The sequence below is a fragment of the Ranitomeya imitator genome, chromosome 6, assembly GCF_032444005.1.
Source record: "Ranitomeya imitator isolate aRanImi1 chromosome 6, aRanImi1.pri, whole genome shotgun sequence".
In the NCBI taxonomy this organism is placed as follows: domain Eukaryota; kingdom Metazoa; phylum Chordata; class Amphibia; order Anura; family Dendrobatidae; genus Ranitomeya; species Ranitomeya imitator.
The window spans coordinates 293,751,443-293,895,621 of record NC_091287.1 but is presented as its reverse complement, the minus strand read 5'-3'; the positions used below and the strand labels follow the sequence as shown (position 1 = coordinate 293,895,621).

Here is a 144,179-nt window from a genome sequence, read left to right as displayed (position 1 = left end):
CAGCCACGTGCCCATCGCCACAGCGCCGTTGGATCCCAGGGGTGAGTATGTAACTTTTTTATTTTAATTCTTTTTTTTTTTTTTTAACAGGGATATGTGCCCACACTGCTAAATACTGCGTGGGCTACATGGCTGCTATATACTTCGTGGGCAGTACTATATACTACATGGCTGCTATATACTATGTGGGCAGTACTATATACTACATGGTTGCTATATCCTACGTGGCCAGTACTGTATACTACATGGCTGCTATATACTACGTGGCCAGTACTATATACTACATGGCTGCTATATACTACGTGGGCAGTACTGTATACTACATGGCTGCTATATACTACGTGGGCAGTACTGTACACTACGTGGGCAGTACTATATACTACATGGCTGCTATATACTATGTGGGACTGGCCAATATACTACGTGTTTGTGCTGTATACTACGTGGCTCTGTGCTGTATACTATGTCGCTCTGCAATATACTATGTGGCTGGGCAATATACTATGTGGCTGGGCAATATAGTACGTGGCTGGGCAATATACTACGTGGACATGCATATTCTAGAATACCCGATGCGTTAGAATCGGGCCACCATCTAGTGTATATATATATATATATATATATATATACATATATATATATATGTATATATATATATATATATATTAGCTATTGAACCTGTTCTACGCCTGGGTGGCGAGCATTTATATTGGTATATGGTCTCCATCCTGGTGTGTGCTGCTCCATCCTGCGTCCCCATCCTGTCATGTGCTACTCCATCCTGCGTCCCCATCCTGTCATGAGCTGCTCCATCCTGCGCCCCCACCCTGTCATGTGCTGCACCCATACTGCGCCCCCATTCTGACATGTGCTGCTCCCATCCTGCGCCCCCATTCTGACGTGCTGCTCCCATCCTGCGCCTCCATTCTGACATGTGCTGCTCCCATCCTGCGCCCCCATTCTGACATGTGCTGCTCCCATCCTGCTCCCCCATTCTGACATGTGCTGCTCCCATCCTGCGCCCCCATTCTGTCATGTGCTGCTCCCATCCTGCGCCCCCATTCTGACATCTGCTGCTCCCATCCTGCACCCCCATTCTGACATGTGCTGCTCCCATCCTGCGCCCCCATTCTGACATTTGCTGCTCCCATCCTGCGCCCCCATTCTGACATTTGCTGCTCCCATCCTGCGCCCCCATTCTGACATCTGCTGCTCCCATCCTGCGCCCCTATTCTGACATGTGCTGCTCCCATCCTGCGCCCCCATTCTGACATTTGCTGCTCCCATCCTGCGCCCCCATTCTGACATTTGCTGCTCCCATCCTGCGCCCCCATTCTGACATGTGCTGCTCCCATCCTGCGCCTCCATTCTGACATGTGCTGCTCCCATCCTGCGCCCCCATTCTGACATGTGCTGCTCCCATCCTGCGCCCCCATTCTGACATGTGCTGCTCCCATCCTGCTCCCCCATTCTGACATCTGCTGCTCCCATCCTGCGCCCCCATTCTGACATCTGCTGCTCCCATCCTGCGCCCCCATTCTGACATGTAAAGCACCCATCCTGGGCCTCCATTCTGACATGTGCTGCTCCCATCCTGCACCCCCATCCTGTCATGTGCTGCTCCCATCCTGTGCCCCCGTTCTGTCATGTGCTGCTTCCATCCTGCACCCCCGTTCTGTCATGTGCTGCTCCCATCTTGCGCCACTATTGTCATGTGCTGCTCCCATCCTGCGCCACCGTTCTGTAACTTGCTGCTCCCATCCATATGCCCCATACGCTGCTCCATAAAGGTTTATGGCCCCCATAAGATGCTCCATAGTATATGCCCCGTACACTGCTCCATAAAGGTGGATGGCCCCCATAAGATGCTCCATATTATATCCTCCGTACACTGCTCCATAAAGGTTTATGGCCCCCATAAGATGCTCCATAGTATATGCCCCGTACACTGCTCCATAAATGTTGATGACCCCCATAAGATGCTCCATAAATGTTGATGGCCCCCATAAGATGCTCCATAGTATTATATGCCCCGTATGCTGCTGCGATATATATAAAAAAAAATACCATACTCCCCTATCGTTGCTGGGCGCCGAGTGCTGGGGGGCCTGAGCAGGCGGGGACACCGGCGCGCTGTGGGGGTCAGGTGCCGGTATCGCCGCTAGCTCAGGCCCCCGACACTTGCTATATTCACCTGTCTGTCCCGTTCCAGCGCTGCGTGCCGCTCCGTGTTCCGGGTCCTCTGGCTGTGACTGTTCAGTCAGAGGGCGGCGCTTTAAGCGCGTCATCGCGCCCCCTGAACTGTGAACGTCACAGGCAGAGGACCCGGAGGGCAGAGCGGCGGGCAGGGCTGGAACGGGACAGGTAAATATAGCTCATACTCACCCTCCGAGCCTTATACTATGGCTGGTCCGAATAATTAAAGCAATTGTTACCATCCACTTCTCGTGTCTCCCCTTTTCCTCATAGTTTGTAAGCTTGCGAGCAGGGCCCTCACTCCTCTTGGTATCTATTTTGAACTGTGATTTGTGTTATGCTGTAATGTCTATTGTCTGTACAAGTCCCCTCTATAAATTGTAAAGCGCTGCGGAATGTGTTGGCGCTATATAAATAAAATGATTATTATTATTATTATTATATAAGAGGAGATGACACAGGTAACTACAGTCATGGCCAAAAGTATTGACACCCCTGCAATTATTTCAGATAATACTCATTTTCTTCCTGAAAATGATGGCAAACACAAATTATTTGGTATTATTATCTTCATTTAATTTGTCTTAAATGAAAAAACGCAAAAGAGAATGAAGCAAAAAGCAAAACATTGATCATTTCACACAAAACTCCAAAAATGGGCCAGACAAAAGTATTGGCACCCTCAGCCTAATAATTGGTTGCACAACCTTTAGCCAAAATAACTGCAACCAACCGCTTCCGGTAACCATCAATCAGTTTCTTACAATGCTCTGCTGGAATTTTAGACCATTCTTCTTTGGCAAACTGCTCCAGGTGCCTGATATTTGAAGGGGGCCTTCTCCAAACTGCCATTTTTAGATCTCTCCACAGGTGTTCTATGGGATTCAGGTCTGGACTCATTGCTGGCCACCTTAGAAGTCTCCAGTGCTTTCTCTCAAACCATTTTCTAGTGCTTTTTGAAGTGTGTTTTGGGTCATTGTCTTGCTGGAAGACCCATGACCTTTGAGGGAGACCCAGCTTTCTCACACTGGGCCCTACATTATGCTGCAAAATTTGTTGGTAGTCTTCAGACTTCATAATGCCATGCACACGGTCAAGCAGTCCAGTGCCAGAGGCAGCAAAGCAACCCAAAAACATCAGGGAACCTCCGCCATGTTTGACTGTAGGGACCGTGTTCTTTTCTTTGAATGCCTCTTTTTTTTCTCCTGTAAACTCTATGTTGATGCCTTTGCCCAAAAAGCTCTACTTTTGTCTCATCTGACTAGAGAACATTCTTCAAAAACTTTTTAGGCTTTTTCAGGTAAGTTTTGACAAACTCCAGCCTTGCTTTTTTATGTCTCGGGGTAAGAAGTGGGGTCTTCCTGGGTCTCCTACCATACAGTCACTTTTCATTCAGACGCCGACAGATAGTACGGGTTGACACTGTTGTGCCCTCGGACTGCAGGGCAGCTTGAACTTGTTTGGATGTTAGTCGAGGTTCTTTATCCAACATACGCACAATCTTGCGTTGAAATCTCTTGTCAATTTGTCTTTTCCGTCCACATCTAGGGAGGTTAGCCACAGTGCCATGGGCTTAAAACTTCTTTATGACACTGCGCACGGTAGACACAGGAACATTCAGGTCTTTGGAGATGGACTTGTAGCCTGGAGATTGCTCATGCTTCCTCACAATTTTGTTTCTCAAGTCCTCAGACAGTTCTTTGGTCTTCTTTCTTTTCTCCATGCTCAATGTGGTACACACAAGGACACAGGACAGCGGTTGAGTCAGCTTTAATCCATGTCAACTGGCTGCAAGTGTGATTTAGTTACTGCCAACACCTGTTAGGTGCCACAGGTAAGTTACAGGTGCTGTTAATTACACAAATTAGAGAAGCATCACATGATTTTTCGAATAGTGCCAATACTTTTGTCCACCCCATTTTTTATGTTTGGTGTGGAATTATATCCAATTTGGCTTTAGGACAATTCTTTTTGTGTTTTTTCATTTAAGACAAATTAAATGTAGATAATAATACCAAATAATTTGTGTTTGCAATCAATTTCAGGAAGAAAATTAGTATTATCTGACAGAATTGCAGGGGTGTCAATACTTTTGCCCATGACTGTACTATATACAGGAGGAGATGACATACAGGTATATACTATATACAGGAGGAGATGACATACAGGTATATACTATATATAAGAGGAGATGACACACAGGTATATACTATATACAGGAGGAGATGACTTACAGGTATATACTATATACAGGAGGAGATGACACACAGGTATATACTATATACAGGAGGAGATGACATACAGCAGGTACATACTATATACAGGGGAGATGACATACAGGTATATACTATATATAGGAGGAGATGACATACAGGTATATACTATATACAGAAGAGATGACATACAGGTATATACTATATACAGGAGGAGTTGACACATAGGTATATACAATATACAGGAGGAGATGACATACAGCAGGTATATACTATTTACAGGAGAGATGACATACAGGTATATACTATATACAGGGGAGATGACATACAGGTATATACCATATACAAGGGAGATGACAAACATGTATATACCGAGGTGAAAATGAGAGGTGTGAGTGCAAAATGAGAGGAATGAGGGAAAATAGTGGAGTGATCAGAAAATGACAGATGTGAGGTCGAAATTACAAGTGTTAGGGGGGAATGAGAGGAGTGAGGGGGAAAATGAGAGATGTGAGGGGGAAAATGAAAGCTGTGATGGTGAAAAATGAGAGGCGTGATGGGAAAATGAGAGAAGTGAGGTGCGAAATGAGAGGCGTGATGGGAAAATAAGAGAAGTGAGGTGCTATAACTAACCACAGATATTTACTATGCCCAGGCAACGCCGGGCCCTTCAGCTAGTTCAAAATAAAACAAAAACAAATACATGTTTGGTATCACTGTGTCCCAGTGTGTCATATGTGTGCGGGATGTTTTGCGGCCTGTGCTGCAAAACGGACATGTCTACGTGTGGGTCACACGGTCTGTGGAAACACACTGACATGCGCACAGCAACGTAGATTTCAATGTGTCTACGTGTGTCAGTGTCTCCGGTACATGTGAAAACTGTCATCTCACATACTGGACACACGGATGTGTGAGATAGGACTGGAATGGTGTCTTCATCTACATCAGGGTTCACATAAGAGAATCCATTATATCAGGTTCATATAAGATTTTAACGCAGACTTACACAGAATCACAAGTAGCTTGTTAGGTGTACAGTCACCGGTTGTCTCTGCCTTCCGGCACCCCATCTGGAGTCATCAGATGCACATTTTAATAACAGACAGACAAAAAATTATAAATTTAAATGATGCAAACATTGACATGGAGTAAGCACACACATCTCAGGTTTTTGAGATCCATTAACCAATTAAGGACAGGGCAATTTTCCATCACATCAGATACTGTTGGTTGCTGGCTAAGTAATACAGCTGGTCCACACAATGATGGTGCACAGCAGTTGTCACTACGGGGTTATCCAATATGTATTGTGGCATAATAACTGGTTACCTCTAATGAATGGGACAAGGGCAGATCTGCTGACAATGTCTGTAGAAGGCTATTTTTCCATTATGTGCTTTTGATGTTGCAGAATTTCTGCACCCGTTATTTAAATTCGGGTACTTGCGGTTTTTCATTGAATTTTGTCTGCGTTCTTTTACTATGCGTTTTTATTGCTGTGTTTTTGGTCTGTTTAATCCCAAAGACCAACTACAAATGATTTACATAACTTGTTTCAGAAAACTTTTCTATATTTCTTCAAGTGATATATATATCTTAAACACAATACCTCTGGTGCTATATACAGTAAAGCTTCACCCAGCTGCCTAGTTTGGTGGACAACTTCCACCTGTTGTCTGAAATAGTAACAATTAAAAATAAAAATACCAAATGCCGCTTTGGGTTAAGGAAAGCGTGCATTCATGAAGTACAGTTGATATTAATCCTATAGACAAGTACAGACCATATAAAACATTGCTTGTGGCGCCATTCCAGCAGGAGGAGATGCCATCAGATCAGTTTATCTGATTTTGGTTTATATGCTTAGTACTGTACTACATATGACCTGAACATATGGGTGAATTCCAATGAAAGAAGAAAACAGAGCACTCACCTTACCTTCTTGGTAGGACCCGTGAAAGCGCAGCAGCGCGAAACGGCCGTCGTATGTCACAATTCACATTCTCCCCTGCTGAAGATTCTTCCGTTGCAATAAAGGACTATTTTTAGGACGGTGAGTGCTCTCAGTTTTCTTCTTTCATTGGAATTTTCCTGCATACTTTTTTCAGATTGAGCACCCGATCCTTTTGGTGCGTTTATGGCACGTGGCTGTGGTGAGTGTGAGGTGCAGTGAACCCTTGTTGCGTTGGTGCAGATTCTTTGCTCTTTTTTTATTGTGGCTGAACATATGGGTGATTGCTGTCAGCTTTAGCATGGCTGGTTGTCAAAAATGGGGGCCCCACGCCGTTTTTTTAAATTATGTATTTAAATTTAAAAAAAAACCTGTGAGGACCCCGCTATTCTTGATAACCAACCTTGCTGAAGTTGATATCTGAGGGTTGCAGCCCTGAGCTGTGAGTTTTGCCTGGCTTGTTATCAAAAATAGGGGGGATCCACTCCGGATCTTTCATTAATTTATTTAGTTATAGCACAGGCGGCGGGTGAGGAATACCCAGGTCACTGTTATTAGCGGCAGCAGGTCAAGGTTGATGGAAGTAATAGTCCCAAAAGCCCCCACCTGCTGTCATTGTTCTGAGTTTAATATAAGGCTGCCGTCACACTATCAGTATTTGGTCAGTATTTTACATCAGTATTTGTAAGCCAGAACCAGGAGTGGGTGATAAATGCAGAAGTGGTGCATATGTTTCTATTATACTTTTCCTCTAATTATTCCACTCCTGGTTTTGGCTTACAAATACTGATGTAAAATACTGACCAAATCGTGCTAGTGTGACGGCAGGGTAAGTTCACACAGGGCATTTTTGTTGCTTTTTTTTTCTGCAGCAAAACCTGATCTTCTTGGCAGGAAAGAAGCTGTGTCAAAAACGCAGGTATAGGTGCGTTTTTTGTTACATTTTTGGTGCTTTTTTTTTTCTCTTTGTCCATGCTAATGTCCTTGGATTTTCAGCAGCAAAAACACAGCAAATGATACCTGCGTTTTTTCAACACCCATTCAAGTCAATGGTTGAAAAAACGTAGCAAAAACGCTGAAAGAAGTGACATGTTCTATGTCCAAAAAACACAGCAAAGCACAAAATACTGATCAAACAAAAAACCAATGTGTGTGCATGAGATTTCTGAAATCTCAGGCTTTGCTGGTATTGTAAAAAGCAGCTAAAAATTAGAATAAAAAATGCAGCAAAAAAACACCCTGTGTGAACTTACCCTTACTCTCATCATTCTCCTCTGCTCGCGCTTATCGCCGGCAGAGCAGGGGAGAATGATGAGAGCCGTCTTCAGCACCTGCCGCTGGGGAACAGCGCTTACTGTAGCACTTCTTCCCGGCCGTCCATGTGGTACTGATGCAGCACACGACTGCCACACGTGTGCCGTAAGTATTACACACACGGACACTGATATCTCCACTACCAGATTTTCCGGTACCGGAAATAAACATGTGAAACCGGCCTTACAATGTGGGACTAGTATGCGATATGGATTCAATTTTGTAATTTAGTGCATGGTGCATAGGGTTTGACCTATTATAGGATTATGAACCCCTCAGGCCGGCGTCACACTTGCGAGTTTTACGGACGTAAGAGCGCAGAAAATACGTCCGTAAAACTCGCAAAACAAACGGCACAATTATTCTCTATGCCCCTGCTCCTATCTGCCGTATTTTACTGATCAGTATTATACGGCTTTCTACGGCCGTAGAAAATCGCAGCATGCTGCGTTTGTCACCATATTGCGTTTACTGTATGTAAACCATGTCACAAATCATGTTGGGTTTAGGAAGGAGATAGCAAAAGCCGGTAATTGAATTACCGGCTTTAAAGCTATCTAGCGCTGTATGAAGTAATAATATATATACATATATGTGTCTAATGACACATATATATATATAACAGTATATATATATATATATATATATATTTTTTTTTTACACATGGATCCCTTGTATAGCCGTATGTTGGTTTGGCAAGCCTGCGAGAAAAACACGCAGTACGGATGCCATACGGATTACATACAGAGAATGCCATGCGCAAAATACGCTGACACACCCTGCCTACGGAGGAGCTACGGACCACTTTTTTGGGGACTTTTGAGCGTATTACGCCAAGTGTGACGCCGGCCTCACTGCCATCGGACGGGATAGTATGGCCGATGGCAATATCCCCCGCTTTGATGTGGGCTCTGGCGGTGAGCCTGCATCAAAGCTGGGACATGTCAGTTGTTTTGAACAGCTGACATGCGCCCGCAATAGGTGCGGGTGGAATTGCGATCTACCCGCGCCTATTAGCTAGTTAAATGCTGCTGTCAAACTCTGACAGTGGCATTTAACCGGGGGTCATCAGTGCGTCGGCATGACAAACCGAGGTCTCCTTGAGACCTCTATGGTTGTTGATGCCGGATTGCTATGAGCGCCACCCTGTTGTTGGCGCTCATAGCAAGTCTGTAATTCTGCTACATAGAGGCAATCTGAGCATTGCCTCTATGTAGCAGAGCTGATCAAGTTGTTGCAGCTTCTAGCCTTCCATGGAGGCTATTGAAGCATAACAAAAGTAAAAAAAAAATGTATTTAAAAATATGAAAAAAAAATATATAAAAGTTCAAATCACCCCCCTTTCGCCCCATTCAAAATAAAACAATAAAAAAATCAAACCTACACATATTTGGTATCGCCGCATTCTATCAATAAAAGAAAGGATTAACCTGATCGCTAAACTGCATAGTGATAAAAAAAGTCAAAACGCCAGAATGTTTTGGTCGCCACGACATTGCATTAAAATGCAATAACGGGCGATCAAAAGAACCAAAATGGTATCATTAAAAAACGTCAGCTTGGCATGCAAAAAATAAGCCCTCACCCAACCCCAGATAATGAAAAATGGAGAGGCAACAGGTATCGGAAAATCGCTAATTTTTTTTGTACTTTTTTAGCAACTTTTTTTCATCACTTAGATAAAAAAACAACCTAGACATGCTTGGTGTCTATGAACTCGTAACAACCTGGAGAATCATAATATAAAGTCAGTTTTAGCATTTAGTGAAACTAGTAAAAAACCCAAACAAAAACAATTGTGGGATTGCACATTTTTTGCAATATTACCGCACTTGAAATTTTTTTTTCCGTTTTCTAGTACATGACATAGTAAAACCAAAGGTGTCGTTCAAAAGTACAACTCGTCCCACAAAAAACAAGCCCTCACATGGCCATATTGACAGAAAAATAAAAAAGTTATGGCTTTGGGATGGTGGGGAGCGAAAAACGAAAATGCAAAACCAAAAAAAGCTCCTGGAGTTAAGGGGTTAAATCATTTTCTTTTTCTACACTTTATGCACTTTATTATAACAAATTAATCCTATATGAATTTATTTACCCATGAATTATCTATTTATATAAAAAATCTCAAATTAATTAGATTGTTATCTCCTCATGCGGTCTGTCGCCCTCTAGTGTGTATTCATTTTTATTGTTTGTCCTTTATTAAAGACTAGATGGTGGCCCGATTCTAATGCATTGGGTATTCTAGAATATGTATGTATGTACAGTCATGGCCAAAAGTTTTGAGAATGACACCAAAATTATATTTTCACATGATCTGCTGGCCTCTGGTTTTTATTAGTGTTTGTCTGATGTTTATATCACATACAGAAATATAATTGCAATCATATTATGAGTACCAATAGGTTATATTGACAGTTAGAATGAGTTAATGCAGCAAGTCAATATTTGCAGTGTTGCCCCTTCTTCTTCAAGACCTCTGTAATTCTCCCTGGCATGCTCTCAATCAACTTTTGGACCAAATCCTGACTGATAGCAGTCCATTCTTGCATAGTCAGTGCTTGCATTTAGCCATAATTTGTTGTTTTTTGTTTGTCCACCTGTCTCTTGATGACTGACCACAAGTTCTCAATGGGATTAAGATCTGGGGAGTTTCAAGGCCATGGACCCAAAATCTCTGTTTTGTTCCATAAGCCATTTAGTTATCACCTTTGCTTTATGGCAAGGTGCTCCATCATGCTGGAAAAGGCATTGTTGGGCGCCAAACTGCTCTAGGACGGTTGGGAGAAGTTGCTCTTGGAGGACATTCTGGTACCATTCTTTATTCAGGGCTGTGTTTTTAGGCAAGACTGTGAGTGAGCCGATTCCCATGGCTGAGAAGCAACCCCACACATGAATGGTTTCAGGATGCTTTACAGTTGGCATGAGACAAGACTGGTGGTAGCACTCACCTCTTCTTCTCCGAATAAGCTGTTTTCCAGATGTCCCAAACAATCGAAAAGGGGATTCATCAGAGAAAATGACTTTGCCCCAGTCCTCAGCAGTCCACTCCCTTTACCTTTTGCAGAATATCAGTCGGTCCCTGATGTTTTTTCTGGTGAGAAGTGGCTTCGTTGCTGCCCTCCTTGAAACCAGGCCTTGCTCAAAGAGTCTCCGCCTCACAGTGCGTGCAGAAGCACTCACACCAGCCTGCTGCCATTCCTGAGCAAGCTCGGCACTGCTGGTAGTCCGATCCCGCAGCTGAAACAGTTTTAAGATACGGTCCTGGCGCTTGCTGGTCTTTCTTGGGCGCCCTGGAGCCTTTTTGACAACAATGGAAGCTCTCTCCTTGAAGTTCTTGATGATGCGATAGATTGTTGACTGAGGTGCCATCTTTGTAGCTGCGATACTCTTCCCTGTTAGGCCATTTTTGTGCAGTGCAATGATGGCTGCACGTGTTTCTTTAGAGATAACCATGGTTAACTGAAGAGAAACCATGATACCAAGAACCAGCCTCCTTTTAAAGTGTCCAGTGATGTCATTCTTACTTTATCATGACTGATTGATCGCCAGCCCTGTCCTCATCAACACCCACACCTGTGTTAATGGATCAAGCGCTAAAACGATGTTAGCTGCTCCTTTTAAGGCAGGACTGCAATGATGTTGAAATGTGTTTTGGGGGTTAAAGTTCATTTTCTGGGCAAATATTGACTTTGCAAGTACAGTAATTGCTGTTAAGCTGATCACTCTTTGACATTCAGGAGTATATGCAAATTGCCATTACAAAAATGAAGCAGTAAACTTTGGAAAAATTACTATTTGTCTCATTCTCAATAGTTTTGGCCATGACTGTATGTAGCAGCCACATAGTATATAGCACAGGCCACGTAGTATATAGGAGCCATGTAGTATATAGCAGACAAATACTACGTGGCCTGTGCTATATACTATGTGGCTGCTATATACATACATACATATTGTAGAATACCCGATGCGTTAATACAGGCCACGCAGTATATAACACAGCCAAAACAGTATATAACACAGCCCACGTAATATATAGCACAGCCCACATAGTATCTAACACTGGCCAGGTAGTATATAGCAGCCACGCGGTATATAACACAGCCCACGTTGTATATAGCAGTGTGGGCACCATATCCCTGTTAAAAAAAAAAATTATTAAAATAAAAAATAGTTATATACTCACCCGCCGGGATCCAGCAAAGCTGTGCCAATGCACGCGCGGCTGCCGCCATCTTCCGTTCCCAGGCTGCATTGCGAAATTACCCAGATGACTTAGCGGTCTTGCGAGACCGCTAAGTCTTCTGGGTAATTTCGCAATGCATCTCTGGGAACGGAAGATGGCGGCAGCCGTGCGTGCCTGGGCGGACTACGGAAGGAGAGAAAAGCAGGTTTTTTCTTTTTTTATTATTTTTAACATGACATCTTTTTACTATTGATGCTGCATAGGCAGCATTAACGGAGTGTGTTACCCACAGCATAACGTGGTCCGTTAACGCTGCCATTAACCCTGTGTGAGCGCTGGCTGGAGGGGAGTATGGAGCGGGCGCCGGGCACTGACTGCAGGGGAGTAGGGAGGGACTAATTCTCGGCCAGATTGTGCCCGTCGCTGATTGGTCGCGGCAGCCAGGACAGGCAGCTGGCGAGACTAATCAGCGATGCGGGATTTCTGTGACGGAAGTTGCCGACAGACAGGACAGACAGAAAGACAGAAGTACTCCTTAGACACTTATATAGTAGATTGATATACTGTATGTACTATATGAGGGTATGTGCACACGTTGCGGATTCTCTGTGGATCTGCAGCTTTTTTTGCAGTGCAGAAATGCTGCAGATCCGCAATTGATTTACAGTACAATGTAAATCAATGAGAACAAAAAATGCTGTGCAAATGATGCGGAAAATCCGCTGCGGAAACTCTGCGGTTTAAGACTATGTGCACACGTTGCGGATTCTCTGCGGATCCGCAGCGTTTTTTGCAGTGCAGAAACGCTGCAGATCCGCAATTGATTTACAGTACAATGTAAATCAATGAGAAAAAAAAATGCTGTGCATACTTTGCAGAAAATCCGCTGCGGAAACGCTGCGGTTTAAAAGAAGTAGCATGTCACTTCTTTTTTGTGAATCTGCAGCGTTTTTGTACCCATTCCATTATAGAAAACCGCAGGGGTAAAAAACGCAGCAAATCCGCAAGAAAACTGCAGCAAAAACGCACAAAAAACGCGACAAATCCGCAGGTGCGTTTTCTGCCAGGAGAGGCAGAATCCACACCAGAAATTCCTAAGCCTAATCCGCAACGTGTGCACATAGCCTTATAGCCTCTATATATTTTTTGTGGCTATACTTTTTTGTTTGTATTGGTGATACGTTTTTTGTCTCTTGCTGGCATGTTATGCTTTAAGTAAACCTGCTTTGTTTTTAAAACTTCCTGTTGTTTTGCTTTGACAAAACTTTATTAACATACTCAGGTGTGGCTTACATGTGTTTCTACCACAGAAACGCACTAAAAATGCATGTGCATTTTTTTTGCTGCATATTGTTCACATCTAATGTAACCCTATGGCTATGTTCTCTTGTCGCGTATTTGCAGCATTTTTAAAGCAAATTTTAAGCAGCGTGTAAGCTGCTTACAAAAGGAGGTTTTGCTTCGTTTTTGCTCGCAGTGAGCGTGAGATCTATATAACTCCCATCCACTTTTCTAGAACTGTAACTACGTTTTTCATGCAGTGTCAAAAACACACCAAAAGCTCATTGTGGAAACGTACGGTAATCTTTTTTCACGCACCCATGAATTTCAATGTGTGATTCTCACCCAAAACTCAAATGGAGGTAGTGCATACTGCACTTTTTTTTTTTCTACTCAGACCAAGAAAAAAAATCATTCATCTGAACAACCCTATTGAATAACATGGTTATGAACCCTATGGGTAAATATCTGTAGATGTGACATCTGTGAATGTGAGTCTACCAGGAATTACCGCCTGTGTAAAGGTGACCCTAAGGCTATGTACACACGTTGTGGATTTAGATGCGGATCCGCAGCGTTTTTGGAGGTGCAGAATTGCATCAAATCCACAGTGTGGTGCACAACCAATGTAAGTCAATTGGAAATTTAGAATTGGTGTGCACATGCTGCAGAAAAATATGCGCGGATTTGGAGTGTTTTATTTTCTGCAGCATGTCAATTCTTTTTGTGGATCTGCAGCATTTCTGCACCCATTGACTTCCATTGTCAGTCAAATCCTCAGCAGGTTTATCTGCGCTTTTGCTGCAGAGTTGCGTGCGAGAAATGCTGCAGATCGTGAGGAGGAAGAGTGTGTGGGCAGAGGCTATATATGTGGGTGGCGACTGTGTGATTGGAGAAAATGTCTGTGTGTGTGTGTGCGGTTGTTTGTGTGCTTGTGTCTGCTTGTGTGTGTGGGTCTGTGTGTAGGCAGGCATCGTCCGATAGTCCCATCCGGCTATGCCTGCTACAGTGACAGCTAGCCGATGATGGGACAGTAGTAGTCCGGCTACTGTGTGGAATAGTAACAAAAAAAATACATACAGTACATACTCACCATACAGCTAATCCCCGACGCTCTCAATCGCCTGCAAAAAAAAAAAAAACAGCAGTATACTCCTGTTCTGAAGTAATCCATTTAATAACGAGTGTCTCACGACGATCACCCGTGTAGAGCTGTCACATCAACAGATGTGACCGCTCTCCAGGGGCTCCAGTGTACAGTGACAGGAGTTAATATTTCCACACTGTATCCCTCTGCCGCTTAGGCCGGCTTCACACTTGCGAGTTTTACGGACGTAAGAGCGCAGAAACTACGTCCGTAAAACTCGCAAAAAATACGGCACAATTATTCTCTATGCCTCTGCTCCTATCTGCCGTATTTTACTGATCAGTATTATACGGCTTTCTACGGCCGTACAAAATCGCAGCATGCTGCGTTTGTCACCGTACTGCGCAAGAAATACGCCAATGAAAGTCTATGGAAGCGTGAAAAATACGGATTACACACGGACAAGCAGTGTGACTTGCGAGAAATACGCAGCGCTGTTAGAGAGAAAAGCCGGCAATTCAGTGCGGTGTACAGTAAAATCACACTGACAGCTTACAGTAGAATAGGTAGAATAAATGTGTACACATAGAATAGGTATATATATATATGTCAGTAGACACATATATGTATATATATTAATATTTTTTCCAGCGCTATACAGCTTGAAAGCCGGTAATTCAATTACCGGCTTTTTCCTTCTCCTTCCTAAAACCCGACATGATTTGAGACATGGTTTACATACAGTAAACCATGTCTTCTCTCCATTTTTTTTGCAGATTCCACACTACTAATGTCAGTAGAGTGTATCTGCAAAATTTGGCCGTTCTAGCTCTTAAAATAAAGGGTTAAATGGCGGAAAAAATTGGCGTGGGCTCCCGCGCAATTTTCTCCGCCAGAGTAGTAAAGCCAGTGACTGAGGGCAGATATTAATAGCCTGGAGAGGGTCCATGGTTATTGCCCCCCCCCTGGCTAAAAATATCTGCCCCCAGCCACCCCAGAAAAGCCTGGGAGCTTTCGAGGTAATTTCCCACGATCTATGAACATCCAGCAGAGGGCGCCTCACCGCAAATGAAGCTAAATATAGCTCATTGATCTATATTTAGACTCATTCCCCGGGGTTTTGCAGCGAGGAGTAGCATTGCATTAGCAAAGCTCCTTGCTGCAAAATGTTTTAACCCCTTCAGAAGGATTTACATCGTTGGACGTTACAGATCTGCGGAGGGTAAGTATATTGTTGGTTTATTATGTTATTTCTTTCACAGAATGAGGGTCTTCAGTGACTGGATTGGGCGTAGAATAAAATACTCAAACAACCATTGTTTTTATTTCATTAAAATAATTTTAAATAATGTGTTTGTGTTTTATTTAACCCTTTACTACAATTGGATTAATAATGGATAGGTGTCATAATTGACGCCTCTCCATTATTAATTAGGCTTAATGTCACCTTACAATAGCAAGGTGGCATTAACCCTTCATTACCCCATATCCCACCGCTACACGGGAATGGGAAGAGAGTGGCCAAGTGCCAGAATAGGCGCATCTTACAGATGTGCCTTTTCTGGGGTGGCTGGGGGCAGATATTTTTAGCCAGGGGGGGGGCAATAACCATGGACCCTCTCCAGGCTATTAATATCTGCCCTCAGTCACTGGCTTTACTACTCTGGCGGAGAAAATTGCGCGGGAGCCCACGCCAATTTTTTCCGCCATTTAACCCTTTATTTTAAGAGCTAGAACGGCCAAATTTTGCAGATACACTCTACTGACATTAGTAGTGTGGAATCTGCAAAAAAAATGGAGAGAAGACATGGTTTACTGTATGTAAACCATGTCTCAAATCATGTCGGGTTTTAGGAAGGAGAAGGAAAAAGCCGGTAATTGAATTACCGGCTTTCAAGCTGTATAGCGCTGGAAAAAATATTAATATATATACATATATGTGTCTACTGACATTATATATATATATATATATATACATATATTTCTTTTTGGGACACATGGATCACTTCTATAGCGGTATGTTGGTTTTGCAAGCCCGCGAGAAAACCACGCAGTACGGATGCCATACGGATTACATACGGAGGATGCCATGCGCAAAAAACGCTGACACACCCTGCCTACGGAGGAGCTACGGACCACTATTTTCGGGACATTTCAGCGTATTACGGCCGTAATATACGGACCGTATTTTCATACGCTGAGTGTGAAGCCGGCCTTAGAGGTCACTGGAGTTCATCCTGTCATTTGCGGCACCGCTGTATGGGAAAATTCTCACGCAGCAATGCCATAAAGTGAGAGCATGAACTCCAGTGAACCCTTAGTGATAACACTGCAGGAGCCATTGTCTCTTGTCAGTCTGTCACTGGTGGCCCTGTAGAGCGGTTACATCTCCTGATGTGACTGCTCTATAGGGAAGATCAGCGTGGGACACTCATTATTTAGGACTACGTCGGAACAGGGAGTATATTGTTGTTTTTTTGTTTGTTTTTTTCAGGTGATCGAGGGTGTCGCAGGAATTAGGAGTACAATAAAGATGGGAAACTGTAGTGCTTTATTTCATTAAAACACTTTATTCTGGCAGTGTCTTTATTTAACCCCTTAACAACTATAGGATTAGAAATGGATAGATATCTTATAGACGCCTTTCCATTACTAAGCTGGGCTTGATGTCACCTTACAATGCAAAGGTGACATCAGCCCCCCAACTATTACCCCACTTGCCTCCGCTACAGGGCAGTGGGAAGAAAGAGGTTAAGTGCTGGAATTGGCACATCTTAGAAATGCGCCATTTCTGGGGTGGCTGTGTGCTGGTGCTTGTAGCTGGGGGGCGGGGGCAATATCCATGGCCCTTTCCTAGGCTATTAATATCGGCCTGCAGCTGTCTGCATAGCCTTTTCTGGCTATAAATTATAGGGGGACCCCACGCCATTTTTGGGGGGCTCCCCTATTTTAATAGACAGTAAAGGCTAAGTATACAGCTGTGAGCTGATATTAATAGCCTGGGGAGGTATTATCCCCTTCCCAGGCTATAAACATCTGCCTCCAAACTCGCACCTCAATACCCGGCACTTGGGACCAAAGTTCGCGGCTGCATGTATTTTTATTATCACAATTTTGGGGGGGTTAAACCACGATGTGGATTTTGCTGCGGATCCACAGCGGATTGGCCGCTGCGCATTTGCAGCAGTTTTCCATGCATTTACAGTACCATGTAAACCTATGGAAAACAAAATCCGCAGTGCACATGCTGCAGAAAAAATGCGCGGAAACGTAGCGTTGTTTATTCCGCAGCATGTCAATTCTTTGTGTGGATTCCGCAGCGGTTTACACCTGCTCCTCAATAGGAATCCGCAGGTGTAAAACCACAGGTGAAATCCGCACAAAAACCACGGTAATTCAGCAGGAAATCCGCAGTGCGGATTACCTGTGGATTTACCAAAATCAGTCTGGAAAAATCTGCAGAGTAATCCGCAGCGTGTGCACATACCCTAACACTGCAGTGATATCGCTTTTCTGCCAGTAGGGGGCCACAACGCTCCTGTATTGTTATACCACTGGTCCCTATATTTTCCTGCTTAGCGTTGTCACTTGGCCGTGTTTCCATGTTGATGGTGGTGTCTTTGGCCACATTTCTAAAAAAAAAATTTCAGAAAACGTGTAGAGAATAAGCAGCAAATTACTCCAGAAAAATGCAGAAACAACAAGTAATTAGGACCAAAATTTGAGTTTTGTGAGTTTCTTTTAAGGATTTTTCTGCTCCAAAAACATAGAAAACACCCCCGTTCGATTCTGCTGCTAGCTTCTGCCTTTAAGACGCTCTTCCCCTCATGCCACGTTCACACAGTCAGCATTTGACCTCAGTATTTGTAAGTCAAAACCAGGAGTGGAACAAACGGAGGAAAGTATATAAGGCCTCTTTCACACTTCCGTCGTCTGGCGGCCGTCACAATCCGTCGGCGCGACGTATCGACGCATGCGTCAAAAATAGTGTAAAGCGGATGCAACAGATCCAGTTTTTCGACGGATGCGCTATAGGGTTCCGTCGAAAACCTGGATCCGTTACATCCATCTTAGGCTTCTTTTACACTTCCGTTTTTACAATCTGCACAGGATCTGTCAAAATGTTGAAATGACGGATCCTGTGCAGATTGTAAAAAACAGGTGCACTGGGCCCGTCTGACGGACCCGTCGAGGCTATGTGCACCTGTTGTGTATGCTTCTTCGCAGCGGTTTTCCGGTTTAAAATAATAAAAAAAATAAAAAATCACAACAATATTCTTACCTTCTGGCGTCCCGTGCAGCATTACAGATGCTCGTGATGATCCCGGCAGCTAGCGTTCCCAGTAATTTTATTTTTTTTTATTATTTGAAACATTATATTTTGTTACTATTGATGCTGCATAGGCAGCATCAATAGTAAAAACAGAGAATTTCCCTGACAGTAAATTCTTCCGCGCATGCTCAGTTTGAAAAGATGGCATCTGTCGCTGGATTCCTGCTTTTCAGTCAGCGACGGATCCTGCTCCCATAGGCTTCCATTATAGGCCTCTTTCACACTTGCGTCGTGTGGCCTCCGTCGCAATGCGTCGTTTTGGGAAAAAAACGCATCCTGCAAATGTACTCGCAGGATGCGTTTTTTCCCCATAGACTTGTATTGCCGACGGATCGCGACGTATGGCCACACGTCGCGTCCGTCGTGCACTGGATGCGTCATGTTTTGGCGGACCGTCGTCACGAAAAAACGTTCAATGTAACATTTTTTCGTACGTCGCATCCGCCATTTCCTACCGCGCATGCGTGGCCAGAACTCCGCCCCCTCCTCCCCGGGACCTAGAATGGGCAGCAGATGCGTTGAAAAACTGCATCAGCTGCTCACGTTGTGCCCAGTGTTCACAACGTACGTCGGTACGTCGTGCTGACGCATTGTGACAGCCCCATACCGATGCAAGCGTGAAAGTAGCCATAGCCAACGACGGGCAGTGCAGAATCCGCCGCTGAGCGATTTTCCGACGTGCAGAAAAAAAACGTTTCTCTGTGCGTTGTCTCCGCCTGACGGACAGCAATTTTCCGACGGATCCAGTGCACGACGGATGAAACGGAAGGCCATCCGTCACAATCCGTTGCTAATACAAGTCTATGGGAAAAAACAGGATCCAGCAGAAAAATTTGCTGGATCCTGTTTTTTCAAAAATCGATGGATTTCGACGGGAGCTAAAAGACGGAAGTGTGAAAGAGGCCTTAGGCTACTTTCACACTAGCGTTTTCTGCAATCCATCACAATGCGTCGTTTTGCAGAAAAAACGCATCCTGCCCCATAGACTTGTATTGACGACGGATTGCCACACGTCGCATCCGTCAAGCGACGGATGCGTCGTGCTTTTGCGGACCGTCAGGAGCAAAAAACGCTACATGTAACGTTTTTTGCTCCTGACGGACCACTTTTTCCGACCGCGCATGCTCGGCCGGAACTCCGCCCCCACCTCCCCGCACCTTACAATGGGGCAGCGGATGCGCCGGAGAAATGCATCCGCTGCCTCCATTGTGCAATGCGTTAAACGCTAGCGTCGGAATCTCTCCCCGACGCATTGCGACGGGGAGATTCCGACGCTAGTGTGAAAGTAGCCTTATCTGTTTTTCCATCCGTTTCAGCTGTTTTTTTACGGATCCGTTTTCCATACCTCCAAATGGGAGGCTCCCAAATGTTATTGGCTACTGGAAAATAATGGAAACCTATATATTGAGTGTTTTAACACCCCATCTTTGACAGGGTTTAGAGCAAGTGGCAGAAATGCAAGGAGTTCTAGCAAATATTGTGACCATCTATGCCTCTATCCATCAGGCAGGTTGCTGGCAGGCGTCTTGTATGCTTCTTGCTGGCACATTGAGGAATGAAGCCACAGGCCAAATTTATATAGATTTGGGGCTGTCTGGCCAATTGGCTACTAAATACTGATTCTGAGCATGCTCAGTGTAAAAAAACGTATTCCAGCGCTGGATTCTGTCATACGACGTGCAACGACGGATCCTGTGGCCATAGGCTTCCATTCTAGCCAACGACGTATGCCGCAGGATCCGTCGTGGCACATTTTTCCGACGCAGACAAAAAACATTACAGTGTACGTTTTTTCCAGACGACGGTCCGCCAAATCCAGGTGCACGATGGACGAAAGTGAGGCCATACGTCGCAAATACAAGTCTATGGGATAAAACTGATCCTGCGGGCACATTTGCGGGATGCGTTTTTTCCCCAAAACGACACATTGCGACGGACGCCAAACGACGCAAGTGTGAAAGTGGCCTTAGAAACACGTCACCACTTCTGTATTCATCACCCACTCCTGGTTTTGGCTTACAAATGCTGAGGTAAAATGCTCAATGTGTGAATGTGGCCTTGGAATACAGGGAAAAGAAAAAAAAATGCGTTTCGTGACACGGGGTGACCGGCACATGATAAGTGGGTGCTCGGTGTGACAAGTCGAGACCTCTCCCAGGGGACGGACTAAACTGCATATTGGGATGATGGGATGATGGGATGATGGGCTGCAATACTAGACTCCACCACTAGATGGCAGCACATTTTACAAATGCAGCCCAGGAAATGACTTCTTGTAATATAGCAAGAAGGGAATATGGGTATAATTATTGTTCTGTATGGGGATTATGGGTGAAATATCACAAATACACATGCCCAGGAACATACTTCATCTACTTCTGATAGGAATATGGGTATAATTATTGTTCTGTATGGGGATTATGGGTGAAATATCACAAATACACATGCCCAGGAACATACTTCATCTACTTCTGATAGGAATATGAGTATAATTATTGTTCTGTATGGGGATTATGGGTGAAATATCACAAATACACATGCCCAGGAACATACTTCATCTACTTCTGATAGGAATATGGGTATAATTATTGTTCTGTATGGGGATTATGGGTGAAATATCACAAATACACATGCCCAGGAACATACTTCATCTACTTCTGATAGGAATATGGGTATAATTATTGTTCTGTATGGGGATTATGGGTGAAATATCACAAATACACATGCCCAGGATCATACTTCATCTACTTCTGATAGGAATATGGGTGTATCTATTGTTCTGTATGGGGATTATGGGTGAAATATCACAAATACACATGCCCAGGAACATACTTCATCTACTTCTGATAGGAGTATGGGTATAATTATTGATCTGTATGGGGATTATGGGTGAAATATCACAAATACACATGCCCAGGAACATACTTCATCTACTTCTGATAGGAATATGGGTATATCTATTGTTCTGTATGGGGATTATGGGTGAAATATCACAAATACACATGCCCAGGATCATGCTTCATCTACTTCTGATAGGAATATGGGTATATCTATTGTTCTGTATGGGGATTATGGGTGAAATATCACAAATACACATGCCCAGGAACATACTTCATCTACTTCTGATAGGAGTATGGGTATAATTATTGATCTGTATGGGGATTATGGGTGAAATAGCACAAATACACATGCCCAGGATCATACTTCATCTACTTCTGATAGGAATATGGGTATATCTATTGTTCTGTGTGGGGATTATGGGTGAAATATCACAAATACACATGCCCAGGAACATACTTCATCTACTTCTGATAGGAGTATGGGTATAATTATTGATCTGTATGGGGATTATGGGTGAAATAGCACAAATACACATGCCCAGGATCATACTTCATCTACTTCTGATAGGAATATGGGTATATCTATTGTTCTGTGTGGGGATTATGGGTGAAATATCACAAATACACATGCCCAGGAACATACTTCATCTACTTCTGATAGGAATATGGGTATATCTATTGTTCTGTATGGGGATTATGGGTGAAATATCACAAATACACATGCCCAGGATCATGCTTCATCTACTTCTGATAGGAATATGGGTATATCTATTGTTCTGTATGGGGATTATGGGTGAAATATCACAAATACACATGCCCAGGAACATACTTCATCTACTTCTGATAGGAATATGGGTATATCTATTGTTCTGTATGGGGATTATGGGTGAAATATCACAAATACACATGCCCAGGAACATACTTCATCTACTTCTGATAGGAGTATGGGTATAATTATTGATCTGTATGGGGATTATGGGTGAAATATCACAAATACACATGCTCAGGAACATATTTCATCTACTTCTGATAGGAATATGGGTATATCTATTGATCTGTATGGGGATTATGGGTGAAATATCACAAATACACATGCCCAGGAACATACTTCATCTACTTCTGATAGGAATATGGGTATATCTATTGTTCTGTATGGGGATTATGGGTGAAATATCACAAATACACATGCCCAGGAACATACTTCATCTACTTCTGATAGGAGTATGGGTATAATTATTGATCTGTATGGGGATTATGGGTGAAATATCACAAATACACATGCCCAGGAACATACTTCATCTACTTCTGATAGGAGTATGGGTATAATTATTGATCTGTATGGGGATTATGGGTGAAATATCACAAATACGCATGCCCAGGAACATACTTCATCTACTTCTGATAGGAATATGGGTATATCTATTGTTCTGTATGGGGATTATGGGTGAAATATCACAAATACACATGCCCAGGATCATACTTCATCTACTTCTGATAGGAATATGGGTACATCTATTGTTCTGTATGGGGATTATGGGTGAAATATCACAAATACACATGCCCAGGAACATACTTCATCTACTTCTGATAGGAGTATGGGTATAATTATTGATCTGTATGGGGATTATGGGTGAAATATCACAAATACACATGCCCAGGAACATACTTCATCTACTTCTGATAGGAATATGGGTATATCTATTGATCTGTATGGGGATTATGGGTGAAATATCACAAATACACATGCCCAGGAACATACTTCATCTACTTCTGATAGGAATATGGGTATAACTATTGTTCTGTATGGGGATTATGGGTGAAATATCACAAATACACATGCCCAGGAACATACTTCATCTACTTCTGATAGGAATATGGGTATATCTATTGTTCTGTATGGGGATTATGGGTGAAATATCACAAATACACATGCCCAGGAACATACTTCATCTACTTCTGATAGGAGTATGGGTATAATTATTGATCTGTATGGGGATTATGGGTGAAATATCACAAATACACATGCCCAGGAACATACTTCATCTACTTCTGATAGGAATATGGGTATATCTATTGATCTGTATGGGGATTATGGGTGAAATATCACAAATACACATGCCCAGGAACATACTTCATCTACTTCTGATAGGAATATGGGTATAACTATTGTTCTGTATGGGGATTATGGGTGAAATATCACAAATACACATGCCCAGGAACATACTTCATCTACTTCTGATAGGAATATGGGTATATCTATTGTTCTGTATGGGGATTATGGGTGAAATATCACAAATACACATGCCCAGGAACATACTTCATCTACTTCTGATAGGAATATGGATATATCTATTGATCTGTATGGGGATTATGGGTGAAATATCACAAATACACATGCCCAGGAACATACTTCATCTACTTCTGATAGGAATATGGGTATATCTATTGATCTGTATGGAGATTATGGGTGAAATATCACAAATACACATGCCCAGGAACATACTTCATCTACTTCTGATAGGAATATGGGTATATCTATTGTTCTGTATGGGGATTATGGGTGAAATATCACAAATATACATGCTCAGGAACATATTTCATCTACTTCTGATAGGAATATGGATATATCTATTGTTCTGTATGGGGATTATGGGTGAAATATCACAAATATACATGCCCAGGAACATGCTTCATCTACTTCTGATAGGAATATGGGTATATCTATTGATCTGTATGGGGATTATGGGTGATATATCACAAATACACATGCCCAGGATCATACTTCATCTACTTCTGATAGGAATATGGGTATATCTTTTGTTCTGTATGGGGATTATGGGTGAAATATCACAAATACACATGCCCAGGAACATATTTCATCTACTTCTGATAGGAATATGGGTATATCTATTGTTCTGTATGGGGATTATGGGTGAAATATCACAAATACACATGCCCAGGAACATACTTCATCTACTTCTGATAGGAATATGGGTATAATTATTGTTCTGTATGGGGATTATGGGTGAAATATCACAAATACACATGCCCAGGAACATATTTCATCTACTTCTGATAGGAATATGAGTATAATTATTGTTCTGTATGGGGATTATGGGTGAAATATCACAAATACACATGCCCAGGAACATACTTCATCTACTTCTGATAGGAATATGGGTATAATTATTGTTCTGTATGGGGATTATGGGTGAAATATCACAAATACACATGCCCAGGAACATACTTCATCTACTTCTGCTAGGAATATGGGTATAATGGTTCTTTGTGGGTATTATAGGTGATATATCATGAATACACATGCCCAGTGTCATATTCGATCAATTCCTGGTAAGAACACGTATGTGTACAATTATTGTTTTATATGTTGATTATTGGTAAAATATGATGAAACATTTCATTAACTTCTGGTAAGAATATGGGTATATTTATTATTCTATATGGGGTTATGGTCAGAATGCTATGGAGATACAGATCCTGTAACCTATTTGCATCTGACAGGATTACATGTCCATTGACTTCTCCCACCCCTGGGAGATGTGAGCCCTGGCATCATAGGTCTTAGACCCAGTGTTCCCACCTCCTTATTAGGCCGGCCATGTCATAGAGATGAGCAGTCTTGCACCATACTTCTTGCTTATATACCTATATTATATACATTGTTCTTTATAGGATGTTGGATCTTTTTGCAGGATTTTATTGGTTAGATTTGTTGACATCAATAACTTTTAATGGAGATATATAGAATTTTTTTTAAATAACTTTTAATAAAATGATAGGTTTTATCTTAACAAAAATATTTGGAAATGGAACATGTATTTTAGTGTATACTGGTCTCTAGGTTAATACGAAGGCCATCATAACAAATCCAACAAAATAGCTTTCATGGAACAATAAATGATCCTGCTTACGTTCACATGTCTGATATAGGACTCGGTATTGCTTCTTCGTCAGTAGGCAAGGCATAATTGAATCTTATGTGCCTGTTTTCCATCCAGGTTCAGGTTCACTTGGGAATGGAAACTTTCATATTGTTCCCCGCTATACAGGGCAGATTTTTTTTTTTTGTGTGGCTGTGGGAAAAAGATGAGGGTAACGTATACAGTCACGGCCAAAAGTTTTGAGAATGACACCAAAATTATATTTTCACATGATCTGCTGGCCTCTGGTTTTTATTAGTGTTTGATGTTTATATCACATACAGAAATATAATTGCAATCATATGATGAGTACCAATAGGTTATATTGACAGTTAGAATGAGTTAATGCAGCAAGTCAATATTTGCAGTGTTGACCCTTCTTCTTCAAGACCTCTGCAATTCTCCCTGGCATGCTCTCAATCAACTTCTGGAGCAAATCCTGACTGATCGCAGTCCATTCTCGCATAATCAATGCTTGCATTTTGCCAGAATTTGTTGGTTTTTGTTTGTCCACCCGTCTCTTGATGATTGACCACAAGTTCTCAATGGGATTAAGATCTGGGGAGTTTCCAGGCCATGGACCCAAAATCTCTATGTTTTGTTCCATGAGCCATTTAGTTATCACCTTTGCTTTATGGCAAGGTGCTCCATCATGCTGGAAAAGGCATTGTTGGGCGCCAAACTGCTCTTGGACGGTTGGGAGAAGTTGCTCTTGGAGGACATTCTGGTACCATTCTTTATTCATGGCTGTGTTTTTAGGCCGATTCCCATGGCTGAGAAGCAACCCCACACATGAATGGTTTCAGGATGCTTTACAGTTGGCATGAGACAAGACTGGTGGTATCGCTCACCTCTTCTTCTCCGAATAAGCTGTTTTCCAGATGTCCCAAACAGGAAAAGGGGATTCATCAGAGAAAATGACTTTGCCCCAGTCCTCAGCAGTCCACTCCCTGTACCTTTTGCAGAATATCAGTCGGTCCCTGATGTTTTTTCTGGAGAGAAGTGGCTTCTTTGCTGCCCTCCTTGAAACCAGGCCTTGCTCAGAGTCTCGGCCTCACAGTGCGTGCAGAAGCACTCACACCAGCCTGCTGCCATTCCTGAGCAAGCTCAGCACTGCTGGTAGTCCGATCCCGCAGCTGAAACAGTTTGAAGATACGGTCCTGGTGCTTGCTGGTCTTTCTTGGGCACCCTGGAGCCTTTTTGACAACAATGGAAGCTCTTTCCTTGAAGTTCTTGATGATGCGATAGATTGTTGACTGAGGTGCAATCTTTGTAGCTGCGATACTCTTCCTGTTAGGGTACCGTCACACACTGCCATTTCGATCGCTATGACGGTACGATTCGTGACGTTCCAGCGATATCGTTACGATATCGCTGTGTCTGACACGCAGCAGCGATCAGGGATCCTGCTGAGAATCGTACGTTGTAGCAGATTGTTTAGAACTTTCTTTCGTCGCTGGATCTCCCGCTGGCATCGCTAGATCGGTGTGTGTGACACCGATCTAGCGATCTAGCGATGCGATCTAGCGATGCGTTCGCTTGTAACCAGGGTAAACATCGGGTTACTAAGCGCAGGCGTTGCCTTGCGCAGGCGTGTACTATGGAGGACAGAGAATGAACTTCAATCCAATATTGCAGCCAGCATGCAGCCAGCGGGTAAGGAAAGGGTGAATCAAACACCCGAAAACTCCGCCCATATGACCCAAAACCAGTCCCGCCAAATTCAGGTGACAGAGTCCCTTTAAGTCTGGAACCCATGGACATCACCAAACGCTGGGTTTCCTCCTTCTTAATGCTTTGCCAGGCCTTTACAGCCGCAGCCTTCAGGTCTTGCTTGTTTGTGGGTCTTTCCGTCTTAAGTCTGGATTTGAGCAAGTGAAATGCATGCTCAATTGGGTTTAGATCTGGAGATTGACTTGGCCATTGCAGAATGTTCCACTTTTTGGCACTCATGAACTCCTGGGTAGCTTTGGCTGTATGCTTGGGGTCATTGTCCATCTGTACTATGAAGCGCCGTCCAATCAACTTTGCAGCATTTGGCTGAATCTGGGCTGAAAGTATATCCCGGTACACTTCAGAATTCATCCGGCTACTCTTGTCTGCTCTTATGTCATCAATAAACACAAGTGACCCAGTGCCATTGAAAGCCATGCATGCCCATGCCATCACATTGCCTCCACCATGTTTTACAGAGGATGTGGTGTGCCTTGGATCATGTGCCGTTCCCTTTCTTCTCCAAACTTTTTTCTTCCCATCATTCTGGTACAGGTTGATCTTTGTCTCATCTGTCCATAGAATACTTTTCCAGAACTGAGCTGGCTTCTTGAGGTGTTTTTCTGCAAATTTAACTCTGGCCTGTCTATTTTTGGTATTGATGAATGGTTTGCATCTAGATGTGAACCCTTTGTATTTACTGTCATGGAGTCTTCTCTTTACTGTTGACTTAGAGACAGATACACCTACTTCACTGAGAATGTTCTGGACTTCAGTTGATGTTGTGAACGGGTTCTTCTTCACCAAATTAAGTATGCGGCGATCATCCACCACTGTTGTCATCCGTGGACGCCCAGGCCTTTTTGAGTTCCCAAGCTCACCAGTCAATTCCTTTTTTCTCAGAATGTACCCAACTGTTGATTTTGCTACTCCAAGCATGTCTGCTATCTCTCTGATGGATTTTTTCTTTTTTTTCAGCCTCAGGATGTTCTGCTTCACCTCAATTGAGAGTTCCTTTGACCGCATGTTGTCTGCTCACAGCAACAGCTTCCAAATGCAAAACCACACACCTGGAATCCACCCCTGACCTTTTAACTACTTCATTGATTACAGGTTAACGAGGGAGACGCCTTCAGAGTTAATTGCAGCCCTTAGAGTCCATTGTCCAATTACTTTTGGTCCCTTGAAAAAGAGGACGCTATGCATTACAGAGCTATGATTCCTAAACCCTTTCTCCAATTTGGATGTGGAAACTATCATATTGCAGCTGGGAGTGTGCACTTTCAGCCCATATTATATATATAATTGTATTTCTGAACATGTTTTTGTAAACAGCTAAAATAACAAAACTTGTGTCACTGTCCAAATATTTCTGGCCCTAACTGTAGGTATTCATTTATTATGGAGCTTAGGTGCCCACAAGTTTTTAAAGATATTTTTTCAAACAAAGCTGCAAAATTATTTGGCCTCTGTAAATATAATATTTCACATTGAATTACCATGAAGGTGAATAATTCTATTCATATTATTATGGGAAATTCATCAAATGTGGTACTGGGCATGACTATTTGGGATAAATATATATGTTCTTAAAATAATGATAAAATATGTTCCTGGGCATGTGTATTTGTGATATTTCACCCATAATCCCCATACAGAACAATAATTATACTCATATTCCTATCAGAAGTAGATGAAGTATGTTCCTGGGCATGTGTATTTGTGATATTTCACCCATAATCCCCATACAGAACAATAATTATACCCATATTCCTATCAGAAGTAGATGAAATATGTTCCTGGGCATGTGTATTTGTGATATTTCACCCATAATCCCCATACAGAACAATAGATATACCCATATTCCTATCAGAAGTAGATGAAGTATGTTTCTGGGCATGTGTATTTGTGATATTTCACCCATAATCCCCATACAGAACAATAGATATACCCATATTCCTATCAGAAGTAGATGAAGTATGTTTCTGGGCATGTGTATTTGTGATATTTCACCCATAATCCCCATACAGAACAATAATTATACCCATATTCCTATCAGAAATAGATGAAGTATATTCCTGGGCATGTGTATTTGTGATATTTCACCCATAATCCCCATACAGAACAATAATTATACCCATATTCCTATCAGAAGTAGATGAAATATGTTCCTGGGCATGTGTATTTGTGATATTTCACCCATAATCCCCATACAGAACAATAGATAAACCCATATTCCTATCAGAAGTAGATGAAGTATGTTTCTGGGCATGTGTATTTGTGATATTTCACCCATAATCCCCATACAGAACAATAGATATACCCATATTCCTATCAGAAGTAGATGAAATATGTTCCTGAGCATGTGTATTTGTGATATTTCACCCATAATCCCCATACAGATCAATAGATATATCCATATTCCTATCAAAAGTAGATGAAGTATGTTCCTGAGCATGTGTATTTGTGATATTTCACCCATAATCCCCATACAGATCAATAGTTATACCCATATTCCTATCAGAAGTAGATGAAGTATGTTCCTGGGCATGTGTATTTGTGATATTTCACCCATAATCCCCATACAGATCAATAGATATACCCATATTCCTATCAGAAGTAGATGAAGTATGTTCCTGAGCATGTGTATTTGTGATATTTCACCCATAATCCCCATACAGAACAATAATTATACCCATATTCCTATCAGAAGTAGATGAAGTATATTCCTGGGCATGTGTATTTGTGATATTTCACCCATAATCCCCATACAGAACAATAATTATACCCATATTCCTATCAGAAGTAGATGAAGTATATTCCTGGGCATGTGTATTTGTGATATTTCACCCATAATCCCCATACAGAACAATAATTATACCCATATTCCTATCAGAAGTAGATGAAGTATGTTCCTGAGCATGTGTATTTGTGATATTTCACCCATAATCCCCATACAGAACAATAATTATACCCATATTCCTATCAGAAGTAGATGAAGTATATTCCTGGGCATGTGTATTTGTGATATTTCACCCATAATCCCCATACAGATCAATAGATATACCCATATTCCTATCAGAAGTAGATGAAGTATGTTCCTGAGCATGTGTATTTGTGATATTTCACCCATAATCCCCATACAGAACAATAGCTATACCCATATTCCTATCAGAAGTAGATGAAGTATGTTCCTGGGCATGTGTATTTGTGATATTTCACCCATAATCCCAATACAGAACAATAATTATACTCATACTCCTATCAGAAGTAGATGAAGTATGTTCCTGGGCATGTGTATTTGTGATATTTCACCCATAATCCCCATACAGAACAATAGATATACCCATATTCCTATCAGAAGTAGATGAAATATGTTCCTGGGCATGTGTATTTGTGATATTTCACCCATAATCCCCATACAGAACAATAGATATACCCATATTCCTATCAGAAGTAGATGAAGTATGTTTCTGGGCATGTGTATTTGTGATATTTCACCCATAATCCCCATACAGAACAATAGATATACCCATATTCCTATCAGAAGTAGATGAAATATGTTCCTGAGCATGTGTATTTGTGATATTTCACCCATAATCCCCATACAGAACAATAGATATACCCATATTCCTATCAGAAGTAGATGAAGTATGTTCCTGGGCATGTGTATTTGTGATATTTCACCCATAATCCCCATACAGAACAATAATTATACCCATATTCCTATCAGAAGTAGATGAAGTATGTTCCTGGGCATGTGTATTTGTGATATTTCACCCATAATCCCCATACAGAACAATAGATATACCCATATTCCTATAAGAAGTAGATGAAGTATGTTCCTGAGCATGTGTATTTGTGATATTTCACCCATAATCCCCATACAGATCAATAGATATATCCATATTCCTATCAGAAGTAGATGAAGTATGTTCCTGAGCATGTGTATTTGTGATATTTCACCCATAATCCCCATACAGATCAATAATTATACCCATATTCCTATCAGAAGTAGATGAAGTATGTTCCTGGGCATGTGTATTTGTGATATTTCACCCATAATCCCCATACAGAACAATAATTATACCCATATTCCTATCAGAAGTAGATGAAGTATGTTCCTGGGCATGTGTATTTGTGATATTTCACCCATAATCCCCATACAGAACAATAGATATACCCATATTCCTATCAGATGTAGATGAAATATGTTCCTGGGCATGTGTATTTGTGATATTTCACCCATAATCCCCATACAGAACAATAATTATACCCATATTCCTATCAGAAGTAGATGAAGTATATTCCTGGGCATGTGTATTTGTGATATTTCACCCATAATCCCCATACAGAACAATAATTATACCCATATTCCTATCAGAAGTAGATGAAGTATGTTCCTGAGCATGTGTATTTGTGATATTTCACCCATAATCCCCATACAGAACAATAATTATACCCATATTCCTATCAGAAGTAGATGAAGTATATTCCTGGGCATGTGTATTTGTGATATTTCACCCATAATCCCCATACAGATCAATAGATATACCCATATTCCTATCAGAAGTAGATGAAGTATGTTCCTGAGCATGTGTATTTGTGATATTTCACCCATAATCCCCATACAGAACAATAGCTATACCCATATTCCTATCAGAAGTAGATGAAGTATGTTCCTGGGCATGTGTATTTGTGATATTTCACCCATAATCCCAATACAGAACAATAATTATACTCATACTCCTATCAGAAGTAGATGAAGTATGTTCCTGGGCATGTGTATTTGTGATATTTCACCCATAATCCCCATACAGAACAATAGATATACCCATATTCCTATCAGAAGTAGATGAAATATGTTCCTGGGCATGTGTATTTGTGATATTTCACCCATAATCCCCATACAGAACAATAGATATACCCATATTCCTATCAGAAGTAGATGAAGTATGTTTCTGGGCATGTGTATTTGTGATATTTCACCCATAATCCCCATACAGAACAATAGATATACCCATATTCCTATCAGAAGTAGATGAAATATGTTCCTGAGCATGTGTATTTGTGATATTTCACCCATAATCCCCATACAGAACAATAGATATACCCATATTCCTATCAGAAGTAGATGAAGTATGTTCCTGGGCATGTGTATTTGTGATATTTCACCCATAATCCCCATACAGAACAATAATTATACCCATATTCCTATCAGAAGTAGATGAAGTATGTTCCTGGGCATGTGTATTTGTGATATTTCACCCATAATCCCCATACAGAACAATAGATATACCCATATTCCTATAAGAAGTAGATGAAGTATGTTCCTGAGCATGTGTATTTGTGATATTTCACCCATAATCCCCATACAGATCAATAGATATATCCATATTCCTATCAGAAGTAGATGAAGTATGTTCCTGAGCATGTGTATTTGTGATATTTCACCCATAATCCCCATACAGATCAATAATTATACCCATATTCCTATCAGAAGTAGATGAAGTATGTTCCTGGGCATGTGTATTTGTGATATTTCACCCATAATCCCCATACAGAACAATAATTATACCCATATTCCTATCAGAAGTAGATGAAGTATGTTCCTGGGCATGTGTATTTGTGATATTTCACCCATAATCCCCATACAGAACAATAATTATACCCATATTCCTATCAGAAGTAGATGAAGTATGTTCCTGAGCATGTGTATTTGTGATATTTCACCCATAATCCCCATACAGAACAATAATTATACCCATATTCCTATCAGAAGTAGATGAAGTATGTTCCTGGGCATGTGTATTTGTGATATTTCACCCATAATCCCCATACAGAACAATAGATATACCCATATTCCTATCAGATGTAGATGAAATATGTTCCTGGGCATGTGTATTTGTGATATTTCACCCATAATCCCCATACAGAACAATAATTATACCCATATTCCTATCAGAAGTAGATGAAATATGTTCCTGAGCATGTGTATTTGTGATATTTCACCCATAATCCCCATACAGATCAATAGATATATCCATATTCCTATCAGAAGTAGATGAAGTATGTTCCTGAGCATGTGTATTTGTGATATTTCACCCATAATCCCCATACAGAACAATAGATATACCCATATTCCTATCAGAAGTAGATGAAATATGTTCCTGAGCATGTGTATTTGTGATATTTCACCCATAATCCCCATACAGATCAATAGATATACCCATATTCCTATCAGAAGTAGATGAAATATGTTCCTGAGCATGTGTATTTGTGATATTTCACCCATAATCCCCATACAGAACAATAGATATACCCATATTCCTATCAGAAGTAGATGAAATATGTTCCTGAGCATGTGTATTTGTGATATTTCACCCATAATCCCCATACAGATCAATAATTATACCCATATTCCCTTCTTGCTATATTACAAGAAGTCATTTCCTGGGCTGCATTTGTAAAATGTGCTGCCATCTAGTGGTGGAGTCTAGTATTGCAGCCCATCATCCCATAATCCCAATATGCAGTTTAGTCCGTCCCCTCTCCCAGTGAGAACGAAGAGGGCAGAGGCCGCTGTGGTAATGGTTATACTTGTGTGATCGATGTGGGTTTGGCTCCGCCCACAGGGGCGGGCTCTTTACAGCACACGTGATCAGACGGAGATCATGTGACACCATTCTTTCCAGCCATACTGCGCTGCCAGTGTGCCCTCACATCTCCTGGATCGCCGACCTCACAGGTAACGTTATGTGTTACTACGGTGCTTACCCGCTCAGCGAGCAGCCCGCCCCGCCATCAGTCACATGACCGGCAGCCCCTGCACCTGTGTGACCGTCAGGACGGCTGCACCATTACTGTGCAGGACGGGGCTCTGTCATCACCCTGCAGCCTGTGCGACCTGCCCGATGTCTCAGGGCCTAGTGTCTGTACCCTGTGTCTGCGGGGGCCACACGTGTCATTACTGCTCCTGTCCTGGCTGAGGGGGCACTGCTGACCTCACACTGACCTCTGTGCCACACGTCTGACAGCCACAACCTGAGGACGGACCACAATGCCCAGACCCTCGACCCCAGCTCCATACCTGCCTACGAGGCTGCTGAATTGGGGTCTGGGGACCCTCGGCCGGTCTGGATATCGGGGTCCGTACTTTGCTAGTGAAGAAAATCCACGTTCAGCGAGCGCGCGGCATCTTTCTGCTCAGATGGGTCTCTGCACCTTCCGTGCCCTCACGCTGCCGCTATATACTATGGTGATGTACGTGTTTGCTAAAGAAACTTTGTAATGAATTCCAAAAAGAAACTAGGAAAATAAAACTTGTGATCCTGACCTCCTTTTCCTGTGGGGGCGGTGCTGGCGTCGGCAGTGCTTGCTGGTGCCGGTGTCGGCGGTGCCGGTGTCGGTGCGCTCATCTGTTTCTGCTCTTCTCTTGCAGCATGGGCGTGGAGTGGTTTGGGTTTGGATACGCGGCTCTGGTCGCCTCCGGAGGGGTCATCGGCTATGTGAAAGCTGGTATGTTTGCCAATGGCTATCACTTGTTACTTTGCTCATGTAACACAGAAATGTACAGAACATTGAGGTCTTCTAGTGATCAGACGTGGATAAGATCAGCAGGAAACCCTGTCTGATTCTACAACTGCTGCCATCATGAGGGTCGGCACATTAGATTGTCCTCAGGTAGGTGGGCTGAGGGTCCTACGCTCGGGATCCCACCCCATCCACCAGACACATGTATTACAGACCCCAGGAGCAGTGTTTCCCACCGGAGTGTATGTGAGACAAGGAGCTGGTTATTCATACAGACATCTAACAATGGGGCGTTCCATGTCCTCCCTCTCTGGCACATTGGTATGGTCCATTTGTGACTGTTACCAGAGGTAGGTGCCTGACAGCCCACAGCTTCTCTCGGTGGTTCCTGATTTCTTATTTTATAAATACAAATCCACAAGTGATTTTCTTGTCCCATAAAGAACGAGTTCTTCTTGCTTAATATGCATGTAATGCTAAATGGTTGGGTTGTCTGTGTAACCTGACGACTCTCTACTGCTCCACGTTCACTGTCCAAGGGGGTTATGTCTCTGTTCAGGCAGTGTGCCGTCTCTCGCTGCCGGGCTTCTATTTGGAGGTTTGGCCGGCCTGGGGGCCTATCAGATGTCCCAAGACTCAAAGAACATCTTGGTTTCCCTGAGTAAGTACCTTTTTAAAATATAACTCTAGCAAGAAGACATCTTACTAGCGATGAGCCAGCGCGCTCGAGTTGCCCATTCACGGTGTAGCTGATAACTTCCTGATCGGTGGGGGTCCGACTGATGGTAGAATCTTTATTTCTGGGACCAAATGGAGCGGCAGGTCAGGTGCCCAAATGCCACTAAATTCATTCTCTATGGAGCTGCCAGAAATAAACAGGGCAGCGTTTGGCAGCCCCATAGGGAGTGAATGGAGCAGTCGCTCTCTGTTCCTCTGATCAGTGCAGGTCCAAGTATTCCGGCCCCCACTGATCAACAAGTCATCGCCCATCATTCGGCTAGGTAATAATGACATGTTTTCACCTCACAACCCATTTAATGTTCTTTATCATTTCTAAAGCTATTTTAAAAGAATAAAAGATGATGTTTGGATAAAGGGGGCAGTTCTATCAGGACAACATTGGGGCATCTGGCATTACAAGGGGGACCTGTGGTGTAAGGGACGTCTCCCTCACTTTCCGCACTGCAGATCTGCAGCTGTTTACAGTAAAAGTCAGTAGGGTTTTCAAAACCTTGTTCACATTTTATAGAAAAAATCCATAACACATAAAGAGCATGGTGCAGATTGTCCAATCTACAGTACACTATTTTGTTCTATTTCCACCACTTGTTTGACTCTATTCAATGCTTTGTGATGGAGTAGGGTGAGAACTGCTGCCAAATCTGTAATGAAATCCACAAGTCGCAAGCAGATTATGGATTCATTACAGCTATGTGATGAAATGTTCCATACCGCGTGTATGAGGTCTAATCCATCACCCCATTAAATCAGTAAAAGTACATCAAAGTGCCCCAAGATTATAATCATACACTGCGCCCAATAATAAAGCATTACCCCCTGTAGGCATGGCGTGTATTTACAAGTACGTGTGTAGAGGGCATGCTCATCTGCCCTTCAGTTACCCCAATAATTTCACCTTGTCACTGGGCACTGTCTTTTGAGGTTTGGCTGATATGCCAAGGACGTATATTTCCCAGACTTTTATCTGAAGGCTGAACTGCACTTTGATGGCAACTTCAAAAGGACAAGCTCCTTTGAAGTTGCCATGTTGATGAGATGTTTCTAGAGATAACTGTGGGTGGAGAACCTCTAGGTCCCACTGCCTCCAAAGATGCACAAATCAGTCAGGAAGGCTACTTTCACACTTCCGTCGGTACGGGCCCGTCGCAGTGCGTCGGGCCGACGTACCGATGGACGTTGTGAAATAATTGCACGACGTGGGCAGCGGATGCAGTTTTTCAATGCATCCGCTGCCCATTCTGCAGTCCGGGGAGGAGGGGACGCGACGTACAAAAAACATTACATGGAACGTTTTTTTGTGCCGACGGTCCGCCAAAACACGACACATCCGTCGCACGACTGATGCGACGTGTGGCAATCCGTCGCGATCTGTTGCTAATACAAGTGTATGGGAAAAAAACGCATCCTGCAAGCACATTTGCAGGATGTTTTTTTTCCCAAACCGACGGAGCTCTAAAGACGGAAGTGTGAAAGTAGCCTTATTTCCACCAAGTTTGCAGAATAGCCCTCCATATAATACAAGTGCATGGTTTTAAATCCCATTTTATCGTCGAATATATTGGGTTATATCGATATATTTGATGTAATCTTTATTTGTTTTGCTTTATATTCCAGTTGCTTCAGGAACATTGGCAGGAGTGATGGGTTACAGGTTCTACAACTCTGGAAAGTTCATGCCTGCTGGATTAATTGCTGGTGCCAGGTGGGTACAACCTCATTGGCGATGTGCATTTAATATGCCACTTTAGTATATAGGTAATAAACCTGCTGCCATGTATTCATCTATCATATGACTGGGACATCTCCTATGGAAAGACCGTATGTGTATGGCGCCAGTGTTCATGTGGCGCAGGGGGAGGCGTACAGTCTACTCTTTCTTGTCATGGCAATATGTAGCAGAAGGTAAAAAATTGTCATATTTGTTATAAAACTTTTGTGCTTCTATTATTGTATGTCGCACTACAGAGAAGTGCAATTAATACCTCGGCAAATACGCTGAGGGTCTTTGATACCCCCTTATTGGTGGTTTTGAGTTAGATCTTAAAAATCTTTGGATTTTACCCCTTCATTGCAAAATGGGAAATGAGTGGCACATCTACGGAAAAATCCACAGCAGTATTTTCAACGGCAGTCAATTCTCTGCAGACAACCCCCGTGTGCATGTGTCCTTAAATTCATGACCTCTTCTTAGACTGGGGCATCCTCCCCGATCTGCTGATTTAAGGTTTAGTTCCCACGATAAGTGAGTTTCTGACACTGCTTATTTTCGCTGTGTGAAAAACGCAGCATCTTACAGTTCTAGCAAAGTGGATGGGATTTATTTAAAAAAAACCAAAAACCTCATGCTGCTTTTTGCTTTTCTTTTATGCAGCATAAGCTGACCTGCGGTGCGTGTTTGAAAATCTGCAACATGTTCAATTTTCTCGAGTTTTATGTGCAGATTTTCCTCATAGAATGGCATTGGATGCGGAAAATCTGCAAGTAAAAAAGGCATGTGATCCGCACATAACTGTATCAATAAAGTTTTGTAAGCCAAATATCAAAAACAAAGCAACTTAAAACATGACATACCAAAAAGAATTAAAAAAAACGCAGTTTCGTAAATGCGGGGGGTTCAGACATAAGCCACAATGAGGTCACCGAACAGGTGCCAGAGCTTTGGGGGGTGCGGTTCATTTCTGTCTTGTGAAGACTATGCAGCGTGCTCCTTGCTTATCTGCACTCCTGCAGCATTTCTGCACTGAGCACCACACCCTCCGCAGCGCTCACTCTGACTGTTATACTTATCTACGTGTATAGTGACTGTGCTTGGTGACAAGTTTATTCTGAGCTCTTTAGTACTTTTTTTTTTTTTTTTTTAACCTGTTCTTAGATTGTATTGTACTGTATATTTGAGCCAGAGATCTGACGTGGTCACGGATCCAGATTATGATATGATGATCTGGTAACAGTCTTATCCCACGGCTCATTTTCAGCATCTCGTTGCGTATCGCCACAGCATTATTATCTCTATTGTTGTGGCCAATAACTACCGTAGTTCTCTAGACTCCACCAAAAATACTCTGCTGTGGGCATTGTTATTACACTGAGTGGGAGCAGTGGCTTCTTACAGTTTATGGTCACATCTCCATTGTGAACAAAGATTCAGGTATTTTAAAATCCAGCCAGCTTGATCAATCTTTTATCCAATATCCGCCATCATTGGAAAGATAAAGGGGTCCCATATAACGTAGAAACCAGAAGTTTACATACACTATATAAAAATACACATAAGCATGTTTTTCTCAATATCTGACATGAAATCCGAATAAACCTTTCCCGTTTTAGGTCAATTAGGATTACCATATTATTATTTGCCAAATGCCAGAATGATGAGGGAGATAATGTTTTAAGACCTTTTTATTACTTACTGCAAAGTCAAAAGTTTACATACATTTCATTAGTATTTGGTACCATTGCCCTTTAAACTGAATTAACTTTGGTCAAACGTTTGGGATATCCTTCCACAAGCTTCTCACAATAGTTGATCAGAATTTAGGCTCATTCCTTCTGACAAAGCTGGTGCAACTGATCCAGATTTGTAGGTCGCTTTGCTCGAATCGGCCTTTTCAGCTTTGCCCATACATTTTCAATAGGGTTATGATCAGGGCTTTGTGGTGGCCACTCCAAAACCTTGACTTTACTATTTTGCTAGTATGCTTTGGGTCATTGTCCATCTGGAAGACCCACTTCTGCCCAAAGTCTAACTTCCCGGCTAATGTCTTGACATGTTGCTTCAGTATTGCCACATAAACTTCTTTTCTCATGATATTGTCATTCTCTTTCAAGGGGAAAGGTTTATTCTTATTTCATGTCAGATATTGAGAAAAACACGCATATGTGTCTTTTTATATAGTGCATGTAATTTTCTGGTCTCAACGGCCCATTCCCATGAAAGCAGCGGGATTGTCCAATAATTACCTGATGTGTAAGACCAGGTGGGGAACTCCAGGCTGGTGGGCCATTTATGGGCCATGATGACCTTTTCTCTGGCCCATAGGCAGATTCCCGGTGACCGCAGTGGTTGGGCCATCAGCTACGTTCACTACTAAACACTGCGACTGCAGTGAAAGATCATGTCGTTGCGTGTGCCAGCGCCAGGACGTAAATAGTGGGCGATGTGCTTCGGTCCCAAAGTAGAAAACAGCAGCGGCGTCTCTTGTGATGTCTACTCTCCTATGCGACGTCTGTTCTGCAATTCTCCCACTGCTTCCATACATCTGTGTTCAGTACGATGTACTGCTGCGAGTTCTTCCAAAACTTACCACAAAGTGTCGCCTGAGCGCCAGCCCAAAACAAATCTAGAAAAGCAGTTGCGAGTAGCAGCGTCATCCTTACCTCCTAACATCACAACCGCACCAAAGAGAAGCCGCTCCAGCCGTCACATTAGGGGAGAGTTAATGAAATGTTTGACCAAATGTAGCAGGGTCATTTTAGTTGATGATTTTGTACATTCCCAAAGGATTGTATAAATGTCCAAATGGCCCTTGGCAAATACAAAAAGGATTGTGATCATCAGATTATATATATTTTTTCTTTAATCATGTGTTGTTTTTTTTTTCTTCAGCCTATTAATGATAGGAAGACTGGGCCTTAAGATGTTGCAGAAGCCTCACGAGCCTTGATGGATATCTAGGAACCTGTGTATGCGGTGTGTCCCGATCCCGTGCAGCGTGTGATTAAAAATATTAATTTTCTAAGTAAAACAAATTATTTTAAAAAGTCTTCATGTGAACGGAGTCATTTGTACAACGTGTAAGTTGCTATAAGTAGAGCCTGACAAGTCTTACATATTCTGTAACACAAGGCTAACTATGGCCTTACATCCGAACAGACGAGAACAGGAACTTCGAAACGGCTACACATGAATGTCCAGGGTGGCTGGCACCTTTTTCCATTTGCTTACAGGTTAGATACCCTTTGGGATGACACCAGAAAGTTCTTTCTGGAATAGAGCTAATTTGTATACTCCAACAGCCCCCCAGGAAGCGGTGGCTAGTAGACTGATCTCACACCACTCTCTCCTCCACACTTAGCTTGTCATTGGAGGCTTCCTTCTCAATAATTCTGTATTCACTTGTTTCCCCAGGTGTAGCTGTTAATTTAAGAGATTTTTTTACCAATACGAACAGCATACTTTCTGAGATATGTCTCTATCTTTTAAACCCAGTATGGCTGGAATATGTACTTTGAAAATGCATGTTAGAATGTGTGTATAATCCTGTTATTATATTGAGGATTTTAGTCTGCGAGAGTTCATGATTCCATGTGTATTTAGTCTCCGTCCTCCACCTACCCTGACTGTCAACTGCAGCTTGTTCTGAGCGGTGTGAGATCTCGGCAAGCGGGAGAACTTGTCAGCTAGGTTCATGGAAATTGAGTTTAAAATGATAATACAGCCATTCCAATAAGGATTATCAAAAGGAAGGACAACTGCTTCATCAAGCCTGAGAGATATTTCTAATGTATGTAGTTTGAATCATGAAATCTGGTGACAGATTTGCTTTAATGAAGGAGAATCTAAAACTTTGGACTGACCTCATTTCTGTTGGTCTGATGGGGGAAGGGTCTGTTTTTTTTTTTTTTTTTTTGTTTTTTTTACTGACCTAATTTGTGGCAAGATACTCTGGGAACGTCTAAATATAGTTACAAGCCCCTGAACGAATGCTGAGGGTTTTTTTGGGGGGAGGGGGGTTGACTTGGTGTGAACTTATCCTAAGCCTCCCTACATCTCTTCCCCAAGAGTAAACTTCTCAAACATATAGAGTCCACATATTCAATTAGTTGTAGGAATTGACCAAAACACTTATGAAAGTAGAAGGCTTCTATATAAATCCTTTTATTCTGTATACAGTACAATAAGGTTTTAAATACAAAATTACATTATCCTATCTTAAAATATATTAACAAACCTGCCTGATATTTACTTATAAATACTGTACACTACTGTAAACGTACATTTCTGTGGACGTCTCGACAGGGCCGTAGGTGAGGTCTCAGTTTGTCTTTACTTTCTGGACAAAAAAAAAGTTGAATTAACCAAACTAAAAGTACTAGGGGAGAACATGGACCCCAAATATGGCCACTACAGTCCAAACCCAAAAGAAAACTAAAAACATCCAGTTTAGGCCGATACTCAAAACATTTTAGATCTGTTCTAACTGTAATTCTATTTTAAAGGTAAAAAAATGTATCTGGATAACTGTAGCGATCAGCTTCTTTTCAATAAAAAGACAAGATTGCTGGAACAGATACTGACCAAAGAACTTTTAAAGGACCCCCATACACGGATTAATGTAGGCCAAACCTGCCAATATCAACTGGTTTGTTCCACAGTTGGCATGTATGGGGGCACTGGTCAACTGATAGTCAGATATGTCGATCAATCATGTTAGATTTTGCTCAGACAATTACATTGTTCTCCCGGAGATAGGCCGCTGGCCATTATGTCAGCTAGTGGCTGTCTCATGGAGAACACAGGAGCACTCGACCGACTGAGCATTTATGTGGATAGACTGACCTGGCTGACGGCTCCCTTATATATATATATATAGCTGGCTGGAGTCTACTTAGCATTACAGACATGGATACTGTAAGAATGCTGTAAACATTGTAACATTAGTATTTTCACATTTAGCACTTGATGCTACTTGCTGAAAGGGAAAAATCCAAAAACTGCTAGAAGCACAAGTGCTGTTCTGTAATGTAACAACTTCCAAGTAAATGCGAAAAACCTCATAGTATCCAGGGTTAAACAGATAATTGGAGTGAACGATCAGACTGGAAATGTTGCCATGTTTTGCACTTGATCAATGACCATTAAAGTTGTTTTTCAGGCCGAGATGAGAAGTCTGCAGTCACTGTGTGGGCTGCCCAGGGGTCACACGATTCCCCGGTGTTTACAGCACGAGTTGTGCCCACAGAATTCCACTTTGCTCCTCTCAATAGAATAACCTGCACCCTCACTTTGCACATACAGGGGCACAGAGTGACTTGCAAAGTCCAGGAAACTCCTATAAGCCTGGATTACTGTAAAGTATCAGTAGAGACAAGTAGTGTTTGTTCCAAGTGCTGCAATGGCAGCATGTTCCCTGCTGATGTTCCAACCAAAGTGGCGTCACCACTGCGGCCGGTTATTGGATGCTGACCGTCATCTTACAGAACCAGTCAGGCTGTAGAAAAATAGTTTTTTCACACGTTGGAATCTACAAATACATTACATAAGTGAGCAAATCCAGACTCTGGTCTAGTGGCCTCCTCAGTGTTCGGTTGCTGCTGGACTGGGACCCGCCTCCTACCTGCCAGCATCCCGACCTCCACTATTGATTAGCTAACACACAATGTCGAGCCGGGCTGGCTAATCAGCAGAGGAGTAGGTAGGTATGAGGTGGTATGCAGGGATGCTGTCCGGCAGCCAGAGTACTGATGTGACCACTGGAGCAGTCAAATTATTCACTCCTCTGGATTATTGTGCAATTTTAGCTAAGAATGTGAACATCAGTTAAGAACCTACTGTACTACCCTGACATCTTTTTAAAAATCCTTTTTCTGTAGGTTCTACTTTATTTGCACTTTACAGAGTGACCAGTAGGGTGCACTGCAGGATAACCAATCCCGATGTAGGCCAGCTCTCTGTTTTGGGAAATGATGAGCAATTTATGCCTACAAACAGGTTGTACATTAATGTAAACTATAGTGGAGACGGCAGGCAGAGGTGCACTAATTTGCTGCTGCGTTCATATGGACAGGTATGTAACCAGTAATGGTGGCCAGAGTATAAAGGGCCTTCGTCTTCTGGAACCACCCTGTTTGCAGCCGGTGAGGACTGGCAGTCCGCCTATCATTTCTGTCCTTCCTGATCAGTCTTGTTTTTTGGAAAGATAACTCCAGGCTTCAGCGTAATACAGATGGAGAAACACCGGATAATCCTGCTGCTTATCTGATCAAGTAGCCATACGAGGTGACTTCAGAAGGAACTAATCTAGCCTCTGGGCCACTTTTAGTAGTAAGCATTCTGATTTTTTTTCTTTGCACCATTTCACCATCTCCAGTACAGTGTCCTACTGGGTAGCACTTACACCTTGCTATACCGATGCAGTCCTTTTCCAACGTTTCTTCCCACATTGCAGAAATGTAATACAATTGTTTACGAGGCTTTTTTATTTTGTTCCCAAAGGAGCTAAAAGTATTTGCCTCCATAGGCTAGCTGCCTTCCCATGAACTATACCTGCCACTCTGATGATCAATACCTCAAAAATCTGTTTAGTGCATGTTTTCACAGTGCTTTGCTTTCGAGTTGTTAATCAGTAGTACATGGCTCTGATTTTTATTTTTTAAAGGAAACGGCTGACATATTTGCCCATTTCTTATAAGGTTCTTTTGAATCCTTTGTTATAGGGACTCTGTCAACACCGCATGCCTGTCCAAACCTTGTCCCGTTGCTCGATGGATCATGGTGGGGCCAATCCTTTATATACCTTCCCACCTGCTTCTTTTCCATTTAGTCCCCACCCCTCTTCTTTGACGGTTCCGGCATTATAGAGCCACAGAAGGGTGGAGAGAGATGGAAACCAAGCAGGTGGGAAGGTGTATATAAATGATTGGCCCCGCCATGAAGCACCGAGCACCTGTACTTGATTTGAACAGTCATTCTGTCCTGACATAGTCCCTTTAAGAACAATGGATATGTATACACTAAACAGCTAGTATTTGTGAAAAACAATATTTTTGACCACCACTGAAATGTCTACTTGTCAACACTTCCATAGACTCAGAGCCCTAAAACATTGATCTTCTTCATGAAGGGGAATTATATGCATCCAAAATTGGAACATAAAACAATTCAGCATCCAGGATGATCATTTTTCCCATGTATTAGTGATGCCTTTTTGAAGTTTTGGAAGGCATATTTATACTTATGCCCAAAAACTAGTCTGTGTGAAAACTGTTGATAGAAGCTACTTCTAGCGATGCCCGCCATACTTGGCAACCCAATCTGTTCTTCCGTGGATTGGTTGTTGGCGGTTTAACACAGCGAGGTTTTTTGCAGCTGGTGTGTAAGCTGGAGCAGGAAACTGGGTACGCACGGCTTTTGTTTTCCATGTGTCGTAATCTGAAATGGAAAATCAAGAGTAAATGGAAGTTGCTGAATTTCATGTATTCTACACACTTAAATCAGTGCTGATGCTGCTGTGATCACAGGACTCAACGTCTCTCTACAGACACAAAGGTCCTCATTAATCAAATCTATATAAACTTTCAGTCACACAGGCGTGCCGGCACAGCTACAGTCGCTGCTCACAGCATTGTCCGTACACCCCAGTACTGTGACTGACAGCCAGCTTTATGCTGACGCACTGCAGGGCGAGCCGTCTGTGCCGGAGTGTGTGTACAGCTGCCACTCACAAAGCTGTGAGCAGCGACTCTACCCGTGACGGCACACCTGTCTGACTCACTCAGAGCCGGTGGCTCCTTTCTAGCGCTATTTATCTGCAGATTAAAGGGATTCTGGCGGTAGGAACAACCCTCCTAAGCTATCAATATAAAAGTTGAATAAAATGATACTTTCATATCTAATCTGATGTCTTATTTCAGAGAAATACAGGTTTGCAAATTGCTGTTAAGCTCTAGAGGCCGATACAGATCTTCATGAGAATCTGCCTCCAGAGCTTGTTACAGTGTGATACTGTATGTAATGGCTGACACTTTGCTTTCATAATCGCACACAGCGCAGCAGTGAGATCAATATTAAAGGGACTTTTCAGCACAGAATGACTGCTGAAACCAAGTAAAGGTGCTCGATTCATCTTGGCATGGCCAAATAAGTAAGTGCACCTTCCACACAGCTTGTTTTCTATTTATCTACACCCACGTCTGAAGCCAGAGCTGTCAATGAGGGGAGATGGAAAGGTGCACTTAACTGTTTAGAAACTGCATGATGCACCGAACGCCAGTGCTCAGTTTCAACAGTCACTGTGTTGACACAGTCCCTTTAAGGCCACGTTCACATGTTGAGTATTTGGTCAGTAATTTACCTCAGTATTTGTAAGCCAAAACCAGGAGTGGGTGATAAATGCAGAAGTGGTGTGTTTGTATTATACTTCTCCTCTGATTGTTCCACTCCTGATTTTGGCTTGCAAGTACTGATGTATAATACTGATCAAATACTGAACGTGGCCTAACACAGAACAGAAGTATCTCATTGCAAAAGTTTGCAACAGCACTTGTATTCTGGTAGTGCAGTCCGCTTTGCTGTAGAGCTGTGCCTGATTATAACCAACTCAGTACAGCAGAATAAACTGTCTCATTGCAAGCACATTTGCAGTGCTGTTAGCTCTGCTGTACTGCCCCCCACATTAACTGCCTCTGAGCTGGAAGATGAAGCATCATAAGAGGACCCTGGCAGAACAATGTGTTAGTACAACAGAAGTGAACTTTGCCTCATTACTATATTAGCTCTGCTGTACCGTGTTATCTCCGATATCTCTACAGAGCTATGTGTGATTATGAGAACAGACTGTCAGTCATTACGTGTCTCACAATGGTAACTCACCCTTTCATTTACAATAATTTCTGGTGGCAGATTCTCATAAAGATCCGTGTCCGGCCCATAGATCTAGCAACACAGCTAATTTACACATAAGAAAACTAGATTTTTCTGGAATAAGACATCATGGCACAGATCTCAAACAGTATCATTTTATTCACCTTACTATGATATACATACCCATATAGACATCTTATTGGCGTTGATGGTACCAATAAATTACAGTATATCTTAAACCAGCATTATCTGACATGGTTGGTTCCCTTTAAAGGCTAAAAATAACGGAAAAGACTTACGGCAAGAATAACTTAAAGGGAATCTGTCACCCCCCAGGGATTTTTAAATAAAAGCCATCTTCAGCAACACTAAGGCTGCATTCTGTGAAGGTGGCTCTTATGTTTAGCATCCCTAGGAATGCTGAAATCAGTTTTATAAATTTGGCGCCATGCCTCTATTGAGTCTGGGAGGTATGTCTTCTCCCTGACTCAAGTGCCTCGCAGCCGTCCATCATCCCACCGGGGGCCGCCTCCTCTCTGTCAGGCCGGCGTCACACTCAGCGTATAAAAATACGGTCTGTAATTTACGGCCGTAATACGCACAAAAATACCCAAAATAGTGGCTAAGCGCTAGCGGATTGCGCTAACGCAATGTCTTTTTAGGGGTCGCGTTAAACGTCCCCGCTAGTGCAGATCCCCGATCTGCGAGAGCGGGAAACGGACCTCGGGCACGCCTCAGACGCTGCAAGCAGCGTCCGAGGCACGCCACAAAAAGAACGGCACAATGCTAGCGATGCACTTTAACATTGCTGGCAATGGGAGCGCTATTGGATGCGTTGCACGGCGTTAATTTCGCCGTGCAACGCTGTCCGTTAGCGCTCACCCTAAAACGCAATGAGAACCTAGCCTTAGGATGTATTCACACTGCTGGGAATCAGGCGCCCGCGCAGTGGAGCGTGTCGCCGTGCTCCATTGAGGAGAGTGCCGAAGTCTTGGGAGACTTCACAAATCTAAGAGGCGCCCTCTGCTGGTTGTCCTCATATGATCTCGAGCCAGGGAGCTTTCTAGGAAAGTTCCCACGATCTAGGAACAGCCAGCAGAGGGCGCATCACCGCAAATGCAGGTAAATATAGGTTAATGACCTACTTTACCTACATTCTCCGGGGTTTTGCAGACATGAGCAATGTTGCATTAGCAAAGCTCGTGGCTGCAAAATATTTTAACCCCTTCAGATGGATTTACATCGTTGGACTTTACAGATCTGCAGAAGGTAAGGATATTGTTGGTTTATTATGTTTTTTTTTGTTACAGAACGAGGGTCTTCAGTGATTGGATTGGGCGTTCAATAAAATATTAAAACAACCTTTGTTTTTATTTCATTAAAATATTGTTTAATATTGTGTTTGTGTATTTTTTTTAACCCTTTACTAGTATTGGATTAATAATGGATAGGTGTCATAATTGACGCCTCTCCATTATTAATTTGGCTTAATGTCACCTTACAATAGCAAGGTGGCATTAACCCTTCATTACCCCATATCCCACCGCTACACGGGAATGGAAAGAGAGTGGCCAAGTGCCAGAATAGGCGCATCTTCCAGATGTGCCTTTTCTGGGGTGGCTGGGGGCAGGTGTTTTTAGCCAGGGGGGGGCCAATAACCATGGACCCTCTCCAGGCTATTAATATCTGCCCTCAGTCACTGGCTTTACTACTCTGGCGGAGAAAATTGTGCGGGAGCCCACGCCAATTTTTTCCGCCATTTAACCCTTTAATTTACTAGCTAGAACGGCCAAATTTTGCATAGACACGCTACTGACATTAGTAGTGTGGAATATGCAAAAAAAAATGGTGATATGAGATGGTTTACTGTATGTAAACCAGGTCTCATATCATGTCGGGTTTAGGAAGGAGAAAGCAATAGCCGGTAATTGAATTACCGGCTTTAAAGCTGTCTAGCGCTGGAAGAAATATTAATATATATATACATATATATATATGTGTCTCACTGACATATATATATATATATATATATATATATATATACCTATTCTATGTGTACACATTTATTATACCTATTCTACTGGAAGCTGTCGGTGTGATTTTACTGTACACCGCAATGAATTGCCGGCTTTTCTCTCTAACAGCGCTGCGTATTTCTCGCAAGTTACACTGCTGGTCCGTGTGTAATCCGTATTTTTGGGGCTTCCATAGACTTTCATTGACGTTTTATTTGCGCAATACGGTGACAAACGCAGCATGCTGCGATTTTCTACGGCCGTAGAAAGCCGTATAATACTGATCAGTTTAATACGGCAGATAGGAGCAGGGGCAGAGAGAATAATTGTGCCGTATGTTTTGCGAGTTTTACGGACGTAGTTTCTGCGCTCTTACGTCCGTAAAACTCCAAGTGTGAAGCCGGCCTTCAGCTGCAAGTACCGCGTACAAAGCACATACTACATGTAGGAACTCAATGTACACATTGGATCTATGATACAGGATGGATTCATAGAGTAACAGTGAACAGGAAGAAAGACGGGACAAAAAAGAAAACTGGGGACTGAGGGGATGTGGCAAGCAGATTATCTGCACAGCGATTACCTGGGACATTCTCAATAGCTGCTGTTTTGCAGGTAGGTTTTGGTTTGATAATTGTTAACTTACTGTTTACAGCATCACTGCTGATTGGCAAAGCTGATCGAGTAGAGAGAGAAACAGAAAAAGAAATAAAGAAAAAGAAAGTAACAAAGTGCAGGTTACAGAATATACTTAGTTTCAGGAAACGACTTTATTTTTAAAGGCAGAAATCGCGGTCATCTATGCAAAGAGAAGTTCAATGTCCATAACCATAGCCTTTAAGAAAGCCCGGCAGATTTACTAAATAAATGTGGTAATTATTGCTCAATTTGCATCAAAAAGTTAGTACACACATTTACTATGTTTTTAGACACTTTTCCCCCTCACATTTTACAAGTGAGTGTGGCTTCATGGCAAAGGGGTGGTCATTAGTGATGAGCCAGCGTGCTCGGATTAGGAGTTGATGTTACCCGAGCATGCTCGTGTGCTAATAGAGTATCTTCGGGGGTGCTCGAATACTATGTTCGAGTCACCGTGGCTGCAGGTCTCGCGGTTGTTCGACAGCTGCAACACATGCAGGGATTGCTGGTTACCACACTGCAGTTTAGGGGCCCGGCTGGGAACACCGCCTCAGTGACGTCACTGCTAGTCGCTGAGCTCGCAGCCGCTCGTTCTCCAGTGGTTCTCAGCCTGGACAGTCGTATCTTGGCACCGTCCAGGTTGAAAACTACTTATCGCAGACATTGATTATGGCGTGGGATAGGTGAGTGAGATTGTTGTGTTTTTTTTTTTTTTTACAAGAGACTATGGCTTGACTGGAATGGGCGTTAGGCAAGAATAATTGTTATTTTTAAATAAAAAAGTAACTGGCGTCTTACAGACGCATCTCCATTACTAAGCCGTGGGCTTAATGTCAACGGACAATACAAAGGCGACAACCCAACAAATATGAACCCCACTTGCCACCACAACAGGGCAAGTGGAAAGAGCCTGGCAAAGTGCTAGAATTGTCGCATCTAATAGATGTGCCTTTTCTGGGGCGGTTGAAGGCTGCCATTTTGAGGCTGGGGTGGTGGGGGGGTGCAATATCCATGGTCCCTTACCAGCCTGAGAATATCAGACCCCACCTGTCTGCTTTAACTTGGCTGGTTGTCAAAATGGGGGGTGCTCCACATTTTTTAAAATTATTTAAATAAAAAAAAAAAGCGTTGAGACCACTCTCTTGATAAACAGTCTGGCGAAAGATGACAGCTGAGGGTTGCAGCCCGCAGCCTTTAGTTTTGCCTGGCTCTTTACCAAAGATACAGGGGAATCCATACCATTATTAAAAAATTTATTTACAGGGCAGGCACCAAATGATGGATATTCCCACCAGACGCTGCCTGCTCTTGCTGTTATTAGCAGCAGCTGAACAGTAGTCCCATCAGCCGACGCCTGTGACTGGAGGCAAACTTTTTACCTCAGGTCACAGCTGCAGGCTCACACTATCATCTGACAGCATGGGAGCTGCGGCTCTCGGACCGTCAGTAATGATTTCACCACTGACAGTGTCGCAAACCCTGGAGGTTCATGTGAATGGGATCCAGGGTCGGGTACTGTTCTGGTACCCAAACTGACTCGGAACTAAACAGCCAGGGGTTCACCCATCACTAGTCATGGGCTGTGTTCTCACAGTAAGTTACTGCAGATATGTGGGGGTTTAGAGAACCCAATCACAATGTAGTGATTATAAAATACTGGATTGTAAGGAATTGCTGTGATGCCATACTGATCCTGCATTAGTTTTGTTTTTCATAGGCTTTGTCCTCACTAAAAACAGACATTTATTTCTAAACAATTTATTGACTGCAATTGCATCAAAGTAGAAAAAAACCTTACTTATTAACTAGGCAGGAATGAAGTGGCTTTCCAGCAATCTTAGTGACACGTTTAAAAGATCTTGGTTGTTGCAAGTGAATATCCCCGTTAATTAAAGGGGTTGTCTGGGGGAAAGATATTGATCACCAAAGGCTCAGTCAGACGTCAGTTTGTCACACACACAAAACGTGTATCTAGTAAGTCGAAATAGATGATCTCATGTCCGATTTTTGATCCAAGGCTTGGATTAAACTTGCCAATGCAAGTCTAACGGTATGTGCACACGTTGCGGATTTTGCTGCGGATCCGCAGCGGTTTTGACGCTGCGGATTCGCAGCTGTTTTCCATGAGTTTACAGTACCATGTAAACCTATGGAAAACAAAATCCGCAGTGCACATGCTGCAGAAATAAACGTGCGGAAACACTGCGTTGTTTATTCCGCAGCATGTCAATTCTTTGTGCGGATTCCGCAGCGGTTTACACCTGCTCCATAATAGGAATCCACAGGTGTAAAACCGAAGGTGGAATCCGCATAAAAACCGCAGCAAATCCGCATGTAATTCGCAGTGCGGTTTACCTGCGGATTTACAAAAACAGGCGTGGAAAATCCACAGAGATCCTACCTACGTGTGCACATACCCTTCGGGTCTGTGAAATTATCGACCAGCAGTTGGATGCCATCTTTGTGCAGTCTCTTTTTCACAGACTGTTTGTTAGGCCGGTTCCACACGTCAGTGGCTCCGGTACGTGAGGTGACAGTTTCCTCAAGTACTGGAGACACTGACACATGTAGACACATTAAAATAAATGTGTATCTGCACATGTCAGCGTGTTTTCACGGACCGTGTGTCCGTGTGCAAAACATGGAGACATGTCAGGGTTCGTAGGGGCGCACAGATCACACGGACCCATTAAAGTTAATGGGTGCGTGTAAACACGTACCGCACACGGATGCCATCTGTGTGCTTTCTTAAAGTCAAAGGGTTAAAATTGAAACAAATTGTTTCAATACACGGACGATAAACACAGACACACGGATAGCACACGGATGGCCTACGTGCACATACGGACACGGATAGCTCCGGGACGGTTTCCTCCGGTACCGGAAATATCTGGACGTGTGAGACTGGAGAAACTTCCATCGTCTTTATTTTTTTTTCCCATGGTAAAAACGGACACCCTGACCAAACTAATGATCACTGAAGAAACTCGGACCATTTTTTTTTTTTTGCCAACACAAAAAATTACTAAAGTCTGAATGAGGACTTAAAGGAAGGTCACCATCATTAAATTAGTGGGGTCTGACCAGAGTTGGGACACCACAGCACTGTGTAGTGGCCATTACAGGGTACTACAACTGAAATACACAGTCTACTACTGAGCTGTGGTGTTCTGGCTCCAGACACTACATTTCCAGCAGCTGTGGCTCCAGCTATTACCTAGTTATAGGGATGCAATGTGTAACCCCCCCGCACCCATAATTTTGATATTGATGACCTATCCTAAGACCGGTTTCACATGTTAAACTTCTTTGTTTCCTCATACGTGTTTATTTCAGCGTACTTGCCACATTTTTATTGTTAGTTTTTCCAATCTTTGATCCATTTGTTTTTGTCCTATTAAAAAACTCTTCTCTTCTGCTACTTGTTACAGTACAGTAAAGGGATGGGAGAGAGGAGAGGAATAATGTGTCTGATCTATCTGCAAAAATAACAGCCAGCACCAAGAACACTATATGAGATCGAGACTGGGTATAGATCATCATTATTTTAGTCTCGGAAACCCCTTAGCAGGTTACTCTGATGGAGCTTTGTCTACAAGCCTCTTGCTTTAAATAGGAAAATGTGTTAATACAGGTTTATATGTGCAAGTTCAAAACAAAAAATATATTTTCTAAAAAAAAAAAAACCATAAAAAAAAATACTAAAGATTCAAATAAATTCTAAAGCATTTTTTTCTATTTTGCTGCTCCTGTATTCCTCCTGAAAGTGCCGACTGTCCAGTTGTGGAAATTGTCAGACTGTATGGTAACATACCCCGTGACAACGGGAACAGCGTCTACACCGCAACAATGAGAACTGATTACAAGAAAGGATGTGTTACCTAAAGATTACGTTGATTTCTGTAGCCATGACTTACTTGTTGCAGCTCCAATTGGTGCAAGCTGGATTCTCTGCCCTGCTGAGCCAACTTCCTTCTTATGGAATGAAGGCATGTATCCCCCGGCTGCGTTGTATGAAGGGCCTACATGTCCTCCATAGGTTCCTGCAGAAAGCAACAGAATAACATGTGATCTTACAGAGGATAGTCCTGTACCTGGCGAATGAAACGCCAACCAAAAGTTGCCACATAGTAGCCCACATTTATTAGTTAGCTAATTTTGGGTGTTTAAACCAAGTTTAAAAAAGTTGCAAAATGCACAAAGTTTTTGCTATTTGTACCTTGTGCCTTAAAAATTGAAAAATATGGAATACCAGAAAAAAGGCATGACCACCAACGCTTAAGCTCATTTCCCATGAGGAGTATTTGGTGCGTTTTTGCTGCTGCTTTTTTGCACTGATTAGCTGGACTGGGTGACTTGGGTTTTGTTTCCATAAAGTTTTAAAGGGAATCTGTCACCCCAAAAATCGTATATGAGCTAAGGCCACCGCCATCAGGGGCTTATCTACAGCCTTCTGTAATGCAGTAGATAAGCCCCCCAATGTAACCTGAAAGATGAGAAAAACAGGTTATATTATACTCACCCAGGGGCGGTCCCGCTGCGGTCTGGGTCCGATGGGTGTAGCGGTGTGTGGGAGGGGCGTGGTCTGGGTGACGTCACCTAGAGCTGAAACCTCAGAGCAGGGGGACAGAAGCTGAACAGGGCCAATTTCCAACGAAGGTCCTCGGACCTTCTTCGTCAGGGCTGTTGGTCCTAGCTGTCGTCTGCTCCTTACATAGAAAACTTAAAGCCTGCCCACTGCTACTAGTCATGAACTGAACCCAAAGGACCCACAGAGGAAAGGGCTGGTGTCCTGACTGTAAATCAAATATGGCTGAATTTGCATTAAACTGCATTACATTACCTTATATTAAATGCTCCTTTGGACTAAAAGTTGCCACTATTATATCCTAATATATATCTAAAAAATGTAAAACATACATGTGTGAAACCTTTATTGCAATAACTTAAAAAATATATGATAATGTTAAAAATTATGCTAAAAATTAAAATTCTCTAACTGTAAGAAACAACCGTACTCTATTGTGTAAGAATAGCCCGGTAGGTAGTAAAATGCGCTCAAAAATAAAGGAAAGGGAAAAGAAAAAAGAGCAACTTTAAGTCCAAAGGAGCTACACACCGCTACAGTCTAGCGAGGCACGCTGCATGTGGGGATCCCTGGGGAGCGTAGCGGTGCATTCCCATTAGGGGAGGACGCTCCCCGGATCTCTACCATTCTGCACTGCCGCTCTGATATTCCCAGAACTGATCCCACGGAGGCATGGCATTTCATGAAATAGCGCGCACATCCGTCTTTTCTAGCACCAGTTGCTCCTGTTCACTTGGATTCAGTCCAATTAGTCATTGGTTAGCGACCAGTAATCAGTACCTATATAAAGATTGGCCATTCATTAATAACTGGCATATATACAAAATGTCAAACCATTAAGGACAATATAGGAATGGTCTTCTAGCCAATTATTGATGTGCTTTCTTTTTCAATCATTTATTTATCCATTTTTCCGTAGGTTTAGCGTGGCGACCTTTTGCATTTTTTTGTTCTTTTCATGATAGTGACAGACTGAGCGCAGCAGCTGTCTAGGCACCAGCAGCTTCAACTCACATTGAAAACTTTTGGGAGCGCCGATGTGCCTAACATTATTTATTTTATACTACATTTACTTGGCGGTTACGCAATTCATTATAGGCACAACATTGACTTTATTTTGGTGCATATAGGACTCATTCATTAACTTCTAGTATTTTTTTTTTAATTGAGGGAGATAGGGGAAGAAAAATCAATTTCACAGCTTTCTTATGGTATTACCTATAGTGTCTAAAAAAGACTTTTACGTTGTTGGTACAAGTGTAGCAATATCATGTGTTATTTATGAACATTTTTACAAAATAATACTTTTTCTAGAAAAAATGTTGGTCCTATGACAGCTTATTATATCGGTAGTGGTCTGACCACTGTTACCTGCACCGAATGGCAGTATGGGGGAGTTTTATCTGTATTGGCATTAAGTGGCAGGGTGCATGCTAGACCGCCACTCCATTCATTCCTTATGGTGCTGTCAAGCACTACGCTCAGCGTTTTCTAACAAACACATGGAGAACTGAGAGGCTGGACCCCCACTGATTAATAAATTATCACCTACTCTATGGATGGGCGATAACTTGTTTTCACATTGACAACCACTTTAACTTTTACACTCTTTATTTAGTCCCACTAGTGGATTTCACAATGAGATGGACTGGTGACAAAACAACTGAAGGCTAGTGATGATCACAAGGGCTCGTTACTCGAGTTTGCCTAGGGGGCTCAGGTAGGCACAGAGTATCATAGGTGCTGGAGTGACATGATCGAGTCCCCGCGGCAGCATGTTTCGCAGCTGTTGGCCACAAAACATGCGGGGATTGCCTGAGGACCACTGATGTGCATTTGCGCTCATCGCTACAGATGGCCAGTCTATTAGGCCACACGTTTTCTCCATGCCTCCACCTACTGACTGCAGAATTTAAGCAGTAACCTCAGGTCCCGAGTCCACATTTGCACAGAACTCTAGCTGTAATGCAAAGATGCTGTGACTGGACAATAACCTATATGAATGGCATTGTGTGTTAAGTATTTGTATCTGTGTTAAGAGGTTGACAAATCGCTTGCTTTTTTTGCCTACTAATAAGCAAATGTGCTTACCTGCATTGTTCCTATTAAATGTAAATCCAGCTATCGGAGCAAGAGGTTTGGTGGACAATGCACTCCCCCAGGTAGAATGATTTGCTTCTTTATTTGCAGATATTAGCCCTACGTTCTTCGGGTTCATACCTTAATGTGGTTGAAAAAAAGTCTTATTACTGAACTCTCCAGGCAAACTATAGATGGGTGTAGTATATTGGAAAGGATTCAAAGAACAAAATAAGCGTTTTCTAGAAGTAGGTAGATTAGGAGGCCATATAGTGCTATATTATATACAAAAAAAGGTTTCACTTTATCATGCTAAAGCATGTCAATGTAAAATATATGGAAATATAAATAGCAATACGGCTTTTGAATATTGGGAAAAAAATGAGACGCTTAGCATAAAATGTGGCCAAATTATATCTGCCCATCAACCATCGTCAAGGTGGTCTCAAAGACTGATGGGTCCCTACGTGTGTGAATACCTCTCTTAGGCGGATGTCTGAATTCCTGGGTGAATGTGGACACCTCTCTCAGCAATGCCTGCATTTATGGGTAAGTAGGGACCCATCAGTCTTTGAGACCACCTTGACGATGGTTGACGGGCAGATATAATTTGGCCAAATTTTATGCTGAGCATCTGATTTTTTTCTTAATATTCAAAAGCCGTATTGCTATTCATATTTCATATATTTCACATTGATATGCTTTAGCATGATGGAGTGCAAGTTTTTTGTATATTGTATATGGAGGTAGCTTCTCCTGGTATGCACCTATTCACACTAGTCTGGATGTGCCAGTCAGTTTTTTGTCATATATAGTGCTATATTGGCTGGGACAAATATAAAATTTAGGAATTTGTGCTTTGTCGGAAGTGGAGGCTTAGCGTTAGCCCAAGCGCATACATACACCTCCACCACACCGTGTCCTAAACCATTTAACAATCTGACAGAGATATGAAATAATACGCTCAGATAAGACTACTCTAGATCATAGTTCCTTTTGGTCTGCCTAGTCTAAACAGTCCTAAAACAGGTTTTCTGCCTATGCGTGACCCATTAGGGCATATTACAGCACTGGGGAATAAACAAGTCCCACCACAGATAAAAGCTCATCATGGCGTTTGCAAGCATAGAAAATAAGAACCCGCCAACATGCAAGTCTGGCATGGATCTGTGTGTGGAGTAGGAATTTCCCAACCAGACAACTCTAATCCTGCTCATCTTTCCAGATGAGGACTTACCGGGTAGGTATCTTGACTGTCTAAGGTAGTGTTGTTTAGCAGATGTTGCTTGTCCAGAGTCTCTTCTTACATTTCCCATATTTGAAGACCCTTTATTTAATTCTCCAGTGGGAACTGGATCTGTGAAACTGAAAACAAAAATCTTATTTATACACAGGTAAGTTTTCTGAGATTGGTTTTTCTATGTTAAAATGTATTTAATTAATTTTCATTGTCACTTCTTTTCATCTTATTTTCATATCACTATCAATACTAAAGAAAAACAAATCCTGCAATTTTTAATCTGGCCTCTATGTTATTCTCATACTTCCTGATCTGTACAGAAGACTATTCAGCATTCTCATTGTCAGATGACACCGACATACATTGTAAGGGATTCACAGTAGCTGATCGCGGTTTGGTCCAAACACGTGAAGTTTTATTGCTTTCATAAACACTCCAATGGTTACAAACAGCCTCATCTTGGCACAAGAGGTAGTCACCATTTCCGGTGACTACCTCTTGAAGATCATCAAGAGAATGCCAAGAGTGTGCAAAGCAGTCATCAATGCAAAAAGGTGGCTACTTTGAAGAACCTAGAATATAAGACATAATTTCAGTTTCACACTTTTTTGCTAAGTATATAATTCCACATGTGTTAATTCATAGTTTTGATGCCTTCAGTGTGAATGTACAATTTTCATAGTTATGAAAATACAGAAAAATCTTTAAATGAGTAGGGGTGTCCAAACGTTTGGTCTGTACTGTAGCTAGCTAGGTACATCTAATAAAGACCTGCAGTGCTAGAAATTAACCTAGTCCTACCAGGCTCTATTATAGGAAATGGTCATAGCGCCCCTCCTCGCTCTCCCTTCACAATGACCTTTGTCCTGATGAGTTTGAGTTAGTTTATTGCTGCAGATGTCCATGTGTCCAACAGAGAATTAGGAGTCTTAACTGGAACCTGTCAGCTACCCTAGCCCCCTAAATCACGACGTAGTCTCTGCTCCATGCCATTACTGCATTTTATCGACCCCCTTCTTATGGCTTTGCAATCTCTATATACTTTCAAAATCAAGCGTTATTCCTCATTTGTGGAATACAAATATTTTAGGACTAGTCCGGTGGGCCTTTGAATTTCCTAGTCTATTCCCGGCTCTCGCCTTGTTAGCACGCCCCTCTGTTTGCAATTTACAGAATCTGCAAGAACGGTGTCACTGACGACATTCTGCCGCAGTGGGTGCGATGCGCTGATGAAGCTGGGGAGCTTCATTGCCCATACACGCAATTTGATGGGAGGCAGGACTACTCCGGGGAAATAGACATCCCACCGTACTAGTCCCGAGACATGCAAATGCACAGATGCAAATAAAACTGGATTTCAAAAGTGGATACAAATCGCAAAGTCAGAAGAAAGAGCGTAGTGTAGAGCAATGGTGGTGGTTTAGGCTGCATAGGGTAATATGAATAATAAAAAAATGGTGCATAAAAACATGATTTAAACACTTAGTCAAGAGAAGAAAATTATTTTGTAGATCTACGAAGTATAAAGCTTTTTACACATAGACAAAGATATGAATAGGCACAGAATCTTTGATCATAAAAAGTTGGAGATTGTGTAACTAGTATTGATTTCTGCTAATTCTTCCCGCAAGTGACAGCAGTGAGGAGGAGTCTGTATGGAGCGGCGGTCAAGCATGCACATTACTACTCCATACAAAATCTTCAGTAATCACAGAAAATCAAGGCACTCTCACTCCGCCATTGCCATAACTAACCGTCCGTATGTTTCTTGCTGAGATATCCCTTTAAACCGTTTCAAAACCAATCCGTTACATTGTATACAGCTATGTAAGCAATCCCAGAATTCATTCCATACTAATGGCTTTAGCTGAAGCTCACCCGTATAAAGAGTCGTCAGTTTTGTTCTCTTTAACCATAGCCATGCTGGGCTTCTTCGAGAATGAGATCCCAAAGTCGGTATCAAACTCATCCCAGCTGTCTTTTAAAACGGACTGGCCCCAGCGTCGTCTTCCATGTTTAAGGTTCACAACATTGTTCTGTGGCCCATTAGTTACGGTCTTCTACGTTAAAGTAAAAAAATAATCAGATAACAGCTGATTTTAAATATTTAATAGCATTTTTTTTTTTAAATAACATTGGAAAAAAAGACAGTTGCATACAACTTAGTGCTACCACATCGCTCTACTCTTGGGTCAGTAAGGTCAGTAATAATAATCTTTATATAGCAACAACATATTCCTCAGAGCTTTACAGTTTCAAACACAACAGTCATAAGTAACAACATTAACAATACAATAATTAAAGGGAAATAAGACGACCCTGCTCGTGAGAGCTTACAATCTACAGTGAGGTGGGGGAGATACAAAGTACAGGTGTGTATGGTCCAGCCATCTTCAGGGAGTGGGGATAGATGGAGATAGTGAATGGGCTATACACACACACACACATAAAATGACATCAGTAAAGACATTGTAGTAACTAAAGCCACAGACCGTGCTGGCTCTGTTATGACTTGGTGACAATAAGAAAGGATATTGTGAAGAACAACTTTAAAGGGAATCTGTCACCAGGTTTTTGGATCCCATTTGAGCAGCATGATGTAGGGACATTGACCTGAATTTCAGCGCGGTGTCACTTGTTTTACTAGGTACAGCAGTTTTGACTGAAGACCTAGCAGTGCTCAGAAAGCTTATTACTGTATAACCCCACCCACACCACTGATTGGCAGCTTTCTGCAAATGCACAGTGAACACGGCTGCCAATCAGTGGTAGGGGCGGGGTTACATAGAGCAGCAGGTCTAGGAGGCACGAGACAGCTAGTCGACTAGTGATCATTTCCTACTGATAAAACACTGATTTCATTGAATCGATGGAAAACAGCCCAGTAAGTGACACGTCACTGTAATCAGTGGCTCTGTGTCTATCTTATGCTACGCTAACACTACATTGCAAAAACCTGCTAACACATTCCATTTAACTGCATGATGGAAGATTTTCTTGCAAAGATTAAGTATCTCTGAAAGGGGTTGCCCACATTTTTTTCCTTTTAAAAACTAGGCCCAATGAAGTCTAAAAGTAAAGAAAACTATGGGCCCGCTTCACCAGTTTTTTTTTTTTTTGTCTTGTGGTATTTTTTGTGCCACACAAGTGGTTCATGAACCTTGCGCTCAATTAAAAAAAACAAAAAAAAAAAAGATATTTTGTTAAACCTTTTTTGTGACTTTTGAACGTAAAATGTTTCATTTTCTACTAAAACGTTACAAAACTTGGCCAAAATTTCAGATGTACATAAAATCACTCCATCTGGAAGGGGACTGGAGTACATTTAAAAAATAAAATATCATAACATTTTTGTGCAAAGTGAATTAGCTAAAATAATTTTGAAACTCCAAACGCTGCCTACAATAATAATGAACATAAAAACCCCCCAAACCAAACACATATAAAATAGACTTTAAAAAAGGCGCCAATTAAGAACAGTTGAAAAACACAAAAATTAGATTTCATAAAAAAAAAAAACAACTAAATACAATAATTTATAGGGCCCTATGTTGTTCTATTGATCCCATGTTGCTCTTTAGTGCTGCCTGGGTTCCCCTCGGGTCTCTATTTCTCTGCTTGGAGCATGTCTGTTCATTGGAATGTGCCTAGGGGACCAAATAAGAGTCAGCCTACTCTCCTATGGGAACAAAGGATTGGGCATATTGAAATCCAGCACTCTCAATCCCTCTTTGCCCTGATATCTGCTGTTACGGGACCCTTCGGTGGCCCCTATACACAGAAGATGGAGTGCATGGATGAGCAGCTTATGATAGGTTGATTATACAGTACATATATATGGTCACATTACACGTATGTTACTTACCGGAGAGATGGTGTTGCTGATACTGGGGAGGGCCACTTGGGGGGCTTTGGATGGCAGCTGGCTGTTAGCGGTGCTTTGTGGCAGCTGTATTTGCTGCAGGGGTCTCTGGGAGGCAGGCGAGTCACTTGGTAATATCTTTTCTGCTGCTTCAGTTGGAGGAGAGGGTTTCTTTTTTAGCTCAGATAATGGTTCATTGGAATGCACTGGTTTCTCTAAAGGCTTTTTCTGATCCACTTGTACCGGAGGTCCGAGTGCTTGTCCAACTTGAAAATAAGGGTACCTCAAAGCCTGGGTAAGTGAGCAGATGGAAGACAAGCATCTCTATTCACAAATCAAATAGATCCATTACCTCTACATCTAGGCTGCAGGATGGAATAGGACAAATGCATTTCTAATACAGCATCTATGTATTTTTTTAGAAACAAATACGTAACCGTACAACAAAAAACACCGGGATTCTTAAGCTACTTTCACACAAATCTTACAGATTTCCTATCTGTAATTGCTTTGAGTAGGGGCAAAGTGAATGAGATCCCAGCAGATCTCATCCCTAACATGCAGAAAAATTGGATTTTAAATTTTCAGGATGTCCGTGTGGATCCATCATGCACTTATTGTGGATTAACGAGTTGTTGCAGAAGGATCTATTTGTGATGAGCGAACGTGCTGGGATAAGGCGTTATCTGCCATGTTTGGGTTCTAATCGAGTGACTTCAGCGTGCTCGAAAACTATTTTCGAGTCCCTGCGCTGGTGAGTGCCGCGTGGCTTCTATCTACAATGATTGACAAGCACAATCTCTATTATACTGAGCAGCCCATATATCTGATTACAGGGCCGGACTGGGGTGCCAAGGGCCCACCAGTAACATTGACTGTGAGGGCCCACTGTTCAGCTACATGCACATTACATTACCCTCAGTTACATATTTGGCTATGCTTATATATAATTGATAAACTGTGTATTTTGTTACATGTATGATGAGATGCTACCCTTGTCATGTGAACCAAGTGTGCCAACTATTGCTCACACAGAGGGGGCCACCAGGGTATTGACCGGCTCCACCATGAGCCAGTCCGAGCTTGTCTGATGGTGGCACTGAGACTTGCTATGTTAGGAGGAAGCAGCTTTGAAGTGTAGCTTCTTTTGTGTTTTATGATGTCCTATTGACTTTCGGCTAACCTCTGTCCACAGTGTTACTTGCCACAAAAAGAGCACCAGGTAAAACCCTGTGGATGGAGGCATCCTCTCTGATTGCCTTTCACAATGAAAAAGTTTCAATAATAAAATTACTATAAAAATAATAAAATACATGGAATGTCTTCCATACCTGAACGGCTGTTGGACGTTTCTTGGGATCCCACTGCAGCATGTCTCTCATTATTGTTAATGCCTCTTCGCTAGCGTTTGGGATGAGAGTTTTCAAATTTATAGGTATGCACTGAGGGAAGCGGAAATTCATGGCAGCTGCAAGCTGATATCCTTCAGACCAGTCATTCTAGGGAGCATAAATATGGGTTATCTAAGCAGCCTAGGTTATACATGGGCATCCATAGCTGTTACATTTCTTAAGTCGTGCTCGGCTTCTTGGCTTGTCTGGATTAGTCTCCATTACGTTTGCATTATGTATCCAGACTATACGCCAGATGTATGTCCAGGACATGCTACTGTATCCATAATAACGGCCATTGTAATAACATCTAAGATGCTGCAGCATCCATGATTTTTTTTTGTAAAATGTCCTTGCCTTTACACTGTGGTCATCTACAGGTATATGACGACCACTGATCTGCTGTCCCCGGCCATGTGCATGTCATTGCTGTATGTTAAAAAACAAAACCAAAAGGGGGACCAGAAGAGAATGTTTGTATGATAAAATGACTGAATTTCGCTATAACATTTGCAGTTATTACAACCACTTAGGTGTTTTCTGGGCTGAACATACATTTCTGTAGCCCCCCTAAGTGACTGCAGATTGCTCATCCTGATAGATAATATGCACATTGTCAGGATTCTCACCATGTGAGTAGTGGTCACATGATTGGAAGTATGAGATTTGGATACTTGCGGTCGTGTGCCAACAAGCTTCTCGTCCGCACCATCTCAATAGAACCCCGAGAAAAACAAGACAATTTGCTAGTCTGCACATCAGCTGGTGATCGCTCAAGGTGGCCACAAAGGGATATCCACAATGGACTGTCAGGATATTGTGATAGAGTGAGATTGTAAGACCCCATGCAGCTGCTGCTCTGTGTGTCCATTCCCTGAGACCCACACTCCTCTCTTTCACATCCATTCCTGTTTGGCTTAAAAAAAAAAACTTCAGCAAAAACTGCATACGTCCAGCCTGTAAAAGAGCTCATTCAGACGTCTGTTTTTCACGTACATATTCTAGTATTTTTAAAATGAAAGAACACGTACCTTTTAGTGATGAGAACGTGCCGCGATAAGGTGTTAACCACACATGCTCGTATGCTAACAGAGTGACTTTGGCGTTCTCGAAAAATTAGTTAAAGTCCCCGCAGCTGCTTTTCTTCCTGCTGTTCGACAGCCTCTACACATGCAGGGATTGCCTAACAAACAAGGGATTCCTGCACGTGTTGGGAATGTCAAACAACCTTATCTGAGCACATTCTCTCAACACTAGTACCTATCATAGCCCATGTTGTCTTTTGCAGACCAAGTGATAAAGATAGCAACAAAAAACCACAGATGAAGATACCGTACCCAAAACCTCCACCATGCTCACATCCCAAGTGGGGGAGCTACCCAGGGGGAGGTTTGCTACCGTTAGTATAGATGGACACTCCTATCAATAGCAATAAAGAAGAAACCGTGGAGTTACAGTCCAAAAACCAAGTTTTATTCAACAATAGTGGGCAACCATAGCCAGAACAGTATACAAAAATCCTAATTTAATTAAACACAACATATACCTGAAAAGGAGAGTAGAAGGTAGCAATAGATGGAAATACACACCACGTAGGTATTCCTGGCACCGATTGAGTATTAATAAAGTGCATAGTGCCATATAATAATTGGGAAAAGGATCAAATGGTATACTGGTACCCCTATAAATCTATACTTCACGGCTAAGTATACATATGAGTAGCCCTGCGCATAGGCTACGTGACCACTACATCCGGTCATTCATCATGAGCCAAAAAGAAGTAAAAAAGGAAGACACCATATAAAGTTACTAAAGAACCTTACCCAAGGTTTGGTGGCCAGGATAACCCACGTGGTGGCCCCAACGCGCGTTTCGCGTCAGCTTCGTCAGGGGGCGGTCGACCGAAACGCGCGTTGGGGCCACCACGTGGGTTATCCTGGCCACCAAACCTTGGGTAAGGTTCTTTAGTAACTTTATATGGTGTCTTCCTTTTTTACTTCTTTTTGGCTCATGATGAATGACCGGATGTAGTGGTCACGTAGCCTATGCGCAGGGCTACTCATATGTATACTTAGCCGTGAAGTATAGATTTATAGGGGTACCAGTATACCATTTGATCCTTTTCCCAATTATTATATGGCACTATGCACTTTATTAATACTCAATCGGTGCCAGGAATACCTACGTGGTGTGTATTTCCATCTATTGCTACCTTCTACTCTCCTTTTCAGGTATATGTTGTGTTTAATTAAATTAGGATTTTTGTATACTGTTCTGGCTATGGTTGCCCACTATTGTTGAATAAAACTTGGTTTTTGGACTGTTACTCCACGGTTTCTTCTTTATTGCAAGTGATAAAGATATACACACACACACATATACAGTACAGACCAAGAGTTTGGACACACCTTCTCACTTATACAGTAAAAAAGTGGCTGACAGCACTCACTTATTAGGGCGCCCGTTCCATGTCCAGGGAACCGTCCTGGGTAATGTATATACTCCAAGTCAGAAGAACAGCGCTCCAGCCGGGTGTAATAATCCAGTAGAAAAAAATATTTATTCAGCCATGGTAAAGCGACGTTTCGACCACAAATCGGTCTTTTTCAAGCAGCTTGAAAAAGACCGATTTGTGGTCGAAACGTCGATTTACCATGGCTGAATAAAGATTTTTTCTACTAGATTATTACACCCGGCTGGAGCGCTGTTCTTCTGACTTCGAGTATACACCTTCTCATTTAAACATTTTTCTGTATTTTCATGATTATGAAAATTGTACATTCAAATTGAAGGCATCAGAACTATTAATTAACACATGTGGAATTATATACTTAACAAAAAAGTGTGAAACAACTGAAATGATGTGTTATATTCTAGGTTCTTCAAAGTAGCCATCTTTAGCTTTGATGACTGCTTTGCACACTCTTGGCATTCTCTTCATGAGCTTCAAGAGGTAGTCATCGGGAATGGTCTTCCAACAATCTTGAAGGAGTTCCCAGAGATGCTTAGCACTTGTTGGCCCTCTTGCCTTCACTCTGTGGTCCAGCTCACCCCAAACCATCTCGACAGGGTTCGGGTCTGGTGACTGTGGAGGCCAGGTCATCTGGCGTAGCACCCCATCACTCCCCTTCTTGGTCAAATAGCCCTTACACAGCTGTGCTATATAATGCGTGGCTGTGCTATATACTACGTGGCTGTGCTATATTTCTCTGCTGTATCTGTGCATCATGAATCGTGGTATGTATTAAGGGGGGGCCCACTGAGTCTCTTTCGCCCGGGGCCCTCAAAAACCTGGAGCCGGCCCTGGCTTCACTGATTGATTGATTGGTCGCGCCCGGCGTAGTCCAGCCGCGTAATGGCATGGGATTTGAACCACGCTTCGCTGATTGGTCGTGCCAATATATATACTGGATGGTGACCCGATTCTAACGCATCGGGTATTCTAGAATATGCATGTCCACGTAGTATATTGCACAGCCCACGTAGTATATTGGCCAGCCACGTAGTATATTGCCCAGCTATGTAGTATATTGCCCAGTCACGTAGTATTCAGCACAGAGCCACGTACAGTAGTATATTGCCCAGTCACGTAGTATATTGCCCAGTCACGTAGTACTCAGCACAGAGCCACGTAGTATATTGCCCAGTCACGTAGTATATTGGCCAGTCACGTAGTATATTGCCCAGTCACGTAGTATATTGCCCAGCGATGTAGTATTCAGCACAGAGCCACGTAGTATATTGCCCAGTCACGTAATATATTGCCCAGTCACATAGTATATTGGCCAGTCACGTAGTATATTGGCCAGCCAGGGTGGCACATGTTAAGGAGCTGAAACTCCTAAACCCTTCATCCAATTTTAATGTGGATACCCTCAAATGAAAGCTGAAAGTCTGAACTTCAACTGCATCTGAATTGTTTTGCTTAAAATTCATTGTGGTAATGTCTATAACCAAAATTAGAAAAATGTCTCTGTCCAAATATATATGGACCTAACTGTACATACATATGCAAAAATAGAAAAAAATGGCCAGGAGAACAGATGAAGGAGTGTGAGAGCCAGTGCCGCCGATGACCGTTTCACGCTAAACAGCGCTTCTACAGGTCACTATTTAGCACGAAACGGCCATCAACGGCACTGACTCTCACACTCCATCTCTTCTCCTGGCCATGATGCTTTAAACGTTGAAATAAAGTATGCATTTTAGGATCGGTGAGTGCTATCCATTTTTTTTCTATTTTTGCATACTCGCCATGATGTCTTTTCTTGGATAAGCAGCCGGTATCCGACGGTACAGCTTAATGCACATGTGCCATATATGTGATTACAAGATTCCATGTTACTTACTGGTGCCGTCTGCTTTTTTCTATTTTTTATTATATACATACACATATACACACACATTATATATATATACAGTGCCTACAAGTAGTATTCAACCCCCTGCAGATTTAGCAGGTTTAATAAGATGCAAATAAGTTAGAGCCTTCAAACTTCAAACAAGAGCAGGATTTATTAACAGATGCATAAATCTTACAAACCCAAAAGATTTGTTGCTCAGTTAAATTTTTATAAATTTTAAACATAAAAGTGTGGGTCAATTATTATTCAACCCCTAGGTTTAATATTTTGTGGAATAACCTTTGTTTGCAATTACAGCTAATAATCGTCTTTTATAAGACCTGATCAGGCCGGCACAGGTCTCTGGAGTTATCTTGGCCCACTCCTCCATGCAGATCTTCTCCAAGTTATCTAGGTTCTTTGGGTGTCTCATGTGGACTTTAATCTTGAGCTCCTTCCACAAGTTTTCAATTGGGTTAAGGTCAGGAGACTGACTAGGCCACTGCAACACCTTGATTTTTTGCCTCTTGAACCAGGCCTTGGTTTTCTTGGCTGTGTGCTTGGCTGTGTGCTTTGGGTCGTCATGTTGGAAGATGAAATGACGACCCATCTTAAGATCCTTGATGGAGGAGCAGAGGTTCTTGGCCAAAATCTCCAAGTAGGCTGTGCTATCCATCTTCCCATGGATGCGGACCAGATGGCCAGGCCCCTTGGCTGAGAAACAGCCCCACAGCATGATGCTGCCACCACCATGCTTGACTGTAGGGATGGTATTCTTGGGGTCGTATGCAGTGCCATCCAGTCTCCAAACGTCACGTGTGTGGTTGGCACCAAAGATCTCGATCTTGGTCTCATCAGACCAGAGAACCTTGAACCAGTCAGTCTCAGAGTCCTCCAAGTGATCATGAGCAAACTGTAGACGAGCCTTGACATGACGCTTTGAAAGTAAAGGTACCTTACGGGCTCTTCTGGAACGGAGACCATTGCGGTGGAGTACGTTACTTATGGTATTGACTGAAACCAATGTCCCCACTGCCATGAGATCTTCCCGGAGCTCCTTCCTTGTTGTCCTTGGGTTAGCCTTGACTCTTCGGACAAGACTGGCCTCGGCACGGGAGGAAACTTTCAAAGGCTGTCCAGGCCGTGGAAGGCTAACAGTAGTTCCATAAGCCTTCCACTTCCGGATGATGCTCCCAACAGTGGAGACAGGTAGGCCCAACTCCTTGGAAAGGGTTTTGTACCCCTTGCCAGCCTTGTGACCCTCCACGACCTTGTCTCTGATGGCCTTGGAATGCTCCTTTGTCTTTCCCATGTTGACCATGTATGAGTGCTGTTCACAAGTTTGGGGAGGGTCTTAAATAGTCAGAAAAGGCTGGAAAAAGAGATAATTAATCCAAACATGTGAAGCTCATTGTTCTTTGTGCCTGAACTACTTCTTAATACTTTAGGGGAACCAAACAGAATTCTGGTGGGTTGAGGGGTTGAATAATAAATGACCCTCTGAAAAGACTTTTCACAATTTAAAAAAAGAAATAACATTCTTTTTTGCTGCAATGAATTTCACACTTCCAGGCTGATCTACAGTCCAAATGTCACAATGCCAAGTTAATTCCAAATGTGTAAACCTGCTAAATCTGCAGGGGGTTGAATACTACTTGTAGGCTCTGTATATATATATATATATATATATATATATATATATATATATATATATATATATATATATATATATATATATATATATATATATATATATATATATATATATATATATATATACACACATAAATACATATATACATACACAAATACATATATATACACATATATACAGTACATACATACATATATACATATATATATACTTATGCATACACACACACAAATACTGTACATACACACACTGTACATACACACACACACACTGTACATACACACACACACACACAGTACATACATACAGTCACACATACTGTACATACATACACACATACTGTATATATATACACACATACATATATATATATATATTGTACTATATATACACATATATTCATGTACATATATATATATATATATATATATATATATATATATATATATATTGACACTGTTGTGTCACAATATAATATATATATATGTGCCACGGTATGCCCGCATTCTCCACCACAATGTGACACAAAAGTCTGGGATCGCCTTTGCTGGGGTCAAAGGCCACGTGGTTTGTGCATTGAATCTGAGGCGTACAGCAGGTTTCTGAGCAAGCTGACCTCAGGTCAGATTTATTAACGTGAAGGCAACATAGAAAAACAAAACATAAAAATAAATCCTAGCCTGTCCGGCGCTAACTAAACCAACACGTTGCTATCTCAACAGCTGAGGGGGGCTTCTCCCACCCAGCTAACATTACACAATTCTTGGACATAGCTCTCACTCACGTTTGTCTCACACAGGCAGGCAATCTGTGTGCCCCAGGCTGACGCTGGAAACCCCCAGCTGGTCATCTTTTATTCCTGCACTTATTAACCCATTAGCACCCTGAAGATACTGAGTGGCCTAATTCACATAGGACAAACACCTGGGCGATATATACCTGCCTCCAACTACCACACCAGCATGAGTCTTACATATCCCCCCCTTGCTCAGACCACTCCGGTCGAGCAAGAACACTCTTGAAACAGTGCACTCGGGATAGGGCATCGGCATTCCCCATCTGCACCCCAGGTCGGTGCTCCACCGTAAAAGAGTAAGCCTGCAGGGCAAGGAACCACCGGGCTACCCGACTATTACGGTCTTTGTGGAGGTGCATCCACTTGAGAGGGGCATGGTCTGTGACCAGCCTAAACTTCCTACCGGCCAGGTAATACTTGAGGGAGTCGAGAGCCCATTTAATGGCTAGGCACTCTTTTTCAACCACCGCATACCTCTGCTCATGTACATTCAGTTTCCGACTGAGGTAGAGGACCGGGTGTTCGACTCCGTCCCTCACCTGGGAAAGTACAGCTCCGACACCAGTATCAGAGGCATCAGTTTGTACCACAAACTCGCTGCTGAAATCAGGAGTCACTAGTACGGGCTGAGAGCACAAAGCCCGTTTCAGGCTGTGGAAGGCCTCTTCAGCAGCTGAGGTCCATTTTACCATGACGGAACCACTTGGTAAGATCCGTCAAGGGAGTAGCCATGGCTGCAAAATTGGGTATGAACCGGCGATAATAGCCGGCAATCCCCAGGAAAGCCTGTACTTGTTTTTTGTTCACTGGTTGTGGCCAGCCCTGAATTGCCTGTATTTTGTCGATCTGGGGTTTAACCATTCCTCGGCCAATCACGTAGCCCAAGTATCGGGCTTCTTCAAGCCCGAAGTGGCATTTCTTGGGGTTTGCCGTTAAACCTGCATCTCGCAGGTCAATCAATCACCGCTTGTACCTTCTGGAGATGAATTTCCCAGTCCATGCTGTAAATTACGATGTCATCCAGGTAGGCAGAAGCGTACTGTCTGTGAGGCCTCAAGACTCGATCCATCAATCTCTGGAACGTTGCGGGAGCTCCGTGAAGTCCAAACAGCATATAGACATACTGGAACAGACCTTCCGGTGTAGCAAATGCCGTCTTCTCTCTGGCCGCCTCGGCCAGAGGAATCTGCCAGTACCCCTTTGTTAAATCCAGGGTCGTAATGTATCGGGCTTTACCAAGCCGGTCGATCAACTCATCGACCCGGGGCATAGGGTACGCATCAAATTTAGAAACTGCATTCAGTTTCCTAAAGTCATTACAAAACCGGATGGAGCCATCCGGTTTAGGTATCAACACAATTGGACTGGACCAGGCGCTGTGCGACTGCTCAATGACTCCTAAGTCCAACATTGCCATCACTTCCCAGGAGACGGCTTCACGGCGGGCTTCCGGAATCCGGTAGGGCTTCACATGAACAGTGACGCCAGGCTCTGTGACAATGTTTCATCAACTTAGTCCGGCCAGGTTTTTCAGAGAAAAACTGTCGGTTCTGTAACAAAAATTGCTTAACCTCAGATTTTTGTAGTTCTGAGAGAGTCTCGGCAACCTGCACCTCCGGTACGGTAGGTGAACAAACCGGACGGGGCAGATCCGCCGTTAGGGCAGAGCGGTCTTTCCAGGATTTTATCAGATTCACATGATAAATCTGTTCCGGTTTTCTCTTACCCGGCTGGTACACTTTATAGTTCACTTCACCAACTCTTTCTCGGACCTCAAATGGGCCCTGCCATTTCGCCAGGAATTTACTATCCACCGTAGGGATTAGGACCAACACCCTATCGCCGGGTGCAAATGTACGGACCTTAGCACCTCTATCATAACTTTGCCTCTGGGCTTCCTGGGCCTGTAACATATGGTCCCTAACAATGGGCATGACAGCGGCAACACGATCCTGCATTTGTGTTACATGGTCGATCACCGTTTTAAAGGGAGTGACTTGACCTTCCCAGGTTTCTTTTGCGACGTCCAGCAGTCCCCGGGGACGACGGGCGTACAACAGTTCGAAAGGCGAAAACCCTGTGGAAGACTGGGGAACTTCCCTAATGGCAAACAGCAAATAGGGTAACAAGTAATCCCAGTTCTTCCCATCTTTGTCTATCGCCTTCCGGAGCATCTGTTTTAAGGTTTTGTTGAACCGCTCAACCAGGCCATCTGTTTGAGGGTGATAGACAGACGTACGCAACGGGTCTATTTGTAAGAGCCTGCAGAGCTCCTTCATTACCCTCGACATAAAGGGAGTCCCCTGGTCGGTGAGTATCTGTTTTGGAATTCCCACCCGACTAAACACTTGTACCAATTCCTTGGCGATCGTCTTGGTAGCTGTGTTACGCAAAGGGACGGCTTCCGGGTAACGAGTGGCATAGTCCACGATGACGAGGATATGTTGGTGCCCACGTGCGGATCGGGGAAGGGGCCCAACCAAATCCATCCCAATTCTCTCAAAAGGGACCCCAATGATAGGAAGGGGTACCAAAGGGCTACGGAACCGAGATTTAGGGGCCGCGATTTGGCACTCTGGACAGGACTCACAATAGTTACGCACATCATAATGTATTCCAGGCCACACAAAACAATGCAATATCCTTTCTGTGGTTTTCTGTACCCCCAGATGTCCCCCCATTATATGTCCGTGGGCCAAATCCAGTACCTTCCGCCGATAAGGTTTGGGTACCACTAACCGTTGCACTGTGTCTTCCCCTTTTTTTTCTACCTGGTAGAGCAAATCATTTTCAAGAACCATATACGGGTACGCTAGCCTAGTGTCAGGTTCTACGGGTACCCCATCTATCATTTTTACATTTTTCCTACCCGGAGTCAGGGTAGGATCTTTCATTTGCTCGCTGTGGAAGTCATCCACCTGGACTCCCAAATCTGGCAGGCAGGGTGCCGGATGGCTGTCTGCCTCCGCCTCTCGCTGAGGTTCCTCAGTTTCCTCCGTTTCCCCCGCCATGACGGAGAAGGGGTATTGAAGGTTAGATTCACTAACCTCCCCAGCAACATCTTCTGGTGGGGTCTCCTCTAGGGACTCGGGACCTCCAGATGGCATGGGAGAAGATTCACGGGAACAGCTACCGTGAAGGAGCAACTGATTCTCCCACAACTGCCAGAAATAGGGAAAATCCCTGCCCAGGATTACATCCTGTAACAATGCGGGAACGAGTCCCACTTTGTGCTGCACTGACCCATAGGGAGTAGAAATCCATATGACCGCTGTTAAGTACGAGCAGGTGTCACCATGCACACACGTCACAGAAAACTTGTCAGACGGACCAGATGGAAGTGCCACCAGACTAGCTTTCACCAGAGTCACCACACTTCCAGAGTCTAGTAATGCCACAACATTTTTCCCATCAACAGATAATTCACACAGGTGTTTCGCTGTATCATTTTGACCCGCATTCACACTCACTAGCTGTGTAACCAAAGACATGCGTTTTTTAGAGTCTATAACGTCGCACTGCATGGGTTCAGCGGTAACAGGACAGTTCGCAGAAACATGACCCTTCTCATGGCAGCGAAAACACCTAACAGGTCCCCTACTGAGACCACCGTCCAATACTCTTGGTCTCGGAGTGCGAACAGTCCCGGACTCCTCCCCCACAGTTTTAAGCGATTTTCCTTCACCCGTGGTCCCTGGAACAGTCTTACCGGTTCCACGAGGAGGAGGCACAGACCGGGGGTTGGCGGTGTCGTCGGGAAGTCCTTCTGCCACGGAATAACGCTCGACCAACTCCACAAGTTGATCCGCTGTCGTGGGATTTCCTTGGCTTACCCACCTTTTCAGCGCTGGGGGTAGTACTCTCAGGTACTTGTCCAGGACAACCCGCTGGATTATTTCGGGTATTGTCAGTACCTCGGGTTGCAGCCATTTCTTTGTCAAGTAGATCAGGTCGAACATCTGAGACCGCGCCGGTTTATCTTGCTGGTATGTCCACTGATGTACCCTCTGTGCCCGGACAGCCGTCGTCACACCTAGCCGGGCCAGGATCTCAGCTTTCAGTTTCTCAAAGTCCTGAGCGACCTCCGGGTCCAAATCATGGTAAGCTTTTTGGGCCTCGCCGGAGAGAAACGGGGCAATCTAATCGGCCCATCGTGCCTTCGGCCACTTCTCTCTCAATGCCGTCCGCTCAAACGTTGTCAGGTATGCCTCGACGTCATCTTCTGCAGTCAGCTTTTGCCAGTATCGACTCACATGGATCCTTCTGGACTCTGCTTCCGGGTCAGCGTCAGGCATGCTCACCAGGCGCTGCGCCACCTGTTGGAGAAGTTGGCGGTCTGCAACCGTCATGTCCACTAACTCCTTCAGCTGTGCGGCCATCAAGCGATTAGCTTCGTGCTGTGCGGCAGTGGCCTGCTGCTGTACGGCAGTGGACTGTACTAAGGCTTTCACCACGTCTTCCATGCTGTCGCCTGTGCCACGGTATGCCCGCATTCTCCACCACAATGTGACACAAAAGTCTGGGATCGCCTTTGCTGGGGTCAAAGGCCACATGGTTTGTGCATTGAATCTGAGGCGTACAGCAGGTTTCTGAGCAAGCTGACCTCAGGTCAGATTTATTAACGTGAAAGCAACATAGAAAAACAAAACATAAAAATAAATCCTAGCCTGTCCGGCGCTAACTAAACCAACACGTTGCTATCTCAACAGCTGAGGGGGTTTCTCCCACCCAGCTAACATTACACAATTCTTGGACATAGCTCTCACTCACGTTTGTCTCACACAGGCAGGCAATCTGTGTGCCCCAGGCTGACGCTGGAAACCCCCAGCTGGTCATCTTTTATTCCTGCACTTATTAACCCATTAGCACCCTGAAGATACTGAGTGGCCTAATTCACATAGGACAAACACCTGGGCGATATATACCTGCCTCCAACTACCACACCAGCATGAGTCTTACTATATATATATATTTTTCTCAAACAAACATGTAAAGAGTCTATTTATACAGTTAGTTAATATTTAAGGCAGAGTTTTACTGAAAAAAAAATGTTCCATTTTTTTTACCCCCATTTTAAGCTACATCTGTAAATTATTAGGTAAAAGGAGCGCACTTACTTTCTTTGGGGTACCTAGAACTTGGCAAATTTTGAAGATTTCATCAACCTCACTGGTTCCTGGGAAAAGCGGTCTAAGTGTATATAACTCGGCCATAATGCTGCCAACTGCCCATATGTCTATGGGAGAGCTGTACACCAGTGAGCGCAGTAACACTTCCGGAGCTCTGTACCTGGAGGACACACAATCAATGTATTCAGTGTAGAGAGGATATACAACTGCACATGGAGAGACTATGGCACTGCTAAGGGTATAAGCCTGAACATAAAGGCACGAGGTTGCAAAACTAAACAAAACTCCATATACTTCTATATATTTGTACTACAGTCTGCGAATGATTTCAATACAAGGAGACTTGTAGAACATACCATCGGGTAGACACATAATCTGTATAGGGTGGCTGAGATCGCAGCTCACGAACTAATCCAAAATCAGCAATTTTTACAAGTTCGGGACCCATACAGAGAAGGTTTTCTGGCTTCATATCTCGGTGAAAAAACCCTATTTGATATTTTGGAGAAACGTGTCAGAATATTATTTTATTTAATTCAATACACTTGCAATATTGACAATATAAAGTGATACATTTATCAGCAGGAAAGGCACTGTCTCAGGAAAGAGGAAAAAGAAGCCAGAAGAAAAGCAAATATCTGGTCAAGAGTACAGAATGCTGCACTAAACAACTCACTAGATTATACTAATTGCTGCTTAAAGAGTTTTTACGGTAGGTCCAAATGGTACAGCAAAAGTGACAGGCAAAAACTGATGTGGATTTAGTTGTGGAAATACTGTGGATTTCTTGCAGATTATATCAGTTTGCATTGCAAATAGTGAAATCTGCAGTAAATGTTCTCAGGGTAAAATGACATCCGTCATACAGATCAATTTCTGCTGAGGAAAATAAATTAGATTTGAAGACATCCTGTCCACATTGCTGGCACTGTACCACACATCAGACTTTCTACAAAGACAAATACATTGGAAAATATCAGAGGACGATTTTTTTTTTTTTTTAATTAAAATTACTTGTCTGAGGTGTATAAATTTACATATATATATATATATATATATATATATATATATATATATATATATATATATATATATATATATATATATATATATATATATATATATATATATTCCTATTAAGTTGCAGAAAATTAACGGATTCCATCCCTTCAGGGGTTAGGTTATGTGAACTTATAGTGAATTAAACTGGAAACTAGATGTGTTAATATTCTCTGATAGGGGTCACCATCTCAATCACCAGAACTTCCTGCATTACAAAATTGCACGGATTGTACCACTTGAGTTCTCCAAATGAGTGGACAAAAACACTTATCACAGTTACTGATGATTGTTGCACAGCACCTCTCACACAGTTATATTATAGACGATAACAGTTCAGCCTCCTTACCACGTATTTAAAATATATTAGCTTATTTAGAAGAATATAGAGGGTAAGATAATCAGAATGTTACTACAGCAAGCAGAGATGGTACTGGCTCTGGCCACACATATAATACTATGCTGATGCATCATGAGATTATTAGCACGATGAAAAAATAAAATGCAGGATGGGGCTAAAAAGAAGGCTCGACTATGTGAAACTAAGTAATCAGAGTGGGGGTGGAAAAATAAAATTTAGCTGAACTACAGTACTTCTTTAAGCCCTATTTTGAAAAGAAAGAGACATTTATGTACAATCTGACTGCCCCTTCCACACACACCCACAAGACTTGTGGCCTCTGAGATCAGCAATAATGTTTATAACATATGAAATGGTTGAGCACTAGTCTGCAGACACCCTTTAAAGGGAATCTGTCACCTACTTTTTCATATATAAGCTGCGGCCACTGCCATTAGGGGCTTATCTACAGCATTCTGTAATGCTGTAGATAAGCCCCTCATTTAACCTGAAAGATAAGAAAAACAAGTTAAGATTATACTCACCCAGGGGCGGTCCCGGTCCCTGTTGAGGGCAATGCAAAGTACTGCAGTGCGCAGGCGCCGGGCCTCTCTGATATTTCCCGGCGCCTGCACACTGCAGTACTTTGCTCTTCCCTCAACAGGGCAGACAAAGTACGCCTGCGCCGCAGCCGCAGCGTGAAGACAAGAAGAGGACGTCATCATAAGAAGATGGGAGGCCCCGGACCGCGACGCCCATCGGACCAGAACCGGACCAGGACCGCCCCTGGGTAAGTATAAACTAACCTCTTTTTCTCATCTTTCACGATACATCGGGAGCTTATCTACAGCATTACAGAATGCTGTAGATAAGCCTCTGATGCTGGTGGGCTTAGCTCACCTTCGATGACAGGTTCCCTTTAAAAGGGAGAAGAACAAAAAAGGCGCACTCTTATCAATAAATGAATGGTGCTCAGAGGAAAAATAAAGCACAAAAATATATATAACCTCTGGCACTCAAAAAAATCACGTTTCAGCATTTCCTGCCTTTTTGAAGGAAGTCTGAATCCTGATAATGTCATAAGATGCAACAATGGTATCTACCAAAATGATGCTGAATCCGCGTGAAATCGCGTGGAACCGGTGTGCATATGATGTCCTGTAGCAGGAAATGCCGAAACGTTGGAGATTATGTCTGTTATTTCATGAATATGACCGGTAGTGAATAAATCCATTATTTAAAAGCAAAGAAAATTGTGATTTTTTTGAGTGCCAGAGGTTATATATATTTTTGCCCTTTAAAAGGGAACCTGTTACCAGTTTTGTGACATAGCAGCTAAAAAGATCACCTTATTCAGCGTCTGCAATGCATTCCATAAATCATTATATAACCCTGACTCCCCTTGTATACTCCCGAAAAAACTTTTTTTAATTTCTCCCGCGCTGTATGGTAATCTTCTCAGTCCGCATGGTGGGCATGGTTTTCGGGCCTCTACATCACTCCCATTGGCTGTTGCTCGCCGTCCTACTTCATGGATGATGCCTTTTGCGTCGTGCGACATATCGCGCCTGCTCAGAAATAGTGCGTTTCGCACCTGCGCAGTATGCTTTGCCCAACTGCGGGCAATGCCGAAAAACAGTGTCATGTGCCGACACACGCACTTCCGGCTCATGTACTGGAACTACGTTTGCCAGCGCATGCGTATTTCTGTTTTTTAGCTTTGCCTGCAGCTTGGCAAAGCATACTGAGCAGGAGCAAAACGCAATATTTCTGAGCGGGCACGATATGTCGCATAGCGATATGGATCGTTATCCAGGTCAGCAGGACGGTGAGCAGAAGCTGGGAGGAGGGATGCAGTGGTCCGAAACCACGCCCATCGGACCAGACTGATGAGATTACCATACAGTGCGGAAGAAATTAAAAAGGTTTTTCGGAAGTATACAAGAGGAGTCAGGGGGTTATATAAGGATTTAGGGAATGCAGCACAGAAACTGAATAAGGTGATATTTATAGCTGCTACAGTGCCTACAAGTAGTATTCAACCCCCTGCAGATTTAGCAGGTTTACACATTTGGAATTAACTTGGCATTGTGACATTTGGACTGTAGATCAGCCTGGAAGTGTGAAATGCATTGCAGCAAAAAAGAATGTTATTTCTTTATTTTTTTTTTTAAATTGTGAAAAGTCTTTTCAGAGGGTCATTTATTATTCAACCCCTCAACCCACCAGAATTCTGTTTGGTTCCCCTAAAGTATTAAGAAGTAGTCCAGGCACAAAGAACAATGAGCTTCACATGTTTGGATTAATTATCTCTTTTTCCAGCCTTTTCTGACTATTTAAGACCCTTCCCAAACTTGTGAACAGCACTCATACATGGTCAACATGGGAAAGACAAAGGAGCATTCCAAGGCCATCAGAGACAAGATCGTGGAGGGTTACAAGGCTGGCAAGGGGTACAAAACCCTTTCCAAGGAGTTGGGCCTACCTGTCTCCACTGTTGGGAGCATCATCCGGAAGTGGAAGGCTTATGGAACTACTGTTAGCCTTCCACGGCCTGGACAGCCTTTGAAAGTTTCCTCCCGTGCCGAGGCTAGGCTTGTCCAAAGAGTCAAGGCTAACCCAAGGACAACAAGGAAGGAGCTCCGGGAAGATCTCATGGCAGTGGGGACATTGGTTTCAGTCAATACCATAAGTAACGTACTCCACCGCAATGGTCTCCGTTCCAGAAGAGCCCGTAAGGTACCTTTACTTTCAAAGCGTCATGTCAAGGCTTGTCTACAGTTTGCTCATGATCACTTGGAGGACTCTGAGACTGACTGGTTCAAGGTTCTCTGGTCTGATGAGACCAAGATCAAGATCTTTGGTGCCAACCACACACGCGACGTTTGGAGACTGGATGGCACTGCATACGACCCCAAGAATACCATCCCTACAGTCAAGCATGGTGGTGGCAGCATCATGCTGTGGGGCTGTTTCTCAGCCAAGGGGCCTGGCCATCTGGTCCGCATCCATGGGAAGATGGATAGCACGGCCTACCTGGAGATTTTGGCCAAGAACCTCCGCTCCTCCATCAAGGATCTTAAGATGGGTCGTCATTTCATCTTCCAACAAGACAACGACCCAAAGCACACAGCCAAGAAAACCAAGGCCTGGTTCAAGAGGCAAAAAATCAAGGTGTTGCAGTGGCCTAGTCAGTCTCCTTACCTTAACCCAATTGAAAACTTGTGGAAGGAGCTCAAGATTAAAGTCCACATGAGACACCCAAAGAACCTAGATAACTTGGAGAAGATCTGCATGGAGGAGTGGGCCAAGATAACTCCAGAGACCTGTGCCGGCCTGATCAGGTCTTATAAAAGACGATTATTAGCTGTAATTGCAAACAAAGGTTATTCCACAAAATATTAAACCTAGGGGTTGAATAATAATTGACCCACACTTTTATGTTTAAAATTTATAAAAATTTAACTCAGCAACAAAACTTTTTGGTTTGTAAGATTTATGCATCTGTTAATAAATCCTGCTCTTGTTTGAAGTTTGAAGGCTCTAACTTATTTGCATCTTATTAAACCTGCTAAATCTGCAGGGGGTTGAATACTACTTGTAGGCACTGTATGTCACAAAACTGGTGACAGGTTCACTTTAACACAGTACAGCAGAAGTGAACTTTGTCTCATTACAAACATTTGCAGTAGCTGGTGTTTTCTCATATTGCTGTCACATCTGCTGCAAAGCTGTGCTTGATGATAACCAACACAGTACAGCAGAGCTGAACCTTGTCTCATTACAAACACAAGAAACACATTTACAGTTGTGCTCTCAGTTGTGCTCTTTCACCACACTGGCTGCCTATGCAATGAAAGCTAAAGCACTGAGAGAACAACTGCAGTGCAAATGTGTTTGTAATGAGACAAACTTCACTTCTGCTGTACTGTTAGTTCTGCTGTACTGTTAGTTCTGCCGTACTGTTTGCTCTCATAACCACACAGAGCATCCGCCGCCCCTTTTTTCCTGCTAATTTTTTGTCAGATGTGCTGTCGGCCATTCACTTTGTTTTTTTGACAATCTTTACATGTCTCATATTGATAACTACCCCTTTGATCTGGAGGCAGATTTTCATGCAGATCTGTGTCCGGCTCATTTACATATTTAAAAAAACATGGATTTCTCTTGAATAAAAAAAATCTGATTACAGATATCCAGGTATAATTTTATTACATTTTCTATGACCTGAATGCCCATATAGACCGCTTAGGAGGCTTGATCATATGAACAGATTGCTTTTAATTCCTACATATATTTGAATTTAATTAAAAAAAAAAACAGCAAAGATTTTTTGTGTTTCTGAATTTACATGTTTGTACCAAAGCTGTAACAAGTAAATATAAAAACGTTTTGCTAACATATATGACATCAATGGGAAATGTGAGAACTATACAACAACACAGACCAGCAAGCTGAGGCAGGCAACGTCCTGGGGAACAGTCTAGTATACAGTCCAGTATGGTTAATAAAATAAGCCATTATGATAGTCAGGCAAATAAAGCAAAAGCAGCGGGCAAATATTAAAAAAAGCTTACCATGCTTGTGTACAAAGGCTAAACCAGAAAGCACCTGAAACATAATGTTCCTTATTTCATTCTCAGTGAACATCTTATTCTCTCTGGCACGGCACAGAAATAAGAAAGCAAAGGAAACAGAACAAAAAGAAAAGGTAAAGAAAAGAGAAAAATCTTCAAAGACACTTGATACCATTTCCAATTTGTGTCACCAAATAAGACACCTGGATATATATGGATTTCTTGGCTAGATGTGAGCATCGTGATCAATGAGTAAGATGTACACCCAGTGACCCCTCTATTACATATACTCTGCCAGTAATGACGGCTTGGAACATATAGAGGTTCTGCTCCATGTGACACAGTACAATCCTACTAGGAATCTCCCATTCCACAGGTCTCTGTCATCTGAAAAATGTGAAGGATTAGGTTCATAGGAGTGAGCAGAAGTTTGAATTTAGTGACAATGGGCATATGCCCTGCCAATCCAATGAATGTGTTGGGTCTGACGGAACCAGCAGAGTGCTGTACTTGACTGTTGCAGATAGTCCTGACCCCACATTTCTAGAAACCACAGAGATTCTACTGGTGAAACTCCAAATTATTGTATCTGACATTCATCACCTATCTTGTGAAAAATGTATAGTAACAATGTCCATTGTGGGATAACCCTTGACTACTTCATATAAAGTTACCCAAGTTATACCTATGCCACTGAAGTTCACCACCAGGTGAAGAGGGGACAGAAACTCCTATCAGAGGTAATGATGATGACTAGACTTCTCCATTCACATAGTTGTAATGTAGGAGATCAGAGTTCAGCCTTTTGGCTGTATACTTAAAATATAATAGCTTGCTTTGACTCAGAGAAAACAGAGATGGTACTGGCTCTAACCAAGCCAATAAACAGGGTTATCTAATAAAGTAGACATTTTGTGTATATACTACCGTTATCAAAATGGTATCGGTGATGCTCTTTGAAAACTAAGACATGCAAAAAGGAATGTTAAAACAAGCATTTAAAGAGATTTTCTTGGAGGACATAAAAGTAAATGAAATAAATGTCAACTAGACTACATGTAGATTATTATTTTGTTATAATTCAATCACCAAATGCAGATCTCAAGAGGGAAAATTACAATAGTATGCCTTTAAGACACTACCCACCACGGAGAGCACTCAAATAGCATTGGTTCTCAGTAATTTCAGCTCATTTTTTATATTCTCAGAAAACCCCTTTAAGCAGATTCTGGACTATGTATGACCTAAATTATATGTAATCTTTCATTTTAGTATATAGCTGAACTGTGCTGTCCGGAAAAAGGAAACCTGCTATCTACAGATGCTTCTGGGAATGCACAGGCTTGAGAAGCCCACAAATGGTTGTTCCAATAGTGGCACCAATTAAGAGATTAACCACCTGAGGACTTGTAAAGGTGATGTGTGACTGTGTACAAACCTACCGTGTTTATGGATAAAGGCTAGCCCTTGTAATATCTGATACATAATGTTTCTGATGACTGATTCAGGAAACAACTTATTTCTGTGAAGAGACAAATTAAACAGTTCAAGCAATGCTTCAAAGACGTTGTAAACTGGATCCAGATTTTACCCACAACTGACAAGCAAGAAACTCTACAATTTTATCCATTTTTACATTTTGGGACGTTTTTCTCAATTTTTGTATCCATTTGCTGCAGGGAATATTACTTTCCTGTAAAAATAGTCGATTTTTTTCTGGAGATGACACAACTTCACACATTTGCTTATCAAGGGAACCCTTGGAGGTGTTACTGTATCTACAGGAAATTAACATATCTGAAAAAAGACAATGGCCCCAATTCATTTAATCAAAGGATTTACAGTAGAATTCAGTGGCGATTTCAAGCTACTTTCTCCCAGCTTTGCCGAAGTGGATGGAGATGGGTATTAGCGGCAGGGCTGCGGAGTCGGGAAGCCAATCCTTCGACTCAAACTCCTCAATTTCCCCGACTCCCAGCACTGGTCACTACTGAGCATGTACATAAAGTGCAGGACAGATTCATCGCAACTAAAAGCCGAAATCCTTATATCAAGAACAGAACAGACATTATAGGACATTTCAGAACTTCCCAATACATTTATAGCACATCCTGCATTGTACTGCTGTACCAAGTTATCATATATTTTAGGAGTCGGTCCATGTTAGGCAACTCCACAGCTCTGATAAGCGACGTAAAATGCTTCAAAGGTGGCAGCACTTCTTACGTCAGAAATGTTGCTACTTGAGTCACATTTCTAGCAAAGCACATGTAGGCGCACGCCACTGATAAGATTAGCAAAATTCTTTAAAGCACCACTCCATATTTTTATTGCACTGAAGTGATGCTTTAAGTCTCATGCTCACCTGTCACTGCTTTTATCGTTTTCCAGCATTGCTCCTTACGATTTCGGGCAAAAAGTAACCTACCGCCAGCTCTAGTATTTCCTGGAGCATGCCGGAGGTCACTTTTCAATACAAGTCTAGGAGAGCCTCGTTCATGCATTGAGGGATTGTGACATAACTTCTGACATCCGGATAGTCAGAGTCAGAAGCTGCGCTCACTGGATGGCGCTGCATGATCGGAGCGGTGATGAAAAACGGGGAAGACACCAGAGGGCGAGTATAAGACAGGGGGCAGGGGACTTAGATTTAAAGCGTCACTCCAGTGCTTAAAAAAAAGACAAAATGCTGAAGTGGTGCTTTAAGTGGCAAGCGCCTATTATGAATTTGCCACCTCTTATTCCTGCACGCCCCTTGTTCAGACTGATGTATGAAACACCAGTCTTAATGAACCAGGATCAATAGCTTTTAAGCTTAAAAATTGTATTCACTTTTCTCATGTTTAGACCTACACACAGCCTTATTAAGGAAAACACCATTTTTGCATTGTTTTTCTGGGCGTTACTTGCCAAGTTGTTTTTCGGCAAAACAAACAAAAAAAAAAAAGCTGATGCCAGTTGTTAGCTAGTAATCATTAGTGAATTCTAAAACACATTTTGTGTATATATATCAATCAAAAAAATAAAGGGAGCAATAAAATCACACATCCTAGATATCACTGAATGAAATATTGCAGTTGTAAATCTTTATTCATTACATAGTGGAATGTGTTGAGAACAATAAAACCTAAAAATGATCAACGAAAATCACAACTAATAGGTCTAGTGGTTGGAATGATGCTCAAAATCAAAGTGGAAAATGAAGTTACAGGCGGATCCAAGTTCAGTGGAAATGCCTCAAGACAAGGAAATGATGCTCAGTAGTGTGTGTGGCCTCCACGTGCCTATATGACCTCCCTACAACGCCTGAGCATGCTCCTGATGAGGGGGCGGATGGTCTCCTGAGTGATCTCCTCCCAGATCTTGACTAAAGCATCCGCCAACTCCTGGAGTCTGTGGTGCAACGTGACGTTGGTGGAAGGTGCGAGACATGATGACCCAGATGTGTTCAATCGGATTCAGGTCTGGGGAATGGGCAGGTCAGTCCATAGCTTCAATGCCTTCATCTTGCAGGAACTGCTGACACACTGCAGCCACATAATGTCTGGCATTGTCCTGCATTAAGAGGAACCCAGGGCCAATCACACCAGCATATTGTCTCACAAGGGGTCTGAGGATCTCATCTCGGTACCTAATGGCAGTCAGGCTACCTCTGGCGAGCACATGGAGGGCTGTGCGGCCCTCCAAAGAAATGCCACCCCACACCATTACTGACCCACTGCCAAACCGGTCATGCTGAAGGATGTTGCAGGCAGCAGATCGCTCTCCACAGCTTCTCCAGACTCCGTCACGTCTGTCACATGTGCTCAGTGTGAACCTACTTTCTTTCTTCTGTGAAGAGCACAGGGCGCCAGTGGCGAATTTGCCAATCCTGGTGATCTGCGGCAAATGCCAAGCGTCCTGCACGGTGTTGGGCTGTGAGCACAACCCCCATCTGTGAACGTCGGGCACACAGACCATCCTCATGGAGTCAGTTTCTAACTGTTTGTGCAGACACATGCACATTTGTGGCCTGCTGGAGGTCATTTTGCAGGGCTCTGGCAGTGCTCCTCCTGTTTCTCTTTGCACAAAGGCTGAGGTAGCGGTCCTGCTGCTGGGTTGTTGCCCTTCAACAGCTCCCTCCACGTCTCCTGGTCTACTTGCCTGTCTCCTGGTAGCGCCTCCAACCTCTGGACACTACGATGACAGACACAGCAAACCTTCCTGCCACAGCTCGCATTGATGTGCCATCCTGGATGAGCTGCACTACCAGAGCCACTTGTGTGGGTTGTAGAGTCCGTCTCATGCTACACAAATGTGAAAGCACAACCAACATTCAAAAGTGACCAAAACTTCAGCCAGAAAGCACTGGTACTGAGATGTGATTTGTGGTCCCCGCCTGCAGAACCACTCCTTTATTGAGTGTGTCTTGATATAGATATATATATATATATATATATATATATATATATATATACACACACACACACATATATATATATATATATATATATATATATATATATATATATATATATATATATATATATATATATATATATATATATACACACATATATATACATACATATATACACACACACATATATATAATAATAATAATAATAATATATTATAATATATACCATGGACTATAGCCCCCACCCTGGATCTGCCCCATCCACCTCCCCTATGCCATGGACTATAGCCCCCGCAATGGATCTGCCCCATCCACCTCCCCTATGCCATGGACTATAGCCCCCGCAATGGACCTGCCCCATCCACCTCCCCTATGCCATGGACTATAGCCCCCACAATGGACCTGCCCCATCCACCTCCCCTATGCCATGGACTATAGCCCCCACAATGGACCTGCCCCATCCACCTCCCCTATGCCATGGACTATAGCCCCCACCCTGGATCTGCCCCCATCCACCTCACCTACAGCTCCTACCCAACAACCCCACAGTCCCTATACCTATTGCCTTTATACACTTGCTTTGGCAAAACTGATGTGTATCTGGTCCTGCCAATAAAGCTTCTTTGAATCTTGAATCTATATATACATATATATTTCATATGCCACCACCCGGTGGTGGCATGTGGGGTAATAAGGGGTTAATGTCACCTTTCTATTGTCAATAAGACACCTATCCATTATTAATCCAATAGCATGAAAGGGTTAAAAATACAAACACACGTTAAGAATAAAGTCTTTTACTGAAACACACAGGTTTAACATCTTTACTGCACTCTCAATCCATGCGAAGCCCTCGTACTTCTGTAAAAAAAAAATCCAAAATAAAAAAGCAACAATATTCCATACCTGTCCGCTGTACTGTCAAGTCCCACACTGCAATCCATCTCAAGGGGTTACATAGTTTACAACCCGTAGCGGTGCTAATGCTGCCGGCCGGGCTGTAAACCACGGAGGAATGAATGAAAAGCTGCCTGCCCAGCTTCCCCGCCTGACCGGACATGAACTCTGTAGCGTGGGAAAGTTTCTGAACATTTTCCCATGCTGTCAAGTTCACCTCAGGTCAGGCTGTGAGTCTGCGCATGCTCAGTGACATCAGCGGTAGACATTTATTTTATCTATTCTATTCTACCCTGTCAGTAGGCTTTTCTAAAGGACACCGGCTTTTCTAAAGGACACCCGTGCGTATTTCTCGCAAGTCACACTGATGGTCCGTGTGGTGTGCAAGTTTTTCTCGCACCCATAGACTTTCATTGGCAAGTCTCGGCTGATATACGGTGCAAATCGCAGCATGCTGCTATTTCCCTCGCACGTATAATACGTCCGAGAAAACAATGGATGATAGCAGGTGCCCCATAGATTAACATTGGTCCGAGTGCTAAGCGATTTTTTAATGCATAGTACTCGTCCCAATTACGTTCTAGTGTGACTCCGGTCTAAAAGCCAAACTCAAAATCTCAATTTACAGACACTGTGTTTTGGTTTACTGTCCCTTGTCAATGTGTGAGATCTGGTTCGGCTGGGTGAGAGGCTTCTGACTGGGAGCCAAGGGTATGTTTCTCCTTGCAGAGAGTGACATGTCAAGCCTGACATGCCAAGGTGAGGTGAACCTTTTACCATTGCTACTTCCTATAGGTGGCACTGGAGTTCTAGTCCTCTTCCTCTCTGAAGAGACAATTTGCATATTTCCCAGAGGAGTCTCCTCACCTTGGGATGTCAGGATTGGCGTGTCACTCTTCGCAATGAGAAGCATTACCCATTGGATCCTGCATTGGGGAAAAAAAGCTGACCAACTCCCACCTTTAAAAGAAAAAAAAACAAAAAAAAACACAAACACGCACATTGGAAGTATGCGTCTTAAAAAAAAAAAAAAAAAAGTGGCACCTAAAAATGCTTGAAAAAAATAAAATAAAGTGTTATGACAGTAGCCTACAGGAAAGAAAGTTTCCAGCTAACAAGAAAAAATAAAAAAGTAAATTATTTTTTTTATAATGTCCCTTGTAATTATTTTCTCATATCCCTTCCCTAAAACTGTAAATCCATAATGCATTTCATTTCCATCCATTATTAGGACTACATTATAAAACTGAAAAGGTGGAAATTATATATCGCTCCAGGAAGAAGGTGGCTCTAGTTTTTTGGGGGGACATTGGAACGCTATAAACCAGATCTGAATGAAAGGTTTACTTTCTTTTTACATCTTGGACTGGAAAATTAGAAAAATATACAAATTGTGCTCTACAGCTACGTAGACGTTCTAACGGTCTAACCAAATTATGGCGGAGATAGTCTGCTCTTTTATGGACTTGATTTGGTTTTCATTTTCAGTATTAACAGATGAAGAGCACTTGCCAAGGCTGCCCAATCCTGAATGTATGCAATCCTAAAAGTTGGATTTTGTCACAATGACCACTTGTCATTAACATGGAGTATACCGGTTGTCGCATGGACATACCATTATTGAAAACCCTAATCCTGTGCCTTTTAAAGCTTGGATGATGTTTGTCTCTTGGTTTATTCAACTCTAATTTGTGTTGCAAAAATTAATGTCATGCCAAAAAAAATACACATTTTGGCTACTGTTCAAAGTTCTAATTTTTACTTCTTGGAAGGAAATAACCCTTAAACGTGTTGCCCAAGAAGCGTAAAAAGTGCTCACCAGGGCACACAAAGAAGTAAGCATAGTTTATTTTGCTATTTTAGAAAATTTGATGCAGTTTTTACATTTTTTTAGGTTATATAAAACACATTAAAATAAAATTACGGCAAGAAGTCATCTACAAGGGACCAGGTAAGAAATAGTATCGATATAAGTGACAATCCTCTCAATAACAGAGATACAACAGATGTTTTCTAGCACATATTGCACTAGATCGATCAAAAAAAATGCTCATGGGTTCCACTGGAGATAAATCATTTCTACTAAATTTAGGAATACCCACCAAGGTGTTAGGGTATATGATCTTACCTGTCTTTCATTAGTTGATAAAGATTTTCTTTCATATATTCAAACACAAAATACAGCTGGTCATTCTCTCTGATCACCTCCTTTAGCTTGATCACATTAGCATGATTAAGTTTCTTCAACGACTGGAGAAAATAAAACAGAAACATGCTGCTGTGTTAAAAATATATTAATCCAATTGGTAAGTGACATAGTAAGAAAAAAAAATCGTAACAACAGAATTACTGTTTTTTTGGTCGCTGCAACATAGCAAAAAACTTAAAGGGAACCTGTCACCCCCAAAATCGAAGATGAGCTAAGCCCACCGTCATCAGGGGCTTATCTACAGCATTCTGGAATGCCGTAGATAAGCCCCCGATGTATCCTGAAAGATGAGAAAAAGAGGTTAGATTATACTCACCCAGGGGCGTTCCCGCTGCGGTCCGGTCCAATGGGTGTTGCGGCCCGATCCGGGGGCTCCCATCTTCATAGGATGACGTCCTCTTCTTGTCTTCACGCTGCGGCTCCGGCGCAGGTGTACTTTGTCTGCCCTGTTGAGGGCAGAGCAAAGTACTGCAGTGCGCAGGTGCCGGGAAAGGTCAGAGAGGCCCTCAACAGGGCAGACAAAGTACGCCTGCGCCGGAGCCGCAGCGTGAAGACAAGAAGAGGACGTCATCGTAAGAATATGGGAGGCCCCGGACCGGACAGCGACACCCATCGGATCGGACCGCACCCCAGGTGAGTATAATCTAACCTCTTTTTCTCATCTTTCAGGATACATAGGGGGCTGATCTACAGCATTACAGAATGCTGTAGATAAGCCCCTGATGCTGGTGGGCTTAGCTCAACTTCGATTTTGGGGGGGTGACAGGTTCCCATTAAGAAGTGATCAAATCATTGTAGCTCATCCCCCCCCATCCCCCAAGATCTTATATAATCTTTATAGAGTGTAATGGTTAAGTGCACAGCCTACAACATGGGAGACTGGGGTTCGAATCCCGGCTCTGCCCTGTAGGAAACAATATACCAGTAGTGGTCCTGGGGCAAGACTGCTTACCTCAATAAACATAGGAATATGTCGCCTGTATTAACAAGGTCCACGTCAGGTGTCGAGGAACCAGGACAATCTGATGATAAATGTGCTACTGGAACAAACCATACGTGGACAAGGCAAGATAATCTGAATCTGATGAAATGCCACTATAACAGCAGACCAAATGAGAGAGGATATATGAAGCATATGAGGAAATTCTGGATGGATACAAAGACCTGCATGTCCACCGACTGAGAAACTACTAGTCACCCAACATTTCAATGTCCCATTGCGGCTTTAGGTCTCCTAATCTCGGCATTCTAAACATGTCACTCTCCGCAAGGATCACGGTCAGACGCCTCTCACATTTTGCACTGACAAGGGGCAGTACCCAGAAACACAGTGTCTGCAAATTGAGATTCTGATTTGGCTTTTATCCTAAGTCATGTGACAAGGCTCGTTAACCTAGCCAAATCAGAACACCTAGCCAAATCAGTTCTCATGCTTCGTACTGACGAGGGCCAACAGCCCGAAACACCGTGTCTGCGAATTGAGATATTGATTTGGCTTTTATCCTAAGTCATATTGCACGACTCGTTAAAGGGTTGATTGTGACTTGTAGGATCGCTACTTCCAACAGGTGGCGCTATAGAGTTTAAGTCCTCTTTTTCTCTGAAGAGGCAATTTGCATATATGGCTCGTTAAAGGGTCGACATTGAAGATTGAGGAGAACTTCAATCCAATATTGCAGCCAGCATGCAGCCAGCGGGTAAGGAAAGGGTGAATCAAAAACCCAAAAACCCCGCCTCCATGGCTGAAGATTGTTCCCTCCAAATCCAGGTGACCGTGTCCCTTTAATATACAGTAGGTGGCACTAGAGTTCTAATCCTCTTCCTCTCTGAAGAGACAATTTGCATATTTCCCAGAGGAGCATTGCAGCTTTAAGTCTCCTCATCTCAGCATGCTTAAAGGGAACCTGTCACCCCGTTTTTTGAGATTGAGCTATAAATACTGTTAAATAGGGGCTGCGCTGTGTGTTACTATAGTGTATGTAGTGTACCCTGATTCCCCATGTATGCTGAGAAATACATTACCAAAGTCGCCGTTTTCGCCTGTCAATCAGGCTGGTCTGGTCAGGTGGGCGTGTTCACAGCGCTCTTTTCTTCCCCAGCTTTCCGTTGGTGGCGTAGTGGTGTGCGCATGTCCAGAGTTCCGACTTCCCTGCGCCCACGTGAAGACACAGCGCGCGATCTGCGCTGTAATCCCTTGCATCGGTGGGGGCGGCCATCTTCCTGTGGCCGCGCGTGCGCAGATGGAGTGCTCTGCTGCACGGGGCTTCAGGAAAATGGCCGCGGGCAGCCGCGCGTGCGCATTAGAGATCGCGGCGGCCATTTTCCCAAAGCCGAGATGCAAACTCGGCTTTGGGAAAATGGCCGCCGCGATCTCTAATGCGCACGCGCGGCTGCCCGCGGCCATTTTCCTGAAGCCCCGTGCAGCAGAGTACTCCATCTGCGCACGCGCGGCCACAGGAAGATGGCCGCCCCCACCGATGCAAGGGATTACAGCGCAGATCGCGCGCTGTGTCTTCACGTGGGCGCAGGGAAGTCGGAACTCTGGACATGCGCACACCACTACGCCACCAACGGAAAGCTGGGGAAGAAAAGAGCGCTGTGAACACGCCCACCTGACCAGACCAGCCTGATTGACAGGCGAAAACGGCGACTTTGGTAATGTATTTCTCAGCATACATGGGGAATCAGGGTACACTACATACACTATAGTAACGCACAGCGCAGGCCCTATTTAACAGTATTTATAGCTCAATCTCAAAAAACGGGGTGACAGGTTCCCTTTAACATGTCACTCTCCGCAAGGAGAAACATTACTACTTGGATCAATGTCATAAAGAGAAATCTATTATCACAACTTGAGATGGATCAACTGCACTGCAGATCCACCCCACATGAAGACCTGGAAGAACAACGTGTGCAACCCCTGAAAATCCTGATCCAATCCTGCAATTAGAGAATACTGCAGCTGATCTGAAAAAGAAGATCTTTAAACAAAATACCAGATTAACAAGGCTCCGCAAAGAAACACCACCAGACAGTATACCAATAGAGCACTTACATCAATACCTACCACCACCATTACGCAAACTAATAAACTGATCTATGCTACTGCCTCAGTAATCATGGAAATACTTGGCTATACAACCAGCAAGAACAACAGAAGTATGTGCCCCTCTTGGAAAAGAAAACTGGAGACAAAGATCAAGGTGACACGAAGGGAAGTCAGACAAATAAATACAGAAGGGTGTAAAGATCAAGAATAAGACCAAGCTGTACCCCAACTGAACCCCTAGAGACTGCTAAACAAAGGCTCACAGCACTCGCTGCAAGACTAGGGAGATACACTAAAGAAGCTAAGGCGAAGAAGATAAATGCCCTGTTCTCCGAAGAACCATCCAAGGTGTACTCTCAACTACAAAATAGCAACACAAAGACAGCAACTCCACCAATAGCAGACACTGAACTGAATAATACTGGAGGGATATATTGGAGAAGGAAAAAACACACAACACCAGTGCAATGTGGCTGCAAGATCTGAGAATGAAACACAGCAACCACCTAGAGCAAGAACCAGTCACCATTACAGAAGCAGACATCCAACAGCGGGTCAAGAAGAGTCCTGACATGATCCACACTTACTGGCTAAAGAAATTAAGAGTGGTATATGGCCACCATCAGTTTGGCTAACACAAAGAAGAACAGTGCGGCTCATGAAGAATCCTTACAAAGGAACATTTCTATCCAACTACCGCCGGGCCTCTCTAACCTTTCCCGGTGCCTGCGCACTGCAGTACTTTGCTCTGCCGTCAACAGGGCAGACAAAGTACGCCTGCGCAGGAGCCGCAGCGTGAAGACAAGAAGAGGACATCATCGCATGAAGATGGGAGGCCCGGACCGGACCTGCGACACCCATCGGACCCAAACAGTACTGGGACCGCCCCTGGGTGAGTATAATCTAACCTGTTTTTCTTATCTTTCAGGTTACATCGGGGGTTTATCTACAGCATTACAGAATGCTGTAGATAAGTCTCTGATGCCGGTGGCCTTAGCTCATACTCGAATTTTGGGGTGACAGACTCCCTTCAAGTGCCATGGCAAGACAAGCCGCTGCATGGGATGTACCATTGGATAATGGAGGTGGTTGACATGGAGAAATCCTACCAATGGCTGGAGAAAGCTGGACTCTGAGACAGCACAGAGGCACTAATCATAGCGGCACAAGAGCAAGCCCTAAAGGTACCGTCACACTGAGCAACTTTAGAACGATAACGATAGCGATCCGTGACGTTGCAGCGTCCTGGATAGCGATATTGTTGTGTTTGACACGCAGCAGTGATCTGGATCCTGCTGTAACATCGCTGGTCGGAGCTGAAAGTCTGGAACTTTATTTCGTCGCTGGATCACCCGCTGACATCGTTGAATCGGCGTGTGTGACGCCGATCCTGCGATGTGTTCACTTGTAACCAGGGTAAACATCGGGTTACTAAGCGCAGGGCCGCGCTTAGTAACCCGATATTTACCCTGGTTACCATTGTAAATGTAAAAAAAAAAACCACTACATACTTACATTCCGGTGTCTGTCGCGTCCCCCGGCGTCAGCTTCCATGCACTGTGTCAGCGCCGGCCGTAAAGCAGAGCACAGCGGTGATGTCACCGCTCTGCTTTACGGCCGGCGCTTACACAGTGCAGGGAAGGACTCTGAGACAGCACAGAGGCACTAATCAAAGCGGCACAAGAGCAAGCCCTAAGTACCAGATCCAAAGAAGCAAGAATCTACCACACAAGACAAGACTCAAGGTGAAGACTATGCAAAGAAACCTCAGAAACAGTCCAACACATAGTGGCAGGATACAAACTGCAAGCAGGAACAGCATATACTGAACACCACAACCAAGTAGCGGGGATTGTATACAGGAACATCTGCACAGCATATGAGCTAAGTTCCCTTAAGTCCAGGTGGTAGACCTCAGAGAAAATGGTGGAAAATGAAAGGGCTAAAATCTTGTGGGACTTCAAGATCCAGACGGATATACAGGTGTTGGCTAACCAACCAGACATTGTGATAGTAGACAAGGATCAGAAGACAGCAATGATAACAGATGTGGCAGTGCCAAGTGACAGCAACATCAGAAAGAAGGAATATGAGAAGCTGGAGAAATACCAGGGCCTCAAAGGAGAACTGAGAAGATGTGGAAGGTGAAGGCAACAGTGATTCCAGTGGTGATAAGGGTCACTGCTCCATATGCTCCTAAGTTGAAAAAATGGCTACAACAGACCCCAGAAGCAACATCTGAGCTCTATGTCCAGAAAAGCGCAATGCTTGGAAAAAGTAAGATCCTGCGCAGAACCCTCATACACCCAGGACCTGAGAATGTGAAAGTCCAAAAAAGACCACCCCCGATGGTCTTCTCACCCCAATTGGGGGGTGAGAAGGAAGAGATATAATATACTGTATATCTAATATATAATTGCCTAGAATACTACTTCCTGCAATTTGTGCCAACTTCCTGTCCGGAGCTAATGTCCGGAGCTAATGTCCGGAGCTAATGTCCGGAGATAAGTGACGTCAACAGTGTCCAGTGTCTGATTGGTTGCCGCCTGCTGCGAGCGACCAATCAGAAACGTGCCGTACTGTGACACACTCCGCCCGCCATTTTGGTGTGATTTTTGAATTTTTACCTCACAGCAAGTTTCTACTGCGTGGAGGCGGGCCCAGTGACGTTGCTCTTCAAGCTCCTGCCGAATTTCGTCAAAAAAATGATAATACCATTTACCAAAACTATATATATTTAGTTGTGAAGTGGTTCAGTGACATTTTCACACCAATTTTGAACTTTTGTTTGGTGTTTTCTCCATATACTGCCTATTATTCACTGACTGTTATACTGAGAGACTGCCGTTTATTAACCTCTTCTTTGCCACATTGGGTATATTGCTCTATTATTTGCCACATAAGGACATTGTCCATTATTGCCCAGCAATTTCTTAAATAACAAGAATTGTCAAGAGCTGGTGAGTGCAGCCATTTTTTGTTCTTTCTTACTATTATTTATTAATTGTATTATTCTTACATTTGAATAAATAAAGTATATATGGATTCTAGACTCCCGATTCTTTAGAATCGGGCTGCCATCTAGTAACTATATAATTGTCTAAGGGTCACTTCCGTCTGTCCTTCTCTCTTTCTTTCTTTCTGTCACGGTTATTAATTCGCTGATTGGTCGCGGCAGCTGCCTGTCATGGATGCCGCGACCAATCAGCGACGGCCACAGTCCGGAAGAAAATGGCCGCTCCTTCCTCCCCGCAGTCAGTGCCTGGCGTCCGCATAGTCCCCTCCGGTCAGCGCTCACACAGGGTTAATGGCAGCGTTGACCGCGGTGTAATGCACTCGGTTAACGCTGCTATTAACCCTGTGTGACCAACTTTTTACTATTCATGCTGCCTATGCAGCATGAATAGTAAAAATATCTAATGTTAAAAATAATTATAAAAAATAGTTACATACTCACCCTTCGGTGGCCCCCCGGATCAGGAACCGGCCTTTCCCGCTCCGCGCGACTCCCCGTTGACCGCTGCATGCATTACGGTCTCGCGAGATGACGACGTACGGTCTCGCGAGACCGCTACGTCATCATCTCGCGAGACCGCAATGCAATCTTCAGACCGGAGCGCGCGACAAGCATCCGGAACCGGCCGCTTCAATCCAGTGGCTCCAGGAGGTGAGTATGTAACTATTTTTTATTTTAATTTTTTTTTTTCACTTTTTTAACAGGGATATGGTGCATACTACGTGACTGGCCAATATACTACGTGACTGTGCTGTATACTACGTGACTGGGCAGTATACTACGTGGCTCTGTGCTGTATACTACGTGACTGGGCAATATACTATGTGGCCATGTGCTGTATACTACATGGCTCTGTGCTGTATACTACGTGGCTCTGTGCTGTATACTACGTGGCTCTGTGCTGTATACTACGTGGCTGGGCAATATACTATGTGGCCATGTGCTGTATACTACGTGACTCTGTGCTGTATACTACGTGGCTGGGCCATATACTATGTGGCTGGCCAATATACTATGTGACTGGGCAAGCTGGGCAATATACTACGTAGCTGGGTAACATACTATGTGACTGGGCAATATACTACATGAACTACGTGGCTGGGCAATATACTACGTGGCTGGGCAATATACTATGTGACTGGACAATATACTACATGGCTGGGCAATATACTATGTGACTGGACAATATACGATGTGGCTAGGCAATATACTACGTGACTGAGCAATATACTACGCGGCTGGGCAATATAGTATGTGAACTACGTGGCTGGGCAATATACTACGTGGCTGGGCAATATACTACGTGGCCATACATATTCTAGAATACCCGATGCGTTAGAATCGGGCCACCATCTAGTATGTATATATATATATATATATATATATATATATATATATATATATATATATATATATATATATACACACACACACACATATATATATAAAAATCAAGGGCAAAAAAACTCACAAGCCTGTGTTTTTTTAGATGATTGTGACAGAAGAATTTTGCATATCTTATTCTATTATTTTACTAAATTTTTTGTTTAACCCTCTACTTGTATATATGTTTTAAGCAAAGTGTTTTCTGCATCTGATAAAAAATAATTGGTTTGACATAAAGTCAATTAAAATGGATATGGCTGTCAACAGCACATCAAGTCATGAACAACAGTTGTCTGTTTTTAAGAGATATATAATGTGGGGCTGCACTATTCAGTGTGGAATACCGCATTTTGAGGACTACGACATGCACATTTTAGCACAAAATACTCTTGCGTCTTATAGTCCGGAGGCAGATTCCTGTGATGGAGAAGACAGCAGACACCGAGTGACCTGATCACAGAAAGAAGTGATCTCTGTCCTCCTGTCCCTCACTGATATGTAATCGGTGCAGAGCAGTAGAGGAAACTACCAAAATCTGAATGGAAGCAGCAAGTCCTGAGCAGCTGAAGGACCTTCCATCCGACTAGGTCACGAACCTTTCAAGTCACGTGATCAGTCACATACATGGAAGAAAACTGCAATATGTGGTAATGTACAGTGTGTGTCCATAAATGTGCATGTAGCAGAGCAGTGTGCGTTTATAAATGTGCATGTAGCAGAGCAGTGTGTGTCCATAAATGTGCATGTAGCAGAGCAGTGTGCGTTTATAAATGTGCATGTAGCAGAGCCGTGTGTGTCCATAAATGTGCATGTAGCAGAGCAGTGTGTGTCCATAAATGTGCATGTAGCAGAGCAGTGTGTGTCCATAAATGTGCATGTAGCAGAGCAGTGTGCGTCTATAAATGTGCATGTAACAGAGCGGTGTGTCTGTGCGAATGTAGCAGAGCTGTGTGTGTGTGTGTAATTCACACTACAGAGAAAAACACTAATAATAGCTCTATTACCTCCATATTCAACCCTAGTGCCTTCAAATTAGCAAATTAGAGATAATAACCCCTCCACTTTACACCACCAGGGAAGTTTTGAACAATAGAAAATATGCTTTTCCTATTTTCTGCTGCCCAAACCTGGGGTGTGACTTATAGGCTGAAAAAATACAGTACTTGTATGTTATTGAGTTTAAAAAAAAATCCAGCTTAAAATGTATTTGTGAATTATATAGTTCTGGTGAATTTATGAAGTGTGTATACAGGCCCAAGTGGTATTTATAACTTTAGCATGCTACATTTTTATTTTTAGGAGGTGTGATCTTTTTGCCCAGGTCACGCTTTAAGCCACTAATAGCAATTTACTCATTAAAAAAGAACAGTGATATGAAATTGATGTTTGCATAAAGAACCTGACTTTATTATACAATGTATCGGGTTGTATACTTTCAGAAAATGTAAGGGAGTGGAGGTTTAATATGAATTTTTTTACTTTAGGGAATGTATTTGGACATTTGGAAAGTGTGAAAATTTTATTATTACTATACATTTATATAGCGCCATTTATTCCATGGGGCTTTACATGTGAAATGGGGCAAATATAGACAAGCACAATAACCATGAGCAATACAAGGCACACACAAGTACAGAAGGAGAGAGGACCCTGCCCGCGAGGGCTCACAGTCTAAAGGGGATGGGTGAGGATACACTAGGAGAGGGTAGAGCTCAGCAGACTAAGGATCACTGCAGGTTGTCGGCTTGTCAGAGGAAGAGGTGGGTCTTCAGGTTCTTTTTGAAGGTTTCCGTGGTAGGCGAGAGTCTGATGTGTTGGGGTAGAGCAGTGTTCCCCAACTCCAGTCCTCAAGAGCCACCAACAGGTCATGTTTTCAGGATTTCCTTAGTATGGCCCAGATGATGGAATTGTTGCCTGTCTAGGTGATGGAATTCTCACCGGGGCAATACTAAGGAAATCCTGAAAACATGACCTGTTGGTGGCTCTTGAGGACCGAACTTGGGGAACACTGGGGAAGAGAGTTCCAGAGTATGGGGAAAGCAGGGGAGAAGTCTTGTATGCGGTTGTGGGAAGAAGAGATAAGAGAGGAGTAGAGAAGGAGATCTTTAGAGGATCGAAGGATGCGTGTGAGTAAGTATCGGGAGAGAAGGTCACAGATGTATGGAGGGGGCAGGTTGTGGATGGCTTTGTATGTTATAGTAAGGGTTTTAAACTGGAGCATCTGGACAATAGGAAGCCAGTGAAGGGCTTGGCAGAGAGGAGAGGCTGGGGAATAACGGGGAGACAGGTGGATTAGTCGGGCAGCAGAGTATAGGATGGATTGGAGTGATGCCAGAGTGCTGGAGGGGCGTCCAGAGAGTAGGAGGTTGCAGTAATCGAGGCAGTAGATGATAATGGCGTGCACTAGCATTTTTGTGGTTTCATGGTAAAGGAATGCACGGATCCGGGAAATATTTTTGAGTTTGAGTAGGCAGATGGAGGCAAGGGCTTGGATATGAGGCTTGAAAGAGAGGGCAAAGTCGAGGATCACCCCGAGGCACCGAGCATGCGGGACTGGGGAAAGCCCTGGTATCTGTGGTGCAAAAGGTCACTGGGAACATAAGATGTTCAGGCAGTCGCTAACCCCAATTAACAATTTCTACAATGTTCCTTCAGCTTTCAGTAATATTACCTTAACTTCTTTTAAATTCATGCACTCATCCCAAGAATAGAACTTTCTTTTCATCCTGTAGCAAGGCAACAACAGGGAAACAATTTACTTTAGATTGCATTGTAGAGTATTATGTACAAACTAATGCCCCTACGATGGGCACACAAATAGGTCGTGATCACAAGTTATTTAGGCTTTAAGGAATTCCAAAGAATAATATTTTTGTGTTGGTTTCTTACATTAATTGTGTCCATTTATCACATAGCTATATAGGTGGAAAAAAAGATACAGGTCCATCTAGTTCGGGCTTACTTGATCAATTATACATTGTCGCATGATTAATCATAACCCAAAATGAAATGTATTGCAAAAAAAGAGCATCTAGACCTTTTACATACGCGGCTATAATATCGCCACTTCTACCTCTTGTAATACACAGTCTGTGTACTCTAACTCTAAAGAATCCTTCTCCGATGCTTTATCTATGCATTGAAGTATTTTTTTGCTCCAGACTTTCCCTTTAAACGCATTTTTCTCCAGCGTCTCAAGTAGCTATGAGAGAATAAATGTGAGTGGAATTGAATTCTATTCCAATTTTACAAAAACCCTTATTTGCCAAAATATTGTCAATACGTTACTGTGTGTGCAGTGAGCATGAGCGTGCATGCGCAGAATCCTTCGACAACGGAAACCCCCTGACCCAGAGTGAGAAGCCCGGGGATATCAGCACAAGATGATGCAGCAAGGACTGATCAGCTGACAATGAGGAGCAGAGGAGATGGAGAGGGGAGTATAAGGATTTCTTTCATCTTGCGGTTATCATGCTCCGAGGTCTGGAGAGACCCTAAAACATATTAAGGGACATTTCATTTGCGGAATAACTTCTCTGTGCACCGAATTCCCAGGGAAAGATGGCAAAAACAGGAAACTTCAAATATCTGCCTGATCCCATCATCTCTAGTCTCAATAGAAGCCGTGCTGTGCAGAGAAAATGCAGCAGAGTCCGCAGCCCATTCATTTTTAAGTTTGGAGGAGAACGGACCACGACAAAACAAGCAAGCGACAGTATATACTGCTATCGATAGGTATCAGTTACTACAGCTAAAATATATAATTATTTCTGTTAACGAGAAATATGATACACCGATCTGTTCACTTACTTTTTAATAGCCACAAGTTCCCCAGACTCATTGCTTTTCCCCATCAGCACACTCCCATATGTGCCATCTCCAAGTTGCTTGAATGTTGTATACCGGTTCATCTTCGCAACCTGCTGTTCGAAAAGCAGAATGAATGGTCTACAGAAAGTAGCAGCTGTGAGGAAGTGATAATGTATGACGACTTGTATGGATGTTCATGTGAATGGCTCATTTACTGATTATATGTGAATATGGGCAGCCCCCCGATGTCGCCATTCCTCTATAGGGAACCTACAAGGAAACAGGAAAACAAACACCCAGTAAACAAATGACGGATCGGATCTTCTCAAAGCATTCGACTCTTTAACCCCTGACAGAGCCAATTTGGTACTTAATGACTGAGCCAATTTTTGCAATTCTGACCACTGTCACTTTATGAGGTTATAACTCTGGAACGCTTCAACGGATCCCGCTGATTCTGAGATTGTTTTTTCGTGACATATTGTACTTCATGTTAGTGGTAACATTTCTTCGATATTACTTGCGATTATTTATGAAAAAAACGGAAATATGGCGAAAATTTTTAAAATTTTGCAATTTTCAAACTTTGTATTTTTATGCCCTTAAATCAGAGAGATATGTCATGAAAAATAGTTAATAAATAAAATTTCCCACATGTCTACTTTACATCAGCACAATTTTGGAAACAAAATTTTTTTTTGTTAGGGAGTTATAAGGGTTAAAAGTTGACCAGCAAGTTCTCATTTTTACAACACCATTTTTTTTTAGGGACCACATCACATTTGAAGTCATTTTGAGGGGTCTATATGATAGAAAATACCCAAGTGTGACACCATTCTAAAAACTACACCCCTCAAGGTTCTCAAAACCACATTCAAGAAGTTTATTAACCCTTTACGTGCTTCACAGGAACTGAAACAATGTGGAAGGAAAAAATGAACATTTAACTTTTTTTTGCAAACATCTTAATTCAGAACCATTTTTTTTATTTTCACAAGTGTAAAAACAGAAATGTAACCATACATTTTGTTATGCAATTTCTCCTGAATACGCCAATACCCCATATGTGGGGGTAAACCACTTTTTGGGCGCACCGCAGAACTTAGAAGTGAAGGAGCGCCGTTTGACTTTTTCAATGCAGAATTGGCTGGAATTGAGATCGGACGCCATGTCACGTTTAGAGAGCCCCTGATGTGCCTAAACAGTGGAAACTCCCCAAAAGTGACACCATTTTGGAAACTAGACCCCTTAAGGAACTTATCTAGATGTGTGGTGAGCACTTTGAACCCCCAAGTGCTTCACAGAAGTTTATAACGTAGAGCCGTGAAAATAAAAAATCGCTTTTGTTTATACAAAAATGATCTTTTCGCCCACAAATTCTTATTTTCACAAGGGTAACAGGAGAAATTAGACCACAAAAGTTGTTGTGCGATTTCTCCTGAATACGTCGATACCCCATATGTGAGGGTAAACCACTGTTTGGGCGCACCGCAGAGCTTGGAAGTGAAGGAGCGCCGTTTTACTTTTTCAATGTAGAATTGGCTGGAATTGAGATTGGACGCCATGTCGCGTTTGGAGAGCCTCTGATGTGCCTAAACAGTGGAAACCCCCCTCAAGTGACTCCATTTTGGAAACTAGACCCCTTAAGGAACATATCTAGATGTGTGGTGAGCACTTTGAACCCCCATGTGCTTCACAGAAGTTTATAATGTAGAGCCGTGAAAAAAAAAAAAAAAAAAAAAAAAAAAAAAAAAAAAAATCGCATTTTTTCTACAAAAATGATCTTTTTGCCCACAAATTTTTATTTTCACAAGGGTAACAGGAGAAATTAGACCACAAAAGTTGTTGTCCAATTTGTCCTGAGTATGCTGGTACCCCATATGTGGGGGTAAACCACTGTTTGGGCGCACGGCAGAGCTCGGAAGGGAAGGAGCGCCTTTTTGGAATGCAGACTTTGATAGAATGGTCTGTGGGCATTATGTTGCGATTGCAGAGCCCCTGATGTACCTAAACTGTAGTAACCCCCCACAAGTGACCCCATTTTGGAAACTAGACCCCCAAGGAACTTATCTAGATGAGTGGTGAGAACTTTGAATGCCCAAGTGCTTCACAGAAGTTTAGAATGCAGAGTCGTGAAAATAAAAAATATATTTTTTTTCACAAAAAAGATATTGTAGCCCCCAAGTTTTTATTTTCATAAGGGTAACAAGAGAAATTGGACCCCAGAAGTTGTTGTCCAATTTATCCCGAGTACGCTGATGCCCCATATGTGGGGGTAACCCACTGTTTGGGCGCACGGCAGAGCTCAGAAGGGAGGGAGCACCATTTGACTTTTTGAGCGCAAAATTGGCTGTCATGTTTGGAGACCCCCTGATGTACCTAAACAGTGGAAACCCCCCAATTCTAGCTCCAACCCTAACCCCAACACACCCCTAACCCTAATCCCAACCTGATCCATAATCCTAATCACTAACCCTAACCATAATCACAACCCTTACCCCAAACAACCCTAATGTCAACCCTAACCATAACCCTAATCAAAACCCTAAATCCAACACACCCCTAATCCTAATCTCAACCCTAACCTCAAACCTAACCCTAATCCCAATACACCCCTAATCACAACCCTAACCTTAACCCTAATCCCAAACCTAACCCTAATACCAACCCTAATCCAAACCCTAACCCTAATCCCAGCTCTAACCCTAACTTTAGCCCCAACCCTAACCCTAGCCCTAAGGCTACTTTCACACTTGCGTCGTTTGGCATTCCGTCGCAATCCGTCGTTTTGGACAAGAAACGGATCCTGCAAATGTGCCCGCAGGATGCGTTTTTTGCCCATAGACTTGTATTGCCGACGGATCGTGACGGATGGCCACACGTCGCGTCCGTCGTGCACTGGATCAGTTGTGTTTTGGCGGACCGTCGGCACAAAAAAACGTTCAATGAAACGTTTTTTTGTACGTCGCATCCGCCATTTCTGACCGCGCATGCATGGCCGTAACTCCGCCCCCTCCTCCCCAGGACATAGATTGGGCAGCGGATGCGTTGAAAAACTACAGCTGCTGCTCACGTTGTGCACAATTTTCACAACGTGCGTCGGTATGTCGGGCCGACGCATTGCGACGGCCCCGTACTGACGTAAGTGTGAAAGAAGTCTAACCCTAAATTTAGCCCCAACCCTAACCCTAAATTTAGCCCCAACCCTAGCCCTAACCCTAACCCTACCCCTAACCTAACCCTACCCCTAACCCTACCCCTACCCCTAACCCTACCCCCGGCAGCCGAGACCCCAAAGATTCTCCCGGTGCCGGCCGGCGCACTGCGCATGCGCCCGCCATTTTGAAGATGGCGGCGCCCACCGGGAGACACGAGGAGCATCGGGGGAGCTAGGTGAGTATTGGGGCGCCACCTGGGACCCCTTTTCTCTGTCCTCCGATGTGCGATCACATCGGAGGACAGAGAAATTAAAAAGAGATCGCGCTTTTTTTTTTTTTTTTGCGATCGCCGGTAAACGGTTAATTACCGGCGATCGCAAATGCGGGGTGGGTTAAAAACCCCCCGAATCATGTTCTCTGGGGTCTCGGCTACCCCCGGCAGCCGAGACCCCGGAGAAAATCGGCCTCTGGGGGGCGCTATTGACTTTTTCCACAGCGCCGTTAATTAACGGCGCTGTGGTTTAAGTACCCTTAGCGGCCGCCGTTAAAAGGCGTATCGGCGGTCGCTAAGGGGTTAAACAAACATTTTTGATCACTTTCATTCTGTTTATGGTAGGTGAGATTAATAAAATAATCTGACATTTATCCTGCACAGTGAGAAAAATATAATTCTATAGTACAAGTATTACGAATGTGCCAATACCAATTTTGTAAAAAAAATTTCCATAATAAAAAAAGTTTCAATGTCAAATAATGCTACTCTTGTTTTTCATTACATGGATTCTTAAACGGGTTTTACAGTTTAAAAAAAAAAACAAGAAAAAAAAAAAACGCCTGTCCATTGGCTAGTTTATAAAAAACAAAAAACGTTAAATACACAACACACACAAAACGGCCCTTTACTCGCCCTCCCCAGGAGTATCCTCTGTGGTCTGCAGAACGAAAATGTTGTCAACAGCCAATCAGTGAGCTCAGCGACTCGTCCCATCAACTTCAGCAATGGGGGACACTGGCGCCGCAGACAATAACAGACACCGCGACCAGCGGCAAAGACTCAGCTCTGGACCTCGGGAGGGTGAGTAAAGCTCAGTTTGTTTGTTTTTTTTTAGGAGAATCTGCATAATAAAAAAAGAAAAAGTAGCATTTTGTACAATAAAACATGCTTTAATATGAAAAAAAAATAAATGGCATCACCAAACTTAACTACGGTACTTGTCCTATACAATTATCATTTAATTTTTATATTAATAAACTCAATGTTTTTTTTTTATTTACAAAACATTTTAGTCCTACCAGGAGACTTGGGTATGTGATTCCTTGATCACATTCATTATACACTGGTTTTTAGCCCAAGTCATATGGTAAGGCTTGTTAAAGAGTCAATATTGACTTTTCGGATTGCTGCTCCCAATAGGTGGCGCTAGAGTTCTAGCCCTCTTCCTCTCTGATGAGATCATTTGCATATTTAACTTCCCAGTGGAGCAAGCATGGCTTATAAGGCTCCTCACTCCGACATGCCAGGCTTGGCTTGTCACTCTCCACAAGGAGAACCCATTGTACACTGCTATACTTACGTAGTAGAATGTTGTAGGCTTGCTAGTTTGTATTCTACTGTCGGAGAGACTATTAGGCCTCTAGATCCCATAGTAGACCATGGACACCCTGGGACCAAGTTGTAGGAGTTCTTATGGACGCTTGTTTCACGCTTATCTTTCAGTGTTAACAGGGTGCCCATTAGCCGATGAACGGACAAAACATTCTTTCGTCGGGTGAAATGATCTTTTGCGCAGCTCACTAGATCATTCTCAGCAGTGCATAGCCCTGTGGAAAAAGGACTCACCCTGCTGAGAACAATGGCAGTCTATAGGCATGGAGAGATCTATTACAGATCACCCAGTGCACATCGTTTACTTTGGTCTCGCTGTGCAAACAAGATAAAGGAAAAAAATAAACAGTGGTAAAAAGTAGTATATACCAAAAAGTAGTAAAAACTGCAGCTTGTCCTGCAAAAAACAATCTCGCCCACAGCTCTATCTAAAGAAAAATAAAAAAGTTATGGGTATCAGAATATGGTGACCAGACAAAAAAAAATTTAGTTTTTTTTTTTAAAACTGATTTCTTCTGCAAAAGTAGCAAATCAGATTAAAAACAAAACAAAACAAAAAAAACACCACACACTATAAAGATTTGGTTTTCCCATGATCGAATCGGCCCGCAGAATATAGATAACGTTAATTATACCAAAAGGAGATTGTTTTTTACAAAATAAACAACAAATAGAATTGCTGTTTTTTTGTACTTTTTGATTCCTAAGAAGTTATTAAAAGTTGAATCTACCACAAAATGGTACCAATGAAAACTACAGCTCGGCACGCAAAAAATAAGTGCTCATACAGGTCCACTGATGGAAAATTGTGAAACCTATGGCTCTCAGAATATGGCAACCCCAAAACAAATGATTTTTTTCCCCAAAGTGTGTAATTGTAAAAAAGTTATAAAACCTAGATAAAATTATACACATGTTGGTATCGCCATATTTGTACCGACTGTACTATAGCGCTCACTGAATGTGTTGGGGAACACTCACTTGGCAGCGAGATTAAGGCACACAGGAACGATTTTCCACTTAAACAATCTATTTGGTTTATTTACACAGCATAAATCGCATAAAGTAAAGTCCATTTCATTACATCAACAGAACCTTCCAGGAGCTCCGCTCCAACCGCTGACTTCTTGTCAGTACTGGCTTCCAGGGAAGCTGCCTTAAGGTACCTTCACACTAAGCGAGGTCGCTAGCGAGATCGCTGCTGAGTCACAAGTTTTGTGACGCAACAGCGACCTCAGTAGCGATCTCGCTATGTTTGACACGTAGCAGCGACCAGGCCCCTGCTGTGAGATCGCTGGTCGTGTCGGAATGGCCTGGACCTTTTTTTGATCGTTGAGGTCCCGCTGGGTAGCACACATCGCTGTGTTTGACACCTTACCAACGACCTCGTTGACGACTCAGACACCAACACATAGGCGTGCATTTGCGTTGCCTTTTCCGCACCCCTCCGCTCCGATTGGTGGTCGCTACTGCGTTCTGACTGGCGGTCATGCCTGCAACAGAAGGCGACATAGTAGCGCTTCCATCCTAGGTGTCAGAAGAACCGTTGAAGAATAGATAAATCGAAGAGGAGTCGCAGGCCGGAGAACTCTACAACGATCTGCAAACCACCACGCGGTCAGGAACAAAGGACGGAAGGGCTATTGTGTCGCCTCATAAGGCAAGGCCGCCACCAATCAGAACGCAGTAGCGACCACCAATCGGAACTGAATGGGCGCGGAAAAGGCAACGCAAATGCACGCCTGTGTGACTACAACGTCACACAGGACGTCCCTCATCGAGGTCTGAATCGTCATAATAGCTGCCATGTGACAGGGTCACAACGACCAACGACATCGTTGTACAGGTCGCCGCATCGCTGCTGCGTCATTGGGAAGATCTCACTGTTTGACATCTCACCAGCGACCACATAGCGACGCAGCAACGATCCCTGACAGGTTGTATCGTTGTCGGGATCGCTTTAGCGTCGCTAAGTGTGACGGGGCCTTGCCTTACTGTGATCACTGACCCATACTATGACTTGCTCGACAAGCTCCAACCAGTCAGTTCCAGACCCTCAGAAGGCTGGTAGTTTCCCCAATTTACATAGCCAACACAGACTCTGCAGGCACATGTCCTCCTCCATGTGGTATCCAGGAAACCGGTCCTCTTCCAGGACCTTCCAAAACAGAGACCATGTGACCAAACAACAGTCTCATTATATGCCATGAGACACATCCATTGATGGGAGGTAAGTGGTTAGCCAGACCCGCCCAGCTCTCCAGCTAACCTGCAAGCCCAGCCCACATGAACTAAGCAAGGCTTAGGCTTAGGAACTACAGGTCCCAGAGCAACATTCCAGGCTTACAACACAGACGACTTTCGCCTCTGTGACACATACCGGCCATTCACAATAATGCCGGTCACTGTCTCACACGACACATTGAATAAAAGTGAGCACTTAATATCTGCAGTATGGCAAACAGTGTAAAATGTAAAAGGCAAAAAAACAGTGGCAGAACGGTTTGTTTATATTCCTTCCCACAAAGAGTTCACAAAAGTTTCTAAATAAAGTGTTCTAAACCCCAAATGATGCTATTGAGAAATGCAACGATTCCCGGAAAAAACATGCCTTCTTATGACTACGTCACCCAAAAAACATAAAAATAAGTTATGGCTCCTGAAAGAAGGCAATAAAGGGGAAAAAAGGGCCCAAACTGTGATGTGAAGGGGTTACATTATGGGAAAATGTAATTACGTACTGAAATGGGCCTCTTTATAGCAGTAAATACTGTAGAGTTATACGGAGACCCCATTTCTAGGTTTCGGTTTCCCGGGAATTACACAGCACCAGCTGCTGGGTCTTATGTTGTTTAGCTCAGAGCACAGATTAGAGGAATGATCTCAATCACATTAAGGCCTGGCGCACATTAACTTATTACGGTTGCAGTAAAACCTTTGCGTTGTGGGGGGCACACAGACTTCTATAGGGCTACACGGTACCGTGGGGCATTTCATTCTCACATGGAGACATACAGACCTGTCGTTTTCCGTTACTTCAATGAACATACACAATGAGCAGCTCAGTTTACGGCAAATTTAGTGTTTAAAAATCAGTTTGTAGAATTCTAAACAATCTGTAATTAAATCACATTTCCAAAACTCTTCTAACCACATTAATTATTGTATCAACCCCTTCTTGATCGAAATGTTTGGCCCTGATAATATAAAAAAGCCTATACTCCCCTCCCGTGCCGGCACCGTTCCAGTGGTTCTGGGGCTCTCATGCGGTTGTCATAACAAGCGATCCCGCGCCCAATCAGTGCTGGCGTCACTGTCCCCGCCTTCATACAAACTGAACATGAGGAGGAAGTCCGGGCTGCAGCGGATCTCTGACTTCCTCTTCATGTTCAATTCATACGAAGGTGGGGACAGAGACACCAGCGCTGATTGGGTGCCAGGGTCACGTGTCATAACCGCATGAGATCCCCGGGAACAAAAGTGCCAACACCACGGGAACGGCGCCAACACGGGGGTGAGTATAAGATTTTTTCATTTTATGGAGGCCAAGCTTGGGGTATGAGAAGGGGTTGTCCAAGTAGTGGACATCTTCTTTAAAGGATTACTACCATCTTTAAAATGTATCACCTGTCTGTCGAATAGATGATACCTGGCTGCTCAGTAGGGATCTGACCACTACGACCATCACAAAGCAAAGTCTAACGAGAGTGTCGGCCATCATGTGCACCTCTACCCTATTCATTTTCTATGTGAGAGAGGGAGACAAACGAGTATCGCGCTCAGCTTCTTGAATGAGTGCAATGGTGCACGTCTGGCCATTCACACGGGATACCAACGGCCAGATTCTCAATGTTCAACAAGCTTTCTCCTACCCTATGGATAGGTGATCTCTTCTAAAGATGGGAATAACCATGTAAAAAAAGAGCTGGCCAGTCTATGGTAAAATTAGTAATAAACTGATGTGTTTCATGCCACTATTCTGTATACTATCGCAATACTTCAGATTTTTATGTGAAGGGCTCATTCAGACAACATTTTCCCCACGTACGAGAATCTACGGATTATTCTGAACAGAGTTTAATCAGAGTGTGGTATTTCCTCATTATTGGGAGAAATTTTAAAAAAAAATTCTATACCTTCTCCATTCTTACAGATTGAAAAAATTGGAGCACACTGGGATGCCATCTGAATGTGATCTGTTTTTTTTCACAAACCTATTGACTTAAACTCCCGATTTTGATCCGACCTTTGGAACAAAATCGGACGTGTCTCCACAATTTGTGGACATGTGAATAGCCCCATAGACTATTACAGGTACGAGTGCCATCTGTAAAAAACACAGATAGCATTCGTGCATGAAAGATCAGACGTCTGAATGAGGCCTTAGACCTCTAATGTCCGTGTGAACATCTGATGTGGAATGCTCTCCTTAGGAATATAGATGGCGGCGATCACATAATATACCCACGTATACATTGGACACGTGATACACGTACCCATGACCACAGCGACTGAATGAAGTGAGCACACGCAAGAACAGAAACGCAAAATCACCTGTATCCACGATGGAGAACACTGGGGAAGGGATCACGTTGGTGTATCAAGTCACAACTGGCATCTTAGCACTCACTGTGTCCAATGTTTACAAAGGCATCAGGAAGCCCTAAAATAGAAAGTTGAGGTTAGCACTGAGATTGTATAGGGAAGATTTCCTACCATAAAACACAATCAATTATGACCTATTACAAGTAGAACTCCTCCCAAAGTTTTAATCCCTTTAATATATTGCAATCATCATATTATATAGCACTTTGTACTTACAATTGCTCATTTTTCACTTCTACCCAGTTAATTCTTCTCTTTCCTCTGCTCTATGTAGAACCAGGAAGTCCGTTGTCACTGCATTTATCATTCCCCTCTTCACATTCTGACCCAGCTGCTCAGCTCCTCTCCCTGCCAGGGACTTTTGCAGTGACTGATGAGTCATGCAGGGATAATTGACCTCCTGTTTCTACATAGAGCATGGGATTCAGCTAGACAGTTTTTATTCATGTGATGTCATAGACCTAATGGAAAAGAGAAGAATTATTGGGTAGAAAGACCAAATGAGCAATTGTAAGTACACAGTGCTGTATAATAAGATGACTGCAATATATTATGAGGATAAAAAGTTTGATGGGAGGATGAGGGCTTCTTTAATTAAAGTATACCTTTGTTAGTATGAGATGTCATGAAGTCATAGCGAGTGTAGACAAACAAACCACCAATCTTAGGAATGTGGTTAAACATTCATCCATAGATACAAGCACACTGGGTACTAATGCTGGGACAATAGCTTTACCCCGGTGTAAAAATTCCATGTGGAGGACATAAGCTAGAAAGGTGAAACAAGAGGACACGTGCCCAGCCGATGTTGCCAGGTTACACTGTAAATAGAAATACAGACCATAACATGACAATGCATAGTAGTCAGTACTTTAACCAGTAACCAGATCAAGACCGAGCAATTTACCACTGTTCCCCACCAGCACTTTTTCAGGTGTTTTTGAGCATGCAGTTTAAAAAAACATTTCTGGATATTCTAGCAATCTTTGCATCTTTTCATGCTACACACAAAAAAAAAACAACTTTCCTTTTAGGTCAGTTACCGTATATTTTTTCCTTTTGTCTTTTGCTTATATTAGATCGGTGGAAAAATAAGAGGAAGGGAGGGCCTGTTTTTCCCCCATTTATTTATAACAACAGAAAGAATTACTAAAATATATTTAAACACTCGATCCCAATAACAAATATTTTTATGTATTGGACATGGTTTTTTTTTTTTTTTTTTTTTTTTTTACAGTGGTGGGGCTAATAATAGCAATTTGGATTGACAGTGGCATTTTTTTTATAATTTAATTTATTTTTTTACCGGTTATTTTTATTTAATTTATTCTTCAAAATGGCCCCGGATACGTGTAGAACCCCAGCCATGGCCACTAGTGGAAGACGGAGTAGCTCCGCAACAGATCATTCCTGAAGGGCGCCCACACCGACAAGGGTTCCATGTGTCAGACCCCGACCAATCAGATACTGATGACCTATCCTGAGTAGATAACTTCTTTAACCCCTTTACCCCCAAGGGTGGTTTGCACGTTAATGACCGGGCCAATTTTTACAATTCTGACCACTGTCCCTTTGTGAGGTTATAACTCTGGAACGCTTCAACGGATCCCAGTGATTCTGACATTGTTTTCTCGTGACATATTGTACTTCATGACAATGGTAAAATTTCTTTGATATTACCTGCGTTTATTTGTGAAAAAAACGGAAATATGGCGAAAATTTTGAAAATTTCTCAATTTTCCAACTTTGAATTTTTATGCAATTAAATCACAGAGATATGTCACACAAAATACTTAATAAGTAACATTTCCCACATGTCTACTTTACATCAGCACAATTTTGGAACCAAAATTTTTTTTTTGTTAGGGAGTTATAAGGGTTAAAAGTTGACCAGCAATTTCTCATTTCTACAACACCATTTTATTTTAGGGACCACATCTCATTTGAAGTCATTTTGAGGGGTCTATATGATAGAAAATACCCAAGTGTGACACCATTCTAAAAACTACACCCCTCAAGGTGCTCAAAACCATATTCAAGAAATTTATTAACCCTTCTGGTGCTTCACAGGAATTTTTTGAATGTTTAAATAAAAATAAACATTTAACTTTTTTTCACAAAAAATTTAATTCAGCTCCAATTTGTTTAATTTTACCAAGGGTAACAGGAGAAAATAGACCCCAAACATTGTTGTACAATTTGTCCTGAGCACGACAATACCCCACATGTGGGGGTAAACCACTGTTTGGGCGCATGGCAGAGCTCGGAAGCGCCATTTGACTTTTCAATGCAAACTTGACTGGAATTGAGATGGGATGCCATGTTTCGTTTGGAGAGCCCCTGATGTGCCTAAACATTGAAACCCCCCACAAGTGACACCATTTTGGAAAGTAGACCCCTTAAGGAACTTATCTAGATGTGTGGTGAGCACTTTGACCCACCAAGTGCTTCACAGAAGTTTATAATGTAGAACCGTAAAAATAAAAAATCATATTTTTTCACAAAAATTAACTTTCCGCCCCCAATTTTTTATTTTCCCAAGGGTAAGAGAAGAAATTGGACCCCAAAAGTTGTTCTACAATTTGTCCTGAGTACGCTGATACCCCATATGTGGGGGTAAACCACTGTTTGGGCGGATGGGAGAGCTCAGAAGGGAAGGAGCGCCGTTTGACTTTTCAATGCAAAATTGACAGGAATTGAGATGGGACGCCATGTTGCGTTTGGAGAGCCACTGATGTGCCTAAACATTGAAACCCCCCACAAGTGACACCATTTTGGAAAGTAGACCCCCTAAGGAACTTATCTACATGTGTGGTGAGCACTTTGACCCACCAAGGGCTTCACAGAAGTTTATAATGGAGAGCCGTAAAAATAAAACAAAAATTTTTTCCCACAAAAATTATTTTTTAGCCCCCAGTTTTGTATTTTCCCGAGGGTAACAGGAGAAATTGGACCCCAAAATTTGTTGTCCAATTTGTTGTGAGTGCGCTGATACCCCATATGTGGGGGGGAACCACTGTTTGGGCGCATGGGAGGGCTCGGAAGGGAAGGAGCTCCATTTGGAATGCAGGCTTAGATGGAATGGTCTGCAGGTGTCACATTGGATTTGCAGAGCCCCTAATGTACCGAAACAGTAGAAACCCCACACAAGTGACCCCATATTGGAAACTAGACCCCCTAAGGAACTCATCTAGATGTGTTGTGAGAGCTTTGAACCCCCAAGTGTTTCACTACAGTTTATAACGCAGAGCCGTGAAAATAAAAAATCTTTTTTTTTCCCACAAAAATTATTTTTTAGCCCCCAGTTTTGTATTTTCCTATTTGTCCTGAGTACGCTGATACCCCATATGTTGGGGTAAACCCCTGTTTGGGCACACGGGAGAGCTCGGAAGGGAAGGAGCACTGTTTTACTTTTTCAACGCAGAATTGGCTGGAATTGAGATGGGACGCCATGTCGCGTTTGGAGAGCCCCTGATGTGCCTAAACAGTGGAAACCCCCCAATTATAACTGAAACCCTAATCCAAACACACCCCTAACCCTAATCCCAACAGTAACCCTAACAACACCTCTAACCGTGACACACACCTAACCCTAATCCCAACCCTATTCCCAACTGTAAATGTAATCTAAACCCTAACCGTAACTTTAGCCCCAATCCTAACTGTAGCCTTAACCCTAGCCCCAACCCTAACTTTAGCCCCAACCCAAACTGTAGCCCTAACCCTAACCATAGCCCTAACCCTAACTTTAGCCCCAACCCTAACTGTAGCCTTAACCCTAGCCCTAACCATAGCCCTAACCCTAGCCCTAGCCCTAGCCCTAACCCTAGCCCTAACCCTAGCCCTAGCCCAAACCCTAACCCTAGCCCTAACCCTAGCCCTAACCCTAATGGAAATAAATACATTTTTTAAATTTTTCCCTAACTAAGGGGGTGATGAAGGGGGGTTTGATTTACTTTTATAACGGGTTTTTTAGCGGATTATTATGATTGGCAGCCGTCACACACTGAAAGACGCTTTTTATTGCAAAAAATATTTTTTGCGTTACCACATTTTGAGAGCTATAATTTTTCCATATTTTGGTTCACAGAGTCATGTGAGGTCTTGTTTTTTGCGGGACGAGTTGACGTTTTTATTGGTAACATTTTCGGGCACGTTACATTTTTTGATCGCTTTTTAGTCCGATTTTTGCGAGGCAGAATGACCAAAAACCAGCTATTCATGAATTTCTTTTGGGGGAGGCGTTTATACCGTTCCGCGTTTGGTAAAATTGATAAAGCAGTTTTATTCTTCGGGTCAGTACGATTACAGCGACACCTCATTTATATCTTTTTTTATGTTTTGGCGCTTTTATACGATAAAAACTATTTTATAGAAAAAATAATTATTTTTGCATCGCTTTATTCTCAGGACTATAACTTTTTTTTTTTTTTGCTGATGATGCTGTATGGCGGCTCGGTTTTGCGGGACAAGATGACGCTTTCAGCAGTATCATGGTTATTTAGATCTGTCTTTTTGATCGCGTTATTCCACTTTTTCTTCGGCGGTATGATAATAAAGCGTTGTTTTTTGCCTCGTTTTTTTTGTTTTTTTTCTTACGGTGTTTACTGAAGGGGTTAACTAGTGGGCCAGTTTTATAGGTCGGGTCGTTACGGACGTGGCGATACTAAATATGTGTACTTTTATTGTTTTTTTTTTTTTATTTAGATAAAGAAATGTATTTAGGGGAATAATATATATATATTTTTTTTCATTATTTAGGAATATTTTTTTTATTTTTTTTGTACACATTTTGAAAATTTTTTTTTTACTTTTTTACATTGTCCCAGGGGGGGACATCACAGATCAGTGATCTGACAGTGTGCACAGCACTCTGTCAGATCACTGATCTGACATGCAGCGCTGCAGCCTTCACAGTGCCTGCTCTAAGCAGGCTCTGTGAAGCCACCTCCCTCCCTGCAGGACCCGGATCCGCGGCCATCTTGGATCCGGGGCTGGAGGAAGCAGGGAGGGAGGTGAGACCCTCGCAGCAACGCGATCACATCACGTTGCTGCGGGGGGCTCAGGGAAGCCCGCAGGGAGCCCCCTCCCTGCGGGAAGCTTCCCTATACCGCCGGCACATCGCGATCATCTTTGATCGCGGTGTGCCAGGGGTTAATGTGCCTGGGGCGGTCCGTGACCGCTCCTGGCACATAGTGCCGGATGTCAGCTGCGATAAACAGCTGACACCCGGCCGCGATCGGCGGCGCTCCCCCCGTGAGCGCCGCAGATCGCGCTGGACGTACTATCCCGTCCGTGGTCATTGGGGCCCACCCCACCTCGACGGGATAGTACGTCCCATGTCAGAAAGGGGTTAAGGCTGTGTGCACACGTTGCGTTTTTTTCGCTATAAAACCGCATTAAAAAAAACATACATTATGCATCCCATCATTTAGAATGCATTCCGCAATTTTTGTGCACATGATGCGTTTTTTTCCACGAAAAAGTATCGCGGTAAAAAACGCAGCATGTTTGTTAATTTTGTGGATTTTTCTAGTTTTTCCCGCTATTTAATGCATTGGGAAGCTCCGGAAAAAAACACGAAAAAACATTCTCATGAACGTTTCGTATCCGATTGGCTCCCCTGGAAAACATTTAGATCCAATGCGTCTTAATATTGTTCTTTACTTGTCTTTGCTCTTTCGCAAATTCCATGCTATCGGGCAGTTTACTTTAGAGTGATATCCTCACAGGTACTTGAAATGTTATGTTTATTGTTCCCCCCCTTCCCCCTATCTCCCTCCTTGACTTTACCCCTCAGCCCCCCCCTTGCCCTGCCCTTCTTACCCCTCCCCCCCTCCACCACTCCTATCCTTCCCAAATGATGTTAAGGTACTGTCACACTAGACGATATCGCTAGCGATCCGTGACGTTGCAGCGTCCTCGCTAGCGATATCATCCAGTGTGACAGGCAGCAGTGATCAGGCCCCTGCTGGGAGATCGCTGGTCGGGGAAGAAAGTCCAGAACTTTATTTCGTCGCTGGACTCCCCGTAGACATCGCTGAATCGGCGTGTGTGACACCGATTCAGCGATGTCTTTGCTGGTAACCAGGGTAAACATCGGGTAACTAAGCGCAGGGCCGCGCTTAGTAACCCGATGTTTACCCTGGTTACCATCCTAAAAGTAAAAAAAACAAACACTACATACTTACCTACAGCCGTCTGTCCTCCAGCGCTGTGCTCTGCTCTCCTCCTGCTCTGGCTGTGAGCGTCGGTCAGCCGGAAAGCAGAGCGGTGACGTCACCGCTCTGCTTTCTGGCTGCCCGGCGCTCACAGCCAGACCAGAGAAGCAGAGCGCCGAGGACAGACAGCGGTAGGTAAGTATGTAGCGTTTGTTTTTTTACTTTTTAGGATGGTAACCAGGGTAAACATCGGGTTACTAAGCGCGGCCCTGCGCTTAGTTACCCGATGTTTACCCTGGTTACCGGGGACCTCGGGATCGTTGGTCGCTGGAGAGCGGTCTGTGTGACAGCTCTCCAGCGACCAAACAGCGACGCTGCAGCGATCCGGATCGTTGTCGGTATCGCTGCAGCGTCGCCATGTGTGACGGTACCTTTAGTCTTGGTTTGTTTAATGCCATTAATGTAATGGACATGATTTATTTACGCTAACATAAACTGTGTGTAATGTTCTTCGTCTTTACTTTAAATAAAGAATTTACAAAAAGAAAAAAAAAAAACACGAAAAAAAAACCGCACAAAAAACGCATGCGAATTTCTTGCAGTAAATGTCCACTTTTCTTCAGGAAATTTCTGCAAGAAATCCTGACGTGTGCCCATACCCTAAGGCTATGTGCACACGCTGCGGATCCGCAGCTGCGGGTCAGCAGCAGTTTCCCATGAGTTTACATTACAATGTAAGCCTATGGGAAACAGAAAACGCTGTGCACATGCTGCGGGAAAAAACGCGTGGAAACGCAGCGGTTTACATTCCGCAGCATGTCACCTCTTTCCACGGATTCCGCAGCAGTTTTACACCTGCTCCAATAGAAAATTAAATACCAAATAATTTGTGTTTGCAATCATTTTCAGGAAGAAAATGAGTATTATCTGACAGAATTGCAGGGGTGTCAATACTTTTGACCATGACTGTATATATAACTTGTACAAGTAAATCATGTCCTCCGTTAAAGGAAGCCTGTCACCTTTAAAATGAATATCAACCTCTTCCCCGTTCCAACAAACCGCCATATACAGTACAGACCAAAAGTTTGGACGCACCTTCTCATTTAAAGATTTTTCTGTATTTTCATGACTATGAAAATTGTACATTCACACTGAAGGCATCAAAACTATGAATTAACACTCGTGGAATTATATAGTTAACAAAAAAGTGTGAACAACTGAAATTATGTCTTATATTCTAGGTTCTTCAAAGTAGCCACCTTTTGCTTTGACTGCTTTGCACACTCTTGGCATTCTCTTGAAGAGCTTCAAGAGGTAGTTACCGGGAATAAGGCAAACAGGAAAAGAAATCCAGCTTCCAAAAATATCAAGATTTATTGAGGATAAAATCCAAAGTCCAATGACATGGTTCACAGGAGAATGAGTAGCAGCATGCCTAATAGGTGAGCTGGTTTTTCACTATTTTTCCTTGTTCAGTTCAGTTACCGGGAATAGTTTTCACTTCACAGGTGTGCCCTGTCAGGTTTAATAAGTGGGATTTGATCGGGATCTGTGGAAGCGCCGTGTGCGCGAAACAGCTGTCATCCTGTGGTCAACATGATGATCTCCTTGTCCATTTGGCACATGTCCTAATAAAGACTTCATTGTTTTACCGGGATGGGTGAGTGCAAACCTTATTTTCTTTTTCTTCTGGTTTTAATAAGTGGGATTTCTTGCCTTATAAATGGTGTTGGGACCATCAGTTGTGTTGTGCAGAAGTCTGGTGGATACACAGCTGATAGTCCTACTGAATAGACGGTTAGAATTTGTATTATGGCAAGAAAAAAGCAGCTAAGTAAAGAAAAACGAGTGGCCATCATTACTTTAAGAAATAAAGGTCAGTCAGTCCGAAAAATTGGGAAAACTTTGAAAGTGTCCCCAAGTGCAGTGGCAAAAACCATCAAGCGCTACAAAGAAACTGGCTCACATGAAGACTGCCCCAGGAAAGGAAGACCAAGAGTCACCTCTGCTTCTGAGGATAAGTTTATCCGAGTTACCAGCCTCAGAAATCGCAGGTTAACAGCAGCTCAGATTAGAGACCAGGTCAATGCCACACAGAGTTCTAGCAGCAGACGAATCTCTACAACAACTGTTAAGAGGAGACTTTGTGCAGCAGGCCTTCATGGTAAAATAGCTGCTAGGAAACCACTGCTAAGGACAGGCAACAAGCAGAAGAGACTTGTTTGGGCTAAAGAACACAAGGAATGGACATTAGACCAGTGGAACTCTGTGATTTGGTGTGATGAGTACAAATTTGAGATCTTTGGTTCCAACCACCGTGTCTTTGTGCGACGCAGAAAAGGTGAACAGTTAGGCTATGTGCACACATAAGAAAAGAGATGCAGAATTTTCTGTACAAAATCCGCATCTCCTGACAGAATCCGCAGCTGCGGATCTGCTGCGGTTTTTATACGTTTTTTTTTGTGTGCGGAATTGATGCGGATTTTGTGCAGATTTTCTGCAGTTTTTATCACTGCGGATTTCTATTAATGGAGGGGTGCAGAAACGCTGCAGATCTACACAAAAGAAGTGACATGCACTTCTTTGAAATCTGCAGCGTTTCTGCGCGGATTTTTCTGCACCATGTGCACAGCTTTTTTTTTCCACATTGATTTACATTGTACTGAAAATCACAGTGCAGTTCTGCAGCGTTTCTGCGCAGAAAAAAAAACGCTGCACATATGCACTAAATCTGCATAGTGTGCACACAGCCTAGACTCTACATGCCTGGTTCCCACCGTGAAGCATGGAGGAGGAGGTGTGATGTGCTTTGCTGATGACACTGTTGGGAATTTATTCAAAATTGAAGGCATCCTGAACCACCATGGCAAGCACAGCATCTTGCAGCAGCATGCTATTCCATCTGGTTTGCGTTTAGTTGGACCATCATTTATTTTTCAACAGGACAATGACCCCAAACACACCTCCAGGCTGTGTAAGGGATATCTGACCAAGAAGGAGAGTGATGGGGTGCTACGCCAGATGACCTGGCCTCCACAATCACCAGACCTGAACCCAATCGAGATGGTTTGGGGTGAGCTGGACCGCAGACTGAAGGCAAAAGGGCCAAAAAGTGCTAAGCATCTCTGGGAACTCCTTCAAGATTGTTGGAAGACCAATACCGGTGACTACCTCTTGAAGCTCATCAAGAGAATGCCAAGAGTGTGCAAAGCAGTCATCAAAGCAAAAGGTGGCTACTGTTAAGAACCTAGAATATAAGACATAATTTCAGTTGTTTCACGCTTTTTTTGTTAAGTATATAATTCCACATGTGTTAATTCATAGTTTTGCTGCTTTCAGTGTGAATTTACAATTTCAGTCATGAAAATACAGAAAAATCTTTAAATGAGGTGTGTCCAAACTTTTGCTCTGTACTGTACACGTACAGTAAACTGCACACACACACACTGTACTAATAGTACGTCACTGACAGCTATATATCTATCTATTCTATGTGTATATACTGTATGTAATCCATCTCTTCTATGCATGCTGTCGGCATCTGCAGTGATTTTACAGTACGTGGTGCTGAACTGCCGGCTTTTCTTCTTTCTAAGTAAAAAAAAATCTACTATATAAAGGTGTGTGTGTGTGTGTGTGTGTGTGTGTGTGTGTCCGGGATTGGCATCTGCACCGTCGCAGCTACAGCCACAAAATTTTGCACAGTCACACGTCTGGACCCCGAGAGCGTCATAGGCTATGTTGTGATGCGAAATTTTAACCCCGCGCGTTCCAATTCACCAAACAATTTTGCCCCTATCTATATAATGGGGAAAAAAGTGAAAGGAAAAGTGTTGGAGGCGTCGCAGCTACAGAAACAAAATTTTGCACAGTCACACGTCTGGACCCTGAGAGCGTCATAGGCTGCGTTGTGAGGTGAAATTTTAACCCCGCGCTTTCCAATTCACCAAACAATTTTGCCCCTATCTACATACTGGGGAAAAGTGAAAGGAAAAGTGTTGGAGGCAAATTGACAGCTGCCAGATGTGAACAAGGGGGACTTAAAGAATGAGAGCGATGGCGCCAAAGAGTATATACCGATCAGTTGCTAAGGTGGGGCCCCGACATGGGATACTCACCACACACGGGGATATGAACACACACACAAAATGCGCCACACACTACCACGTGCTTGAACACATAGACCACCCTCAGCACACATTTCACCACACATACACCAACCTCGCCACATAAAAGTCGAAACACAAAAGTCGCCGCTCAAAACTCGCCACGCGCAAAACTCGCCACATGCAAAAACTAGGCTCACGCAAAACTCGCCACAAGTGCAAAACTCACCTCATGGAAAACTCGCCACAAGTGCAAAACTCACCTCATGGAAAACTCGCCACAAGTGCAAAACTCACCTCATGGAAAACTCGCCACAAGTGCAAAACTCACCTCATGGAAAAATCACCACACGCAAAACTTGCACACGAGGAAAAATTGCCACATGCACAAAATTTGCAACACATGCAAAAGTTGCCTCACACAAAACTTGCACATACTCAAAAGGCACCAGATATAAAACTCACCACGCGCAAAACTCGCCATGCGCAAAACTTGCTGCACACAACTTGCTACACTAACCTGTCACATGCAACTCGACACACAAAAAGTTGCTACACGCATGTTGCCACACAAAAAACTCAGCTCACAAAAGTCGCTACATGCATGTCGCCACACACAACTCAACACACACAACTTGACAAACGAAACTCGCCCTAAAACACACAAGTCTGGTATTAGCCTTCAAAAATAAAAATCTGATTAATAAGCAGACAAACTACAAGAGCAACAAATGTACCATATAGGAAATACGGCAGCTGTCAGTCACATGACCTGTCTATTATGTGTATGTGTGAGCTAATATATACTGCCAGGGGGAGGGCTTCCTGTTGGCTGGGGATTTATCAGGCTGCCAATTTATCTTACAAATACTGAGATAAAAATACTGAGCAAATAACGTGTTAACGAGGTCTAATACAGGAGATCACACAGGTATATACTATATACAGGGGAGATGACACACAGATATATACTATATACAGGAGAGATGACACACATGTATATACTATATAGAGGAGGAGATGACATACAGGTATATACTATATACAGGAGGAGATGACACACAGGTATATACTATATACAGGAGCAGATTACCTACAGGTATATACTATATACAGGAGGAGATGACATACAGGTATATGCTATATATAGAAGATGACATACAGGTATATACTATATACAGGAGGAGATGACACACAGATATATACTATATGCAGGGGAGATGACACACGTATATACTATATACAGGAGGAGATGACATACAGGTATATACTATATATAGGAGGAGATGACATACAGGTATATACTATATATAGGAGGAGATGACATACAGGTATATACTATATACAGGGGAGATGACACACAGCAGGTATATACTATATACAGGGGAGATGACATACAGGTATATACTATATACAGGAGATGACATACAGGTGTATACTATATATAAGGGAGATGACAAACATGTATATACTGAGGTGAAAATGAGAGGTGTGAGGTGAAAATGAAAAGGTGTGAGTGCAAAATGAGAGGAGTGAGGGAAAATAGTGTAGTGTTCGGAAAATGACAGATGTGAGGTCGAAATGACGTGTTAGGGGGGAATGAGAGGAGTGAGGGAGAAAATGAGAGGTGTGAGGGAGAAAATGAGAGATGTGAGGGGGAAAATTAAAGATGTGATTGGGAAAATGAGAGGCGTGATGGGAAAATAAGAGAAGTGAGGTGCTATAACTAACCACAGATATTTACTATGCCCAGGCAACGCCGGGCTCTTCAGCTAGTATATATATATACATACACACTGCTCAAAAAAATAAAGGGAACACTTAAACAACAGAATATAACAACGGGGAAGTCGAACTTCTGTGAAATCAAGCTGTCCACTTAGAAAGCAACAGTGTTTGACAATCAATTTCACATGCTGTTGTGCAAATGGAATAGACAATAGATGGATATTATTGGCAATTATCAAGACACACTCAATAAAGGAGTGGTTCTGCAGTTGGGAACCACACACCAGATTTCAGTACCAATGCTTTCTGGCTGATACTTTTTATATTTTGGTCACTTTTGAATGTTGGTTGTGCTTTCACACTCGTGGTAGCATGAGACGGACTCTACAACCCACACAAGTAGCTCAGGTAATGCAGCTCATCCAGAATGGCACATCAATGTGAGCTGTGGCAAGAAGGTTTGTTGTATCTGTCAGCGTAGTGTCCAGAGGCTGGAGGCACTACCAGGAGACAGGCCATTACACCAGGAGATGTGGAGGGGGCCGTAGGAGGGCAACAACCCAGCAGCAGGACCACTACCTCAGCCTCTGTGCAAGGAGGAACAGGAGGAGCACTGCCAGAGCCCTGCAAAATGACCTTCAGCAGGCCACAAATGTGCATGTGTCTGCAGAAACAGTTAGAAACCGACTCCATGAGGATGGTCTAAGTGCCCGACATCCACAGATGGGGGTTGTGCTCACAGCCCAAAACCATGCAGGACGCTAGGAATTTGCCACAGAACACCAGGATTGGCAAATTCGCCACCAGCGCCCTGTGCTCTTCACAGATGAAAGCAGTTTAAACACTGAGCACATGTGACAGACTTGACAGAGTCTGGAGACGCCGTGGAGAGCGATCTGCTGCCTGCAACATCCTTTAGCCTGACCAGTTTGGCAGTGGGTCAGTAATGGTGTGGGGTGACATTTCTTTGGAGGGCCGCACAGCCCTCCATGCGCTCGCCAGAGGTAGCCAGACAGCCATTAGGTACCGAGATAAGATCCTCAGACCCCTTGTGAGACCATATGCTGGTGAGGTTGGCCCTGGGCTCCTCCTAATGCAGACCTCATGTGGCTAGAGTGTGTCAGCAGTTCCTGCAAGATGAAGGCATTGATGCTATGGACTGTCCCTGACCATTCCCCAGACCTGAATCCGATTGAACACATCTGGGACATCTGACTCCAACCTAAGGCTCGGCTCACATTTATGCTGAGCGCTTACACCGGGGTTTCCGTATAAGTCTCTGAAATATGTGATTTAGATGAAACCCCAGGCGTAATATTCCCTATAATGAGGCAGATGGAGGCACTGTGGACGCCATAGGACCTGTGATCTGGCGTGTCCTACTTTTTAGCGGAGCATAAAAGCACAGTCGACCACAGTTTTGTGCACTCCTGAAAAGAAGGACACCACTGAACAGAGGCCAGACCGAGTCCAGAGTAACTCTGTTGCCTCATTATAGTGAATGGATCCCTCAGGGTTTCACTCAGAGATTTACATAGAAATTATAAGCTGTGAGTGGGGGTTAAATTCCGCGCCAATATCGCTGATTGGTCACGCCCGGCTGGCCGATCAGCGAAGCGTGGTTCAAATCCCGCGCCAATTCGCGGCCGGACTGCATCTGTCACTGATTGGTCGCAGGATGTCGGGGGCGCTGGATGTCGAGGGTTCGGGGCGCAGGATATAGCACAGCCACGTAATATATAACACAGCCAACGTAGCATATAACACAGCCACATAGCATGTAACACAGCCACGTTGCATGTAACACAGCCACGTTGCATGTAACACAGCCACGTTGCATGTAACACAGCCACGTTGCATGTAACACAGCCACGTTGCATATAACACAGCCACGTTGCATATAACACAGCCACGTAGCATATAACACAGCCATGTAGCATATAACACAGCCACGTAGCATATAACACAGCCACGTAGCATATAACACAGCCACGTAGCATATAGCACAGCCACGTAATATATAGCAGCCACGTAGTATATCGCACAGCCACGTAGTATATCGCACAGCCGCGTAGTATATAGCACAGCCACGTAGTATATAACATAGCCACGTAGTACATAACATAGCCACGTAGTACATAGCACAGCCCATGTAGTATACAACAAAGTCCACATATAACACAGCCACGTAGCATATAACACAGCCACGTAATATATAGCAGCCACGTAGTATATCGCACAGCCGCGTAGTATATAGCACAGCCGCGCAGTATATAGCACAGCCGCGTAGTATATAGCACAGCCGCGTAGTATATAGCACAGCCGCGTAGTATATAGCACAGCCGCGTAGTATATAGCACAGCCGCGTAGTATATAGCACAGCCGCGTAGTATATAGCACAGCCGCGTAGTACATAACACAGCCGCGTAGTACATAACACAGCCGCGTAGTACATAACATAGCCGCGTAGTATACAACAAAGTCCACATAGTATATAACACAGCCCACGCAGTATATAACACAGCCCACGCAGTATATAACACAGCCCACGCAGTATATAACACAGCCCACGCAGTATATAACACAGCCCACGCAGTATATAACACAGCCCACGCAGTATATAACACAGCCCACGCAGTATATAACACAGCCCACGCAGTATATAACACAGCCCACGCAGTATATAACACAGCCCACGCAGTTTATAACACAGCCCACGCAGTATATAACACAGCCCACGCAGTATATAACACAGCCCACGCAGTATATAGCAGTGTGGGCACCATATCCCTGTTAAAAAAAAGAAAAAAGAAAAAATAGTTATATACTCACCTTCTGACGTCCACCGAACCTGTCCCGCTCCTCGCGATGTGGCCGACAGCTTCCGTTCCCAGTGATGCATTGCGAAATTACCCAGATGACGTGGCGGTCTCGCGAGCATCAATAGTAAAAAGTTGGTCACACTTGTCAAGCACTATGCTTGACAAGTGTGACCAACCTGTCAATCACTTTTCCAAGCGATGCTTCAAATCGCTTGGAAAAGCGCAAGCATTCTGCAAGCTAAAACGCTTGTGTTTTGTGGCAAACGCATGCGAATTCCACATTTCCGCAGCATCTCTGCATCGTGGGCACATAGCCTAAGTGTTCAGCGTAGAGCGCCAGATAAACGTGATCCTAAATGTTATGTAAAATGTTCCCAATAAAAGCTTCTACTCAATCCACAAAAAAAGCAAGTACCCACTCACAGCTGTAATGGGTTATCGGAAATATAGGGGGCTTCCACTTTATTGGTAGTACAAAGGCTCAGGAAAAGCGAAATGGCTCCTCGTCCCCCAAAAGAAATCCAGCAAATTCTGCACTCCCAAATCCAAATGCCCCCCTCCCTTCTGAGCCCCACTGTGCCTAAACAACATTTAGCGCCCACGTTTGACCTTTCTGTAGTGATGAGAGCCCACCTAATTTGCAGGTGCGTGTCTCCAGGAGCATGAGGTGGTCACTACAAAGGCAGTTTGCACTTTTCACTTACGAACATCCAATGCTGCTTGTTTATGGGATACACCCAGTCAAAATTGTCACTACAAGTTCCAAATTGGGGTCATTTGAAGGGGGGGGGGGGGGGGGGGGAAGGATTCTGCTTTTCTAGCACCAAGGGGCTCTGTATATGGAGTCTGGAAACTATTCTAGAAAATTGGGGAGCCAGTAGGCAATTAGCACTCTTTTCCTCCAGCCGCTAGTTCTGTAGTACCACTGGTTTTATTCAACTGTAAACCAACGAGTATTGTGACAGATGTCAAGCTATACAACAGATAATAGTAGGGAGCATGCCACACCCTAAAATAGTAGGTCAACCTACTTCAACAGGGCAACAGTCATGACGTTTTGCCTTAAAGGGAGTCTGTCACCCCCAAAATGCATATTAAATGGGCTATACAGTTTTAGGGGACTTAGCCCCCCTAACAACCATAGTAGAACTGTACCTGTTAGGCCCCCTTCACACATCCAATTTGCGTGTCCATATGTGGTCAGTTTTTTAAGGGCCGCAAGTGCAGACACGCCCATCCATTGTATTCAATGGTGGTACGTAGACGTGTCAGGTTTTTTCAGCAGTACGGACAAAATGTGTGCCACACACATCCGTGTATAATCAGCGTGACACCTACCAGCACCTGGGAACAAGCGGTACAGTTCTCGCTGTTCTTAAGCACCGGATGATGAAGGCAGCTCTCATAATTTCTTACTTATTCTCCCTGAGATCAGTGGAACCAAGCTCTCACTGTGAACATTCTGTGTAAAACAAAGAATTGAATTTAAAACATTGTGTTGGCTCCTGTGTAATTTTCATAGCCAGCAGAGGGAAAGCCCAGCTTTGGGTGGATGGAAGACTATGGGGGTGCATTATAGTATATCAAGGGCTATGAGGATGGATTATACTATATGGAGGGCTATATGGGGGCAATAGTAATAATTGGAGGGCTATGTGGGGGTCATTATACTGTATGCAAGCAAGTATACGGTGTGAAGGTTTGTGTGGGGTCCATCATACTGTGTGTGTGTGTCATTATACCGTTTTGAGGGCTAGTGGGGGCTATTATACTGTATGTAGGACCATTATACTGCATGGAGGACTGGATAGGGGATCATACTGTGTTGGGGGTCTCCATATTTTGCCATGGGATTGGAGGGGTGGGGTACAGTAGGGTCATCATACTTTGTGTGTGGAGGGTACTGTGGAGGAATTCATTGCGAGACTAACCACCAAATATTGTATAATAAATTACAAAAGTCATTATACCAAAATCATAACTTTGTTAACATACAATGAAAATTCAACTAGAAAAGTTAAAAACTATTCACAAATTCCCATAAAACCTAAAAAAAGGGAGCAGTGTGGTTAGATGGGAAAACAGCATGATTTATAGTCTTCAGGACAAAAATTAATATAAAGGGTATAGAAATAGAAATATCACAGAAAACAGGAAAATGGGATCTGCATAACAATGCCACATGCCATCATGCATAAAGGAAGCACACTGCTTAGTACCCCATGGGGTAGTCCGGATTTAGCCCAGAAATTGATATCCATCACGTCAATGATGAATTGCTGTCATCTTGTAAAATAAATGGACTGGTGGTTTCCACACAGGCCTTGATTTGGCATCAGGACTCGATTCCTTGAGGTGCATGCCTCTAAATAACAGGCTAAGCGCAAAGTGGCATATGCCTCGCCACAAACCTTACTCCAGTCAGCCTGGAATAAGACTTCTGGCAGAAGGAAATCTACAACTCGTCATGGATTAGACGAACTGTGGCATCGTTCCCCAGCTCCGCTCAGTTCAGCAAAGTTGGGCAACACTGCCAAAGTCGCTACATTTTTACACCACTCCGAGTTACACACAACTTTTGCGGCTTTTCAAAACTTTTTTTAAGTTTTTTGGTTTAAAAGCTTTGATAAATCAGGGCCTGTATATATTCAGTCTTTCCATAAACTTCATGTATTTGTCAACAAAAGTAAAAAAAAACAAAAAAAAACGTATAAAATATTTATAATTGTACTTCAGTACTCATAGGAACATCTGACACTGAAGCACCAAACTTGGTGAAATCCAACATGTGCGTCAGTTTCACAACTTTTGGGCACAACTGTATACAGTAGTACAACTGTCAGATGCAGGCATAACAGGACATCATATGATATGGGTTGATAATAATGTTACATATATCATCCTTATAAACACTAGCACATAGGGTTAATATTGGAAGCCTTGTTAGAAGAAAATCCAATAGAGAACAGCCTGCCTCCAGTCCCACACACTTAGCAGTAATCACTTTACATAAGATTAGAGAATTATTCCTCTAGAGGACACACAGAGGACACCGAAACCTAACAGACAAAACAATGGACACTAGAACTGTGACATACAAGACGAAGACTGAGATCAGCAAGAGCGAAGAAATGCAAGCAGTCATCATACGGTGCACGAAAACTCACACCTGTCCCTGGGTAAATGGCAGAGACAAAAAAAATGCTGCTGTCATGTGCCAGGAAAAATGCGGACTTAGGCTACGTTCACATTAGCGTTACGCTAATGTGCGTCGCTGTTGCGTCGGCGACGCAGCGGCGACGCAGCGGCGACGCGCCCCTATGTTTAACATAGGGGACGCGTGCGTCTTTTTGCACGCGTTTTCCGACACGTGCGTCGTTTTAGACGCTAGCGTCGGACGCAAGAAAACGCTACAAGTTGCATTTTTCTTGCGTCCGATTTCGGCAAAAAACGACGCACGCGTCGCAAAACGCGCGTGTTTGCGTGCGTTTTTCCGTGCGTCGCCGCTGCAACGGCGACGCGACGCTAATGTGAACGTAGCCTTAGCGCCGGAGCCGGCAACAAAGGGAGGTAGATGACCTTGAACGTACCTGTACAGCCAAGGTCGTGGAGGGGGTTGAGATCTCTCCAAAGTTGTTCAGTGGAATTTACATCTGGTCTCATTGCTGGCCACTTCTTAACTCTCCAGTGCTTTGTCAGCTGTCATGTGCCGGAAAAGATGCGGGCTCAGCGCCAGAGCCCGCATTAAAGGGGTGACACGACATATGACGTATTTATTCGTCATATGTCGTGAAAGGGCTACATCTGCCATATGGTTCCAGAGATGGTGGCCTTTTCATTTAGTGGTCATTTTTATGGTCTTCGCCATGTGGGGGAACCGATCATACTGGTAAAGGAATGTTATCATCAAGCTGTCAAACTAATCATGTCTTTCCAGAAGACATAACAGAGCAATGGCACAAGGCCTCATGCATTGGTTTCTGCTAGCAAAGACCAACTGAGGACACTACATACACCAGCAATAAGCTACATGTGTTATTCACAGCTGAGCATAAGACAGTGACTATATATGTGAAGAAAGGAGACCTTGCCGTGACGGTGCATCATAACTGTAAACTGGTTGACAAACAGTCATGGTTGAAAGTGTTGGCACCCTTCAATTGTTCCAGAACATGAAGTATTTCTCCCAGAAAATTATTGCAGTTACACGTTTTGTTATGCACATTTATTTGTGTGTATTTGAACAACACAAAATAGAGGAAAAACGGCAGGTTGGACATAATTTCGCACAAAACTCCAAACACAATCAACACAAAATTGTTGGCACCTTTCCAAAATTGTGGGTAAATAACTTGGTTTCAAGCATGTGATGCTCGTTCAAACTCACAAGTGGAAAGGAACAGGTGTGGGCAATATAAAAATCACACCTGAAACCAGATAAAAACGGGGAGAAGTTGACTCAATCTTTGACTGTGGACTGTGCAAGGCATCATGAAATCTGAAGACTACCAAAAGATTTTGGGTGGCAATTCAGTGCCCCGTGTAAGAAATCTGGGTTTGTGTTCCAGGTCATGGATCTTCCATCAGAACAATGACCCCAAACATACTTCAAGAAGCAGAAGTGGATGGAAACAAAGTGCTGGAGAGTTCTGAAGTAGCCAGCAATGAGTCCGGATGTAAATCCCTTTGAACACCTGTGGAGAGGACAGGTGCGTTCAAGGTCCGTCTAAGCCCACAATTTTCCTGGCACATGACAGCTGATCAGCTGGGTTGTCATGACAGCCGGGGGTCTGCAGAACACCCCCATACTTCTCATTGCGGATCCCCTATGAACGCGCCCTGCGGCCAGAGTTCATAGGAGATGATGAGTTCTGCTACAAATGGCAGGACTGAAGCCCTGCTATTTGTAGCACAAGCAATCGAATGAGTACACAAGTAAAAAGTAGAATTTTTTTAAAATTAAAAATACTACAAAAATGTCTTATAACTTTCCCCTTTAACATGTTTGTCTATAATTGTCTTTCTAATCTCCTGAGACAACTCTTTCGCTTCCTCTGGTCCATGTTGGGTGTGATACACACCATGTCACCAACCAGCACAGTGAGTATCTGTAGCCCTATATACAGGCCACTCACTGATTGTAGACACCTGTGAGGCTAGTTAGTGGACACACCTGGGTTTAACATGTCCCTTTTGTCACATTATTTTCTGAGGTACCAGCATTTCTGTCCAGGTTTTTAGGAATTATAAAGGTACCAACTCATATTTTGCATAAACAGATATAACAATGAAAAGGTTAGTACAGCCTTTGCATTTTGACAAAAAAAAAACGGATGTCTGCCTATTATTTGGCATGCTTCCCGCAATAGCATGTGTTATGTGGACAGTCCTATCCTACTAGAAGAGGAAAACAGATCAGACAGCTTGGATTTCGCCCCATCTGATCCTACTGCCTTTCCTAGATAAGTGGCATTATGTGTCGGCGACCACTTTTCTCTGAAGGAATAACATCTCCGTGTCACTGGTATACTTATGGGGTAGTTAGAGAAGACAGACGGCCGCCAAGCTATAGTGTTATGTCTGTGGTGAGCTATAATGTTTACCTCAGGAGTGAGGAACCTCAGGCCCGCTGGCTGTTTATGGCCTTCGATGACCTTATATCCAGCCTCTGGGCAGATTTCCGGGGACCGCAGTGTTTGGGCCGGTAGCTGTGTTTTGTCAGCCGCCTTCCCATTAATGTCTTCTTACTCTGTGAGCTCATACACAAAATGTTCCCCCTACTTAGCGCTGAGGTGCGTGCAATGGAAGACTACGTCCTAACGCCAGTGCCAACGTCAGGACATATTTCATGGGTGGAGTTTGTGCACAATATGCACGGCCCCCCCAAAAGATGGCCCTTTGCAGAAAAAAAAAAAAAAAAGAAGATTCCCCACCCTTGGTTTACATGAACGCCATTTCTATCTATGCTGTTGGCAGCCCGGCAGACCACTGCCAATCTCTTTCTATACCCTCTGCTTTAACCCAATGGACAATCGAGGCATGAAGGGTGGGGGGCATCTATTGCCCAATAGTACCAGCATGCTAACCTTGCCATGAGTAACAGCTGGGGTCTACAGAGGGCAGAGGTCTCACTGACAGCTGGTGCTGCCTTCTGCCATCTGTGATCAGCTTAATGAGCTGCTGATCCACTGTATTCTGAAGCTCCTAAGGAAACTGGTACCGTTACAGCCTCATCAGCAGACACTGGGACTGATAACAACCAATCAGACTGCTTTATTTATGTTACGCAATTATCTGGGATCTGATTGGCTGCAAGGGCAAAGGATCCACTGATTTTCAGACGAATCTCCTCCATTCAATAATTTGGATTACTCAAATACAAAACTCTCTTACATTACTATAAATCACTGATAAAACTGATGGTCCAGCTACGGGGAAGCTGCACTAGCAAAAACAGAAACTGCGTCCAAGTCCCTACCCTTATACTGCATATGGGGGTGATAAAATAGCTATGATGTCATCAATACAGGCGTCAATAACACCGAAGATTAGGGGCTCGGCCCAGGTTCTTGCCCAGTGTCCTGGATCCCCAGTGGCCACTTTGAACCATATCGGCATCCATATAGCACTGATCCCCTGCGGCTTCCTGCCTACCTCCCCCGTTTTCTTGTTGAGCTTTGGCAGCTGTAGGTTTGCGGCCAACAAGACATCAGCGTCCTGGGGCAGGCAAGACTTTATTCTTTGCATGGACTGCTGAACTCTGGGGGCACTATTACTGTATAGGGAACTCCTGGGGCATTATTACTGTATGGGGAACTCAGGGGGCACTATTACTGTATGGGGAACTCAGCGGGCATTATTACTGTATGGGGAACTCAGCGGGCATTATTACTGTATGGGGAACTCAGCGGGCATTATTACTGTATGGGGAACTCAGCGGGCACTATTACTGTATGGGGAACTCAGGGGGCACTATTACTGTATGGGGAACTCAGGGGGCACTATTACTGTATGGGGAACTCAGCGGGCATTATTACTGTATGGGGAACTCAGGGGGCATTATTACTGTATGGGGAACTCAGGGGGCATTATTACTGTATGGGGAACTCAGGGGGCATTATTACTGTATGGGGAACTCAGGGGGCATTATTACTGTATGGGGAACTCAGGGGGCATTATTAATGTATGGGGAACTCAAGGGGCATTATTAATGTATGGGGAACTCAGCGGGCATTATTACTGTATGGGGAACTCAGCGTGCATTATTACTGCATGGGGAACTCCAGGGGCACTATTACCGGAGAGGGATGTCAGATGGCATTATCACTGGAGGGGACACAGAGCGGCATTACTAGTTAAGGGGAGCAGTCAGGGGCTTGTGTATTGTTTTCTTATGGCAGTGGTCCCCAACTCCAGGCCTCGAGGGCCGCCAACAGTGCAGATTTTCAGGATTTCCTTAGTATTGCACAGGGGTTGGAATCATCACCTGTGCAGATGATCACATTACCACCGATGCAATACTAAAGAAATCCTGAAAACCTGCACTGTTGGCGGCCCTCGAGGCCTGGAGTTGGGGACCCCTGTCTTATGGGGATAAGAAACTATAGGCAGGTTGCCTGCTCTAGTCTCGGAGTGGTCACAGACCGTTCCTGACAGCAATTCTGCAGCTTCCCTTGACGTCAAGTCATCAGAGCCACCTCTTCTTTACCGCTCTGTTCTGTTGACAGGGCATCTGTGCCAATGTCATGCTAATTGATAGCTGGCTCCCCGCTGCTTAATTGTGGGAAGCAGACTGTCAATCAGAATGACTCTGGTGGTGACTCTCCGGTTAGGCTACGTTCACATTGGCGTTCCGCCAATGTGCGTCGCTGTTGCGCCGGCGACGCAGCGGCGACGCGCCCCTATGTTTAACATAGGGGACGCGTGCGTCGTTTCGGTGGCGTTTTTCGCCACGTGCGTCGTTTCCGACGCTAGCGTCGGACGCAAGAAAACGCTACATGTAGCATTTTCTGTGCGTCCGATTTTCGTCGGAAAACGACGCACGCGTCGCAAAACGTGCGCGTTTTAGCGTGCGTCGCGCGTTGCGTCGCCGACGCACGGCGGCGCAACGCTAATGTGAACGTAGCCTTACAGAGCAGACCAGAAGAGGAAGAGCTGCTCTGTTGATGGGAGTTCAAATGAAGCAGCAGAATCGCCGGCAGGATCGGTCTGTGACTGCACTGAACCGGCAGAGATCGGCGCTGGACAGAACAACTGCCTGCCTGTTTCTTCATAAAACGCTGGAGTCAGATAATGTTGAGAAGTGATTAGGAAATGAAGAAACACAAGAAGCAGGCTGCTTTTTTCTGTTGGCGCTTTGATCAAAAAACTTGTATTTTTTTGGCTCTAGTTTTAGTATTTATTTTTTGTCACCTGGTGGCATTTTTCTCACATGGGACACCAGGAGCCAGGACCGGCAAGGAGCGGGGTACAGCGCCGGGCACCAGGAGCCAGGACAGGCAGGGAGCAGAGTACAGCGCCGGACACCAGGAGCCAGGACCGGCAGGGAGCGGAGTACAGCGCCGGGCACCAGGAGCCAGGACCGGCAGGGAGCGAGGTACAGCGCCGGGCACCAGGAGCCAGGACCGGCAGGGAGCAGAGTACAGCGCCGGGCACCAGGAGCCAGGACCGGCAGGGAGCGGAGTACAGCGCCGGGCACCAGGAGCCAGGACCGGCAGGGAGCAGAGTACAGCGCCGGGCACCAGCAGCCAGGACCGGCAGGGAGCAGAGTACAGCGCCGGGCACCAGGAGCCAGGACCGGCAGGGAGCGGGGTACAGCGCCGGACACCAGGAGCCAGGACCGGCAGGGAGCGGAGTACAGCGCCGGGCACCAGGAGCCAGGACCGGCAGGGAGCGGAGTACAGCGCCGGGCACCAGGAGCCAGGACCGGCAGGGAGCGGAGTACAGCGCCGGGCACCAGGAGCCAGGACCGGCAGGGAGCGGGGTACAGCGCCGGACACCAGGAGCCAGGACCGACAGGGAGCGGGGTACAGCGCCGTACACCAGGAGCCAGGACCGGCAGGGAGCAGAGTACAGCGCCGGGCACCAGGAGCCAGGACGGGCAGGGAGCGGAGTACAGCGCCGGACACCAGGAGCCAGGACCGGCAGGGAGCAGAGTACAGCGCCGGGCACCAGGAGCCAGGACCGGCAGGGAGCAGAGTACAGCGCCGGGCACCAGGAGCCAGGACCGGCAGGGAGCGGGGTACAGCGCCGGACACCAGGAGCCAGGACCGACAGGGAGCGGAGTACAGCGCCGGGCACCAGCAGCCAGGACCGGCAGGGAGCAGAGTACAGCGCCGGGCACCAGGAGCCAGGACCGGCAGGGAGCGGGGTACAGCGCCGGACACCAGGAGCCAGGACCGGCAGGGAGCGGAGTACAGCGCCGGGCACCAGGAGCCAGGACCGGCAGGGAGCGGAGTACAGCGCCGGGCACCAGGAGCCAGGACCGGCAGGGAGCGGAGTACAGCGCCGGGCACCAGGAGCCAGGACCGGCAGGGAGCGGGGTACAGCGCCGGACACCAGGAGCCAGGACCGACAGGGAGCGGGGTACAGCGCCGTACACCAGGAGCCAGGACCGGCAGGGAGCAGAGTACAGCGCCGGGCACCAGGAGCCAGGACGGGCAGGGAGCGGAGTACAGCGCCGGACACCAGGAGCCAGGACCGGCAGGGAGCAGAGTACAGCGCCGGGCACCAGGAGCCAGGACCGGCAGGGAGCAGAGTACAGCGCCGGGCACCAGGAGCCAGGACCGGCAGGGAGCGGGGTACAGCGCCGGACACCAGGAGCCAGGACCGACAGGGAGCGGAGTACAGCGCCGGGCACCAGGAGCCAGGACCGGCAGGGAGCGGGGTACAGCGCCGGACACCAGGAGCCAGGACCGACAGGGAGCGGAGTACAGCGCCGGGCACCAGGAGCCAGGACCGGCAGGGAGCAGAGTACAGCGCCGGGCACCAGGAGCCAGGACCGGCAGGGAGCGGGGTACAGCGCCGGACACCAGGAGCCAGGACCGACAGGGAGCGGAGTACAGCGCCGGGCACCAGGAGCCAGGACCGACAGGGAGCGGAGTACAGCGCCGGGCACCAGGAGCCAGGACCGGCAGGGAACAGAGTACAGCGCCGGGCACCAGGAGCCAGGACGGGCAGGGAGCGGAGTACAGCGCCGGGCACCAGGAGCCAGGACCGGCAGGGAGCAGAGTACAGCGCCGGGCACCAGGAGCCAGGACCGGCAGGGAGCAGAGTACAGCGCCGGGCACCAGGAGCCAGGACCGGCAGGGAGCGGGGTACAGCGCCGGACACCAGGAGCCAGGACCGGCAGGGAGCGGAGTACAGCGCCGGGCACCAGGAGCCAGGACCGGCAGTGAGCGGAGTACAGCGCCGGGCACCAGGAGCCAGGACCGGCAGGGAGCGGAGTACAGCGCCGGGCACCAGGAGCCAGGACCGGCAGGGAGCGGGGTACAGCGCCGGACACCAGGAGCCAGGACCGACAGGGAGCGGGGTACAGCGCCGTACACCAGGAGCCAGGACCGGCAGGGAGCAGAGTACAGCGCCGGGCACCAGGAGCCAGGACGGGCAGGGAGCGGAGTACAGCGCCGGGCACCAGGAGCCAGGACGGGCAGGGAGCGGAGTACAGCGCCGGACACCAGGAGCCAGGACCGGCAGGGAGCAGAGTACAGCGCCGGGCACCAGGAGCCAGGACCGGCAGGGAGCAGAGTACAGCGCCGGGCACCAGGAGCCAGGACCGGCAGGGAGCGGGGTACAGCGCCGGACACCAGGAGCCAGGACCGACAGGGAGCGGAGTACAGCGCCGGGCACCAGGAGCCAGGACCGACAGGGAGCGGAGTACAGCGCCGGACACCAAGAGCCAGGACCGGCAGGGAGCGGAGTACAGCGCCGGACACCAGGAGCCAGGACCGACAGGGAGCAGGGTACAGCGCCGGACACCAGGAGCCAGGACCGGCAGGGAGCGGAGTACAGCGCCGGGCACCAGGAGCCAGGACGGGCAGGGAGCGGAGTACAGCGCCGGGCACCAGGAGCCAGGACCGGCAGGGAGCAGAGTACAGCGCCGGGCACCAGGAGCCAGGACCGGCAGGGAGCAGAGTACAGCGCCGGGCACCAGGAGCCAGGACCGGCAGGGAGCGGAGTACAGCGCCGGGCACCAGGAGCCAGGACCGGCAGGGAGCGGGGTACAGCGCCGGACACCAGGAGCCAGGACCGACAGGGAGCGGGGTACAGCGCCGGACACCAGGAGCCAGGACCGGCAGGGAGCGGAGTACAGCGCCGGGCACCAGGAGCCAGGACGGGCAGGGAGCGGAGTACAGCGCCGGACACCAGGAGCCAGGACCGGCAGGGAGCAGAGTACAGCGCCGGGCACCAGGAGCCAGGACCGGCAGGGAGCAGAGTACAGCGCCGGGCACCAGGAGTCAGGACCGGCAGGGAGCGGGGTACAGCGCCGGACACCAGGAGCCAGGACCGACAGGGAGCGGAGTACAGCGCCGGGCACCAGGAGCCAGGACCGACAGGGAGCGGAGTACAGCGCCGGGCACCAGGACCGGCAGGGAGCGGGGTACAGCACCGGACACCAGGAGCCAGGACCGACAGGGAGCGGGGTACAGCGCCGGGCACCAGGAGCCAGGACCGACAGGGAGCGGAGTACAGCGCCGGACACCAAGAGCCAGGACCGGCAGGGAGCGGGGTACAGCGCCGGACACCAGGAGCCAGGACCGACAAGGAGCGGGGAACAGCGCCGGACACCAGGAGCCAGGACCGGCAGGGAGCGGAGTACAGCGCCGGGCACCAGGAGCCAGGACGGGCAGGGAGCGGAGTACAGCGCCGGACACCAGGAGCCAGGACCGGCAGGGAGCGGGGTACAGCGCCGGACACCAAGAGCCAGGACCGGCAGGGAGCGGGGTACAGCGCCGGACACCAGGAGCCAGGACCGACAGGGAGCGGGGTACAGCGCCGGGCACCAGGAGCCAGGACCGACAGGGAGCGGAGTACAGCGCCGGACACCAAGAGCCAGGACCGGCAGGGAGCGGGGTACAGCGCCGGACACCAGGAGCCAGGACCGACAGGGAGCGGGGTACAGCGTCGGACACCAGGAGCCAGGACCGGCAGGGAGCGGAGTACAGCGCCGGGCACCAGGAGCCAGGACGGGCAGGGAGCGGAGTACAGCGCCGGACACCAGGAGCCAGGACCGGCAGGGAGCAGAGTACAGCGCCGGGCACCAGGAGCCAGGACCGGCAGGGAGCAGAGTACAGCGCCGGGCACCAGGAGCCAGGACCGGCAGGGAGCGGAGTACAGCGCCGGGCACCAGGAGCCAGGACCGGCAGGGAGCGGAGTACAGCGCCGGACACCAGGAGCCAGGACCGGCAGGGAGCGGGGTACAGCGCCGGACACCAGGAGCCAGGACCGGCAGGGAGCGGAGTACAGCGCCGGACACCAGGAGCCAGGACCGACAGGGAGCGGGGTACAGCGCCGGACACCAGGAGCCAGGACGGGCAGGGAGCGGAGTACAGCGCCGGGCACCAGGAGCCAGGACCGGCAGGGAGCGGAGTACAGCGCCGGACACCAGGAGCCAGGACCGACAGGGAGCGGGGTACAGCGCCGGGCACCAGGAGCCAGGACCGACAGGGAGCGGAGTACAGCGCCGGACACCAAGAGCCAGGACCGGCAGGGAGCGGGGTACAGCGCCGGGCACCAGGAGCCAGGACCGGCAGGGAGCGGGGTACAGCGCCGGACACCAGGAGCCAGGACCGGCAGGGAGCGGAGTACAGCGCCGGACACCAGGAGCCAGGACCGACAGGGAGCGGAGTACAGCGCCGGGCACCAGGAGCCAGGACCGACAGGGAGCGGAGTACAGCGCCGGGCACCAGGAGCCAGGACCGACAGGGAGCGGAGTACAGCGCCGGACACCAAGAGCCAGGACCGGCAGGGAGCGGGGTACAGCGCCGGGCACCAGGAGCCAGGACCGGCAGGGAGCGGAGTACAGCGCCGGGCACCAGGAGCCAGGACCGACAGGGAGCGGAGTACAGCGCCGGGCACCAGGAGCCAGGACCGACAGGGAGCGGAGTACAGCGCCGGACACCAAGAGCCAGGACCGGCAGGGAGCGGAGTACAGCGCCGGACACCAGGAGCCAGGACCGGCAGGGAGCAGAGTACAGCGCCGGACACCAGGAGCCAGGACCGGCAGGGAGCAGAGTACAGCGCCGGGCACCAGGAGCCAGGACCGGCAGGGAGCGGAGTACAGCGCCGGGCACCAGGAGCCAGGACAGGCAGGGAGCAGAGTACAGCGCCGGGCACCAGGAGCCAGGACCGGCAGGGAGCGGGGTACAGCGCCGGACACCAGGAGCCAGGACCGGCAGGGAGCGGGGTACAGCGCCGGACACCAGGAGCCAGGACCGGCAGGGAGCGGAGTACAGCGCCGGGCACCAGGAGCCAGGACCGGCAGGGAGCGGAGTACAGCGCCGGGCACCAGGAGCCAGGACCGACAGGGAGCGGGGTACAGCGCCGGACACCAGGAGCCAGGACCGGCAGGGAGCGGAGTACAGCGCCGGGCACCAGGAGCCAGGACCGGCAGGGAGCGGAGTACAGCGCCGGACACCAGGAGCCAGGACCGGCAGGGAGCAGAGTACAGCGCCGGGCACCAGGAGCCAGGACCGGCAGGGAGCGGAGTACAGCGCCGGGCACCAGGAGCCAGGACAGGCAGGGAGCAGAGTACAGCGCCGGGCACCAGGAGCCAGGACGGGCAGGGAGCGGAGTACAGCGCCGGGCACCAGGAGCCAGGACAGGCAGGGAGCAGAGTACAGCGCCGGGCACCAGGAGCCAGGACCGGCAGGGAGCGGGGTACAGCGCCAGACACCAGGAGCCAGGACCGGCAGGGAGCGGGGTACAGCGCCGGACACCAGGAGCCAGGACCGGCAGGGAGCGGGGTACAGCGCCGGACACCAGGAGCCAGGACCGACAGGGAGCGGGGTACAGCGCCGGACACCAGGAGCCAGGACCGGCAGGGAGCGGAGTACAGCGCCGGACACCAGGAGCCAGGACCGACAGGGAGCAGAGTACAGCGCCGGACACCAGGAGCCAGGACCGGCAGGGAGCAGAGTACAGCGCCGGGCACCAGGAGCCAGGACCGACAGGGAGCGGGGTACAGCGCCGGGCACCAGGAGCCAGGACCGACAGGGAGCGGGGTACAGCGCCGGGCACCAGGAGCCAGGACCGACAGGGAGCGGAGTACAGCGCCGGACACCAGGAGCCAGGACCGGCAGGGAGCGGGGTACAGCGCCGGGCACCAGGAGCCAGGACCGACAGGGAGCGGGGTACAGCGCCGGGCACCAGGAGCCAGGACCGGCAGGGAGCGGAGTACAGCGCCGGGCACCAGGAGCCAGGACCGGCAGGGAGCGGGGTACAGCGCCGGGCACCAGGAGCCAGGACCGACAGGGAGCGGAGTACAGCGCCGGACACCAGGAGCCAGGACCGGCAGGGAGCGGAGTACAGCGCCGGGCACCAGGAGCCAGGACCGGCAGGGAGCGGAGTACAGCGCCGGACACCAAGAGCCAGGACCGGCAGGGAGCGGAGTACAGCGCCGGACACCAGGAGCCAGGACCGACAGGGAGCGGGGTACAGCGCCGGGCACCAGGAGCCAGGACCGACAGGGAGCGGGGTACAGCGCCGGGCACCAGGAGCCAGGACCGGCAGGGAGCGGAGTACAGCGCCGGGCACCAGGAGCCAGGACCGGCAGGGAGCGGGGTACAGCGCCGGGCACCAGGACCGACAGGGAGCGGAGTACAGCGCCGGACACCAGGAGCCAGGACCGGCAGGGAGCGGAGTACAGCGCCGGGCACCAGGAGCCAGGACCGGCAGGGAGCGGAGTACAGCGCCGGGCACCAAGAGCCAGGACCGGCAGGGAGCGGGGTACAGCGCCGGACACCAGGAGCCAGGACCGGCAGGGAGCGGGGTACAGCGCCGGACACCAGGAGCCAGGACCGGCAGGGAGCGGGGTACAGCGCCGGACACCAGGAGCCAGGACCGGCAGGGAGCGGAGTACAGCGCCGGGCACCAGGAGCCAGGACCGACAGGGAGCGGGGTACAGCGCCGGGCACCAGGAGCCAGGACCGACAGGGAGCGGGGTACAGCGCCGGGCACCAGGAGCCAGGACCGACAGGGAGCGGAGTACAGCGCCGGACACCAAGAGCCAGGACCGGCAGGGAGCGGGGTACAGCGCCGGGCACCAGGAGCCAGGACCGGCAGGGAGCGGGGTACAGCGCCGGACACCAGGAGCCAGGACCGACAGGGAGCGGGGTACAGCGCCGGGCACCAGGAGCCAGGACCGGCAGGGAGCGGGGTACAGCGCCGGGCACCAGGAGCCAGGACCGGCAGGGAGCGGGGTACAGCGCCGGACACCAGGAGCCAGGACCGACAGGGAGCGGGGTACAGCGCCGGGCACCAGGAGCCAGGACCGGCAGGGAGCGGGGTACAGCGCCGGGCACCAGGAGCCAGGACCGGCAGGGAGCGGGGTACAGCGCCGGGCACCAGGAGCCAGGACCGGCAGGGAGCGGAGTACAGCGCCGGACACCAGGAGCCAGGACCGGCAGGGAGCGGAGTACAGCGCCGGGCACCAGGAGCCAGGACCGGCAGGGAGCGGAGTACAGCGCCGGACACCAAGAGCCAGGACCGGCAGGGAGCGGGGTACAGCGCCGGACACCAAGAGCCAGGACCGGCAGGGAGCGGGGTACAGCGCCGGATACCAGGAGCCAGGACCGGCAGGGAGCGGGGTACAGCGCCGGACACCAGGAGCCAGGACCGGCAGGGAGCGGAGTACAGCGCCGGGCACCAGGAGCCAGGACCGACAGGGAGCGGGGTACAGCGCCGGGCACCAGGAGCCAGGACCGACAGGGAGCGGGGTACAGCGCCGGGCACCAGGAGCCAGGACCGACAGGGAGCGGGGTACAGCGCCGGACACCAGGAGCCAGGACCGGCAGGGAGCAGGGTACAGCGCCGGGCACCAGGAGCCAGGACCGACAGGGAGCGGAGTACAGCGCCGGGCACCAGGAGCCAGGACCGGCAGGGAGCGGAGTACAGCGCCGGGCACCAGGAGCCAGGACCGGCAGGGAGCAGGGTACAGCGCCGGGCACCAGGAGCGACAGGGAGCGGGGTACAGCGCCGGGCACCAGGAGCCAGGACCGGCAGGGAGCGGAGTACATCGCCGGGCACCAGGAGCCAGGACCGGCAGGGAGCGGGGTACAGCGCCGGGCACCAGGAGCCAGGACCGGCAGGGAGCGGGGTACAGCGCCGGGCACCAGGAGCCAGGACCGGCAGGGAGCGGGGTACAGCGCCGAACACCAGGAGCCAGGACCGGCAGGGAGCAGGGTACAGCGCCGGGCACCAGGAGCCAGGACCGGCAGGGAGCAGGGTACAGCGCCGGACACCAGGAGCCAGGACCGGCAGGGAGCAGGGTACAGCGCCGGGCACCAGGAGCCAGGACCGACAGGGAGCGGAGTACAGCGCCGGGCACCAGGAGCCAGGACCGGCAGGGAGCGGAGTACAGCGCCGGGCACCAGGAGCCAGGACCGGCAGGGAGCAGGGTACAGCGCCGGGCACCAGGAGCGACAGGGAGCGGGGTACAGCGCCGGGCACCAGGAGCCAGGACCGGCAGGGAGCGGAGTACAGCGCCGGGCACCAGGAGCCAGGACCGGCAGGGAGCGGGGTACAGCGCCGGGCACCAGGAGCCAGGACCGGCAGGGAGCGGGGTACAGCGCCGGGCACCAGGAGCCAGGACCGGCAGGGAGCGGGGTACAGCGCCGAACACCAGGAGCCAGGACCGGCAGGGAGCAGGGTACAGCGCCGGGCACCAGGAGCCAGGACCGGCAGGGAGCGGGGTACAGCGCCGGGCACCAGGAGCCAGGACCGGCAGGGAGCGGGGTACAGCGCCGAACACCAGGAGCCAGGACCGGCAGGGAGCAGGGTACAGCGCCGGGCACCAGGAGCCAGGACCGGCAGGGAGCAGGGTACAGCGCCGGACACCAGGAGCCAGGACCGGCAGGGAGCAGGGTACAGCGCCGGGCACCAGGAGCCAGGACCGGCAGGGGGCAGGGTACAGCGCCGGGCACCAGGAGCCAGGACCGGCCATATATAGCAGTTGCTCACCTGCACTTGCAGTCGGGGGCTCAGCTGACAGGTCACGTGATTCACCCTTCTGCTCCCCGGGTCCTGGAAGTGTGTGAGGTACGTCGCCTTGGTAACAGCAGCCAGGGACAGGGGCGGGACGTATTTCGGAAGGCTCTCAATGACGTCTGAATGTTGTCTGCGTCCAACTATGGGAAGGGGCGGGATGAATGCGCGTGATTGGCTGCTGTTCCTCCAATGAGGAGAGTAGGAGGTGCCACCTCAAAGTCCCTGGCAGAGGCATAGGCGGTCACTATGACAACGGGAAACATGCAGGCGCTCCTCACACGTGCGGGGTCAGGGTTAACGCTGGAGGTGCAGTGCCGTGTGACTGACTGGCCACAGGGAGAACATGGGGGTGGTCAGAGATAAAGGTACCGTCACACTTAGCGACGCTGCAGCGATACCGACAACGATCCGGATCGCTGCAGCGTCGCTGTTTGGTCGCTGGAGAGCTGTCACACAGACCGCTCTCCAGCGACCAACGATGCCGGTAACCAGGGTAAACATCGGGTTACTAAGCGCAGGGCCGCGCTTAGTAACCCGATGTTTACCCTGGTTACCATGGTTGAAGTAAAAAAAACAAACACTACATACTTACCTACCGCTGTCTGTCCCCGGCGCTCTGCTTCTCTGGTCTGGCTGTGAGCTTCGGTCAGCCGGAAAGCAGAGCGGTGACGTCACCGCTCTGCTTTCCGGCCGCTGTGCTCACAGCCAATACAGGAGGAGAGCAGAGCACAGCGCCGGGGACAGACAGCGGTAGGTAAGTATGTAGTGTTTGTTTTTTTTACTTCAACCATGGTAACCAGGGTAAACATCGGGTTACTAAGCGCGGCCCTGCGCTTAGTAACCCGATGTTTACCCTGGTTACCGGCATCGTTGGTCGCTGGAGAGCGGTCTGTGTGACAGCTCTCCAGCGACCAAACAGCGACGCTGCAGCGATCCGGATCGTTGTCGGTATCGCTGCAGCGTCGCTATGTGTGACGGTACCTTAAGCCAATATACTCGTTACTCGAAATTTCTCGAGCACGCTCGGGGTCCTCTGAGTATTTTTTTTAGTGCTCGGATATTTCGTTTTTTTTGCCGCAGCTGAATGATTTACATGTGTTAGCCAGCATTAGTAAATGTGGGGATTCCCTAGCAACCAGGCAACCCCCACATGTACTTATGCTGGCTAACAGATGTAAATCATTCAGCTGCGGCAAGAAAAACGAAATCTGCGAGGACTAAAAAATACTCTGAGGACCCCCGAGCGTGCTCAAGAAATCTGGAGTAACGAGTATATTCGCTCATCACTAGTTGCTACAAGTTTAGTGATGGGCAGTCATGCTCTTTTTGATGCTATGGATGAGTTGTCTGTTTTGGATTTCTCAGCTTGTTCACCTGCAGATGGGTCGCTATGACAAGGGGTCTGCTGAAGACCCCATGCCTGCCATAATGGCGCCCCTGTGGCTGGCATTCATAGTGGACCCTGACATCACGGATTGTAGAATAAGCGATCAGACAATCACAGGCTCCAGGACCCCAATGGAACTAACAAAGTAAAAAAAGAGGTTTTTAAACAGCAGTTTTCATATTTAAATTCCCCAGAGGAGTGTGTAATTACCCTTCAGTGCAGGGATGTTCCCCTCCACAAAGAGAGACATTACCTCCTAGATCAGGAGTCCTCAAACCATGGCCCGTGGGCCACATGCAGCCCACCGAGGACATTTATCCGGCCCCTAGGCCGGGCCGACATTGAACGTCACTACAGTTGAATGCCGGCGGGCCCTGTAATCGCGGGCAGAACGAGGAGGCGGCAAGGAAAGGCAATGCACGGCCCTCCGTATGCAACACAGACCATCACGCCGCCTGTGCCAGATGAAGACGGAGTCGAGCGGGCACCTCTTCAGAGCAGGGGGGACATAGGTGAGCATTGGTGTATATATATATATTTTAATACTGAGTCCGGTCTATCATGCCAATTGGGGACATTTACCTGCCTATTGGGACCTATACTGCCTATTGGGGACATTTACCTGCCTATTGGGACCTATACTGCCTATTGGGGACATTTACCTGCCTGTTGGAGACCTATACTGCCTATTGGGGACCTATACTGCCTATTGGGAACCTATACTGCCTATTGGGGACATTTACCTGCCTGTTGGAGACCTATACTGCCTATTGGGGACCTATACTGCCTATTGGGAACCTATACTGCCTATTGGGGACATTTACCTGCCTGTTGGGGACCTATACTGCCTATTGGGGACATTTACCTGCCTGTTGGGGACCTATACTGCCTATTGGGGACATTTACCTGCCTGTTGGGGACCTATACTGCCTATTGGGGACATTTACCTGCCTGTTGGGGACCTATACTGCCTATTGAGACATTTACCTGCCTGTTGGGGACCTATACTGCCTATTGGGGATATTTACCTGCCTATTGGTGACCTATACTGCCTATTGGGACATTTACCTGCCTGTTGGGGACCTATACTGCCTATTGGGGATATTTACCTGCCTATTGGTGACCTATACTGCCTATTGGGACATTTATCTGCCTATTGGGGACCTATACTGCCTATTGGGACATTTACCTGCCTATTGGGGACCTATACTGCCTATTGGGAAATTTAGCTGCCTAATGGGGACGGGACCTATACTGCCTATTGGGGACATTTACCTGCCTATTGGGACATTTACCTACCTGTTGGGGACATTTACCTGCCTATTGGGGACCTATACTGCAGATTTGGGACTTATACTGCCTGTTTGGGACATTTACCTGCCAATTGGGGACTATGCTGGCTATGGGGGACCTATGCTGGCTATTGGGGACATTTACCTGCCTGTTGGGGACCTATACTGCCTGTTGGGGACATTTACCTGCCTGTTGGGGACCTATACTGCCTGTTTGGGACATTTGCCTAATGGGGACGGGACCTATACTGCCTATTGGGACATTTACCTGCCTATTGGAGACCTATATTGCCTACTGAGACATTTGCCTGCTTATTGGGGACATTTACCTGCCTATTGGGGACCTATACTGCCTATTGGGGACATTTGCTAATTGGGGACTATGCTGGCTGTGGGGGACCTATGCTGGCTATTGGGGACATTTACCTGCCTATTGGGGACCTATACTGCCTGTGGGGGACATTTACCTGCCAATTGGGGACTATGCTGGCTAAGGGGGACCTATGCTGGCTATTGGGGACATTTACCTGCCTATTGGGGACCTATACTGCCTGTGGGGGACATTTACCTGCCAATTGGGGACTATGCTGGCTATGGGGGACCTATGCTGGCTATTGGGGACATGTACATGCCCATTGGGGACCTATACTGCCTGTTTGAGACATTTACCTAATGGAGACGGGACCTATACTGCCTATTGGGACATTTACCTGCCTATTTTGGACCTATACTGCCTATTGAGGACTATGCTGGCTGTGGGGGGACCTATGCTGGCTATTGGGGATATTAACCTGCCTATTGGGGACCTATACTGCCTATTGGGGACATTTACCTGCCTATTGGGGACCTATACTGCCTGTTGGGACATTTACCTGGCAATTCGGGACTATGCTGGCTATGGGGGACCTATGCTGGCTATTAGGGACATTTACCTTCCTGTTGGAGACCTTTATTGCCTACTGGGACATTTACCTGCCTATTGGGACATTTACCTGCCTATTGGGGACCTATACTGCCTATTGGGGACATTTGCCAATTGGGGACTATGCTGGCTGTGGGGGACCTATGCTGGCTATTGGGGACATTTACCTGCCTATTGGGGACCTATACTGCCTGCTGGGGACATTTACCTGCAAATTGGGGACTATGCTGGCTATTGGGACCTATGCTAGCTATTGGGGATATTAACCTGCCTATTGGGGACCTATACTGCCTATTGGGGACATTTACATGCCTATTGGGGACCTATACTGCCCATTGGGGACCTATACTGCCTGTTGGGACATTTACCTGCCAATTGGGGACTATGCTGGCTATGGGGGACCTATGCTGGCTATTAGGGACATTTACCTGCCTGTTGGGGATTTATTCTGCCCATTGGGGTCCTATACTGCCTGTTTGGGACATTTACATGCCCATTGGGGACCTATACTGCCTGTTGGGACATTTACCTGCCAATTCGGGACTATGCTGGCTATGGGGGACCTATGCTGGCTATTAGGGACATTTACCTTCCTGTTGGGGACTTATACTGCCCATTGGGGTCCTATACTGCCTGTTTGGTACATTTACATGCCCATTGGGGACCTATACTGCCTGTTTGGGACATTTACCTAATGGGGACGGGACCTATACTGCCTATTGGGACATTTACCTGCCTATTGGAGACCTTTATTGCCTACTGGGACATTTACCTGCCTATTGG

General features: G+C 45.3%; 2 protein-coding genes across 7 annotated transcripts; one reads left to right on the top strand and one right to left on the bottom strand.

Annotated features, from left to right (window-relative positions):
- The first annotated feature begins 33,723 nt into the window (after positions 1-33,723).
- Positions 33,724-40,102, top strand: TMEM14C (transmembrane protein 14C). Its single transcript, XM_069730667.1, has 5 exons — positions 33,724-33,812; positions 34,506-34,582; positions 35,157-35,258; positions 36,953-37,040; positions 39,945-40,102. Exons 2-5 carry the CDS (start codon positions 34,507-34,509, stop codon positions 40,000-40,002), a joined length of 324 nt encoding a protein of 107 aa, XP_069586768.1. The 5' UTR covers positions 33,724-33,812; position 34,506; the 3' UTR covers positions 40,003-40,102.
- A 1,092-nt stretch (positions 40,103-41,194) lies between these two features.
- On the bottom strand, positions 41,195-139,929 carry MAK (male germ cell associated kinase). Of its 6 annotated transcripts, XM_069730660.1 has the most exons (17): positions 139,769-139,929; positions 107,720-107,828; positions 98,617-98,671; positions 98,402-98,514; positions 97,263-97,317; positions 87,057-87,178; positions 79,633-79,715; positions 74,013-74,145; positions 73,645-73,816; positions 61,675-61,842; positions 60,347-60,634; positions 58,360-58,541; positions 56,479-56,606; positions 55,254-55,382; positions 52,492-52,617; positions 48,519-48,611; positions 41,195-44,489 (listed from the first exon to the last, which is right to left on the bottom strand). In XM_069730660.1, exons 4-17 carry the CDS (start codon positions 98,500-98,502, stop codon positions 44,341-44,343), a joined length of 1,929 nt encoding a protein of 642 aa, XP_069586761.1. In that variant the 5' UTR covers positions 98,503-98,514; positions 98,617-98,671; positions 107,720-107,828; positions 139,769-139,929; the 3' UTR covers positions 41,195-44,340. The 6 variants fall into 6 exon arrangements, with proteins under 6 accessions (XP_069586761.1, XP_069586764.1, XP_069586763.1 ...); XM_069730663.1 differs by lacking the exon at positions 48,519-48,611; XM_069730662.1 differs by lacking the exon at positions 79,633-79,715 and adding an exon at positions 81,075-81,154 and having other exon boundaries at positions 48,582-48,611; positions 98,402-98,671; positions 139,769-139,895.
- Positions 139,930-144,179: the final 4,250 nt, after the last annotated feature.

Coding starts and splice junctions, on each gene's coding strand:
- MAK (XM_069730660.1), bottom strand. CDS start 98,502: ATGAACCGGTATACAACATTCAAGCAACTTGGAGATGGCACATATGGG. Junction 55,383..56,478: donor ACAGTCAAGATACCTACCCG/GTAAGTCCTCAT, acceptor AACCACATTAAG/GTATGAACCCGAAGAACGTA. Junction 48,612..52,491: donor ACCAATTGGAGCTGCAACAA/GTAAGTCATGGC, acceptor CTACTCGATCAG/CTTTGCCAATCAGCAGTGAT.
- TMEM14C (XM_069730667.1), top strand. CDS start 34,507: ATGGGCGTGGAGTGGTTTGGGTTTGGATACGCGGCTCTGGTCGCCTCC. Junction 35,259..36,952: donor GAACATCTTGGTTTCCCTGA/GTAAGTACCTTT, acceptor TTTATATTCCAG/TTGCTTCAGGAACATTGGCA. Junction 37,041..39,944: donor GGATTAATTGCTGGTGCCAG/GTGGGTACAACC, acceptor TTTTTTCTTCAG/CCTATTAATGATAGGAAGAC.